A 132418-nucleotide genomic window follows, 5' to 3' on the forward strand; every position below is an offset into this window, starting at 1 on the left:
GACAAACTTGTCGCTTAACATATTTCCATACAAATTCACATATAATTCCACTTTAACGGTCAGATGAAAAGTGAAGAACATAATCTGCGCTGACCTGGCTGTGACATGAAAATGCTTGACACGGAGGGACAGAGGACAAATGAAACTTTACTGGCTGTAGGTTTCCACTAAGAATTATTCTGTTCAAGCCTTAGGTGTGACATGCAAGCCTACTAACCACATCCATCTGTTCAAGGTTTTTATATTTAATGTGAGACACTCGGTGCAGATAATTCTTCAATACAGCTTTAATGTAGTTTTGGATTTGCACAGAATCACAGCCAGCTAATAAAACACGCGACCGGAGGCATTTTTATTTTCTTTTTTGCTCGTGAGCCTCAGAGGGGCCACACTGATAATCACACAGCTAGAGTGTGTAGAGTGTGTGGTGTTGTAACAAAATATCATTAAATCCCACCTTAACCAGTTATTATTTCATACGTTCCTGTTGCTGTACAGGAAAAATGCTGTCAGCAGTTTGAAGTTGGGATGCTTTTAAAGAGTATCCCAGGCTTTAATTTTGCACAAATTCCTCTGCCGGGTTTTAAAACCTCACCATCAATTTTACATTAGTGTCGCAGATGCACCGTGGCGCGCCATCTTTGAATGCTCAAGTGCTTCAGCTAATGTTAGCATTTTATTGTTGGTTTACTTTACCAACCCGAGTGACGTGAGGCATTTGCCGCAAACACATATGCCTAACTGCATTCCTGAGCTGCTGGGTAATGGAAGCAGCTGGCATCCTGCTATAAAACCTTAATTTATTTGGAGAGACACAAGCGTACGTGGTGGTGACACACTAACATGTGTTCAAACAGCAAGCTTGCAAAATGTCTTCACGAATGTATTTAAAAACGCCAAAGAATATGCTGGAACACTGGCTTTCGGCACTAAATCTGGGATTTAGTGCCTTCCTCAATGGTTTCATGAGGAAAAACTGTGAAACTTCAAGTATCCATCTGCACAAGGGAGGAGAGCGAGATGATGATAGCATTAGAAATCCCTCTCAAGCCAAGCCTTAAACAAAACACAATTGTTAAGTCAACATGTAAGAGGAGCAGAGGAGAGAATTGCTGTACAGAGAGTGATTTGTATCAAATAAAATCAGCTTATTTAAGTGATGTGGATACTCATGTTACTCAAGGTCCAGCATACATTTACTTATGATTCAGTGCACTTGATAAATGTGTTTATAAATGACCAAATCCAAGGTCTACTGTGCATTTACTTATCATTTAGCAAAACTTCATTAAGGACACTAACACCGCTAACTTCTATTGTTATATCAAAACTTAACACTCTAAAACAGGAGTCTCAAACTGTCCTGGTTCACATCCTCCATACTTGTTTTATGTTACGATAAAGTATGTTTCATTTTTAACAAATACTTTTTTTTTAACCAAAGTTAGAATAACCCTTTAGTGCAATTAAAAAAAAGGAGAAAAACTGTGACGATAAGAAGAAAAAGTAGTTTGAGTCATAGAATGAAAAGCAAATAATCGTTTAAAACAAAAAGAGCTGAGAGTGACCCCCAGCACATTTCAGTTTAAGAGGCCTGAACTAAAGGTGCATTAAGGAGTTTTTCAACTTTAAAAATACTTATTTTCCACCATAAATATGTTACAAATGTTCAATGATGTGTACAATGTGCCCTGACATATTCATTGCAAGTACCGCTAACAGCGTTAAATTGTCACTTGAAAGTTGCAGTGCCGGTCCGGCACCAGAATTTTTTTGCTGAGAATTTGAGATGATGTGACGTAATGAACGCTCCCGCTGACCTGATATCCTTAAGTTTCGTTTTGTCCGCCATTACTCCACCAGATGCTTAACGAGCAGAAACCGAGCAGTATTGAGGATGGAGCTTCCAGAAAGTAAGAAAAGACCGGCTTCTGGAACTGCCACAACTCCAGCACAGACTCCACCAGGCAAAAGAAACATACATTTTACTCGAGCGCTACTAAAAGAGCGAGGAAGGAGTTCCCGTCTTCCGTGGACACAAGCCACAGACACGAGCGTGTCATTAAGCTGTAGTTACGCCCAAGGCCTGCAGGGGCCGCTGTTTCGCATAAAACTGTGCAAACTCCTTAATGCACCTTTAAAATGTTCCAAATAAAGCAGGTCTGGTGAATGTGACTGCTAAATGTTGGAGCTGAACAATAAGCATGGACGTCACACAGACTTCCAGAAGTCCCTCTCTGTAAGTAGTGATTATCTTTATTTTCCCCAAACCTCTGAAGCTTAGTGGTAGAGTCATGCAGCAGCAGAGACAATGGTGTTCATAAAGACATGAAGGCCAGCTTGAAGAAAGCCAGAGGTGCCTTCAGTCGTGTCTATGACATCTGGAAGTCCAAACAATATAATCTCAAAACTAAGATATGATAAAGGTTGATAAATTTCATAACAGCTGCTTCCGTAAGGTCTGCAATGTTTGTTGACCGTAGAGGATCACTAATAAGGAACTGTATACGAAGATGAACAGTATGAATGTATCTCTTGAAAGACAAGAATTGCAGGCTTGGTCATGTCCTAAAGATATCCAGAGAGAGGATACCCAACGTCGCCATGAGAGTTACAACCAACATAGACAGAGGCAAGCCAAAAACCACCTGGTGACAGACTGTGATGAAAGAGTTGACGGAGATGGAGCAAGCATGGAGCAAAGCCCTAACCGAAGCTGAGGACAGGGTTGGGTTTCAAATTAAATATCATATCAGAATGAAACTTACAGATTGATAATCTTGGACACAGTTGAAAATGTGAAACTGTTTCCACTTCACTCACAAAAACAAGAGCCTTCTTCTGTAAATTGAAAGACTTTGGTAAATATGCACATGTTTTGTTTGTCAAGGTTGCAAAAGGTTTAAAACACTTAAATCATGACAGTAGCGAGCAGAGTGAAGCCTGGAGTGAAGCCTGTAGGGACACAAGTGTTTGCCCTGAATTGACCTAAGTATGAAGTATCTCTGGATACGAATCAATCCGCATTAAAATTTCATATTGAATTATCTCCCAGAAATGGAACCCTTTCAAACTGTTAAAAACAAGAATTGTGTCTGACTTCAGTGACACTAAGCTGAAATCCTTCTCATTATTTCACTTTTGTGACTTGTTCTCTTCCTGAAAGTGTGAAGCTCTGTATAAAGTCAGACAGAACATTATGAAATATGAATCTCATATTCAGTCATTTACATTTTTTGTTAGAAGCCACTGCAACCTCAATTTAGATAAAGCAGATATAGACATTGGACGAATGGGCAGACGCCGATTTCAATCTTATCTTCTTTGCAAGCAATCCACCAACTGATTATTTGACAAGGACAGATAGGATTTAATAGAGTAATAATGCCTTGTGGGCTGCTTTTGACAAAAGTATCCCACTCAGAGTTATCACTGTTATATAATGTCTGTAATGACGTCTAAAAAAAAATCAACGACCAACAAGTTAAACACACAAAATAGACTATATTAAAAATATCAGGCGTGAAGGCGGTGAGAAAAATGTCACTGACTTGTTTTGTTTCCAACCAAAGAAGTGTGGAGTACATTTACATCTCTGCAGTCTGGCGATCACAGCAGGCCATCTCTTCAAAATCACTCCTCTTAAACTTAATAAGATTTCTACTTTTTCTATTGTAATTCATTTTTATTCTCCTTATCTGTGCCGGTAAAACGTTCACATTTACTTCCTGTTCGAGTTGTTTATTCCCCTCACGTTTCTGTTGTGCCTTCGCAAGGTACTCAGCTGGTATTCAGAGACCTCCTTCCTCATACCACATTTGGGCTGCATTTTGTTACTTGGGATTTCTCTAGTTAACTATGTTTTGGTGCATTTGTCCATCGAGGCAGTTTTTTAAGTGGTTTGAATCTGTGGGAAGTCAAAACTTTAGGCAATATTGCCACATTCGTCCGTCTTCTATAACACTCTGTCCACTTCAGGGTTGTCTGAGTTGAAGCTGTCTCCAAATGACTGTGGTGAAGGGTGACTACACTCTCGACAAGTTACCAGTCGATCACACGTTACCACAGAGACATACGGTCACACACACACACACACACACACACACACACACACACACACACCTACCAGCAGTTTAGAGTCACTAATTACTGACAAGGAGACAGAAACGGGAGTCACAATTACATGACTGAATACCATTTATGGATTAAAAAGTACCATTATGGGATTTGAATATTTAATGCTAGCTAATTCTATGTAGTTTCAACTCAACTCTCAGTATCTTATTCCCTGCTGGGCATTTATACGGCTTACATAAATCTGTACAAGGGTGCTTCATCCAAATGTAGTGAATGATCCAAAGGTGACAGAGAAACTATTTACCTATATCAAAAGGATTATAACCCCTAAGATGTGAGGGTCAGAAAAAAAATAAAAATAAAATAACATTATCAACAAAATACATGATGACTGGACATCTAAAGGGAAGTGCTATCACAAACAAACCCAACATATTTAACATACAAGAGTAGATAAACACACACAGAGATATGCAGATCAGTTGTGTCTGCATAGCAGTGATAACATAAATTCCCTTTTAATTTTCTTTGTATGCTTTCAATAGACCAGCTGTTGGGTGAAAAAAGGCACACTGACAGCTGAATTCAACACACCCCACTGCTTTTACCCGCTGTTTATCGGTTTCTCACACTGATGAAGAGTCCAAGCGAGCACTCCCTTCACTGCATGTATAAATAGTCTGAAGAAAACACGGCCAAAACAAAGGAGAAAGCATATATCTCTTCCTCCACGTGAAGAGTTTAGAGGTGACTTTACATCCACAGTAATGATTTGAAGGATTTTACACTGATTCATCTCAGCCGACAAGTCAAAAAGCAGAAAAATGGCATCCTGCTGCTCAATACAAACAAAAATTCAACTTGACAGCAGCACACTGCAGAGAGATGCTGGATTAAATCTCACTGGCGTACATTCAACTATATTAGCCTGTGAAAGTGTGCTCAATCCCAAAATCTATCAAAATCTTTTTGCAGTTTTCAAGATATATGAATGAAACTTTAATTACAAGAGAAACAGTTTGCTAATTGCTCAACACAACAAGGCTTTTTGTAAATGACTTCAGGTCTCGTGGGGATCTACCCATGCAAGTATGCAAAAAAAAGAAAAAAAAAAGAAAAGCCTGTATTACTTGTATTCCTATTACAGAGAATGAATCACGTTTCCATTATAACCTCATCAGATAAGGTGTTCATCTTCACAAAATTTACCATATTGACTTTCAAATCAGATTCAGAATTCAAATCGGATCAAGTCAACTTGTGGGAAAGCAAGAAACTGCAGAAGTTAAATAGTTTAATGTTTCATATTGTGATGTATTCACTGTACAATTACACCAAATTATAGCCATCTCCAAACACTACTGTTTTACACATTATCTCTCAGTGCCTATATATCTGCAATGTTTAATACTGAGTAATGATCACAATACTTGATAATGCAATTGCAAACCGTATAATGGGCTCTATGCACAACTCAACCACTTCCTGAACTTCAGGAGGCTCCTTTTCTTCCTGTCTTTCATGATAGGACGAGCTGATTAATGCAGGTGTGTGCATTACTGTTGTAGTCACAGAGGTCAGGGACACCTGGATTAATCAGCTCGTCCTGTCATGAAAGACAGGAAACAAGGAACCTCCTGAAGTTCAGGAAGTGGTGAAGTTGTGCATAGAGTCCATAACTTTGCAAAACTATTTACATGCAGATTGAATGTTAAAAAAAAAAATAAATAAATAAATTACTGACACACTCACTGTGTTTTCCTGAAACAATCACCCCATGCTTAAAACTCCAATGCCAAGCTATTGTACTTCTGACTTATGGTCTCTTGCCAACAGGTAGAATTAAATAATGTTTAATGAATGAAATTAAATATGATTTGTCAACATGAGATTGTTTTTCCTCTGAAATTAAAAGATTTACTGGACATTTTGTATGGGTTTATCTTGTGAGGCTCAATTTCCTCTGAAAAGCTCTCCATCGGAAACAGACGTGCCGCGCATGGTGAGCGAGAGCACTGTGCAGAACTGAAGCTGATCACACTGAGTGCATCTGTGCAGCCACACTCGGGGTAAACTATCGGTAAATTACCAATTGCCATCACTTTAACACTTACCCTCAATTTAACATTCTTTTCACTTGGGAATGGAGAAAAAAAAAACTTTTATTCACTTGTTCTATCATTAATATGCAAACAGATCCCCAATAAAGGTTGTCAAAACACCTTTGAGCAAGATGCTGAACACCAAATTGCTCACAATGGATAGACTGAGCACCTTTTATGGCAACACGTGTGTGTGTGTGTGTGTGTGTGTGTGTGTGTGTGTGTGTGTGTGTGTGTGTGTTTTTGTGTGTGTGATTGTGCATGTGTGTAATTTTGTGAATATGACAAACTGTGTAGTGATGTACTAAATCAATTGAAAAAGCGCTATATGAGTGAAATCCATTCACCATGTATATTTCAGTGCATACACTGTAAAATGTAAAGTTTATTGTGGGCAAATAAAATGTGTGTATTTATTGTTGTACATCCTCATGGAAATGAAGAAAAAGCACTTCTAGTCCATAAATTCTGTATTTGAAGAAACTTGTGCTGTGTTGCTATAATCTCAAAAGTTAATCTGGACTGTAACTCCAACGTAAGTAAGAAGGTTAGGAAATTAAACTTCTTGAGCTACCACTGACCACCTCTCCATCCACTGATCCATCCATCCTCTTGCCCACTTAGTTGGGTCATGTTGGCAGTACAGAGAGCAAAGAAGTGAAGCATCTCTGTCCCTTACAGCTTCCTCCAGCTCCTCTCACCCAGCCAGTCCCAGACTAAACCATTCTCTTGGGGCACCTCTCATTGCAACCACTTACATCTACAAGCTCAATTTTTCTGGTCAAGGCAACAAAAATTAATGTCCACAGGTGAGGGCGGGGAGACGGATCGACAGGGAGCTTTGTTTTACAGCTCAGCTTCCAGTTCACCTCAGCAGTCTGGTACAACGGTCCAAATCTGTGGCCGAGCTCACAATCCCTCCACCTCCCATCACTCCTTAATAAGATCCAAAGATCCTTCACGTAGGGAATTTCAATCACCACACAGACGCACACACACAGAACCCACCCCCACCCACCTTAATGCTCCTGTAAAGCCCGAGTGAGGAATGCTGTTGAGGTGAAATCTTTTTAAAGTCTTATTGCCTGCTTATTCTATGAGCAACAGGGTTTTTTCACCTCGTTAGTCTGGCACGAATCTCACAGAGGTAAATTCTTTAGTATTGATTATGTGGAGATGTTCGATGTTATATTTATGGGGATAACTTCATTTAAAGGTGGGCACCAGGCCAGGCAGAGATCACATTTTCCCACAGCCACCCTGAAACCGAGTTCTGCATTCAAAAACTGCACAGCCCCGTTTTGCTACAGGGCATTTTGCACTTAATCATTAGTAAGTCCATTTAATTCAAAACTCGTTTTTGGGTTTTGCCTGCAGACGAATAACAGCCTATGCCAGTTGCAATGGAGACCACATCAAGACAACAGTGCTCAGCCATTCATTTCCTTTTCCCATCAACAGCATCTGGCTCTCACTTTCTTCTGTGTCACACCCTCCTGCTTAGTCTTCGTATTTTTAATTTTTTTTTTCCAGCATTCCTTGTGGCGGCACTAACATACCTGAGCCTGTCTCGACAAGTGAGCCAGACCTCCACATGTGTGCCAAGCAGGCAAACAGATAACCTCGGCAGACTGACTGGGGGCTGAATCAGGGTCAATCGGTTACATAAAATCCCACTGACATTTTCTCTTCACTGGTGATATCCTCCAAAGCAGCAGCTCCTGTCCTCAGCTCTGTCACCACAAACTATCTTGAAACTTATTTCCCATACAGACAATCCTTACTGTAACCAATATTGTAGCTTTGGTAACGCCCATAATAATAATCATCAACTTCCAATACAGCAATTATTTTTAACATTTGACAGCAGCTGTCTGTTTACCTCAGTCTGAGGCTTTAAATTAATTATGCCCCACTGAATGCTGTACTTTTTCTGGTGGCAAGCTATTGGCTTGTAAGTCACAAACAAGAGCAATTATTATGTTATTGCTCTCTTTTATGGCTGCACTCACAAAATTGGAGCTTGCCTTCTAGCTGAATGCAGTAGGAGGATAAAGCACATCACAATGTATTTTTCATGCAGCAACCAAATTTCACTGGTTTATTATGGACTGGTTGCAGAACAACACATGATATGAAAATCCATTCAATGTCAGATGAACTAAATGAACCAGAGGGGGAGCTTCTGCAGCTGAGCCTAGTTAACCTGATCAAATGACCTTAACTTAGCATGGGTCAACTAATCTGGACAGATGGATGGATGTATGGATGGATGGACGGATGGACGGATGGACGGATAAGTGTCCAACCATTAGGCTCCAAAAGGGGAACAGACAACATGATGAAAAACAAACTCAAGACATTCAACAGAGGTGCTGTCATTGTAATTATCATTAGTGTCAGTGCAGGGGAAGATTAATACTGCTCAATGCAAATGAGCCCGTTTCCACCACTGTGTCAGAGCTTAAGAGAATTGAGAAACACACACATGCAAACTGCTCCCATTGTGGACATAATTAGGTGGATCAGGGTCACCAGACATACAATTAAGAAGATCAGATCAGTGCATTTCATAACACACCCACACCCACACACACACACACACACACACACACACACACACGGAGAGAGACTTATTCAAATTAGAATTATGTGCACCATCAAGCTTTTTTTTTCAGCCAAACACACACTAATGTAAAGACATGTTTAATGTGACCTACACAGATATAATACCCTGAATCTGTAGGTTATGCTAAATAGAAGCGATCCACATGATAATCTCTTTAACACACACGTGCATTCACACGTGCATGCACGTGCACGCAAGCATGCACACACACACAGCTCAATGTGTCACTAACTGTCACAAATGCTTGCAAAAAGAGCATTACAGGTCAAACTCCTACACCAAGAAGCAAAACAAAAATTTGATTTACTATCAAATCTCTGAATGGCTGAATTTTGCTTAAAAGGGTAAAAGTTTTAATAATTCTAACAAATCGCAGACAATTTCTGTACCATAAAGGATGCAAGACCAGTTTCGTTTTACTTGAGAAACTCAAGAGATACATCCGATACTGCGGACTGTTGAGGTATCCAGCAGGTTAAATGAGACGTGAAAATCTAATTACACCCTAAGCCACAACAGCAGAGCTTGTTCACACTCATAACCTGCAGACCCAACACAGCACACTAATCTTTCTCAGAGGTCAGTCAGAGTATGCTGAAGCTGAATCAGCACACTGTTAAGCATAACTTGAGTATATCAAATAACTAGTATCCAGCTGTTTCAGCAGCTGACAATGGAGAAAAAAAGGAAGTTGACAAAAAGCCATCCAGGTCAGAGTATCACAGACTGAAAGGATCAACTCTAAAAGTCTGACAATGTGCTTTTTATTTCAGGGTAGATCTGCCGTGTTTATTCTACATTTAATATCTAAATGAACTGGTTGAACTGGTTGTGACACTACAGAAGGTTCACAAGGAACTGATGTTTTCTCACAAGGTGAAGAAAGTATTATTCAAGAAGAACGCTTAATTCTTCTTGTCAGGCACATTATTATCTTTGCAATACCTTGACAACATAAACTGTTGGTGAAATGATTTTGAAATGTTGCATTATTGCTCTCCTTGTAGCATTTGAAAGGTTTTTTTCTCTCTTTTTTTTGTATACAAAGAGCAACACTTCAGATTTTTCCTGCAGGGGGGTTAGTTATACCTATGAGGCCAAACAATGGCACAAATATTGACTGGGCCTGTCTACGTGGAGTTTGCATGTTGTCACTGTGTGTGCATGTTTTTTCTTCATAAGTGTAAATGTAAAAATATTATTTGTTGACCTAAACCAATTAGCCTATTTGTTGAACTGCATGCCAACCCCACTGTTTCTCTGAGATCCCCTGTGCTCCTAAGTTGCTAGCTATGACAGCGTCTATAACACAGATGGTAACTCTTCTGTACATTAGTTCTTATAGTTGTGAATGTTAATTTTTACATTTTTTAAAATAAGTGTATTTTATAGAAGATATGCATTGCAAATTCAAAAAGAAACATTGGTACAGAAGGTGATGTTTTGATGAAATCATGGCCTGATCATTGACTGAAGCCAGTGGTCAATGTCTCAACAATTTCTGGCATTCTTATTGCTAAACTGAAGGAACAGATACCGATGATCACACATGCAGAGATAGTGTGCTAGAAAACTGGTTCGTGAGTCATAAAATCATGCACTCTGACAAGTAGTAATGCCCCGAGTACAAATGGGAACTTATAAAGACCCCAAAAATTCTACTTATGCTTTTCTTTTATATGCTTCTTTATTTTTTATGATGTCCTAAAGATGTGCACATAGCTGTCTTTGCAAAGTTGCTGCTGCATTTTAACTGCCATTAGTCAACATCAGCGAGCAAAATAGCTGAGCAAACATGATATTTTGTTTTTTTCGAGTCAGTCTGAATACATGTTCATCCAGTGAACATGCTAACATTATAGAGATACAATTTTCAGTGATCAATGTAGATGTTAACATAACACCTGCTCTCAGACAGCAGCACACAGCTCTTATCAGGAAAGTTTCTATTTATATATGGAGCATTGAAGGAAGAGTTTATCTACATAAAGTGCGATTTTAGCAGTCTTAAATTACAAGCTGCACTGTGCAACGTGAAATTAATAAACATGGGTAGAACTGCATTGACTGCACAACTTCCCTGTACACTGAATTGGCATTGGCATCTTAAAATGCAAAAACAATAACAATCAAGATTAATATGCAAGAAAAAAAAGAAGTTATCTTGTATTTCGTCAATGTATGCCACCAGTGACTCTGTGAAAGATAAAACCGAGCCTGACCATGAAGCCAGTTGTTGTCAGAGTTGCATTTATGTAAAATAAGCTCAGTATAATAGTAGCTAGTGGAAGGAGAATGTGGATATGTTAAAAGCATTTTACTTCCCTAGCAATCTGCAAATTTCTTCTTTAGTTTTTTTGTTTTTGTTTTTCGTGCAGCACTGATATCGTTCTCAACTGTCACATACTGGCGTTCTATTGATTGTTAGCCGCTATAGCTCATAGTCACAATGTACGGTGCAGAGAACTGTGGAATTTCTGACAAGATTATTTCAGGCTGTCTGTGGTTAAATGACCGTGTAATCAGCCATTCACGAAACACTTTCTAACCATCCAACAAGATATCATAGATTTTAATACACAATCAAACTCTATGGATTAAATCTACCGGTGCAATACCAGGACTGAATTTATGCAGGGTTGAAAGGCGTGTAACAGTAACTCCGAAAAGCTTTGCAGACTTCTGTGCATCAGCAGCGCCCTGAACAGCAGAAAGTAAAGGAACCGCTTTCTGCTGTGATTCACAGATTAACCACCTGATTAAGCACCTGAGGCTTCACCTTCTCACCCCGATTTCCTCTCTGCACCAGTTGCCTCAACCTCAGAAATCTCTTCATCCTTACATCTGATCCTGCCTTACTTTTAACTCTTCTCCTAAACTCAGGTTCACTTTGACCTCCATCCTGTCGTTTTCTGCTAAAGCCACTGCATCGTTCCTTCGGCTCGCCCATTTTCCCCTTCCTCGCTCCACACCACTCCCCGCCGCTTCCCCTGCTGAGATGAAAGTTTGTCGTAGGAAGTGACCTTGCTCTGTGTTGCCGCGGTAACAGTCTCTCTCTTTGTAACTGATACGACCTCTGACCCTCGAAGCGCACGTGGCATGTGTGTACGGTGCATGTAGCAGGAAAAAAAAAGAGGAAACCTAAAAACAAAACAAGCATTTTGTTACCAGCACAATATAAATAAAATGTGAAATCAGTGCTACGGAAGCTTGAATTTTAACACGAATGCTCACACGCCCCGAGTCTGGCCCAGCTCTGCCATCACACACCACATCAAAGCGGCTTATTGCTGAGCAGTAAAAGTGGTGCTGTGGTTTGAATTTATTCCCTTCAGTCAGACGTTTATTCGCTGCTTCCCTTTCTTAATGAGAGTCTTACAATAACCCTGTCACTTACTGAGGCAAATTACTGCTGCCCAAATGAGGGGCTGATGGTATGTTTGTGCGCATGAATGTGTGTGTGCGTATGTGTGTGTGAAAGTGTGTTTCCATCTCACACTCTCCTCACCGTTTAAGGGGCACCTGTATCTGATTTAATGTCCCACATGGCCTTCCTCCCAAAGTACACTTTTACCTTTTTACTATCCACTGAAAAGAGAGGGAGGGGCAGTGGGGCAGAGGGCTGCAGAGCTGTAACGATAGGAGAAGGGAGAGAGATGGAGGGATGAGAAGGTAATAAAGCGGGAAGGAAAGAACGACAAGGACTGAGAAACCAGTGTGGAGTGGACAGGGCAGTCGGAAGATATGTGAAATTTTAATTTTAAATGCTTCATAAATCTGAACCTGATTATCTTTGTGAGTTTATGTTCTGAAATTATAATTGACTCACATCAATTTTAAAACTTATGTGGCAGTTCAACATAGTTTTAACAAAGCAATCAGGGGTCTTGATGAGTCCAGTTAACACTAAACTCAATGAGGCAGCTTGTCTCAAGCTCCTAAAAGCAAAGGGTTACTCACTATAACAAGCAATCTGGAACCATCTAAATCATCCTTACAGCTGGATTTAAACTACTGATTAATCATTGAGTGAATGAACTAGATGTTAGTGCTTGATTAATTATGTTAAAAATTGTTTATCTAAGCAGTGGCTAAAAAAAAAAAAAAAACTGCTATGGACTGTCAATCTTCCAGAGGCCATTGTTTAAAATACTGAACCAAACAATCGATGTATCCAATATAATCCATACTTTTTACAGCATGGTGTGATGTCTGAAAAGAGCAATGAGTACGGATCTAGGAAATACATTTTTTGGCGGTGAGTGAGTCAATAACCAACCAGTGCAATTCAGTTGATAAAACACAAATCACAAATAACCATTTCTTCCTCTTTAACTCTAAGCGTCGGCTTTGCATACTTTTTGAAGAGAGATAAAAAAAAAAAGATAAAATTTTATTAACCGACCCGATCAATCACTATATCAGTTCCCACATGTTTGACCGACAACATGAATAACAAACAGGTAATCACACAGCACAGAAGCCGTGTACTTCAACAGTGGGGTGACGACCCATCCCAGGACTCACAGCACTCCATCCACCGTCCCGGAACTCAAGACCGATCCACGTCCAGCCACGCACGAGCAGCGAGGCCAACAGCCCCCAGTGACACACCCGAACCCAAACATCACCAGGCGGGAGCCGGGAGGTGATCATTTTCAGAATGTTTGACATTTCTAGTTCATGTGTGACAGCTATAGAATGTGTGGCGGCCTAAGAATGCATGACAGTTTTAAAATGTTTGACATTTTAAGAATGTTTGATAGTATTATAATGTGTGAGAATTTTAGAATGTTCAACACAGGGTGGGGCGATATATCAAACTTTATGATATATCAGCATTTTCTTAAAATGTGATGTAATTTCCTGATAAAAATCTGTTTTATGTTATTATTATTATTTTCATGATTTGATGTGTATGTTCTTTCAAAGTAAAATACATGGTTGGTTATATTTTTTGTCAAGAGTCAAATTAAAGCTAAATTTATTATTTTGTAAGCAATTTAAGGTTGTCAACACGACTGAAAATATAACTAATTCATTATGGTTTTCTTATATATATATTTATTTGGTTTGTTTAAAATCATAATGAATCAGTTTTCATACAAACAAAACTCAGCAGATTCTAGTATTCTAGCAGAAAGCTACGTATTTTTTAACTCCTAAGATGCAATATTTAAACATCACACCTTTTAAAGCTAGGGTTGGAGATCTTGGAAAACTAGCGTTAGCATGTAGCATCTCCCCAAGGCTCCGCCTAGCTAGCTCCGCCCAGCTCCCACCCCATTGGAGGAGCTCCCGTTGGCAGCGGAGACGCGGAGACGTTCGCGGCGCGTGCGGTGCGCGCGGCACTTCCGTGTCCAGTGCGTTCCTGGCGTAACCTGTCCTCAGCGCTTCGTTTCTTCGTTTTTCTTTATTTGCACAACGCCAAGGTATGGCGCACTGAACAGTGAGTGAACCCCCAAACATTCGTCTCCGTCGTTCTGCAACGACGGTCCGTCCTTCTACGCGCGCACTAAACCAGGGTCAGTGCACGCGTACATGTACGCGCAGGGGGCAGGTCGAACGGTGAAGGGATTTGATTGGTTTAAAAAAAAGGTGTCCCCTCAAGACGATTGGTTGCTGTTTTTCCCGTTTTACTCCTGCTGTAGATAGCGGATATTTTCCAAACTACTTTAAAAACACGCTATGAATTGCTTCCCATCGGGTCATAAAGATCATTTTAACCAGTATTTAAAAATATGTATCTCATTCAAATCGCCAACCCTAGCTTTAATCAGAATGACCATTCAGCAAAGTTACTAATATAATTGTGTTCATTTGATGACTGAAGAATATCCAGTACAAAAACACAGACAATAAAGCTTGGGGCTTGAAACATGTGTGCAGGCATGCCTCCAGTAAAACAAACACTTTTAAGAACACATATTGGTTTTCTCTTCTATGCGAGCAGCAGCATCTTTTATTAATTGCTTCCATGGGTGAAGAGAGCGAGTGCATCTGTGGAGGTTCAGCATCCAGCACATTCCATCTAAGCATGCCAGCTAGTTTTTATTTGGCTACTGCTCAAAAGATCATATGAACAGTGCAGGACAAACAAAAGACAAAGAAGCTCTGTCTGTGGGTGTGTTGGGCAGACAGTGAAACTTGTTGATGATAAGTGTTGTGGCCCTTTTTTAATGAAACCCCTTTATCAGGCAAGTGACACTACTTAGCAATTTCCTGTTTCTCACAATGATAAGTTTATGAAAGTCACAGAAGACATGCAAAAAAAGGTGCAACTTGTGTACGCTCTTTAAAGTGTGGAAATCATTACAGAGCATGATACTCCTATTTTACATTTCTCATTTATGTTGACAAAGTTTAATCTCCTTTAACTTTCAAAATCACCTTTCAGTGACACCATTTTTGATTACAGCACCTGTAAAACGGGTAAAAATAGACAAAGTGGGAGTATATTCAGCAGCTCTTGTTGCAAATAACGGCAAATTACCACAGCACTTTTTTACTTGGAAATTTGATCTGACACAGATATTTTCCAACATATATGATGTTTCAAGTGAAAAAACATTGTCTTCAGGTTTCGTTTCAGAAAAGATTCTCATTTACATGACAACGTTTTGAAAATGATGTTGGTTTAGACAGAAATGGCAGAAACTGAAAATGAAGTATTATTCATGTGCGTCCACTAGTGGGGGCTGTTTGCTTATGTTACAAAACAACACGCAGATGTACAGAGAACACTAGCTACAGACATTACAATGTTTTGTGCTTTCACTTGAAAGATGCAAACAACGTTTTTTTTTTCCAATCATCATTATTCATTACTTTGAAATAAATGGTACATAATGGTGTTGAATTCGTACTATTGAAACTTTAAAAACATCTGGGTAAAAACTGACCCTTTAAAAACCTTGCAAAAAGGCCCTAGTGTTGATATTTTTAACTTTTTTAGCCCGATTGAGTAACAGAAGCTCCATGTGGGAGAAGGCTTTAATATAATGAAACAAAGCACACTTCTTTACAACATTATGGGAGTTTACGCAACATGATTATCATAAATATGCACATCACAAAGCGTGTGTATTTATAAGTGAAGAACTTTTAATGTTTTCAGCATTTCCTTGAGTGATGTATTAAGTAATATATTATAAAGCTCCGTAAAATTTAGGTTAAAGTAAAAGAGGTAAAACAGCTTGAGAGACAGGCACATGAAAAAACAGAAAGAGGTGTGAGGAAACACAGTTTAGGTGAACTGTTCCCTATTTTATACCATTACTGAACTAAAAATATCCCACCACTCCGCAACCCAGCCCTGCCTGTAGCCCAGCGTGTGAGTGTTTGTGTGTTCACATGGCAGCGACTCCACCATATAATACCATAATTCTATGTCATTTCTGGGAGTAGTTAAAGGCTCTTAAACTAACTACTACTTTTACCCCCCCCAGCCCCAGCCCCCCCTCCTCACTCAGTTCGTAAAAAGAAAATCCTAACTCATGCCAACTGGTGCCACGCCGCGAGGAGTCAGCGTCTGTCTGTGCAAGCATGCACATTTGTGTGAGTGTGTGGATAATTCTGGAGAAGACAAAGGTCACGTCAGCTATCTTTGACAGCACGGATTAGATCTTATTTACACAAGACTGTAAACAAGAGATTGCACTGTTACTCTGCGACACATCAACAAGAGGCTTAAGCATTCTCACATTTCATGTTGTTTTTTGGATGTAAGCAAGCAGAAAGGCAGCAAAAGGGTTGACAAGACTTCAACATGGAATATTTAAAGGAGTGTGTGTTATTCTCTTCGTGGTGAAGTTAAGGCATTAGGAGTCATGCTGCGAGCTAAGAACAGTTAACACATAGATTAACAGGCAGGGATTAGTAGGAGATTAGACATCAGCCCCTAATCCAACGGCGCAGTGCTGGTGGTGATGGAAGGTGGCAAATGAGAGATGGGAATATAAGAATGTATGACTGTATGTGTGTGTGGAGGCAGGGTTAATAGGGGTGTGTGGGAGCCGGATCCTCTGCCCTTGCTCATCTCAGCAGGGGGCATCAAATCTCTCACTGTCGAGCAAACATTAGGTCATGGCCCGGGGTCAGTCCATCTGAGGTCGAGAGTCCAATCAGCTTGTGAGGAACAGTGGGATCTGCGTATCATGGAGGACAGTCACGTTTTTAGACTATAGCATGAAAAGAGCTGGATGCTTCATTAAATCAACCCTTCAGTATTCATGCTTGACTGAGAATCAGCAATATCTTCCACAAAAAAACATGACACATCATGCACAGTGTGAAAATCAATACCACGCATTGTTCTTGGAATTGCCGTCAGCATAATGCAGCATTGATGAAGAGGAAATATGTTGTCATGAAATATTACTGTAAAAGTTCAATTAATTGCAAGGTTTTGTTTCTTTAATTTCTATAAGTCTCAAAAAGTAATGGTTAATACTGACAAGATTATCACCTGTACAATCATGAGCATTCTTCTGCAAAACATGTCAAATAAAAACCTTTCATCCAATAAACTGTGATCAAAATGCAAGGAGTCTTGAATCGAGCACCAACGCACTCCCTGAGTGAAAGCCACCCACTTTTCCTTTTTGAACTCAGTCACGTGCTTAAAGCTGTTTGATCTGAGCCAGTCTCCATTAAAACAAACGAATACTGTGGAAAAATAATCAGCTACAAAACACTCAACTTAACAGTGTTATGCATCGCTGTTTACCCATGAACATAAAGCTGATGAGTGCCAAGTGTGACAATAGGGGGTTAGGCTGAAGTCTTTCTGCAACAGACATCTTTTAAATCGATAATTCTCTGCACTTTCACAGAAAGCTGGTAGATCATGCAGCTGTGTGTATGCTTGAATGCCAGAGGCCTTGATGTTATCAATAGTTGCATCAGTAATTGAGAAAATTCAGCATCTGAGTGTTTCAGTTTTAAAAGTAGCAATCCCATTAAAAAAAAAAAAAAAATACAAAATGCATTTTAGTCAAAGTCCAGGTAAGTTAAAACCTCCATTTAGTATTTTGCATAAAACCAATCTGATCATTGAAATATTCATTCAAAGCTCTGAGTTTTGCAATCCATTATACCCCAAACTATCGAAGTGCAAAATATCCTGGGACTGGTAGAACAGTCAATGCCATGGCTGATAATGCCGGATCTGTTAGTCAGAACTGACTCTCAAGATTCTCACTCAGACAAGGCTGAGTCTAATTCATGTGACAGCTGGGCCGACACCATCACTTAGTTCTTTTTACCACTTTAAGCATCCCTGTTGCCTGTGTGGCCTGTTTTCCAGCACCTAAGCAGCCCAAAAAAGCTTGAATTATTCTTATCATTTGCAAAATAAGTAAGATTTATTTCCATAATATGATGAAGATTTGTACTAATATTTATTTACGATGTCAGTCTTAAGAAAATCTCACAGCGATCAGGCAGCAGTAGCTTTATTATTTTTTTTTTTTTCAAACTTGGGGAAGGTACTGACATGTGTTCATTGCTGAATATGTTGTGTTTATAATGAGGGTATCCTTTGCGAAGTGGAGCGCGCTGGTCGATAGTGTTCACAACTACGTATCAAGCCATCCATCTTCTAGACCAGCTTTATCCACACGAGGGTCGCAGGGTGCTGGCACCTGTCCAATCTAAGACAAGGCAGTCCATCAAAGGACTAATACAAAGAGACACTAAATCACACGCGTGCGCACACACACACACACACACACACACACACACACACACACACACACACACATTAGAGCATTATGGAACATGCTCTTCGTAAGTAAAAACGTGAAAACATGCTAGCTGCACACACCTCTTGGACAGTAGATTCAAGTCTTGCTGTGAAACATTTTCATCCGGACTCTACATGTTCTTCCTGTGCCTGCAAGAGCTTTCTGACTGAGCAGCCATGCTTGCCTGTTCTCAACAAATGAGAAACTAACGGAGCAAACTTTCAACATAACAACGAAAACTTGAGTGAAATTTGAAAGACTCAAATCACTGTGTGAAAATATGAAGAGATATATTTGATTTGTCTGAGTTTAAGACTGTAATGAAAAGTGAGGAAAACCAATCCAAAGCAGCAATGTAAACTTCACAGGAAGGTAGGAACTGTTTTTACTGAAATGTGTCACTGTTTCCCATGGTGCCCATGAGCAAGACCTCACTGGACCTGCTGCACAGAGTGTGGTATCTTTCAGACAAAAAGCATCGTGGACATCTTGGTGTATCATAAGATTATGATGCACATTGTGTGAAATATTATGAGCTGAGGAGTCGGTTTTATGCAGTTCACTACCCTTAACAAATAAACTTTCCTGCCAGTCCCAACAGTAATGTATGTAATAAAGAAGAAATGCCATGAAATAACAATATCACAAAAAAAAAAAAAAAAAAAAAAAAAAAAGAAATCACATAAAATTACCTCTGCGCTAACACTCAGCAGGTTAAAGTGATCAAAAAGTGTGAGGGAGGCTGGCTGTACGGAGCACAGTGGGGCTCAAGACTGCACACACACAGCAGGCTGGCACAGTTGGGATTTTCACAGCAACAAGTCTAATTATAGGTCCGTGGCTGAGCCTCACATGCAGAAACACATGGAAAAAAAAATAGATATATAATTCAGAGTTGCGGATCCTTGATGTTGGTTTCAGGTTCACCATTAACATACCACAACTTCGCATGACATCCGGGGGGGGTAAAAAGCATTTGTGAGTGAGTATAAAATGTGTGATTTAACTGCCAACAAATCCCCAACTTGCTATTTCTCTGAAATCTTGCAGGTTTATGTAGGCGTATGTACATTCAACCCTCAGCCTTGAAAGTCAATCATCGATTCACTCTGCTCACATGCAATGCATCATGGAGACAGTCGTTGCTGCTGGAAACTGCTGCCAAATCTGCTTGTTTCACCTCGTAGAGCTGTGACGGATTCACCTGCCACAGACACCCAGTCACACTCAATGAGATCTGCCGCTGATAATACTCTCCACCGGTGATCCAATCGCTGCTGTTAGTGTGCATGCATGTGTGGCTGTGACCTCTCAGTCAGGACACTGTGTGATCAACAAAGACACTTGTGACTGCACAGAAGCATGAAATGATTCTATTTTCCTCCAAAGAGACTATTTAGGCTGTAAAAGTGATGAAAATCCTGCTGAAGATGGAAAAAATATGCTGTCAGTCTTATACAAAAGTACAGAGAACATTGCAAAAGACCGTGTTTGTGATCTTAAAAGGTTTTGGAGTTTGTACTAAATAACAGTGACGAGAGGTAATTTGAAGATACGTTGCAGAGGCTTCTCTGGGGTGGTACCAATCCCAGCTTACCATCACAAACCACATACCATTACTAATTTCCAATTTTTTGAGAGGAAACCCACACATGTACCTCCAGACAGGCCTCAATCAAGTTCTGATAACGGACGGTCATCTCAGACTCATTAACCAGTAACAGACGATCCATAACTCTGTTGATTAATATCAGTAAAGTTGTCATGGTGCTAATTCTCAGTTCTCCATTAACTCAATTCTCTAGCTCCTCATTTTCAGGTAGTTCAAATAAGGAGGTCAGTTTGCTTTCATCCCCGGCAGCTTAGACCACAGCACACACCACAGCACACAGTTCAATGTTTTAAATCCGCATTAAAAAAAAAAAAAAAAAAAATATATATATATATATATATATATTTTGCAGCAATGACTCTGCTGGAAACCATTGCACTAATAGGCTAAAGATATAAGAAAAAATTGACTCGGCAGCATTTGTGAAAACACCAATTTTCATGCCTCCAATTTTTGCAGAAACAATTAATCCTTGTAACAATCCATTAATTGGATGCTCGATGGTCGCGGGTCTGCGTTGGCTCGTTGGGCTGCAAAGGTTAGCGAAATGGAAAGTCGAGCTCTATAATGATTCGCTGTACATTCTCTGTCTCCACTGAGGACACGGTGCCTGTGTCCTCCCTAACATTACCAGCCACAATGCATGCTGGTTAATATGTGGAACTGCGCGCTGTGAGCTGAAACGTTAGGCTGAATGACTTAAGCCGGCACATCTCATCCCCTCCTGCCATCCCTTCTCACTGTCATGCAGAGTCGTTAAAATATTCAGACAGCTCAAGTGAACGATAAGTTGCTATTCTTATCTGTTTTGTCTCTCGGTTCTGTAAGAGGTGAGTGGACTCAGTTCATTATTCTTCATTAAAGACAGAGACCGAACACCTCTTAGGCTGCATAAAGAAAATGATAGTAATAAATCTTTGCGGAGAGAAATCACGCTAATAAATTAATGCTGAAATGCTAGCAATTAATAACTTCTATTGCAATAATTTCATAATCTTTGTGTTTAAATTACCTGTGTAGCCAGCCAAGTATTCAAACCAGAGCATGTTCAGTTTTATATTTACTCTATTTTCTAAGGTGAGATGGAAAAACAAAATAGATCTATATACAGTGTATAGATATCCTTACATCTTTAGCATATAGCATGGCTCGTTGTAAAATCCTCCTATATTCACTGAGCAGTTCAACTAGTGAGCGACATCCAAATGTCACTGGTGACTAAGTCGCTGGTGTTACACAAACTATGTTTTGCTTGATATTTTGGCGGAACATAATTTACAATCTGCTTTACCTCTGTAATTGTTATTGGCATTAATATTAAAGGATCGCTTGTCATCTCTTGTCCACCTGCTGACAGCGTTGTCGAAAGATGACGTTGTATAATACTCTCCAGGTTGTATCACAGGTCTTTTATGAGCGCGTGTATGAATATACTGTGCAGTGTTGGACCCAGACAGTTAAAAAAAAAAAAATAGACAAGTTACGTATGTTATGTATGTTAATAGTTGTTATTTTAATAGATTAAAACAGTATAGAAGGCTGCAGTATGATTGTGAACTACAGTGTACCAGTTTGTTTTACTTGATGTAAATATTTGCTGTCCGAGCAGCACAAATATCAATAAATCTGAATCTTGCCCACACACACACACACACACACACACACACACACACACACACACACACACACACACACACAAACACACACACACACACACACACACAGAATGCAGGGGGCTTTGTGGAGCATATGTATGACAAGCATTGACTCATAAAGCTGCTGAGTAACCACCATGTCCAACCATCAGACACACAACTCATCTTTTCATTTGGAAAACAGATGGATGCTCAACTCAAGGAGAAGGGGGAGGAGGAAGGCTGGCTGGAGGAGGAGAAAGCAAAAATAGCATGAGATGAGGAGGAGGAAGTAAACATTAAAGTGAGCGAAGAGAACAAGGGGAAGAAGTGTGGACTGGAGCATGGGGGGAGAAGGCAGGAAGATGCACTGAAGGCGAGAGGCAGAGGTTACGGCGAAGTGATACTGATTTGTTTCGCATTGATTTTTAGGAGCAAAGATTGATGTTAGGGCCATCGAACGGGTTGTGCTTTTGCTCCTCAGCTCTTTTTTTTTTGTGCCCCTCAACCACCGATTCTATAATACGTGATGGTCATAAAGATGCAGGAGGCCTGCATGTCTCTGACCTGAACATTAATCAGTTTGACTTGATTACATGTGTTCAATAGAGAATTTAATCTTCTTGTGCCGTTGCTCGTAGTCATTCACAATAAAACAGGTACATACCTAGAATGTAAATTTTCATACATGCGACAGTATTACCAACCGCCAGTGTGAACAGCAAGACAGACTATTTGTTCCTAACCTGTGAATGAACAATAGACCTGATTTATTAGGATCCTGCACACAGCGTGCTAAATCACACGTGTGCACGCACACACACACACACACACACACACACACACACACACACACACACACACAGATTGCACTTTCATTGTGTGTGCATTTTGCTGGCGATCATTTGTGAAGTACAACCTGAGTGACATCAAGCACAAACATGAATATTCAAAAGAGAATTGTGCATGCTTTAAAACCTCTTTAAACAGGAACAATCTGCTGGCTTCCTTCTTTGTTTGTGTGCATTCACCATGGACTGATTAATCAAAATGCTGAGTGCAAACAATCAATGAAAAATAACATAATATCAAGAAGTTGAACATGTTAAACGTTATTGTCAAACATATGTTTTTTTTTTCCAACTGTGCAATTGCCTTAGAACAATCAAAATAGATGCATTAGTGCATTTCTGTTGTTCTTTTGTTGCAAACTTACTACAATCACATTGTAACCACAAACAGAACACATTCGCTGGTCTTCCAGGGCACATATACATTAGTGGTAAACTGACATATTTTATACTGACCTTTGATTTCATACAAAGGTCAACAACTTTTCCAAACAGTAAATGTCAGATCTGTCAGTCCTCACTTGCTAGATAAATAATGCGTTCTGTATCACTTAGCTGCAAATGTGTTTCACAATCCAGTTTATCCTGACTTGAAAGAATAGAAATAAAGTAACGGCATATACGCACGTTACAGTGCTTAACCACACAGATGCAGAACAATAATGGAGCTAAAACAATGAGGATGAAGCTAAATTCTCCAGGTAGAAGTTAAGCACTTTCTCCGATGGCAGTAAGGGTTCAAGGGAATTAAGCTAAATGATTCAAATCAATACATCTTAATCTGCTTTCTGAAGAATTAAATGATATTTCAGTCGTTTGAATCCATACAGCTTACTTGTTAGCCAGAACCAGAGTTGTGAGAATCTGCAGCCACCGAGACACTAAACATTGAAGCTTGGACAAAGCACATGAACAAAATACAGCACGTATCGTGACTGTTGTACATTTACAACATGAACTATAGTGTGGTCTGTTCAGGTCTGTTTCAGACAAGGAAAATTGGTCAAGAAATTGCACAACACACACAGTAGACAATACAATACAATACAACACAAAAGGCACCAATTCCCTCACTCATATTTTCATTTTTAGTCCTGATATTTGTATCTCAGGATAGCAGGTTTTCGCTCAACTGCAAAACAGTATATTGTCAATCTTTTAGTGAAAAGCGTCTGCAGAGAAATGAAATATGGAACTTGGGATCCAGGATCTGTATCAAACTGACTGTACCAACCCAAACGCATGTGCTTCATCATCGGTTGGGTGAAGATGAAGGACAAACAACCAGGAAATAGCTTTCTCCTTTCTTCCAATGTAGCTTATGGTCTACACTCCACCCTGTCCCCCCCGCCTCCCCCTTCCTCCTCCTCACCTCCATCTCTTTCTCTCTCTCTCATGTTGCTACATCAGACATCATGAAAGATTCACAGCTCTGCTTTTAACAACCAACCAAAGTCTTCTCTCTCTGTCTGTCTTTCACACACACACACACACACACACACACACACACACACACACACACACACACACACACACACACACACACACACACATACACACACAGAAAAACCTTGCAGTCAGAGATCTGCGCCTGTCTACAGAAACAATGTAGTGATGGCATCCAGAGTAAGCCAGACAACGGGGACTGAGGAAGGCAGCGTGCCAAAGTTATAGAACAGCTTCTCTCTCTCTTTGCATGTGTGTGTGTATGTGTGTGTGTGTGTGTGTGTATACGGTATTTGGCGTTCCACTCAGTGGCGTGTGCTGTGGGCGCCTCAGTGAGCATGTGATGTGTGACAGATGACGGACAGTATCAATTTCCTCCCTTACACACATGTGGCGTAAACACACACACACACACACACGCAAAGCGACTTCACAGACAATGTGGGCAGATACGAGCCTCATCAGTCAAAACAGCCGTGATTCACATCTGTCTAAATTCATGATGCAGCACTGTGTCGCACAGAATAACAGAACAACAGAAATACTTCATTAATCCCATTGAAAAATTCTTGAACCAGCAGATGTGGCTGCCACATTTAAGGAACTCTATCCATCCACTGGGAGCAGTTTGAAGTTCAGTGTTTTGTTCAAGGACATTTAAAAAAAAACAGTGGAGATTGGGAATCAAACCTACAACCTTGAATTAGAAGTATGACCACTTTGCCATCCAAGACTGGTGCTCAGCACAGGGAAAGTAGGAGCATCAGTTTTGTGTATATAATATCAAAAAAGAGGACAAATGGCTCATAACGGTATTCTGAACTTACGACACAATCATTTAGGGCCTTTTGTGAACAATGCTTCCAGTATAGAAGAAATTATTTGAAGCTGCATTACAACTATTAAACAATCCCAGGCAGATTTTTCATAACTCCAAGGAATAAAAAAGGCTTTTTTTTCAAAATGTCATTAAAATAATATTTAGTCAGGTATTCACTGAATTCTTAGGTGTGAATGTTTGGTGATTCAGGCAAGCTTAAATCACAAAATAGTCATCTTACCTTATAAGTAAAATTATCTTTCTTAAATGTCTATGTTTGCTTTACCATCATCTAAATCCTGACCAATATTCACACTCATGGAAAACTCACAGCCAGGTAAATAATATGTGGGTACAAATGAACTTGGCCTTTTTCAAGCTGATTGTCTCGTTAAAGAGTTAGTCGCTGATACCACCTGCTGATAATCAAACCTGTAATCGATCCTAATCCAACAGTAATCTGGCCAGCAGCACATTGTGTCGTGTTAAACTTAAATCGTTCAAACAGATAAGTTTCTGCTCCTCTTCTTACAAATATAAAACAACTTAACAAGAACTCACTTTTTGGGGCTGCATAAGAGAAACACGCACAGATTAAAAACTCAATACCCGCCTGCAAAGTGCGAAGTGTGTGCATGATACACTCTGCCTCTGTGCGTCTTTGTCACTCGATCACATGGGTGTGTGCTGCTCTGCACAGACAAAGCATGTGTGAATGAATCTAAGTGTCTTCTCCAGAGATGGTGTTGGCTTTCAGTGACTTTTAAACACACATGCATGCACACTCACACTCACACACACACACGGTATAAGATGAGATAGTCTTCAACTATTGACCAAGTGAAGGACACAATGTGAGAGGTAAAAGCGCTCGCAGGCACACAGACAGACAGGCAGGTAGAGGGAAAGACAACTTCCATTCAAACGCTGCTAGACCTATAGGGCAAAGAGGAATGAATGAAGACCGAGAAGAATAGACTCCTTTTTTTCTCCAGCAAGGAATCTAGAGCATTCGGTTGTCAAATTACACACACTTTACTGAGGAATTATGATAGCTATCATATCCACTCCGAAAAACAGGTACAGTGATACAGTGTTATGCCAGTATAATCCTGTTCATGCAGACATTTTACAGACAAACTGCCCTTTATGTTTTGTTTTGTTGTTTAACAGTAATTCAGTGAAAGCTAAACTTTGCCTCTGTCTGCAAACGTGTCAACTAAAGTAGTAAAGCTTGATATCAGCAACATTGTCTTTCTTTTCTTTTCTGTAATGCATTAAACTATGAAAAACTTGTGGAGTAATTTGAAAGTAGTCAAGCTGATTGTCAGTGATGATTTGTGAAAACATGTGCTACTCTGTCAGCATGTTTTATTCTTGACTTCTTAACATCAGTTTAAAGTTTTGAAGGCACTGGTATGGTGACACGCTGGAAGAGATCCATGAGGCACTAATAATTAGGTAGCAAAACTGATCATTTTGTGTAGTTAAACACATTAAGAGTTGTTGTTTAAAGGCAGTTATTTTGAATTTATTTTATGAAAAGTATGATGAACTTTCAAACATCACCTAATAAATTACTTCTTCACTTTGTATTATTGCATAAATCTTTAATATTTAAACAAATCTGTTATAAAGAATCAATTTTAATGGCATACTGATACTTTGTAGTTTGTATGTAATTAACCTCTCTCTGAATCATTTAAACAGGTTATAAAATGTTAGTGTGTCAAATTTTCAAACTGAAGACGTTAATTGTGGGAACAGGAGATGATTTGCCAAAGCAGAGAAGAAATAAAACAGTTTTTTTTTTTTTTTTTTTTTTTTTAATATATTAAAAATTGTCATTATTTTTTGCTCAGTCTACAAATCCCAAATAAGAACGGATGGGGGTACATCAGGCACAGCTACCCCACCACACAGAGCCCGGAACGGCGGGTACCAGATCACCCACCCGGCATGCCCGGACCGAGCCCCCACAGGAGCCAACACCCTGTGAACAACCGCACCAAACCCAAAGCCGAGGCAACACCCAGGCCATTGACAACAGCTCCCAAAGCACAATCCATCAGAAGGAGAAAAGGGAGCTCAGACAGCGGACTGCGAGACCCCCCCCCCCCCCCCCCCCCGCCGCAGACACCACCAAAGTCATCCACCGCAAGCCCCAGTGGCACACACCACACCATGAGCCAACCAAAACTGCTGGAGAAGGTGGAGGGTGGAGCCCTCCTGCAGTCGCTCTCACATCTCAGAACGCAAAGCACCCTGATCCGAGTGGCCAGGATCGGAGGGATCCACACCAGGCTGCCACTGAGCTGCAGACCCCAGTACGCCGCAGTTTATAGGTCCTTATTGGATATCTGGTAGAGGTGAGTTTGGGATAAGGCGCTGTCCTGGTTTGTAGCAGTTGTGTTTTTAGATATGCGGTATTATGTTATTCATAAGCATAAAAGAACTATCCTGTCGTCGTCCTCCATATCAAAAGAATATAAACTTTAACCTTTAAATATAATGCAATGTAGCTATTATGTCATGATCCAGATTCATACACAAAGTGCTTTAGCAAATTCTTTTCAACGAAGGACAACCATGTTCAAGAAAGAAATGTCAACTCTTACAGAAAGCAATTGTACTCTTCATTACATAACAAGCCTCATGCCATTCCAGTGAGACATTTTGAGCAAATCTACAACAACATAGAAAGGGCATTTGGAGATGGAGCCCACTGAGCCCATTGCTGGTGATGGTGAAGCAGAGGCCAGACGATTACCAGACTCCGGCAGATTTCTCCAGTGGGAAACAAGAATGCTTTATAATTATGTAGCATGGTGAGTCACTGCACCACTGGTGATACTGGGTATATTTTTGGTCTTGACTGTCTGGCCAAAGAGCTGACACTGCCATCCGTCTTGTAGGTTAAAAAAAAAGAAAAGAAAAAAAAAACACAAATACTCCTTAACACAGGTGTTGCCAAGGTTCAGTGTACTGCCCAACTTCAGAAGGAAGCGTTGTGCATCTGACTTGTATCACAGAGCTTAACTTTTAAGCACTACCCTGCGATCTTTATCACTTTATTTACTGAGGGATTTGCTATCCCGTGAAGTTTGTCAAGTCGGGTCACCTTCTCTAACACTGCGGCGCTCTGTATATAATGCTAATTGTAAACTGCCCATGACTGGCAACAGCTGGGTCTTGTCCCAAATCATTAGCGAAAGCGTTCGTCCCTTCCAGTGTGAGCCTGCTCACACTGGAAGGCCACAGGGCTGAAACATCTGTGCCTCTGTTTACTGCGCTAAGCATAACAGAAACATTCAGATGTTGAGCGAAGCTAAATGTTGTGCTTTAATTTGTGTCGAAGTGATTAGGTTAGTGATGATGATGGTGATGATGATGGTTTGATGTCAGCTTCCCTGCAGTGAAACTGATTGAACATTTGTCCCAGTTTGATTTTATTTAGATTTTTATTATACACATATATGCATGTATTTGTGTGTTGTGACAAAAAGTCAGACTATGCAAACAGAGAGATCATGCAAACTGCAAAAACAATAATTACTTGGTATCCTTATCCAACTTAAACACTCCTCACACCCCATACACACACACCACTAACCTCCCGAGAAAAAGAAATAAAAGACAATCCCAGTGATTGCAGCGAGGTGTATTCATGCTCTTCAGCTCTACTTGTGGTGTTGGAAATTGATTGTGAAAGAGAAATCAGGTTGCTTCAGCTCTCAATGCTACACAATATCATCAATTATAGCATCAGTGTTGAACAATACGACCTCCTGTTTCATGGTGATGTTGCTAAACATTTTGTAATCTTGTTTTGAAAACATCAACTTTAGCGATCCCCAGGAGATAACGGCCAGGCTGCTGTATCAGCAAAGACAACAACTTTATAATTTTGCAGGTCTGCACAAGGATAACTTACGCTTGTGAACTCTACATTTTCATGTTTTTGCAAATGCAATCTGTGTAATTGTGTCAATTATTGTTTGGAGTGTACTGCGGTGAAGTTCATTTCAGATCAGTGGAATTATGAGAACCAATGTGTAGCTTCATGTTACACAGGAGAGCACTTAACATTTATTGAAAGAAGATTGGTACTAAAACTGAATGAGTTACTAACATTTTCTACTTCTGCTAAACAAATAAAAATCTCATAAAATCATCCAATACTGTGCACATTAGTTTTAAGTAAGCACTACATGCTCAAAAAAAAAATTAAAGAGATTATAAAAGTTGCAATATAATCATAATCTATGATCAATTAACCTTTCCTCTAAAGGGAGCGAACACGAAGAGATGATTTAAAGAATTTTAAATAGATCAGTTTGTGCTTTTGTTTACTGGAAACTTCACCCCTCCTACAGAGTGGTATTTGCAGAGGAACTTGAACGAGTCTGACTTTACCAGGCCAGAAAATCTAAATTGACCAACATGAGGTCGATGAGATGAGAAAGACCGAAGAGCTCGCTCTTTCTGAGGATTCCTGCTGTCCGTCACCATCCCTCTGTTTCTATCTGGATGTCAGTTTTAATGAGTTCTGGGAAAGCACAACTTCTGCTCACATAACTATAACAGATCAAACACCAAGAGACGACAGCATTGTGATTTTCATCTGTCAATAAAAGATTAGTTTTAGATGGAAAAGGAAATAGGGAGAGAGAGAGAGAGAGAGAGAGAGAGTAAGAGAGAGAGAGAGAGAGTAAGAGAGAGAGAGAGAGAGAGAGAGAGAGAGAGAGAGAGAGAGAGAGAGAGAGAGAGAGAGAGACCTCTTAGGTCTCCTTCACAGTCATTCGTGAAACACCAACAGAGACCCTGAGTGACTCACCTGCTCTGTCTCTGTCAGCCTGCCTCACTGTCTGAGCCTGTTTTTTCCTGTCTCTTTCTTTTTCCTCTCTCTCTCTCTGTACACACATCTCTTCGCCTTGCTCTTATCAGCTTGCTGCTTTCTATCTCAGACAAACACCCACATGCACACACAAAGACAAACACACACACGCACACGCACACACACACACACATCCAATATTAATAACTCTTCAGCCCTTATCCACCCCACATTTTCATTGACACTTCATGAAATGACCTTCAGATCTCTCTCTCTCTCTCTCTCTCTCTCTCTCTCTCTCTCTCTCTCTCTCTCTCTCTCTCTCTCTCACACACACACACACACACTCTCTCTCTCTCTTTCTCACACACACTGATCACATAAACACGCCTCATTCTCATCTCCCAATGCATCCTGAGGCTTCTGCTGTCTGTACATCTTCAGGTAAAACACAGGGAAAGGAAGACAGCGACACATGATCGCCTTAAAGGTGAAAACAACTCAATTACATTTTCCTCCAGACCAGGGCAGGTTGATCAGCGTCTCTGGGCAGTGCAGTCCAAAGAGAGCAGCTCCAGAGACTTTGATGTGTGATCTCAGACAGATTACTTGACTGGTTGGGTAATTGACTGATTGATTAAATGCGTGATTGCTTGACTTATTTGACAGCTGGCTGACAAGAAAAGGTCAAGTAAAGACACAAAAGAGAAGAATGAGTGCAAACCATGTTCTTCACCTCAACTGCAGCTTAATGCCGAGAGCCTGTTGAGTTATTGTTGTTTGTCGATAGTGCCCCAGGCAGGCCTTAATTGTAAGTTTATGCAAATGAAAAAAGCAATTTCAGCCTTTATGGGTTTCACACACACACACACACACACACACACACACACACACACACAAACTGCACACCTGAATCCTACAACAAAACACATGATTAAAGAAATTCCCCAGCACACAATTGTCCACGACTGTTATTCAACAGTGGTGGGCAGTAAGGAAGTTTATACTGCACTGTAATTTAATATGAAAAGCTGTTAACACTTGCTGCGAAAGCATCAGTAAACAACAGTAAATACAATGAAGACACTATAATACCGCCACAAGACTCATGGCTTACACACACACCTGCAACCCTGCCCTGAGCAGACAATGGAAAGCCCTGAAAGGATTAGAATAAAGATGTGCAGGAGTGCCTATAGACAGGGGAAACACTTCGCACTTGAGGAGTGTGTGTGTGTGTGGGGGGGGGGGGGGGGGGGGGGGGGGGGGGGGGGGGGAATAAGAGGTACAGGCACATGGAGCGAGATGCCGCAAAATCTGTCCCATGTAACAATGAAACAAGTGTATGCAGCCGAAAACTTATCTTCAAGAGGTTTGGCAGGAGTTTTAAATCTATGCATAGTAACTGTTAAACACACCAAACCACAGTGCATGCACCCCGCGATATGCAATTATGGAGAAACAAACTTCACTAGGCATGATGAGGGGGATTTTGCAAAGTAACACTGGAAATTGTAGGAATTCCCAGGCATCCGCAATGCATCCCAATATGGTAGGCTATGTTATGTGCAGCAATCATTTTGAGAACACTTGTTATCGTTAAAAACAGTATATGATTCAGCAAATCCAGTGAAGTGCATCAAAATGTGTGTTTTCTTCTCTGACACCCCTCCAGCAAAACTCACCGGAGATCTCTGTCTGTGGTACCCCGGTCAGAGTGAAGCCTTTCCCGGTGTAGAACTGCCGCAGGTCGGCGCAGCTTTTATCCGCCCCGTTCACCGGGCCCGGTGCCGCGCACAGACACGCCAGGACGCAGAGGACCACCGGGAGACGCATCTTCTTCTGAGGTGTAGTCCCTTTCCTTTCTTTCTTTCTCTTTCCTCCACAGGCAGACGGGAAACCGGGAGTTTTCTGGAGAGCCTTTCCTTAGGCGTGTTCCTGCTATTTCTCTCTCTTTCTTTGTATATATATATTTACTTACAAGACTTTTCGGCGCGTCAGCAGAAGCGCCGCGTCCCGTTCAAACTACACAAAGCTCCGGCTTGACTGATACACCTAACGAAGGGGGAGGCGACCGCGCGGGGTGTTTCTGCGTGAAAAGCAGAGCTGCGACGCGCGTCTGGAGGTGTCAGGTACATCCCGCTGCTCCTCCCTCCTCCTCCTCCACCTCCTCCTCCTCCCTCCTCCTCCTCCTCCTCCCCTGCTCGGTGCTGCTGGCTGCAGAGATGCGAGAGACAAAAGGAGAAGAGAGCGCGTGTGAGAGCAGGTGTCGCTCCGTGAAAAGCCGGCTCGCGCGCAGGACTACCGCCTCATGGCTGAGTCAGACAGCCGCTGGGCAGGAAAGCTCCAGATGTGTGGCTTCAGGTGAGGCTTGCAGCGGAGCGGGAGGGAGACCTGTGCGCTGACTCGCTCCTCTTCAGGTTCCGGGACAATGAAAGAAGCCTGGGCTGGTGGGAGTGTGCGGCACCCGGCGCTGATGCTCTCTCTTCCACCTCTCTCTCTTTGTGTGTGGATGCCAGCGTGCGCCCTTGTGCCGCAAGAGTGAAACAACGCCATCTGCAGGTTATACAAGCTGGGATGAGAAAAAAAATATATAATTATTTTCCCTAAACGAAATATTTATGTATATTTATTTTTCTTTTTTTCTTAAAGTGGTGTGGAATCAATGAATCACAAATCAACTACCGCATTTCTTTCATCAAGTATTATTCCAGGAGACCTTTTTTTTTTTTTTAAATTTGCAATATAACTCAGTATGTTACGCTACATAATCTGTCACTTCAAACATGCATAGATATTTTACAGACAAACAATCTGAATAAACAAATTTTGCAATTGTTGTCTAAGTAGAAGTGTGGTTGTTGTTTTTATGTTTTAATGTTGGAAGGTTCTATCTATCTATCTATCTATCTATCTATCTATCCATCTATCTATCTATCTATCTATCTATCTATCTATCTATCTATCTATCTATCTATCTATCTATCTATCTATTTAGCTGTCTATCTATCTACCTGTGGTCAGAACAAGCTTTGTTTCTTTGTTTCTGGGGGTGACAACATTTTCTGGCAGAGTATTTTGATTATGGGAGAATGTAATGAAACCTATGTGTAACACCGCTGCTCCATGACTGTGTTTAAGGACACTGTGAGTTTAAAGAAATCAGCCATGTGTTGGCCTCCATGTTGAAACTGTCATTATGTTGTTTCTGCTCTGCCGTCCATCATTTGTTTCCATCTGAAGATATTGTCCCCTGAAAACTAAGCCTGTTCTTTTGAGCGCTGCACACTTTTAATTTCAAAAGGTTAACCCTTATTAAATTCAGAACCATTTTATGTCCTTTGTTTCAAGGAGATTTCATGAAATATCTAACATTTTGTCTTCTTTTTAATTACAACAGGTAAAAAGATGAAATTAAGTGGTTTTGATGGCAAACGCAACTTTTTAATGTTGTTTCATCTGCAAACTGGTTTTCAAGTACAGACTGTAATCTGAAAACAAATTGAGATTGTTCAGAAAAAGCTAATTAAAAAAAAGTCTGAGGATGTGTTTACTGTGAGATTATTTAGTTGCTCTTCTAGTCGACAAGGATTTTTCTTTTGAGTCATGTGTCTAAACTGTGTTATGAGAACAAAGGTTACTGAGTGCTTTTCTCTCTGGAAACAAAGCAGAGGCAAAACAGAATGAAAAAAAGGAAAATAATTAAATGCTAAGCAGCACATCTTTGGTGTGACATTATTAAAATGCTTTAGAAAGATGGTTTCGATTTGAGAGATTCTTTCTGCAGACTTCAGATCCTCTGGCACGGAGTTTCAAAGCTAAAGGGATTTAGCTGAATAATTCTTCAGTGACGCAGTGTTCAGTTGGCCTGCAGCCTTTGAACATCAGTCAAATCACAGCCACTTAAATACTGATATGAAGACAGGGTTTAAGATTCAAGAACAGATATGCAAGAGTATAAATGCATTAATCATAATGTTTAATGCAAACAGAAGAAACCAGTAATCCTCTGAGAAACCTTTGCTCAACAAAATAGTGCTGGACTCTCCGTGTGTCTTTGCAGGCTGGATCAGGAGCTGCCACGGATTCACTGCCCTCCTGTAGCTTAATGTGGTGAATCTGGCGGACGTGACCGATGAGCTGTCAGACACTCTCCAGTCTTCACATCCAACATCCTCCCCAGCAGCAGCAGCAGTGCCGGGTCTAGAGGCTGCCCTGGAAAGGTCACCGGCAGCCCCGAAGCCTGATGGACACCTCAGAAGTGCTGCTCATATTGGACTTTGAAGCTACAAAGCATTTAAATGAATTCTCATTACTTTGAAATTGGATGTGGCAGAGGAGTCTAAATTTTAAAACGTGTCTGGGTGACATTATTTTTTAAGATTAAGGTGTGATCATTTCAACCACAGTGTCCTGCAATAGATTAACAGCTACTTTAAGCTTTTGTATACTTTTTTTTTTGTTTTCTGTTTTTTTTTTTTTTTACAATATCTCAGTACAATGAATTGTGAGATGTTTTTACTGACAATATATTGATGAACAAAATGTGATGCAGTTGACAATTTGTGTCACAGTCTATGAAACTTGAAAAAGTTTGTGGGCATCCTTTTATATGATGTTACTGCTATTCTTGGAAAGCATTAAGCATCAGATGTTATGACATTTTTGTAAAAGGCATTTTCCTGTATTAAAAATCACAGAGCCACAACATATGAATCGATGTCTGTGAGGGTTTTTTTTTTTTGACTGACTGACTGAGACAAGAAGCAGTAATGTTTGAAAAAAAAAAGTTAAATAAGAGGCTCAACAGTCACTTACAGGAGGCTGAAGGATGCAGACAGGTGAGTTGTTATGGAAATATTGAGAGTTACATCTCTGATGGAAGGATGGTCTGTGTCTTTTGTGTTCCTCGTCAACAACAGCAACAGCTATGATATGGCCCCAAACAAAGAGATATACTGTAACTCCCAAAACTCAAGCAAGTTCTGTCAGCATGAGCGTTGTATCTGTATATTTTGAGTATTCTGGACTATACGAGTGGAAATAATGGCAACTGTAACAACAATGATTAGTTAGTTAGTTACTTATGATGGTTGAAATCCCCTGCACACTGGCCATCAGGTTTTATTTATTAGAGAAAGAAAGAAAGGCCATTGTGTTATTGCAAACAAAAAAAAAAAAAAAATCAGTTTATTACTCAGTGAATCTGTAGTACTGTAGAGACCATATAGTTACATGGATTTATAGGTAAAGTTCTGGCTCATGGTTCATATTAGGTACAGAAAAATTTATCACACAACCAAAATACTCAGTGTTACTAATGTTGCCTGGATATTTCCCCCTTTCTTCTACAGCCTCCCCTCCTCCTCTTACCTGTGTGGGATCCCTAAACAACTCAGGGAGAACAAGCAAACTCCTGACGGAAAGACCTGGCCCTGCTTGGACTCAAACACATGATATTCTTACAATGGAGAGAGAGAGAGACAGCTAACCATTAAAGTCCAGTCATTATGGTGGCCATCATTATTACAGATTATATTTAATTATTACATTTTTTTTCCACTGAAATATTATATGTAGAGGACAAGATGAATGAATTATTGTCAATTGCAAACAGCTGCTGTTGGCCGGGAGCAGAAGCAGCAGGAGTAGAAGAAAAAACAGTTTTTCATCATTTAAGAATTTCATAGCTTCCAGAATATTAGATAAATGACAAAACATTGAAATGTATGAAACTGCCACATATCTCCATGAGAAAGACGTTAATTTTGAATTAATTACCTAAATGAAGAATTTCCACAGACTGCCATTACACACAAACTCACACACACACACACACACACACACACACACACACACACACACATGCTCGCATGCGCAGGTCTGCACATACCTAATGTAATGTCAGGGCAAGTGTTAATCCAGTCAATGATTTATGGCCTTGACAGGCGAAATGCCACTGGGATTAATGTGTTAATGTGTGAGAGGAGACTGGCACATACCAGCCACCAGAGTCCTCATGAGAACCTCGTATTACACCAGTCAACTCAGAGAGTAGTGAGTTGACATGCCTCCTTTAAAAAAAATGTGTTCATGCAGCTTTTAGAGGTTTTCAACAATAAAAACATCACAACATTATAGATGCATTCTGCAGAAGGTTACACTGAAACACCAGCAGTGAAAACTGTCTGCAGAGATTTCAGGTTTTTACATCAGTGATTCATCCTTGACAATGTGGACACTGTCTGCAGATGAGCACAGGTGTCATCTCCTCTTTCTTTCTGGCAACACACAGGGGAAAATATTCATTGCCACCAGTGTCAATCTGTTGTCAGATACTGTAATTAGCCAGTCTGTGTGCACAATTGAGCCTCTGTTCAGATTTGGATCGTTCATTTTATATTTCTACTGCCTGAGGCGTGATATGCAGTGAGTAAAGCCAGGTCAGAGAGACACATGTGAATCATCAGCAGGATTTAAAACTATTTATCCACTTAGTTTATTTTTTGAACTCTTTTAAACTCGGCTTCACTCTTGTTTTCTCTTCATCTGAACTTCATGCCCTCAACTAAGCTCACGAACTCCAGAGAGACACGTTTTAATACTTTAATGCCATTTTTGAATCTATTCCCTCTTCAATATCCTTCCACACTCTCGAACACGCAGTCTTATAGCATCATGTGGATACATCATCAGGCTCAGCATTTGTAAGTGCGTGCCAGTGATGCATCGGAGCATGAAGATGTCAGGGAGAAAAATAATGAAAGACAAAGCAGCTTAGCCTGCTGCGACCTGCATAGGCAATCGCGACCTGTGAGTGGGTGCTAGAGTGAAATATTTCTCTGCTCTGCTCTGTCTCCTTTCAAGTTTGTAAGTCAGAGCGACAGATACTTCTTTCTCAGCACATTTTAATCCAATGGCACTCTTGACTCACACGTCACTTTGACTTGGTCTCATACGCAGTAGCACAGGGCTCTGAGCATTCTGTCTCTTACTCAGCATGACTACACAACAGCAGCAGCTCTAAATACGGTGTATACAAACATGTACAAACAATAGATCTCAGCGATGATGAAACGTTAAGAGTTCATCTGCCACTCTCAATCCGAGCTGCCAGTCATCCAAGATAAGGTCTCTCATTCATGGCCAATAAACACTGGCATAAAGTCAGACGTTCGAAAAACCGGCTGACATCCTATTAAATATGAACTTGCTTCAACCTGAAAACTCTGAAGGCCAGAGTCACCTATGATAAATACAGAAGAGCAAACGGGGGAGAACATGACGATTTTATGAGCGTGACTCAATCTCGTCCGGGGTGATGCCGCTATGTTGGCAGACGATCACTTCAGTACAGGTAGGAAGGTGTCAACAACATGTACAAACAAATCTCTCAGTCATAAATAAAGCTGCTATAGATTTCACACATGACAGGATATTAAGCCTTGCTCAGTCCCATTAACACCTCACCTACTGCTCGGTGGACTCAACCAAGCTTTTGGATCATTAAAATGAATTTGTTTCACTTGGTGTTTGGGGGACTAAAACAGCCATAAATTCTTCAGTCTTGACAACCATCCCTCCTCTACTCTGCTTAATTTTGTGCAGGGTGGTGGGCTGCTGGATCTAGTCCCAGCTTACTACTTGCAAAGGGAGGATACACCCTGGACAGGCCATGAGTCCATCACCACACACACTCACATGCATACCTAGGGGCAATTTGGGTTCACCAATTGTCCTCACATGCATATTTTTTTGAAGTGTGCTTATTTGGTGGTGTCCTTTTCACACAAACTGAAGCTAAAAAAACCCTTCAGCAAGGTGTGTATTGTCACATTACTTAAGCCATGCAGCTCTAATGTTAGAATCATTGTGAAAGAGAAAGGTGCCGACCACTGCAAAGATGATCAGCTTTCAGGGTTAAATGAGTCCTGCACACTGGATCCTGAGACTGTGGCAACACACCGCTGCCTTTTAGATCCTATCAGCAGTTATTGATATTCAGGGATGTTTCACACTGCCAAAAGCATCAAGAAACAATAGACTGTTCACATCCACATGGATTAGAAAAGAAAGCTCCCATTGGCAGGCTTCTCAGACTGAATTTGTTGGTATATGAACCCTACACTGGGTTTGATTTAAAAAGAGGAACCAAGGCTAATTTTCATGTTGGATCGTTGCGGCTGTGTGCTTTTGCAATCCAATCACAGATCTTATCAGATTGTTTTGAAGGCATTAAGTCCATTAAGACTAATAACTAGAGAGCTCTCAGTGCCCGTTTTAATGCTGATGCAGCTCCAAAACAGTGTGTTGACATAATGTGTACATAAGAGGCTGCAAAGATACGAATAAACATGGTTTAAATAGAACAAACTCAATCACAGCCCTTGAATAGGGTCAAAATCATCAGCGCTCTGATGTGATTAGTGCTGGCACAGAGAAAGGATGTTATTCAGTCAGGAAGCCTCAGCAGAGTGTTGAAAGAACATCTTGTAAATGCCCCATCCTTCTCCCTCTGGCTGTCCTGAACTCTGAGTCATCATTTGCTTCACTCTTACCTGCTTAACCTTTTACCCCGTCTGCCTCCTGAGCTCCTCTCCATTTGTTCTTATCTTCAAGGATGTGCAGACTACAGGAGCCTTTCTCCATTTTATGCATTCACTGAAAGTACCGGTAAGTAATCAAAGCCACACAGTACATTACAGTCAAATAAGAGATAATAAATAAAAGTTCATAAAATAATGGAGCTAAAGGGATGTAGGAACAACACTGAGACAAGCAGAGGGAAATGGACAGGCTGACATCAGGATGAGGGATGGGATACCTCCTTCTTCTTGCTCTCTCTCTCTCTGGTAATTTGCATTCAGTGATGTCTTTATTTCCCATCATCCTCTGGCAGTTTTCTGTGCCAGCTAAGGACCCAGTGCCAAGTTCCTCACCATGCCAATCCAATCACAGTAATCTCTCTCAGGGCCAGAGGCCAACGACCCGCGGCCACGTTCCCATATAACATAAAGCTGTGAAGGCTTCAATTGCTTGTGTGTTAAAACCTTATTTAGCGACTCAGATGTGGTGGCTTCACCAAAATTAAAATGCTCTGAATGGGAAAAAAAGTCTCTTTGTCTATTTTTAAGGTTTTTTTATTCAGTTTGAAAATGCACAGCTTGAAGTGTGTTTTTCTCTAAAAACCTGAAGCAGCAACCTTTCCAGTGATCATCATAGTGATATATTTTAAAGCCCTGAAAATGTTGTGGAACCTACAGGTTCATTTCATCATATAGAATTGACAGCCTAAGAACTGTCTGTGTGAAAGGTACGTATTATGTGATGCGAAAAGCATTTCTTTTATCTTTTTTTGTGTGTTTGTTTACAGAATGATGCAACATATATAAAAATAAACCAAGTTTTGGCTTTTGCATTTGAGAATGATAACAGTTTATTCAAACAAAAACAGCTGCAAGGTCAGGGTTTGATGTTGGTAAAATAAAAGCATGAATCTATCTGCCTTTTGTCACCAGTTCAGGGAATGAATGGTGGTCCTGATGGCCACTTTAAGCAGGATAACTAGATCATGGGTTTATCATATTCATTGACCTCCACAGTGACCAAATCTCAAAATCATTCCCTTAGAGTGTGGAGATTTACATTAAAGATTAGATGTATACCTGTAGACATTTAAGTAAATGTGATACAGTATATGTAAATGAAACATTAGGTGAGAGGATAACAATAAAGTTGCAAGCATAAAAAGAAAAAAAAATGCTAACAACATAACAGAAAAGTCAGCATGTTGGATCCAGCCTGCTTTGTATCCTCAGCTCAGGCTACTATATTTTTCTGTGATGGTGTGTGGGGTGCTTGAATGGTACTTTTTTAGCCACAGGTTGGGTTTCTTACTAGCGCAGCCTACCAGGGTTACCTTACTGACAATGTCCATCCCCGAATGACCACATGATACCGTCTTCTTGTTGATACTTCCTGCAGGTTAATGCACTACGTTACAAACTTAGAAGCAACTCCAACTGGTTTCTTCAACAACAATAAGGTAATTCGATTGTGCTCAAACAACCTCCACTGTCACCTAATTATACCGGAGTACCTTCAGGAGGTCGTCCAACAGGAGGTTTGTTTTAACACAGATGTATTGCAGAGTCAACATTTTTTGGTGGTGTTATTTAAAAATGCTTCCACCTGGATTCAAAATTATATCTGATGCAGGGAACTTAACACCATAGATTTATCTTGCCTTGTGTCATCAGCTGAAGCTGGTGAAGATGGTGAAATAATGTTACAGAAATATCCTTTGATGACTACTTTAAGGAGCGTTAAACACCACACCTCAAAGCTGCTATCTCAAACTGGTTTATTTAATGTAAGCGTGCATTCAAAGCCCTCCAAAGTCACCAGATTTCCTTCTACGATGGAGTGAAACACATTTAAATCGCAAGTATGTCACCAGTAACTGTGCAGTAAGTGTACAATACAAAAGCCTCAATGTGGCACAAACACATTGTTTAAGCTGTCACAGAAGAGTGCAGCTTTTCTGTCGACACAAGTTCTAATACGGTATACTTAATGTGAATGATGAGTGCAAATTACACAGTAAGTACAGTTGGGTATGTCATAATGCTGCTCCTTCCATTGTGTCTGTGGCTCTTAAATCTTCCACTGGAACAGGCACAAAATAAAAAAAACTACAAAACAAAGGTACAACACATATTTGAAAATAGTTTATTGCTATGTAATTTAATTTGATCGTTATTAACTCGACAGCGTTACACAGTGTGTATTACAGTTTCACATCAGACTCAGTGGGTTAGTTTACATTAATAAAGTGTTTTTCAGAGTGAGGACAGAAAAAAAATCACAACTGGAGCAGGCAGGCTGTATCCTGGAACTCTGTATGCTGCTACACAGCAGTACAAATTTGGATTACGAACCTAACAGAGTTGCAATGTGTGAATTAAGTGGGTTTAATAGTTTTATTTGCCAATGCTAGACAGCCGGCTCCCTGCACAACAGCGAGCACATCAAGAGCCTTTTCAACAGAAGGTCATTTCCGTGCTACTTAACACTTTGTGCTGCTGAGGTTTATCTACAGATGCTCAAAAGATGTACACATTTCTTATTACAAATATTTAAACAACCTTTGTGAGCAACCACAGAAAACATCTTGTACCACCCACTCATTCATTTGATCGCCACTCTCCACAACATTTTTTGCACATAGATTACTGTAGCTGTAAATTCTCAGCAATTTATGGCAACAAATAAAGTACATAGAAAATCATACAAAACATATGAAAATATACTTTAAACCATTTCAAAAATAGAACAGTGACCCAGCTTGGTTTTACCATTTGATGAGCAATGTAATAATGTACACTGAACGGTGCTTTTTCACATCTCTTTCGGGTCTCTGTGCATTTTTTTTTAACGGTTGTCTATCAAGAGCAGAAAAAAAATTGATGGGTTGGCTCAAATCCAATGTTTCATCTCATTTGGGTATAACATTTAAATAGTAATCAAATAATAGCACATTGGTGTGAGGATTATGTTGTAAAAGCTCCCTGCTGGCTGACATGGTGTTTGGGCTGGCTGCCCAGATAACTCACACACTTAAGCTCTTAATGGCATTTCTCAAGTTGTCTCATCTGCCAGTCACATTCCCTCATAAATAAAATGTGTCAGGTGATGAAAGTGGGTACATTTGTAAAAGTTTTACAGCACCTAATGAAAGGAGGAAGGGGGAAAAAAAAGTGCAACCTAATCTACAGTACGGGGAAGTGTTAAAAAACACAGCTGGCTCTGAAATATAGCCGAGCTGGTTAATGCATGCAGCACAGTGTGATACATGTGAGAAGAAAGGCAATCGCCCACTGACACACACACACACACACAGCACACTTTGACGGGTTCATTTTCAGTGGTTTTAAATGTACTTCGTTGGTATTCCAGTTGTCTGCTCTGCTGTTGTGATGAGCAGGTTTTCAGATTTAACAGTGAGCCGGAGGAACCAAACACCCATTTATATGAATTACATTCAATTCACAAGTTTGACTCAGAGCTCAGTGGTGTAACCACTCTCTTCAATACTCCTGACTCCTGTGACTACTGAAGGCAAGTTGGTTTGGAAAAACCCAACATATTTAAACAGTGTTAATTCTTTTATTTTACACCCATTTGAGAAGCAGTAGGCAGTAGTCAAAGCACATGGCATATCTGGAAAATCATGTATTGTTTAATCTCTTATTTTTATATTTGTTCTTGATATTCTTATTTTAAAATAAAGACTGTAGATTAAATGTACTTTAAGTATATGGGTAAGCTATAAAAGCTCTGCTGTTTCCCTGCAGAGCTTTTAGTTTGTTTTAAAATCCATAACATTGGAGGTAGTTAAAGCCTTGAAATGACAAATTACCAAAAGGCACAGTTTTCTGGGAGAGATTTCAGCTATGGAGGAGCAGTTCTTTCAAGAATTAAATAAAAGAGAATTTAAAAAAAAGTGTGAATCTGCTTGGAAAAATGGCTGGTTTGCTTGGTAAATATAAAACAATTTAAAAAAATGATTTGTTTTTGTTTTGCAAAGTGCCTTAGTTTTCCCTTATCAGCATGTCGAGGTCGTCACAGGCCAGTAAATCCTCACAAATATGCCCTCACTCTAAATGTACTGGAGTGTTAACACTGAAATGGTTCAGCTATCATGGGCCTTAATCTCAGCGGGGAATACATCTCGTAAAGGTCAAACCAAACAAACAAGATATTCCCTCACTTCCCAGTCTCTGCTGTTCTATATTAATCTCTATTTACACATCAAGCCCTTGTTATCTATAGAAATTCTTTATATAAATATATAAAATATATAATTTTTGTATTTACATCTCTTCAAAAAAGTCAGTAGTGATGTGCAATCCAACCTATCAGAGTTAAATACAAAATGGACATATATATATAGAGGTCAGTACAGGTAATATAAAGATGAATACTGCCCACCCGCAGCTATGTAAAACCAACAGCTTGACCCACCGGCTCGGCCGCATGCAAAAAAATAACAAAAAAATAACCAGAGCAGCCAAGCTGAACCTTCAAGTACTTCACAACACCACAAAATGCACAGTGTGTAGCTTTCTTTAACCGTCTGTCATGTTTGTCTGTATCCAGATGTGAGTCTTCATGGTCAGCGTGGTTTCCAGGGTAAAATTATGAGGAGCAGCAAGGTCACCACGGTCAGAGGTTCCACGGTTATCATGTGCGCTGAGCCTTGAACAGACACCTAAAAGACAATAAGAAATAATAAAGTCTTATTGCACAGACAGGTATGAAAAAGCAAAGTGGTGTTTATTGGACTGAATCCCTAAAAGTTCCCCAAAATCAAGAAAAAATTAATAAATTCAAATTATACAGAAATCCTGTGCTGAACAGTAAGATTAATGAATAATAATAATTATAATAATAATAATTTTTGGTAGAACGTCTGGGACCATACTGTACTGTTAAAAGCATCTATGAACCAATGATGTTTTGTTTTCTTATCTCCTCTAGCAAGTTTGCAGATTAGTTTTAAAATCTATTTGTTGTCTATGTGGTCTTTGTATGTGCTGTTGTATTTCTTTCTTTTATTTATTTTTTGGTAAATTGAAGCCAAATTTATCTTTATTGGTGCATGTTTTTAATGGTTGAAATAAAAACAGGCCATCATGTCATAAATTTCCAATTCTTTTTTTTATTTCTTCTTTTATCTTTTCTATTTATCCAACAGACAATAAAAAATAGGTGTAATTTGTTGGAAGAGTAAACGAAGGTATTGAAATTTTATCCTTAGCACTGCATCCATGCAACCAAAGAGAATTAATGAGAACAAAATCGATTGTTGATTGTGGTTCTATTGTCCTAAATCCATGCACAATTTGACAAAATATAACCGAACACGAACCTAAACACTAATTTCTCCATTTTAGTTGTCAAAATGTGGCACACCACATATGTTGTAGCAATACATTATAATCAGCCCCCAACTCTGACAGTCACACCCCTCTTCTGTTTTTTTTTTCTTCTTCTTTTTATTTTTAATTTTATCTTATTTTTACACTCTGGATTGTCTGTTCTTCTGCAGATTTGATGGCATATACTGCACAAAACCTCAGAGAAAACAAGTGGGTGGTGCTGCGCCCCACGGTAAATGTCACAAAGGGCAGACTATTTAATGAGCGATGTGTTATCATGTTGCATCATCTGTCTGAAAGAGGTCAGTAGGCGATGAACTGATCGATTACACTCAGCTCCTCAGTAACTAATGAAAGCAGCTCATTGCAGCATGGAGCGAAAGAAATCAGGGTGTAAAATAAATCTAAAAATATTGAAAAACAGGTGGAGATTTAGGCTGCAAAATCAGCTACACTGATGCAGAGCCACAGATCCGTCCCTAAAGCGGCAGGGGCGGCAGCAGAGATCAATAAGGTTTTCAAAAACAGATCCTTCTAAATAACTCTCGCTCAATCTCACACATGTTGACATTTGGGATTTGCTGGCTCATCCGCCTCCAATCACACACACGGTTGGAGCCATTCCCATGTAGACAGGCATTTTTTATTGCAACTGAGGATGCTTTTGCCATGTCTGTCAACAAATTATCTGCAGGAATCTTGTAAAATTTTGTTAGTCAGTTTATTTTATTAGAAGTTGTTTATTTGTTAACCTACTGGAGGTGAGTTGTGGCGAGGAGGGGCGGGGCGTCTCGGTGGAGGAGGGGGAGGAGCCACATGTTTTCTGCCTGGTTGGCGGCCACTGGATGCATCATCAGTCTCGTCACCTGAAAAAAAAAATATAACAAAAGACAAAAAACTAATAAATTGAGAGATGAGCTATTAAGTATTATGCAAATATTGACAAATCCTTTCACACTTCCATGCAAAAAAATACCCTGAAATACAGAATATGCAACATATAATGTATAAAAACACATATGATTTCAGTTTTACAGAATTTCTATATCTCAGGAGACAAATCATTACAGGAAAGTCTGGTGGAAAAATCTTTACAAATAAGGGGAAAACTGTTCAAGTAATTTTTACTTTCTGTTTTTAATCTTGGGATTGCAAAAAAAAAAAAAAAAAAATAAATAAATAAAATTACAGAGTTTCTGGCTGTTTTGTTTTCGTCTAGACCTGAAAGATTTATGGATTTTATCCTGCCTACACACATCATCACACAGTGTGAGCGCGTTACCTTGCACACACAAACACACTGAAACACTCGCAGATGTGTGTGCAAAATGTTGCTTCACTTAATGAGTACGAGGTTGGACTCAACCAGCTGCTTCTAACGCTTTCTTATGGTGCGCGTGTGTGTGTTGGCAAGACTCCAGGCTCCTCCTGGGAGAAACTCAGGTAAATGAGTGGATTAGGATGGGAGGGAGACAGATTGTGCCGCCAGCAAAATGCACATGCACACAGACACACGCAACACCCAAGTGCACCCACACGCACACACAAACACACTTGCATGCAGCCCTGCTCGCTCACTCACTCGCTCGCTCGTTCACTCACTCACTCACTCACTCACTCACTCACTCACTCACTCACTCACTCACGTTCATATTCTGGCACAAACACAAACTCATACACACCTGTCTGGGACGAAATCTGATTCTGTCTTTTACAATAGAAATTGTCCTGCAGTACAATAGACAAAGAGTCTCTTTCAGTTGCTTAGGAATGTGGCAGGTCTAATAATGCTGACACACTCATGCACGCACACACACACACACACACACATTTATTACATTTCACAGTTACATCGACAGAAAGGAAGCAGGGAAAACATTTTCACTACAACAAAAGCATGGCAAAATATGCAGACCGCACAAAAGTTGAAAAAAACTACTTTGACAACCCTTTGTATTGCAAAGTACAAGATGTTTTCTTATTGTTGTCTGTCTGTGCTGATGAGGGTGAGTGTTTACCATCCAGGTTTGTGTCTTTTATTGCAACACGAGAGCATGGAATGATGTGGGACACTATATGTTGGGCTATATTTCCGTCATCTGTTTGCATCGAAAGTGAAAATTTTAAAAGCGCGTGGTGCACAGAAATTAATCAAATGATTGTCAATTAATCTCTTCTATGAAAAATGCTAATAAAATATTCTATGTTTATGTTTTACTTTATGTTGTCAACCAAGTTTTGCATTCCTCTTATGATGAGCTCGTTTAGATTAAAAAAAAAAAAAAAAAACACTTGCATCACTTTAACATGTGAAATCAGTTTCCTGTAGTTTCCCTCATTTTGTACACAACAAAAGCAATACATACATGAGTTTTGACACAACACAGGCAATAAAAGCAAGAAAAAAGAACAAAACAATATAAATGTTGTGAAGCAATCTGTAGCCAGATTTTAAAATGAGAAACCAGATTACGAAAACACAGAAAACCAAAAAAAAAAAAAAAAAAACTGAAACAAGCTGACATTCCGCACTGATTGACGTATTTAAGTTATAAATAATTTCATTGACTTTACAGTTCATTACATTTAGGACAGGCCGAAGCCTCCACTTTGCATCTGAGATTTGAGAAAATATGCAGAGAAGCCAAACCATAATGGATACACCGATATTCACCACCATAAAAAGTTGAAACTTCCACAATAAAGGCAACAGTTAGGTTCTGGCGAAGTCTGATCTAGATTCTAATAAGTGTTTCATTATAATTATGCACATAAATCTTTTGTCCTCTCCAGAGCAGACAAACCGAGCCTCCTTATTGAAGGTATATTTTCATTCAGTACATTCTGTACACATTTACTTTGTGATGCAACGTCTTTAAGAGTTGTTCAGTTCAATGTCAATAGAAATATTACCAACCAAATAGTTTGAAATTGGAGTTATTGAGAAGATGTGGACAACATTGCTGCTGCTATTAATATTTTTTAAAAGTTATTAACACCCCCTCCCCGTACCTTCCTGATGAATCTAGAAGGTTGTGGTCTCATGTTATGGGAATCAATAATTTTTACTCCAACCATTTACCCCAACAGGAACAGCAGAAAGTCTCCTCTGAGTCTGGTTCTGTAGGTTTATTCCTGCTAAAAGGAGTTTTTTTTCATCTGTTTTTTGCTCAAGCGGAATTTTGGGTTTTCCTCCTTAAAAGTTTCTTAACTGTGTTGATTTTGGCGCTATAGGAATGAAACTGAATTGAACTGAGCACCAGCAGAGAGTACTGTTAAAGTGACAACCAGTGCACTGAGTCTTTGCTACACTGAGGAAATACTGCCACACAACACACAACTGTGGCAACAACAGCAACCGACAGCAACCTCAGCTGTGCCTGAGGTAGGATGCCCATTCAAACAAACTGCTTAACCATTAAAATGCGTTTTGGGACTGGCTGTTTGACTCAGTGTCACTCCACTGGTGATGTATGTGCATGTGCTTGCCATGTGCACGTGCACGTGCACGCGCATCTCCTGAAGCGGGTCGCAACATGCTGTCTCCTCCTACATGCCCTTCAGGATGTTTGTCTCTTAGCAACAATCCAAAACATGTCACATATGGCAGATTGGCTCAAAATGCATTTGCAATCACGTGCAAGCACATGCGCGTGCGCGCGCACACACACACACACACACACACACACACACACACACACACACACACACTCATTACTCATTTCAGTAAAGGTTAACCCAGCCCATGAGTAGGTCTGATGGCATTGTTCATCACTCATCTCCAGGCCTCTGTGTGTGTGCGAGCGTGTGTGCGCACATGCATATACACACTCGCGCGTGTGAGCGTGCACGTGAGCGTACACACGTGTGTGCGCGTGTGCGATAATAGCAATTCAGGAATGACATTTAAAGGATTCTCTCAGTGAACTGCAGTATTGCATTGCAGTATCCAGGTCAGTGCTGTTGCAGACGTTCAGACATTTGGGCCTTTCCGGAGCCTTCCAGCACACCAGCAGCAAACGGCTCCATTCACGCACAGTTTGCCTCGCTGCAGGAGCTGAGCTGACAGTTTACAAGGCGCGAGACAAACGGTGAGCATGTACAGTAATTGCAGAAGGGGTGGTGAAAACATTAGAGGCAGTGATTCATCATGCCCTTCTTTCCCAGCGAATAAATACGTCGGCTCTCCAGCTGACTTGTAATTTAGATACTTTTTGAAAATGATAAGATAAAATGGACCCGGACCGGAGCGAAGCATTCACCCAGGGGTGACAGTCAGGGTCCCAGGCAGGTGGAGTAGGGCCATAAATCAGAAGAGCGGTGACTCGAGGGAAACAGACTGGCTGTCAAGTGCATGTTGCACACACACACACACACACACACACACACACACACACACACACACACACACACACACACACACACACACACACACACACGTGCACACTCAATGAAAGAGAAGGGTTTTTTTTTCTTAACTTCTGAGAATACTTAATTATTATTAGCACTTAAAGTTGTTATTCTACAATTAAATTACTATTTTGGTAACTTTTATGAGCACCTAAAAGTCCAATTAGATTTAATTTAGTTTGACAATATAAAATGGCACAAAGTCTTTATATTATACTGTTTTATACTCTTTTTTTTTTTGTAGTTTTATCTTATATAATATACAAAGGTTACTGATGACGAACACCATTGGAATTATCTGTCATTTGTGATCCTTTTCCTCACATTGCCAAGCAGACAGGAGTGGAAGGCATTCTCCAATTACATGACCCATTTTTTATTCAAAACTACCAAAGAGCTTCACAGAATCAGCTCCGCACAACTGAAAATGATAAAAAGGCAGAACGCCACCCATGGCTTTTTAATAGTCCGATTTATTTATCCACCTTGGTTTCGTTGGCTGAGTTAATTCTTTCTCTGTGTAGAGTGGGGACATGCGAATTCTTCATTTTCTTCTGTCAACACGAATATTATGTTGAATTATGTGCTCTTGGTTACACTCTCCTGTTTGAACGGCCATTTCTTCAGTTTGCGAGCCAGTGAAACGTATCCTCATCATCAGTTTGCACATATCACAAGAATTGTTTCAGTTTCTTTTGCAGAAGAAAATATGTGAAAATATTTTCCAGCTCAAAAAATATCCTGCTAAGTCCAGTACGACGCTCATTCCTACTACCTAACTAATAAGTTATTCCACAGTGATCACTAACATAATTATTCAATTGTGTTTCTACTTTTAATATTCAAGCATGTTAGCTTTTACAGTTTCAGTTCTTTTTCTCACAGTCTGTTTTTTTCAACACAATGAGTTAAAGTAGCAAAAGAACACAAAGAATGTTATCCCTCACTATTGTTAGATGCTTGTTTAGGTTTGTGTTGTCTTGAGGCTGAAAATAACAGCTTTTTATGGACTTGGATGTTTCACCTATGTTACAAAGTGCTTTACATGATCAATCACATTCTCCCATTTGCACATGCAATCATTCATACATTACACACACACTAATGGAAACGGCTGCCATGCAAGGTGGATGCACACCATTGGGAGCACAATTTAGGACTGGCTGTCCTGCTCAAGGACACTTTGACAACCTACTTTAATAAATGAACACCAAACAGCTTTGTTTATAGGATAGCACACAGCTGTAGGAGCTTCAGTAAGATTTTACTTATTTATGGCATTTTACAGTAACAAGTTAATTTTGACAATCAAATAAGGAATATAACATGGAATATTTCTCAGTGCACCTGTGGAAGTTCCTTGCATGGCTAACTAATCATTGCTTTCATTTCAAAGTTAAATCTGTAGCTGTAAACCTGGAAAGCAGAACTAACAATAGGTTTGTTCAGTGTGTTATATTTAAATAACACATCATCATTGATATTAGAAATAATACTTTGTTGTGTAAGCATGTGTAGGTCTTTTTATTATGAATCCACATACGGCAAAATCTGAAAATCTGATCAAAAAAGATTTTCATCAAATACTAAGATCTGAAAGAAATTTGATTAATTGTGATTAATTAATCACAAATGGATTTTATGTATGAAATGTTCTTTGTTTATCAAGTCCCACCATTGCATGTTATATTTCTTTTGTTAAATAAAACATGCATTAGCCCAGATAAAAGGTACAGAAGTCAAATGAACATTTCATAAGGTGGTCATTGAAACTCAAATACCATAATTTGCACCTGTGGTACTTTAGTCCTTGTTTTTCAAACTTTTCTGGCTGATTTTTAACAAGCGAAGCATTCATTCTAGACAAAAGCCCAAAATACCCAAACAACAGAATGAGTGTGTGTTTCATGCCTTCCTCCAGCTGGCTATCTGAAACAACAGCCCAGTGATAGCAGAGCTTCTCAAGAATGGTACACTGGACTGTATGTGTGTGTGTGTGTGTCGTGTGTGTCCATAAACACAGCATCTGTCAAAGAAACATGTTAGTTATCCTTTGATCAGCCTGACCCGAGTTGAAAGCATAACTGAGCAAATGCATATGAATGCATTAGACAAAGAGGGGTGTCATTTGTACCAGCATGCTTTGCTGCAGAGGGTAACCTCATGAAGATCAAATAATTGTATGTTTGCAGATGAACCAGTTGTCAGAGAGGCGTGCGCTGATGAAAGCTGAAAACTGAAGTGAACGCAAAGGTGAGGATGCATCCCTCTGTGTGTGTGTGTGTGTGTGTGTGTGTGTGTGTGTGTGTGTGTGTGTGTGTGTGTGTGTGTGTGAAAAGACAGGCAGCATTAATGATTGTGTCTGGTCAGATGCCTGTAGTGTACTGCACAAAACTGTCAATTTAGGGCCCAATTATGCCCAATCTTGTTGTTTCTCAGTTTGTGTATACAACAGACATTTGTTCACACAAAGACACACAAGCGAACACACGGGCAAATGATGCGAGGTGACCTTGAAGAGCGTCTGGATAGCTGGTGTGTGTGTAGGCGTGTAAATGTATCCCAAGCATTTCCAGCTGAATCAGTAATGAGCATTTCATTACTTCAGCCTCAGTTCCCCAGGGAGGAAACTCTCGCTCTCACACATACACACACACGTACACACACACACACACACACACACACACACACACACACACACACAAAGCAGAAAGAGCATGATGGGAGTAGCTGCAGATTAGGCCATTAGAAAACTTCAATCAAAATCTAAAGACATGAAGTAGAAAAAGAAAAGAAAAAAAAAACTGAGAAATTAAGCGAGTAAAAAAAAAAAAAAAAAGATTAAAAATTAATAAGAAACAGACAAACAAAAACATGTACAAGCACTTAATAATCAATTCTTTGACTTTCACACAGAAAATGCTTTTGTTTACAGTCAAGGTCTTTAAAGTATGGGAGAAAATATTTCCAGTAAGTCCTGGGCTAAGTCCAGGACCTGGTGGGCCTCCAGTGGGAGGGGAGCAACCAGGGGTGTACTATTTACCTAGCCTCGTAAACCAGCCCTGCCCACTCCTCATCCACGTTTGGATTTTGGCTTACATAGAGGTCACACACAAGTAGTACAGAGACGGGAGAGCCTGCAGCAGCCCTGGTACCACAAACCCCTAGAACACCCCTGACAATATACTCTGCTGTTCACCTTCTCCAGGTCCACAAAATGCATGAAGACTGGAGTGAAAAGTTAGTCTGCTGCTCTGCTGCTCCATGCTCAGGATGGCGTCTGCATCGCTCCTCCTCAGCTGGAGTTTTAACAATCCATCCCGTCACAGACGCTCCCGGGGAAGCAGGACAGTTTGATACCAGGAGTAAATCGACATCCACAAAAACTGGCCAGAGTATTCCTAGTATCAGTAATTTCCAATACTGATAGGAAAAACAATGCTAGGACAAAGGACCACCCTGTATTTATTAACACTCTAAGAAGAATGGTAGAAGCTCAGATCACTGGAGTGCAGCTATCCAGAATAAAGACAATGATAAAACACATTCTCAAGTCAGAATATGGTGAAACTTTTATCCGTCTGTGGTATTTCAAGATCATTAATGCGGATCAAAAACAATATAAATATTATTAAAAATTGTAAAAAAAAAAAAAACAAAAAAAAAAAAAACAACAACATTGGCACAACATAGCAAATCTCAGGGAAAACTGCTTATCAAGATCCTAAAATTTGCATAAATTATATTAGATTAGTTGTTTTTGAAAATCTGTCTTTGGATTTACACTTCACATTAAGACACTTTATTTTCTACCAAAATGTTCAAATTAAATAGTAACAAAGTTTGTTAAAGTTGGAAATGAAAACACATTGTTCTCACAGCCTCCTGCAGACTTTGTGTAAATTATCTCACAGTCGGCATCTTATTTCTGGACGTAAAAGACGAAAGAAGAAAAAAAAAATTGGCATGTCCTGTCAAATTGTTCATTATCATAAGAATCTATAGATGCTAAAATCACCCATGTGTCCCCTATGGGTAATTTGTGGTAACGTTTTCATGAGTCTTTAATGTGCTATGCAGGGCGGCAGTGACAGTGATAAAATAGAAGACTTCAGGCTGCTGAAAAAGGGAGAGCAGACAATGACTATTTTGGAGAGGATCACTGAAGTTAAATTCATGTAAAAGGAAAAATTTTGAAGGAAATTTCACACGGGAATCATGTTAAAGAGCTTTTTTATCAAGCTAAAACTTTGTACTGATTTACTATGAAGTGCAAAACTTTATTGTTTCCAGGAACTCTGATTATTGTAATTGAATGTGCTTCTAAACTTGCTTTAATAACCATAAAAAAAAAAAAAAAAAAACTATGACTGACAGGTGTCACAATAGATAAATTATTGATGCCTTCTTCTAGGACAACAGTTACAGTTCATCATAAAAATGAGACACCTTCAATTTAGACAAGTAAATATGGGACTATCTGCAAAGCATTGGCTCAATCATTTGTAAAATAGTTGCTAAAACAAACATATTTATTTTCATACAGACATTTCACTTTTTCACTTTGTCATTCAAGAATCAGCTAAGTAGAAAATACTTACACATCCAGCACATGGTGGTTAAAAAAAAAAACAACCAAAAAAAAAACAAAAACAAAAACCCAACAACCCAGTCTCAACTCAAGCTGAGAGCAGATTTCTTTTCAGTAAATTGCTGTGGACTCCAATTACCCTCACAGAATGAAATTACTTATTGTTCAATCTCCAGCCATTGACTTCAATTTAGCAGATGTGCTGGCAGAGCAGGCACACAATCAACTGTCATGGACAATAACGTGTACGTTAGGGCATCCTGGCTCTCATGAATTCTATAAGCACAGATATCTTCCTTCAAACCCTTTACAGAATAATAATAATAAAAAAAAAAAGTACAACGGTGATGATGTGATGATTAAAATAATGTTAGATGATTATTAATATGCATGCTAATAAGCTTTCACAGCTAACAAAAAAAATCAATTATGGATATCGGCAATAAATATACTCATTTCTGCAATGAAATGTTAAAAAGGCCAGAGTTGCGCAGCACAATCTTCAAAAAAAGTGTTAATATCAGCATAACATTGAGTAGATGATAGAACAAAAAAAATAATTAAATATTAAGCAGTCACCCAGTGGGTTAGAAATACTGGTAATTTGATTGCATAGCTGTGAATATTGAGCATAATGCTACACTGTTCAGTCAATGGTTACCAATCTCTGGAAAGCAGAGCTAAACAGTAGGGCAATGTCTACTATCCCAAAAAGCAAAACCTAAAGTGATTGCCATGATTACGCCTGTCTGTGGCTCAGCACAGTGGTGTTGTGGTGTCTATGGCTGCCAGGCGGGATAAAACCTCCAAGCTTACAGGTTTCTCTGGATGATGAAATTAAAACAATAGTGAAATCATGACATCATTTCAAATCCCCATTGATGCAGCACACTTGAAATTAACTGTTTCAACTAATTTGGTTACAGCCAATCAAGTAGCTGTTCAGGTAAATCTGATCTTTGGTGCCTCTGAAGTCACGTTATGCCACAAAACACTGTGGAGATTCTTTTTGATCAGAGAAGATGTGAAAGGCAGCACTCAATACTATAACTGTAGTTCCTTACTTAAAATAATCAATATTTTCTTAATGTATTCAATGTCAAAATGCAGTTTCACAAGCACAAGCTGCTCTGATTGAGATATTTTACGACTGCTTACATACTTAAGCCTACATGCTGTGATGGAGCAAATTATCTGTATTGAAGTTATGGATGGCTAATTGTGATGTCTGCAGTTTAATAACCACGAATCTAGTGTGTGTGTGTGTGTGTGCATGTGTGTGTGTGTGCGTGCGTGCGTGCGCAATTATTGTCATCGACGGTAAGGTCATTCCCTCTAACAGGCATCTCCATCATCTACTCAAGTGATCTTGAATTAACCGAGCGGTAACATCAAGTACTAAAGAGCAATAACCACGTTAATGCCGGCTGCTTGTTTTCAAATAAATTATAATCGCAGGTAACGCCATGACTTGCTGTGGAGTGCTTTCTGAAGGTCAGCGCCTGCAAGGTTAATCAGCTTCCAGAGGAATCATGAAGCCTTTGGAGGAAACAATGGAGGGAAGAAAAAGAGCTGAAGACTGACTGATTGGAGGTTGGAGAAAGGATGAGCAGGGCGGCTCTTTGAAGGCAGCAGCACATCAGGGCGTTGCTCTATGGCAACCAGAAAAAGCAAGGGCAGCAAGCCTTCTTCAAAAGGTCAGGTATGGGAAGAACAACATCCCTGCAGATAGGATAACTAATTACCAAGTGCTGTCTAATGAGATTTGCAACCCGTCTGAGTAAGTGTAGAGACATGAAGCCAGTTCGATAAACACAGCAAACGAGGACCGCGGTAGAAGCATGCTTGAAGGTTACAGGTAGGCTGACGGGTGGAACACAGGGTGTGAACTGTGCTCACGACGAGCTGTGCAGCATCTCATGTGAAGTTCACTGCTTTCATCTCTGTGGGAATGCTGAACAAAACAGAGATCCATTATTATCATTTGGTTGAATTCAACAGAGAGAGAGAGAGAGAGAGAGAGAGAGAGAGAGAGAGAGAGAGAGAGAACAGAGGGAGTGGGGCAAAGTGAATGTAGAATTATTTAATGAGCCACATCTCTTACCCTGAGGATTCATCATTTAACATCGCTGCTTATTAACTATGCACGCACACACACACACACACACACACACACACACACACACACACACACACACACACACACACACACACACACACACACACACACACACAGCATGTGAGCAGATCGCTTGAATTTCTCTCCATGTGGGTTTAGGTGTGAGTCAGTGAAAGTCTATATACCTCAAGCTGTGATTTCAAAGTGATATAAACAACAAGAACGAAAAAAAAAGATGAAAAGATACAGATGGAAAACTACTTGTTGCATTAAAAACAATAGATATTGCATTAAATATAAAATATTTCTGACTGTGAAATTATTAGATTTGATCATTACAAATTGTAGGAAGTCTGATTTGTCCTAATTATCTTCATTAGGAATATTAACTGAGAATCAGTAGATATAAAGTCTACACAAAACTACAAATGGCTGTGAGCAGCACCTCAATCTTTTAACCCTTACCATTCATTAGATGAGTGAAAAGTATGCCTTTCATCATCCACTTCTCATTTAAAAGTAGAACTGCACTGAAAACACAACCAGAATCCCACAACTATAGTTCCTAGCTTCAAGACAGCAATAAGTCATAAATGTGTTTGACCACTCAACTGTGTTTTGCCTTGAAGTCCAGAAGAGGTTAATTTAAAACTAACTTTGCTAAAAACTGAAAGCACAGGTTTTATTTGTTTACCTGAATAAAAGCACTTTTTAAATACCTATTAATATCATTAACTAAAATTCAAAGTGCTATTATTAGTGTCAATACAGCACCTTAATTATAGTAACCACAAAAATCATATTTAACTTTATCATAGTTTTAGCCACAGACTTTATTATTTTCAACATTAAAAACTAGTAATAATCTAATTCGAATTCATAAATAGACGAGCACAATGAATTCCATTTAAAGCCAATATTTAGAATTGATTTTTCTAGATGGAATAATTAAGTGTTGAATCTTGTAATACTCTAGCAGATTTTCTGAGTAACAAATGAAAACATGAACAATAACTAAAATAGAAAAATGCATCAACAAATCTACTTCCATCTACGCTTTGTTTAAACATCAATGTGTCTTTCTTCATATGTTTTTACAGGGACTTAACCCTAATAGTTTGAACATTAGACTTAACATCATATCAGCGATCTATTGACTGTAGGTGAAAATGAAGAGTGAGACGAGGAAAATGCTTTGCTTTGGATTCCCAGGGTAAAGCTGCTGAATCAGGTAATCTCTGCATTCATTTCATGTTTTTACACCCTAATGTTCTCCAGTGCATGCATGTACAAAGAAAGCAGTTCCATTTTATTGCATTGATCAATTCCATCCAAAGGCCCGCTGTGGGAACTTTTATGGTCACCAGTGCAGATTAGAAGCCTCGCCAGACTTTTTATTGTTCTTTCTGGCTCCCTTTAGACAGCGGTGGGTGCTTACGAATGCAGATCAAACTGTCCTCAGGCGGAGGGGGCAACATTTTTAAGCAGGGGAAAACACTGGCCTTCCCTTTAAGATGAAATAGCTTCTAAAGGCCTTGTGAATCTGGCCCCAGGGAAGAGGGGGGAGGCCGGCAGAGCCAGGCAGGGATGATGGAGGGAAGATACATGAGAGCAGGACAATAAAGAGAAAATGGTTCTATGGTGCACAATATCCTGTTGTGTGTCTATTATTTATTGTGGGTTTATGGTAAGAGCCTGAAAGAATGACAACACTTTAACTGGAAATTAAACTGTAGATGAGTTTAACTATGAAAAGGAAAAGCAATGAGGTGACACAGGAAGCACAAAGCAGAAAATACACGTTACTCAGCTTATAATCTCCCCTCTCCACCCCTCTCTCCCATTCTCCATTCCTCCATTTCTCTCTTCCTCTTTCCTCACTGTCATCCAATTGGGACCCATGGGAGGGCAGACCACCTGGTAACCATAGTTACAGGAACTGATTGCCTCTTGCGAGTAGTAGATTCACACATTCTGTTAGATGCACTCGCACACAAATACCCCCTCAGACTTGGAAAAGATACAAAGAGTTCCTGAATACATTTCAAATTATGTGAAGAGGAGGAGAAAACCAGCCTGCGGTGTCTGATGGGAAAAAAGAGGTGTTGGTGGAGGTTCGGTGTTTTGCAGACTCACATTAGTGGTTGTGATATGACTCATAAATACCTGGAGGATACAGCATCCCCACCCCCAAATCCACCACAGAGAAGAGAAGAGAAGAGAAGAGAAGAGAAGAGAAGAGAAGAGAAGAGAAGAGAAGAGAAGCTGTGATTACATTTACATTATTGACGTTACAGAACTTGGGTACGTCTGGGGAGGCAGAGAGATCGGAGAATGGGCAGTGAAAGAAGGGATTGTGCTTGTTTGAGGAGAGAAAATCAATTTGTTTAATCTTTGTGAAATCCAGAAAGAGGTAAAATGAGATAAACGAAGAAAGAACACTTACGGAGGAGCCTAAATACTCCCCTACAACACAATGAAATGCATCAGAGCAGATAGAAAGGCAGGTGTGCTGTAGTGGAAAGTACTCCTCACCTAACAAGGGGAGAAGCATGGTTTGATTCCAGGTACAGGCCCTTGGTCTAAAGAGTTAGTTTGCGTTTTGGGCTCCTACATACGTACCTTCAATTATTAGGGCAATAGATGTGTGTGAGATGGTGTCTCTCTCTGTGTTTGCCCGATAATCAACAGGAGGTACCCTGCTTTTCACCCACTATAGGCTGGGATTGGCTCTCGCTCCATGTATCCATATATTGAACACAGCAGGAAGGATGGATGAGTAGAAAGCTATAAGTATAAAATATTTATGAACTTCTATCAAAGGCCTTCAAAGACGCTTCAGCATAGAATGGAAAGCACCTTTCTCTGACAATGTCTAAAGTTTTGCGTACGTCCATGGTTCCCTTCTATTCATTATAGCTTTTATTTTCATTTCTACATCCTGAAGTCTTCATTGTAACCTCATTTTTGAAATGCATCAATTATTTAAAAAAAAAAAAAAAAAAAAAGCTTTTGATTCACTAAGAAGTATTTCAGTTCATATAATTCTGATTCAAACAGCAAAATTACTCACATGACTTTGATTAATAGTGTTCTTAGCTGTGAGAATTTACAGATCACTTTACCACAGCTTGTGAGCACAAAACCAGATTGTCGGTGTGTCTGGTCCTCATTGTCTCCTTCATAAGAATAAATAAATAAATGAAATCGCACAAACGGTGTTAACTGAAGCCAGGTGTATTAAAGTTGGGATGGCTGGTCGTTTTCTTTGTTTTTGATCTGTGAACAATGTTTGCCAAATGATTCTTCCTCTCTGGGCTGAGCTTAGTGCACCTTGATGTGGAAAATGGACTTAAATCAAATAATAACAGACTGTATACTGTCTCAGCATGACTAAAATAACTTCTCACTGTTAAATGGCCCACATAATAAAACCACGAGGATTATATTTCAGAGTCGGATTTCTTCCCCTGGCTGATACCGCTTGGTACCACACCTCTCCCTCTCATCCTACACTTCTCCTGTGCCACCTCCGCAGTCTTCATTAATCCCACATGTCAATACGATTAATTACAATACAAGAAAACTTTTTTCATTTTTTTCCTTGCACATAGCTGTTCATGTCAGGCAGAGAGAGAGTGGGGTGGAGGATTTCAGATCAACTGTGAGCAACGTTGAAAATAAAGACATTAGAATGGAATGGAACATGCTTAGCATAAGCATTAGCTGAAGCTTTGTTACCATTTTCATTAAAATGCCCGGCTGTTCCTGAACTAAGACTGAGGAGCAATAATATCGATTCACATTCACAGAACCTGCAGTGCATTAGCATAAAAAATAGCTTTCTGTTAAAATATTGCTGCTGTCTGCATGTTTGAGGTTCTTCTGGTGGATATCATACTGTACATAAATCAACAATTTCAAAAACCGCCAACATTTAGATTGCAGAACATCGCCCAGCAGCTCACTGATGAAACGTGATCTGAACTTAAGAGTGAATCAGTCACTAGTCTGACCCACACCACACTTCATCAATGCAACATGTGCACAGACTAATTGTCTGACTAATTGTCGGGGAGGGCGGAAAATAATTATGCAACATGCTTCTGATTTACATTTTAGTCATAAAATATATCTACAGCTGATAAATTGCTAATATTTCCAATCTTAAATCATCTTCCTGATAGTTTTCTGGAACCCTGTGGCAGGATATTGAGAAAGACATTATAACATGGAAGAAACACATTACTGGACCGTTTGCCACCGAGCTGGTATAAGAACACCAGATTGCACACGGAGATGCTGTAGACTTACTTGTATCATTTACATAACTACAGACACTATTAAGTATGTCATGCAAAGCTCATGGAGAGCATATATGCAGTCATGAAGATGAATGTGTACATGCACCTCTACATCGTCCAGTCATCATGCGAGGGATTTGTTTTGGCTTTCTTTTTCTTCCAGGACTGAAATTTAGAGGAGTCGTTCGTGGGTTTGAAGTTTAAAAAGAGGAGTGAAAGAGCACTTACAGTACAAGGCAGTTGCTAAAAGGCAATGGAGTGACTTGTATACATGCATTTAATGTTATTTTCTTTGTACTAAAACTGTTGGTTTACAGCACAATTAAATACAGGCAAACATCTTTATATGGGCAAATCTGACAAGTTAAAGCCTCAATGTTTGACTTTGGTGGTGTTTTTGATTTGCTTCGGTGTTAGAGTTGTTCAGATGCATGTGGTGAAAATGACATAGTAGAAATAGAGAAAATCCCCTTTTGCTCATCCTGACTCCAATATGCAGCTCCCAGCTTACTAAATCACAACTAGCAATTTTCCATGAAGATAGCCAATGTACCAGTTTCAGGCCCAGTGGGAGGTGTTATTTGTCTCACAACTGACATTTCAAGGTTAGTGGACAAGGTACCAACAAATACCTTACGTTCAGAGAAGTTAAATTTGGTATATGAAAGCAAAGATGAAGATAGAAATGTGTTGTCGAGAGGTCTCACAAAGTCCTTCCTCTGTAATATGAACACAGCTGCCGTCTGAACACTTTAGAATGCTATTGAGGGGTTTTTTTTTTCAAGAAAACATTAGGATTTTGTAAAGCACACAGTATAAAATCTTATTTCATATTTATTATTGCTTTTTAAGGTTAAGCCTAAGACCTTGTTTATTGCACCTTTGATTTTCTCATCACTACATCAGGCAACCTAAATTACATAACCAATCTTTGACCCACGAGGGGTTAACAACTGTTTCCCTCAGAGATCGTTTTTATATCGACTGTGTTATTGCACACTGTGTGAAGAGGATTCACTGTTTAAGGGTCAAAGCCCTGTATTGGTGTTGGAATAACCACATGTTCTGGCAGCGGTGTACCCAGTAACACTTATTCTGTCATATCATTTTGATGACCTTCTGTTTTTCACCAATATTTGACACAAACACCAGTTTTTCTTTGGATCAAAGTACCTCCATGTTTCATCTCTTTACACGCTCATTCTTTGCAAAACATTGGATACATCCTTGACAAGTTGTCTGTCCATCACAGGGCTGAAACAAAGACTCATACTTTTTAGTGAGACTTTACAATCCATAATTGATCTGACGAGCCTGTCTCTGGGTTGTGGTATGAAATTAGAGTACAGAGAGACAGACAATAACAATTAACACACACTGAAAATATAAGAAATAAGAAGTACAGACAGGCCGGGTCAGAGTAACGACTGTACAAAGCTCAAAAAAGGCAACACACAAAACAGCTGGCCAGGTGAAAATTATGAGCATGCGTTAGTCTGTAGGCATCTTATTATGACTAGCAGTATGCATGCTACATGCATTGTACATCATGTACAATACCAGAAAGGAAAGCCATTTCCTTAAACCTGCGAAAGCAAACACTCATGGTTTCAGTAATGACAAGGACAGTGCAGAGATAATGAGAGATGACATCTGACCCTGTTCCATCCTGCCTTTGGCAAGAGCAACAACATTGCACCATGGGAGTACCACAAATCTGTTCACTGGTAGCGAGCTGGTAAAGAGAACAAATGAGGTCTGCTTTATTTAGTGAAGTCGATCGATACCACGAAGCAGGAGCAGGCTGACCTCCAACGGTTAAAACAGTCAACAGTAAAACGTTCAATTCCAATCTTCAACCTGGTAAATCTTCAGGAAACACCAACAAACACTGCCGTTATGAGTTTATTGATCTGAAATGAAAACTCAGTGTGACACCAATATGATCCCACAGACTCCCCGCGCAATCTATTGTATGACATGGAAATTTTTGCCATCACAAGGTGGCTAAGGTCATTTCACATCTTTCCACTAAAGACAGGCACGGCACTGGAGCTGCCCGAAAACCTGTAAGGCTGTTTGCTTGTCAAGACAAAATGTATAAATATTCTCAGAATCACGGTTTCACAAAAGTAATTAAGTGAAGGCTAAGAAATTAGCCAAGAAAAATAAAGTAAATGTGGTGTTGTCACACAACAACCATATCAGCAGTACATCACAAATCCTTGAAACCAGAAGCACTGGTGTCTTCTAGCTATGAAGTGAGTTTGTAGCAGGTCACCGGCTGAAATCCCAAAACCAGCAAAGGGTCGGAACGGGGAAAATGAAATCTCAACCTAATCGCCAACGCACTGGGCTGCAAGGCTCTTATTCAGTGAATGCTCCGAGGATGCTGCAGCGTTGAACTTGCTCTAATGTGCTGACGATCAAGGCCCTGTCACCAAAACGTCAATTTCTGGGGCTAACAGAAGATCCAAAAAAGGGTTGATGCAGTGAAGAATGTTCTTTGGCCTTGGCAGAAAATATATGGAAACTTTTCACTTGTGTGCCCAATAAATAAGTGTCTTTCATTAAATGAAAGGGAAAGATCCAGGCTTTATTGGTATGAGATTACATGTGAAGAAGTACTGCTACAACAAGCCAAAAAAAAAAAAAAAAATCCTGATAGTCATATAAAAAAATCTGGTTCATCAAATTATCAAATGACATTTAGCTGCCGCAAACTGATGTAGGACTAAAGACCAATAACATAAATATCTCCCTATCTTTTCTCGATCAGACTCATCTTCATCAGTTTTCCATCTCAGCTTTATGACAGACATCAGCTTTATGTATGATCTGACTGTTTTAAAAATATGCTCACTCTATGCACACGTATCGCACTAGTACATGTACAACAACTTCAATAAATAAAAATTAATTAAAATAATCTAATAATTACATTTTGGTCTATTTTGGTTATACTGGGTTGAAAAGAATTTCATTCATAACATTTTTCTCTCAGTGGCACCATTTGACCTAAACAGTACATTAGGGTTAATCAAAAAAAAAAAAACAAAAACAAAAAAAAAACCATATATATATATGTATATGTATATATATATATATATATAATTATAATATATATATATATATATATATATATATATATATATATATATATATATACATACATACATATTTTACTTGAACTAAATAATTTGAACAATCATTAATGTGATGCAGATTGAAAATGTTGTATCACTTGAAGAAACCGTACCAGTTAGGTGTTAAGACAATGTATGGTGACAGACAGAAAGTCAGCTTCAAGCTAATCGTTTGTGTTTCACTGTTAAGTTTGAAGTTCACAGCCCTTTTTAATTATTTCATGTTTTTTCTGGTGTGACTGTAAAATAGCTCTCAATACTTTTGGGGAGGGTGAATTCATCCCTCCAAACAAACGACTCAGCAAAAGTAATTTAAATATGCTAGGCAGGCAAGTTTTGGTCCTGCCCTCGATTCTGAGGGCAAGTTACAACTTGCAAATATTGTCAATTACTCAGACCCTCTGGAAGAGGTTTCCCCCTAATTCAGGAAAAAAAAAATTGCAAACTTAATAAATAACGAGCGTAAAAAAAACAAGACAAAACAAAAACTGAGTAACTTCTTTTCTTGTGTGGATGAAATTTGAAAAAAAATGCAGGCAGGTAGAAATAATGTCAGTGACACAAATGAAAATTAGGAAGTGAAAGCAAGGGAGTAAGCAGCTATCAAGTGGAAAAAAACAATGTAAATAAGCTATAAGATAAATACAAACTATCACCTACAGAATATGTCACAATTACCAGACTTAAGTCCCAACACGATTTAAAAAAACATAGTTTCATCCATCTCTTTATAATCTTGTGGTTGGACATTCGTCTCCAGGTAGTTTATTGAATGAACTACCATCTAAATGTTCTTCCTGGAAAACACCAAATAAAGATCAACCACTTCCTGCTCCAGTCCTCAAACCAGTCCAGTTCCCAGGTCCTTATATCAACCTCCTGTAACTCGGAGCAGGGATTTGAAACTCCTGCAGTGGGTTGTTCCTCCCCCAAAACAAGAACTTGTCAGAGAAACAGCATTATCTTTCATAGATGCTTTAACTGTCTCATAATTGCGTCTATCTAATAGAGCTACTGGGGATAGGTCAAGTGATAAGGCTGGAAATTGGAGCCAGAGAAAATAATATCAATGTGGACTCACACTTTTCTGAATTAAAAAAAAGAAAATCATAATATAAAGGGATAGATTGATACCACTTGAGGGTGAGTATAAGAAAATTTCTCCCTCTAATGACTTATAACACATGCAACATGTGAAAATACAAAAGCTGCACAACAGTAGCGCGGCTTAAAAATAGTTAACAGCTGAACTAAGTTTCTACTCCAACAAGGAACTGAACCCCAAAATGTTTTTCAGATCAAGGACAGAACCCTTACATTTTAAGTCCAAACCTCAACACAGAGCAACGTCCTCTCATCAGCAATTAAAATCACAGCCGAGCTTAACGACATTCACTCGGTGGATTGCCCCCGGGCTCCAAGGGACACCGGTGGACAACCATGTATAATGTATAAGTGTGAGCACTATGAATAAGTCAAAAGATAATGAATAATTAGAGTTATTTTTCTGTTTTTGGAAGTGACCCGGTTGTTGGTGCATCCTTTGTCCCCAGCTGAGGAGGAAATAAAGTGCCAAGGCCAGCAGAAAGTGAGATGGAAAAAGTGAGAGAGCAAGGGAGAGAACAGCTGAATCCATCTCTCAGTATTATCCCTCCCTCTGGGCATTTCTCTGCTGGCACAAGATTTGTGAAGGCTGCAGCATTTTTAAATCACCGCCAGGCCCAAGGATATCTTTGCGTTGTCTATAATTATTAAGTGAGCATGTGTGTGGGTCAGTGTACAGTGTGTGTATGCTTGATGACAGAATAGGGGCAAAAAGTTATTTGGTGAGGAAAAAAAAAAGAAAGCTCGCAAGTAGCATCAATTCATATGAATGAATGTGTGGGTGTGTGCGTTTGTACGCGTTTGCTGCTCTGTATTTTTGTGCGCGCGTCACGTGCGTTTGCGTGCACGTTGTGACTCACTGCTCTCCTCACCAGATGCTTCGCAGCATCTTCATCATCGCCGTCATCTCCACCACTTCCATCTGTCTGCGTGCTCCTCCCTCCTCTTCCTCCCTCTTCTGTTTTTGCTTTGTTCGCCCAGCCGAGCTCGACAAGCAGCTCCTGAAACACACACGCAGGCTAATGTCGGTAAACAGTGCGGGAGAACATATGCAAGAGACACAAAGTGTTTGTGTGTGTGTGTGTGTGTTGTTGTTGTTGGTATTTAGGGACATTAATCTATCTTATCTATCTTATATATTTATCCAAGCTGGAGTCGATCTGAGTTGACGCTGATAAATCAACGTCAAGTTCAATTGATCATTACTTGTGATACAGAGTTACTTCTTTTCCTTTGCTGAAAAACAAGTATTACCTAAAGAGTTCGCATTTTAAACCTGCTTTCGTGGAATGTATAGTAGCTAGATATCAGCTGTGATGGATCAGTTAACTGGAGGACGATCTTTCATTTGAACGCACTAAAAAGAAACATTCATAAACTTATGACAACAAAACGGCGTAGTAACAAAAGAGCCGAGACAAATCTACGTGCCATTATGAAGCCCTTTGAAGGGAGATTAACGGGAATAGTTCATGAGCTTCAGCTTTGGTAAACAGGAGTTTTTCTGAAGTGGTAACTTTTAGAGCTTAAACTCGCCCACTTCATGAACAAACTTAAGTGAGAATCCAGAGGGTCACAGAAAAGTAACTGTCTTTGCATTGCATTAAATTAGAAATCAGGTCAGAACCCAAAACTCTTCTACACATAAATACAAGGAAAATTGAACCTGCACAACCACCAGCATCTCCTTCATGTGAAGACCATCAAAGACTTCATTAAACTCTCTACTACCATTATTAACACATGAGCTTGACTGATAGAGCTCCTTTGATGCTGGTGTTGGTGTTAGTTTCCAAAAATATGGTCAAAGCAGGAGCAGGAGCAGATGATATTGGGATATTATTTAAATGTTGATGAAAGTTGACAGAATAATTTTAAATTTACCACTCATTTTCAAAAAAAAAAAAGGCCTGAAATTCTGAAATACCCTCCCAAGGCACAAAAATGGCAGACAAGCTTTCATACACAAACAATGAAAGAAGACAAGCACAAACAGGTCAGAGAGCAGACAAAGGGGTAATGGGTCACGGGGTCTCAGCATGGAATCCATATTGTCCACCGCTCGTTAAGTCTCACGCTGTAGATGCTGTGGCATGTTACATAACTGTGATCCTAGATAACAACACGTCTCCAGAAAATGAAGGAGGAAAACAAATTACTCCCACAGCAGAAATATTTCTAAAGCATATCAGTGTCACTGAAAAAAAAAGCTCTTGGTGTTCAGTTATGGTGACTCAAGCTTTTGCTCCAGGTAAGAAAAGAATTCTGTGGTACACAGCTTCAGTGTGATGACTAAGGATGGCAGTGAGACAAGGTGGGAAAAATATAAATTCTCACTAAGGACAAGATACCAACCAGCAGCTTCATCAACCAAAGAAAAAAAATAAATAAATAAAAGAAAGATGTATTGTACTTACAGTATATTCCTCTTTGTCTAGCATTTGTGTGTATGCACAGTAAGTGTGTTGCCAGAAATATCGCAACATCCCTAGTAATCATTCATATTTCCTCACACAGCCAAATGTAAACGAAATCTCTTTGGGTTTTAATATAGCCTAATATTTCGTGATAGTCATGCTGGGCGGGTTTTTGTTTTTGTTGTGCTTTTAAATTCTATCAAATTAATTTGGCAGTTCAGCATTCACACATGGCTTACCTCTGCCTTGAAAATTTAGAGACAGTATAACTTCATTTGTGACTCATTTGCTCTGTGGTCACTGACGACGTGATACGCTGCACATTTGTGAGATGACGTAAACTCAATTAAAGTGTCACAGAAGTAAACAGTGCTACTCAACATGCATTCACAAAGATATTCCATTTACTGTGTTAGATTTATGCTCTCAGTTTGTGAAACAAACAGGTGGACTTAAATGACTTCGGCCATTTTTATATGAGCACAATCTACCGAAAACAGTAGTGCACCCATGTTCATTTATGACTGAATAAAGCACTGAAAACCCCTCCAACACAAAATGTGGACTTTGATGAAGAAAGGAGGAAACATATACCAGTGCTAGAGTAAATAAATATAAAAATTAAATTAAAAAATACGGAATGCCACGTGGGAGATAAGCATTCAAAAGTCAAAGTTTGAGATATAACACACAAATGTATTTTAAATAAGTTCGCAAAATTTGTCTGAGCCCATTTTTGTGAACTTTTAAAATGCATTAAAAATAATTGCAATGTAACATTTTTCAGTTGAAAGTCTCACTGTTTTGAACGTTATGTACATGTACTCCCAGTATGTGTGACCTGGAAAACATAAATATTGATATATATTCATGTAGGAAAATATCTGGTTGGCATGTTTTATTTTGCAACGTTGTCTCGATCCTCAGTGTGCTGCATTAGATCAGGTTCCTCAAGTTTGAGCACGCAATGTCATGCTTGTGCTATTTTCCTACTTTAGTGGATCAGGCCTTCTATTATCTATTGCCGAAATAATACCAGACAAGAGCGTCTTCTCAACTAGCAAGCTTACAGCATGCGTATTTCAGCTAAACAACCCAAAAAAACTAATAGATGTGGTTTTAAAATGATCGCTGTTGTCTATTTTTGGCGAGTTTCCTTCTAAACAGACGAGTATTTGGCCTCCACTATACAGTAGCAGTGTGGCAGCCATGTGAAACAAGGGGAGTCAAGGTTATTATATGACAGCAACTCCGAGGGGATTTGGAGACAGACTAGACTGTGTGCAATGATTCAGTATCATGTCATCAGACTGCAAATGAGAGCTGAGGGAGGACACAAATACATTACAGCACTGTTTCCACCAAGACTGTTTTCTTAGTCATGTGGAAAGTCTCAAATGTAAACAGAATTTGGGTCAGGCAGCATAGAAACGCTTCACTGAAACCAGAAAACAAAAAAAATGATGAAAGGAAGAAGCTCCGGGACAGTCAGTTTAATTGATGGCAGCATAAAATCTTGAACATAAAGGTTGAGCAATTAATGTTTGAGCCATCATTTTAAATCTGTGTGTGTGAGCGTGTGTGTTTTTCTGAATGATGAAGGTTTCACGTATTTCCATCCCACTATTCCAACCTTCATCACAATGACCGATTACAACATGAATGCTGCTAATTTTATTCCTCAGAGTGAAAACTGAACTCAGGCATTTCTTAAAAGAGCTTAACCATATCGTTTTTTTAACACAATAAGTGCAAAAAGTAGCAAGACTTTTGTTCTGTCAGTGCATTTCTTCCACATCACACAACAAAAATTTGGAGAAACATATTTATCTGAAGTCTTTTTCACACTTCTAAACGGAAACAAAGACTCTCTGGGAATCTATTCAGGATGCCCTATGGGTGTTAAACCATCTTGTAATAATTCAGAATGAAAATGTAGACCAGAGAGCAAGAATTCTGTTTATATCTTCATTTTGTTATTTGACAGTCCTTGGGGATGACTTAAACTTTTTTCTAATCTTCATTGCACAAGTGCTCAATCACTCTCTGCATCAAACAAATGTCAGTTCCCTGAAAGTTTTTTTTTTTTTTTTTTCATCTAAGTGCTTATTGGAATGTTAAACAGAATTACTATGCATTGTGCACCTCGTTTTGCTTCTTTGATGTGTAGTGGCTCAAACTGATACAATTACAGACCTGAAACAAATGTCTTTAACATCACAATATCTTAAACCTGAGTTTACTACCGTTTACTAACGACATTTTTGCACAGCATACACAGGCGCATCTCAAATGCAAAGATTATATTATTGAAAAGTTAAATATGTTGTAGTTACTATAGCAAGGTTTCAATCATTTAAAAATGTTTGCCTGAAAATTACTGTATTTAGTTTAAAAAGTGTCCAATGAAATGTAATATTTTCAGATTGTTGAATCATGATGATGAAGCTGAAATTTAAGGAATTGCCACTGTTTGAAATAAAATATGTGAAAAATTCAATTTTTAAAAAGCACCACTGTGTGAGACAAAATATGGTAAAAAAGAAAAAAAAAAAGCTCAGATATTTTAATCTGTCTGTGAAAACATGACTCTTGAGTAACAACCTGAAAATCAGTCATCTAAATGAAGAAACGTTTGCTCCCAAGAAGCTGAATGAATAAGCACTATGCAAAGTTATTTCATGAAGATAAGTTACAATTTAATATTTCAACAACTTCATTTTAAGCTGTCCTGAATGAGATTAGTGTTTAAGCCTTTAAGTGTGTTTAAGAGTACATTTTACTTTTTTTTTTCCACAGTTGCCGGTAATACAAAAAAAATTCTGAAAACAACACTTTTGATGTTTTTTCTTGTCTACATGTACTTTTGATGAAATCCTGGACAATAACAATTTGCTCCATCAAGCAAGTCAACAGCGCTTTTGCAGGTATTGAAGTGTTTTTATTAAACAAAGCTAACATTAACTGCACATGATGAGACAATAACTATGATCACCACAGCTGTATTAGAACGATTAGAAACTGTCATTAGATGTAAATTACATCTTCACTGGTTTAATCCATTGGGGAACTGGTTTTCATCAGACTACAAAAGGAACAACAAAGTAGAAACGTTCATTTAATGAAGCCGTCCTTGGCCATGCTGTCGTATTGCTGTCACTTAACAATAAAAAAAAGTACATGAGCAGAAGGAAGATCACTGCTCTTTCGAGACAGGGCATTTCCCAAGGGTTGATTAGACTCATCGTGATTAGCTGAGCATGTACGTGCACATTTTAATTGTGAGGATAAACGACTGGCTACACAGACTGAATCCCATTAGACTGCATAGCCGCTGTGAAATGCAAACCACGGCCGCAAAGGTGTAATGAGCACGTAATGCAAACTGGGACAGTGAAAAGTAAGAACGGACCACAAAAAAGACATCAGTAAAAACGGACTTTCAAAACATGCCTGACGAATTAATTAAAATTCCAGGGATGCTTCTTTGTCTTGTTTCATATTTTCTTGCTGCTCTCATCTTTCGGGTGGGAGGGTGTAAATGGCACACTTGACAGGCATGAATAATAATTAATGCACGGTGTGCATTAATGTGTGTGTGTGTGTGTGTGGTGTGTGTGTGTGTGGTGTGTGTGTGTGTGTGTGTGCCCTATCCACCCCCAGCCCATTGGAAGCACTGTGGAAGCTTGCGGCCCAGGACCAGCATTTCCAAAGGTGATTTGTTCAAAGCTCATGCTGCATACCTTCACACAGAATGTGCTTTGTTTTTCATTCATGCTTGAAATTTTACAGCCTTTCAGGAAAGCAGCACTGCACCTCTTCGAAGAGAAGATCGTTTGCAATGCAGATGAGCTTGGTGTGATATCCGACTTTTCCCTTCGGTTCATGTTAGAACATGGGAGCATTAACATGATCAATCCTGCGGGTGAATTTTACAAATCCAAAACACAGATTTATCTTTCCCCGTACTCCGTGTGGATTGGTGTGCGAACCCCCTCACAAATCCACATGAACTCTTTAAATCACAGACCAGCAGGACATGTACGAGTTACATTGAATTAATGGGCCTGAGAAAGCAAATCTCATCCATAAATGATTACATGGTGCACATGTGGTGTGTGTTGTGTGCATGCCATGGAGGGGATGCTGACTAGGCATTTTCTTCATGCAAATGCAATGTGATTAATGGACTCACCACCAAAACTGGATGAGGCACAGAAATAGCTTTAACAGCAAAAGGAACGAAATAAACCTTAGCATGTTCCCAATCATGACTTTAAGACATCGTGGCTATTAAAATACATTTAGTTTAATCTATAATCATCTTTCTTCCTCTCAGTATCACTCATTAAAATATAATAACTGCAGCAACAGGGTTTCTTCCGTACCCTTAATTTGTGTAAATTATTTTCTTATGCATGTCTAGATTCACATGTTGCTCACAGCAAACGAGTTTACATCACTTTCATCATTTCTTATTTCTTAATTTAATGATAGGAAAGTTGCTTCAGCTCCAAGAAACTACTTTTGAGAGACTTGTGAGTAGGTGAACTATATTTTCTGTTGGGAAATGTTATTACCTAAACGTACATCGGTGACATTCAAATTACTTGAAAAAGACTGCAGTTTGTAGCTGCTTCTTTAAAAATCGTCTGAGTTCCTATACTCATTACTATACTCATTACTATAATAATACAAATGTATCAAATGTTCATTTAAGAAGTAATCTTTGTTACTTTAAAATGCAACGGCATTGCAACCTGAATGCTTGATGGTCAGAAGTACGATATGTAAGAAAAAAGCTGAAATAAACTACAAAGAAACAGAAATAGCTCTTTGAATGGTGAGCTAAATATAATCTGGGGCTGCAAATACCTTACAGGCCCTGTGGATGCCAGGAAGGGATAGTGTTATTTTCAGGAGGAAATCAGCCATGTTGCTGTTAGGACTAAGTTTGTTCAGTATTTGTGACGAGGTTCTTTCCGGGAAATGTCTCAGCAAATAATATGGTGTAGTCGAGGTTAACCGTTTCATAAAATTGTGTTTAGTTCACCACTCCAAAATCCCAGTGACGAAGCAAAACTACTTGCAACGTTGAGTATTTACAGAGTCAGTTGAGGTTGTGATCTTTGTTGAGCTTTTCCTTAGCTCCTTTATCCAGATAACACAAACAAAGAACAACATGTCGACCCAGATCCCGCTCCTTGGTCTGGATGGAACTCGACTTCAGCTCCTTCCTCCAGACAAAAGAAGGCCAACAAGACAGTCAGCCTCCAGTCAGACAAGCCCTCTCACTACCATCATCTGTACTATCAACTTTCTGTGTCAAAAACTCTCTCGAATGCTCTCAAAACTCTGCCTCACTCCCTTCAACTCACCAACAAAACCGCCACACAGACCAACCAAACTGGCCTCCTTACATTTGATAAGCCCCTCCCACTGGGCTTAGGAAATCATAATAATGCATTCAAAAAAGGGCATATTGGTGGTCATTAAACAAACAGAAAATTACATTAAACACCAGTGGAAAGAAAATAAAACCCCATTCTTTCATGTAAAACACTGACTAGTTCAGAATGCACTTTAAATGACAAATGTACTCATCATTGATTGATTAATTGAGCGCAGCTGGTCGGGCGGCCATTTTCCCTCCCAATGCCCCGATAAGGCTGAGTCTGTAGGAGCAGTTCTGTCGAGTGTGCACGCTCAACTGAACTACAAACGGTTCCAGGGAGAATCATGGTGATGATTTGAGAGGGGTATAGCAGACCAGGAAGTAGGGGAGTGTTTGGCATGTGGTATGGAGCATGTGTGTGTTTGTGTATTATAGCAATAAATATATCTGAACATACACCACCACTGACAGACAATATAATTAAAGGAATTAAATTAAACAAGATTTCAACAAACAAACATGAAAACAAACAAAACACAAACAAAACAAAACAAAAAAGCCAAATATTTTATTCCTCTGTATCTCTTGTCCAGAAACAAAAAAAATCATGAGAGTTGTATCAGACCTCAGGGCCTTTTACTATCAAATGAGTAAGTGCTCCAAATTCCCTTTATAGGCACAGTGATCCCATTTTCGAAAACTTCCAGCAGGATGGCACATCTCGTTAAAAGCTTAAGTGGTTCCTCAAACATGGCAGCAGACTTAAATTGACCCCAGTGTCTCCACATTTATATCAGATATAAAACAGAGATGAGCAGCCACCACATCTGCACCAATGCTGTGAGGCCGTCATGAGACTACGAACCAAAACCGTATTGAATCTGTGTCAAGAAAAACCAAGTTTTCACAGCAAAAAGAGGTCTGGGCTGGCAAACTGGTTCTAGCAAACTTAGATAATCTGATGTACGGTCAGTATGTGTCAAAGTTTTCGAATCCTTTTCAGGGTAAACTAATGTTTCAGGTGTGTTAGCACATCTGTTCCAAATTAATGGCCATTATTTGACTTGTCAGATCTTTGGAACAGATCATTTATTTAAGTGTGCTGGAGAAGGGAAGACGTCTGAAACAGTGGCTTTTTGCTTTTAATTCAGCACTTACATATTGAGATAGACTGCAGACCCCCTGGTCTATACTCTCTGATTTGTTGATGGACAAACCCACTCTCACAAACACAGACAAGGCCTCAGACTGCCATATGAGCTTTATTATCCGTTCAACATGATTTCTGGACCCAAAGTGTTGAAAAGCCCAAGTTTTATCTTGGGTAAATGTTATGCTAGGTTTGGTTTACTTGTGGCCTTTGGTGATTATATAAAAAAAAAGTCTGCATTAAATGCCTGGAAAATAATGTATTTATTTACAGAATATATTTGGTCTATTAGCATGCATGTCGGTTTGCAAACGGTTGAGAGCCACATGGCCAACAGCGTAAGTAATGAATCATCATGAATAACTTTAATTCATCAGCATACAGGATGGCATGCGTGTGATTTTGTGAATCATCCATGTGAAGCTAATCGCTATATTACCGAACCTCACACCAGTCTGAAAGTTGCTGAAATAAATCTTAAATAATTATTGTTGTAATGAATTTATTGTTGCATCCCACTATCTGTTTTTCAGTGTGATGCATTTAGCTTTATTTGATTAAGCAGCGCTTCACCATGAGAGGTGATAATGTTTAATTGAGATTTGAGAGGCAGGTGAACATTAGTGCACATCACTCCCACACAGACGCACATAAATATGAATCCAGAGCGGTGCAGCTGGCTTTAGCAGATGTGCATCATAGAACACCAACGGTTTTTAATATCATCCAGGAAAACATGAAAAAAAAATGAACATATTGTTGTCAAAGCACAAAAATGGACAATTATGGCTTTAAGGGCAGGCTGGACCAGTCCTGCAGGATGTGTCACAGAAAAGGTTATCGGTTTCATGTGACTACAGAATTAAAAATAAACAGATGTTTCATAGACCATACATGCAAGAAAAGTAGTATTCCTGGGACTGATAAAGTTGATATCATCAGACTTTTTTGATACAAATATGTTTTAAAAAAATTATAAATATTTGTTGTAGCTCTGAACCTCTGCCAGTGTTGCCAGCCTCCATGGCATCATGCCCACGGACAAATGAGTGAAACACTGACTTATCATGGCACTTGTTCATTGACTTGAGAATTAGGAATTAATGTTAAACACCAAATTTAAAGCCACACAAATCAGCAAGTGTAATGATGTGAACAAGTTTCACAAGACTGGGATAGCTGGGAGCATCTGTTTGAAGTTGTAATAATCAGAATCTATCAAAACGGATCCAAGGAGGCAATCCAGTGAATCAGAGAGCTTGGTCAGCCATGACCCTGTCCATGAACAACCAAAGCTCACTGATGCATGTAGTCTTATGAAGGCCCAAGGGGGAACTTACAGGACTTCTGCTGCAAACACTCTGATGCCAAATGCTACATAATTCCTTCAGCAGTCTTGTTGTGCCTATGCCTTGGTAGTTCAGGTCTGTTTTCCATCAAAAAAAAAAACAAACAAACAAAAAAAACAAAAGAGATTTGCATAATCAAGTCATATGTGATTTTTGCTGAAACTATAGACATGCTCAGGTCGTTTTCAAGTGTTTGCACAAATTAAAAAAAAAATTAACAGCTAAAACATGCAATCATTTTGAAGTTGGATATTTGCTGATATTAGTTGAAGCTATACCTGTGTTAGCTGCTCCAGTTTCTGTTTGAACCCCTTCAGGACAGGATCGGTATTGCGGACGGTCATCTCTGGATTCTCCCTCTGGGCTTTTAAAGTACTGCCAACCACGCGACCTGCATAACTAAACAAAGACCGAACATGAGAATGACACACAGTACTTCCTGTCCCAGTTTATTTAGGTGTGTGTGTGTGTGTGTTGTGGTGTGTGTGTGTGTGTGTGTGTGTGTGTGCATGCAAGCGTGCGTGGTGCGTGCGTGCATGCGTGCGTGTGTGCGACGCGCCCTGCTCCAATTCTCCACTGTTGCCGTACCAGAGTGTTAAGTCAGACTGAAGTGATTCACTTCATGTGGACAAACAGACAGACTCATGTTTCCACCACTTGATAGGTCTGTTTACGAACACGGTCACAGTTCCCACTCCTTGTTTAACAAGTTAGTACCAGCCTTCAACCTTTTAAGAGTTCATCCTAAAATTTAATGATCACGGAATGGAATTACATTTCTTCTCCAGAAGGAGGTTTCCACACATGACTGTCTGAACTGATTTATGTCCACTGAACACACACACACTGTAAAATGAGTTCTGTCCTTGTGAAATCAAAGAAAGGAAACACAAGTGTTTACCATGGCATCGGAGTCATATGATCTAACTAGTGAAACATAGAGATTTTGTTCCATGGTAACAATTTTCAGCTGATTAATTATCTGAAGAATCCTGGAGAGAATTTAAATGCTCCTGTAAAAAATTTACATCCATGTATCCCTGCATGCTTAAAGAAACCAAGACCTATCAAGGAATACTTGTGCAAACAGGTTTGAAACCTAAATCACACCAGATTCTACAGTGACACAACTGGTATATTTATTTTAATGATGTGTGGTAAACAGACTTTATCCAAATAACTGACTTTTATGTGATCAATTACCTTTAACCATTCAGGCCATACATTCATACAGATGCCGATAACAAAGGCATGGTAACGCCAGGTAAAGAAGTACCTCACGATTCAGTGTATCCAACAACATTTTGTCACATCGACATGGTGAGATTGACTACTTGATCAATGGACTGAGGCTCAGCTGCCCAAGCTAGTTTTTAATGTGTACTTTTAATGTTCAATAGCCCAAAAGTGGACATTTCTTCAGTGAGTGTGAACTTAATTTTCTTAATATTGGACTGCTTTCTTCTCCTGTAAGCAAGTATCACATCATTTTATACATGTGTGGTGTGCAGTTGGGTGGATCAAAAAAAAAAAAAAAAAAAAAAAAAAAAAGATTAAGTGGAGAAAAAAAGCTTATGAGTCACATTTTCTATGTTCCAAACCAGACTTTGCTAGCTAATACAATCAGCCACCGCGGAGTCCACACCCTAGAAAGCACAAATACACTCTGAAACTGACAAAGAGGAAAATGGACTGTGGGAACCAAAGAGTGGAGAAATGGTGGAAGAATCTAACCCACCTAGTCTTCACATAGCCATACAGTCTTAAAGAAGTCTCTCTGCTTCCTGTTTTATTCACAAAACTATTGTGTTTTTCTGTGAACATTCTCCCTGAAGAAAGGTCACTCATAATAAAGGTCTTTGTCAAAACAACACGTGCATGTCCCCAGGTTGCCCTCAGTCTAATTACGTGAACGGCTTCATTATGCCTGACATTAGTGATAAATAGAAAAAAATGCCTCTTTGTGAGGTGTGATTTCCAACAACCAGTTCTGAGCGAGTTCGCATTAAACATGCAGCCAGTGTCACAGCATAACATCAAGAGATCATCTGCCACATGTTTATTTTAAGAAGTCAAGACACTACAGATCCTCTTGGGAACATTTTTGACCATAGAGAAGCTCAATAATATGATACAGTAGGAAAAAGAAAACAACAAACAAATAGCACTGAAAGAAAGTGAATTGAACAGCATGTAATAAACAACATACTGCTGATACTAAACATATTGAGTGGCCAATCGGAAGAATATAATTACATCTACATTTTGATTCCATAATGAGATGTGATATCTGAGGACAGGACCTCATAATACGTATATACCATTCACAAGACCAAAAGAAAAGGAATGGTTGATGAAGTGTGCAACTAAATTAATCAGTTGATCCCTTAATCAATATGTTACAGGTACAGAATATAAAAGGCAGCAGAAAAACAATTAAAGCTGCAAGCAGCGTTGGGCGGGACTGAGGCCATCCTCGTACCTTGCCGACTGAAGTCCAGGTCATCTGGACTCATGCTACTCCGTAAACATCCATTTTCGCCACGATTTTACCTCAATTTCTGTAAAAGGGCTTTTATTTTGAAGGATTTTTTTGCTTTTATTTTGGAAAGGTAGTACATGCCGTCTTTATCACCGGTTAAGCCGTAATTTTCCGACAAACGGTCTCAGACAAGACAATGTTTTTGTAAAATGGTCCATGTGGAAAGTGGCTCAGCACAGTAGATCATGAAGCAGGTGGGATGCATAAAAAGCGACTGTCATGCATATCACCAAAGTCGCAAACCGTGTTGAGCACAGATGAAGCAGCTAATGCTAAAATCATTCAAGTGAAAATAACAGATATCTATAACTTAATTCAACCATTTCAGTCAAATCTGTTTGAATTAAAAAAAAAAGTTGCTTCCTTATCAAAATCGATATGCAATTAATTGCAAGTAAATGACAAAAAGTCTAATAATCAGTCTGATTTTTTTGAAAAAATTGTTTGTTAGTGAGAATGAGACAAAGTGAGATCATGAAATTTAAATCTGTGTGAGAGATGGCAGTCCTGCTTGGTGTCTATATTCCTGTCTACAGGCTACAATATCATCGTTGGCACTTGCACCTCATCGATGCATGACGTTTGCATGTTCTTCCTTTGCAATGCACAGGCTTCATAAACTATTAATCGCCCATTGAAAATTTTTCCTGTACATGTGAGTGACTGTTTCTTTGAGTTTGCCCTGTAATGTACTGCAGCTTCGTCTCAAATAGAGCCGCTCCGACACTGTGTGATCCTGAAATGGTGTGAAAGATGGATGGATGGGTAGATAGACGTACACCAGGTCTGCTGGTGAAGGAGCTTTAATATCAAACTCATTTTATGTTAATTTGTGTTTCAGGGTGAAACTGTATCTGACCCCATTCATAAATAGAAGGCGGGGGAGGGGATGTGTTGACCAGAGGGAAGGCAGGTATTCACTAATAAAGGAACTTCAAGGGTAACTGTGTCTGTTGTTACAGGCAGATCAACAGGCTTAATCATGAAAAATGCCGAGGTGAGAAACGTAATTATCTTCTCTAATGAATCTTAGAGTTCAATGGTAAATGGAATCTGTGGGCCTGAAGGTGGAGGTTGGAGCTTGCCTTTAAATTACAATCCTCAAAATCAAGAACTGAGAGGGGAAAGAAAACTAAAAAAAAAAAAAAAAAAATCTTCGACAACACTTAGTTTTGACAACTCCAACAAGCAGAAGGTGTTTCCGTTTCAGCTTTGTGGCAACCTTTTCTATTCCTTTATAAAATGTAAATTTGCAATAATAAAAAAAGACGTATATGCCAGTTTCAGTATTGTGTGACCTTCTCAATATTAGTAGAAGTATGCAAATAACAAAAATGCAGATTACTGTAATGTATCTATATGGATATTGGGTATAGCATGGATTTTGTTGTATTTGCATGGGATGCCTTTGGGAAGCCTGTACTCTGCATAAAGATGTACTGGACAATTAAACATAGAGGAGACAAAAGCTATGACTTGAATAATGAATAGGTTAGAAAGGCAAAGAAAAATAGTGGACGTTAAATTGGACTGTATATGCATTACATCACAGGCTTTTGTCTTTATATGTCTATAAAACCATTAGCATTTCCTCTTAAGCCATCAGCATAGACTGTACAGCACAAGAGAACATAAGTAGATAATTAGGTAACATAAAAAACAGGCTATGTTAGGCTGCGCAGAAAAGGATGATGGGCTTTTTCATTGATTAGCATTTTCACTGTAGGTGTCGACTGGAGCAGCTTGAAAATTGGACAACAGGGTCATCTCCAGGGCTACAGGAGCCAATTTATATGACTATGCAAGATGTAATGGAAACATCAATAATTAACGTAGCGAGGAAACCTTAAGCACAATAACAGAACTGAAAGGCTGAAACACAGAGACCTACGTTCGGTTTGCATGCTTCTATTTGTTGTCTGTCACTGAGCAGTGGTGAGTTTTTTCTCAGTCTAATGGATGCTTGTCATCTTAAAAGAGTGAAAACAAGAAATCCATCCTTCCAGCTTCTATATATCCTTCATTGTGCATTAGTTGAGCTGCTCAAAAGAGGGGATTACACTTTCCAGCAGTCAAAAAGAACTTCACATATAACAGCAGCTCTCACTGACGAACTAATGGTAACATGGTGAAGAAGCAATAAAATAGCTAAAAAAAAAAAAGAGAAACATATGTTGGTCTTATAAAGGCAACTTCATGTTTACTCATGGAAGCTGATACATTACTGCCATGAGTGAAAGCAAAAGATACTTCGAACACATTTTCCTCCACGGGTGTAAAGTTTGCTAAAATTGCATAGAGTTGAATGTAGCACCACTATTTATACATATATATATATATATATATATAGATATATATATATAAAAAAAGTATGTTTGCATATCTGACACTTTTCCGTGTGTTCTGCATCTTGACCTACTGATTGATCAGTGCTTCAAATGAGTTATGGGCCACATTGCAGACTGTCGGCTTCTCCATGTTTGTGTCAGACACCAGATAAACATATTGCAGGAACTGAGCCTCGGATGACAGGGAGAGATGTGACTGAGAGTGACACCTAATCAGAGCTGGAGCATGGCAAACATGAATCACCAGTATCACAATGGAAAAACGACCTCGGGTATGGGGTTTAATAATGGTAACACACATACACTTTAGCCACACCTGAGGCAAATTGCTGTGTTTGTACCAGATGGAAGTGATGAGTATTGAGAAATTGCACTGGTCTCATAGTATCTTGCTATATTGTCTTCTTAGGACCATTATTCCTCTGCCTTGATGCAGTATTTCCCTGAGTCTACTAAACATTAATGGCTGTTGTAAATTTAAGGAACAAATTTAAAGGTCGATAAAATTACTCAGCACAGAGAAACATCGGGTGTGGCAGCTCCTCAGCTGAAAGAACCGAGATTATAGCTCTTTACTTCTGATGATATGTTACTTCCCTCTTCTGGAGACAACCAGCTACTACAGGTTTTAGTGAGTGCACTATAAGAGCACACACACTATCAATTATTAAGTATAATTTCCATGTCTTCTATGCATAGCATCCTTACTGTGATACCACAGAAGGAGACTTATTTATGTGTGTGAGATGTCCAAAGTGTCTACTTATCAGTATGATTCTAACCTCTACTAAGCTACATTTCAGCACAACTGTAATTCCAGAATTAAAGCACAGAAGCATATTTGTAGTGTCACTCAAACAATATCTCATCTCTGATCACTAAGATTACTGTTAAATGGTTGAATCCCTACCTTCAGTAAAATTGTTTCAACATCACTTTGTTCAATATATAAGCAGCAGAAATTCTGATCTTGTTATAAAGACCAATAAGTTTGTGCGGGTTAATCTTATCTAGTGTTTTCCAGCTTTTCCATAACATTTTGCATTCAGAGATCCTGATTTTGCAGCTTACATCTTCTAGTTTTTCTATTCTTTTCAATGTAGAACATGATCTCAAATGAAATGTAAGCATCATAGTGCAACAGGAAACTGCATTTCTGGGGGCAAATTGTGACGTAAACATCAGAATTGACTCATATACTCAAACTTAAAAGGGCTTATTGGAACAGTGAAGGCTGACTTTCATTACTACAATGTATGGATGCCCACGGCCACGAACATTGCTCGAAAGTCATCAGGTCCCTTATGCAAGAAACATACACACACACATGCGCAATGCTAGTTAAAATACAGATATCCATAAAACAACTCTAGTCTTGACACTGGAGACAAAAGACAAGACATTTACAGATGTCTTTGTGTCAATGCACAGCCCAAACTATGTAGGTTCCTACAGTAAGTTTAGTTTAGTTTTTTTTTTTTTACCATTCATGCACTAGACTGTGGGAGTTCATATACCAGAGAAAAAAAGACTGATTTCAAACAGAAAGGTCTCATTTTAGCTGTGAGGTGAGGGCGTCAACCACAAAAATGTTCATTGCAATTGGCCAGCATGAGTTTTGTTAATACATGACTCAAGATGAGTTTCTATGCAAATTCTGGGGTTTCTATCACACACAGCTTGCCTATTTGGCTTTCAGGTGAAATTTGTGGAAGTGCTGCATTGATATTATTTCATGTAAGTAGGCTATTTAAGAATGAGCATGCATTATATCCTCATTTAAAAATAATTAGGCTCCCCACTCTTCTTGAAGGGGGGCCCTCAGGTCATTTAGGATCTGGCTACAGACTGAGTTACCAAACAGCCACTGCAGAGGATTTTCTATGGGCTTCAGGTCTGGAAAAAGATCAAGTCACTCCATTTGAGGTACCGCAGTCTCAAGCAGACAGTTCTTAATGATGCTACCTCCATGAGCTGGAGCAGTGTCATCCAGGAAGATGAAATTAAGCCTGTATGTTCATTCAGCGGCAACAATGCCTGGATTAACAATGTTATTCAGGTAGTATGGGCTTGTCACTGTACCATTCACACAGTGTAGGGCAGTTCTGTATGTACTAAAACACGTGTCCATGCCGTGACCAGAGTGACTGAGGCAGAGCGCTCTCCAGTCTTCATTTCTTCATCAGCGGCCCGCTGGTCTCTTGTCCAGAGTAGATGCTCCATGGTTCATTAAGAAGATGACACCTGGACCTGGTATTGAGGTCAGGTCTCATTGCAGGTCGTCCAGCATGCAAACCACATTGATGTAAGCCATTTCCAATGGTCCGATGTGACATTTGGTGCCTCTCACCTCTCTTAACTGTGCCTGGAGTTGAGTGGCATTCATCATCTGGTTTCACAGAGCTCTGCTCACAATGAAGCAGTCGTCAGTGTGGGATGTGGACAAAGGCCGTCCACTTCTCTGCCTTTCTGTGGCTCTTCTCATCTCTCTGTATCTCGTTCAGCCTGATGATACTCTGTGACACTCGAAGCTCAGTGGACTCTTGGGTCTGAGAACAACCTGTTTGAAGCTTTCGATGTTGAAGTCATCAATTGTTGGGAGTCCTTTTGTTCTCGTGATGTCAAACCGTGAAAATCATGACAACTGTTTGAATACTAACTGAAGCATGGACTGAACAGCTGTTGTGAGTCAGGCCGCTAAGCTCCTCCATCAGAGAGCAGTGAGTTGTGCAGAAAGTAGTGAAACACTGTACAGTTGGACATGTGTATTCAATGGCTCACCTTACTTCACCTGTAAACGTCATAGTGATTTTTTTAGGTTCACCCTGAAAGTTCACCCAAAAGCTAAATATGTCAAACTTTTTTTTAAGGTAACTGCCCATGTCTGACTTTCTGTATTCACAGTCATCAGTGGACAGAAGATTGTCGGTTCTAATGATAGTACAGATTTTGATCTAATAATCCCTTACTTCTGAGCGTTAACTGACATAAATGCTACCATAGAGATTCATGTTTAACACGCTGAGCCAATCACAGGGGTAAATATCAAATGACCATTGTTTTTGTAAAGTTGGCACACAATAATGCAAGATTATATACTTGCACAAAAATCCATCCAGCATTCTAAAACCCAAACATTTTCAAACTGTCAGATATTCTAAAGCTGTCACACATACTAAAACCAAGCATTGATCCAACCATCTCCCAAGCCTTCATTTTCCAGAAACCAATGAATAATCAGGCATAAATCATGTTTCCCAAAACATGCCCTGTAAACCCTGCCTTAAAAGGTCCTTAAAAGTCCTTAAAGATGCTAAAAAAAACTGCAAAAATTCAGTGGTGAAGCTTGAATTCTTTGTACTTTAACTTCTCCTTATTTCCCCAGACAGACCAATAACGATCTTCACTCTTATGCAAGCTTGCAACTCAGAAGAAAAACAGATTGTTCTGCTCTGTTCTCCTCTACCGTCTGCTCTCACTTTCTCATCACTGACCACCTTTCTCCCTCCATCTCTTCCCCTCTCACTTACATACACACTCTCACCGACACAGACATTTGTAAGTGAAGTGGGTCAGAGGGTGGAGGAGATGAATGGAGGTCTGAATGGGAGGAAGGAGAGATAAACAGATGGCTGAAAAATGAATGAATGGGTGGATGAAAGAGAGAAGAAGATGTAAAGAGGTCAGAGAGGCACAGATTGGCTGCATTCCAGGACAGACTAAAGTAGCATCTCTTCCAGGCTTTCACATAGAACTTTACCCGAAAACAAATCTACAGACAAAAGAGAATATTTTGAGTTTTTGATTTTCAAACAGAAATCTTACCCAAATTACAAATAAAGTGAAGACCTTTCATTTTTAGTCAAAAAATGTGACAACTATTAAGTCAGCTTCAGAGACTCATATCTGATAACTGCCAGCACCAGGCAGTAATGATGGGGGAATATTATCAAGTCGACAGGCTTTCATATTGCCACACAAATTCATAAAATTCTAATTTGTTTTTGGCATCTTGAGGGGTTTAAATCATGTTCCAGTTGCTCCAGTCTCATCAAAAGGAAGCAATAAAACAGCACAGTGATCAGTGAAGTTCAGTGGTCTTCGCTGCAGCACTGACGGAGACAAACAGAAGTTTATGTCTGCTGATAGAAAATATTTCAGCTAGACGATACACAGCCAGTTTCATGTGGGTGATACTATTACTAAAAAACAATAAACCTTCATAGATGGCTCTCTACAGAGATCGATAAAGCAAAAACTGGGCTCTCCCTCTCTCTCTCTCTCTCTCTGTGTGTGTGTGTGTGTGTGTGTGTGTGTGTGTGTGTGTGTGTGTGTGTGTGTGTGTGTGTGTGTGTTCTCGTATTTCTATCCTTGTCGGGCCAAATGTCCCCACAAGGATAGCAAAACGTGGAATGACGTGCCTTGTGGGGACCTTTTTCCGGTCCTAAGTAGGAGAAACAGTGTTTTCTTGACCATGTTGTTGTTACTGAAAAAGTAAAAGTGCAAAAACATTTCTTTAGGGTTAGGCTTTTGTGGTGTGGGTTAGGGTTAGGGTAAGGGTCAGGGTTAGGGGCTAGACATGAATGGGAGTCAATGGACGGTCCCCACAAGGATAGAAATACAAGACTGTGTGTGTGTGTGTGTGTGTGTCTGTGTGTGTCTGTGTGTGTCTGTGTGTGTGTGTGTGTGTGTGTGTGTGTGTGGTGTGTGTGGTGTGTGTGAAACCATTTGTGTAGTTGCTAGTTGAAGCTGCCAATGTAATCACCATGAAAAAGACTGTGGAAACGAACTCTCTAACCTTAAGAACCCCGTCATCCTCCTGCCCTGGCAGCTAATATCAGAGGTGAAATTGTAATGTACAAACATTACACTTGTAGAGAAACAAACAAAAATACTAAAAAAGAAATAATAACTTAAGTCAAACAGAACCCTCAGTCTAGAAGTGAAATTACTGTAACACCAACCTCAGTCTGATTATCCACACTATAACATCAGCCGACTAAACATTCCAACTACTCCTAGTCAGCTGAACTGCAGTCTACCAGTAACAGAAATCTCAGTCTGACTGCAAACTCCCATAATACCAACTTCAATCTGACAACAGTTCATCATTGGTCTAACTCACCTCCAAGTATGTCCTTTGCAATATCAGCATTTGTGTTAACACCTGTAGCACTCCTTTTTTTTTCTGACTTAGAGGCAAACAAGCAAAACGTGTGAGTCCACAACAGTAACAGACATGTAATTGCACACAAAATCATTTCTGCCTACACATGATATGATTATTGATGTGTTCCCACTGCAATTTGACACTTCCTTAATGCCTTTCTATTTATTGTTTGACCAGCTCTAATACAATATAACAGAAGAAAGATGTGCATTAATTTCTATCTTTTAAAGAGTCTCATGTCCTGTCAGTTCTGCATTAGAGTTACAGCCACACAGCGAAGCTGTTGTAACATTGCTTAATGAGTGAAAAAATGTTAATATATTCACAAAGTCAGTTCAAAAACAAGCTTCTGTATAAATTTGACCTAACATTTAAGTGTTTTAATTTTAGTTTTGTGTTTCCTTCCTTTGTGCATGAATACAGTATAATAGACACTTTTTCAGGGGACCTGTGACAGAGAGGAAGAAAAAAGCCTTTTGATGGTTAGTAATCCGGGGCTAAATAGTGTTACTGTATTCGCATACAAGAGAAATGGAGAAATCCACTGAGACAAAGTAATTCTAGAAAGAGAGTATTCACAGACCTTTCCACAACGTCTTCACCGCTCCAACATGTGTGCTGCTCAACCTCCATCTCGCTTTCGCAAAGCATCTCTGGCAGTTCTGAGAAAAACCACTGGTACCGCTGGATGGACCCCTCAAATTCTCTGAAGAGAGAGCAAGAGAGAGCTAAATGCTTGAGTTGTTAATAATGGGGAGGGCACTGTACCATGTGCTTTTTATTTGTTCCAGTTCTGACTTGTCATTTTTAATACACAGAAAAATTTGTTCTGACCTTAGTGAAGCATGGCAATTTACAAAGAGCCAAAAGGCAACATGAGGAAGGAACATAAGCATAAAACACCTTTGGACTATACAACAATGACACTGTGACATGCAGATTTTTACATATTGTTATACAAATGTTTTCTAAGATTAAATTATGAAAGGTTGACGAGAACTGATCTGGCCTCAAACACAGCATGAGAAAAACACCTGCTTTTGCCAATAATGATGTTAATGTGGTGTAATCAGAACAGCTACAAGGTTTAACAGATGGTAACTTTACATGTATCTCAGTATATCTCCAAATGTGTTTTCAGGACTTTAAGTCATATCTGCTAATAAGTCATATCCCCATCAGTCCAAAACCGTGTCACGAACAAAAACATCTAGAGGTCGCAGTGGTGTCAAGCTGAATTTATTTCTGAGGATTTATTCCTCCAGATATGGCAGTATTGTTTTTGTACACAATCCTCCTCAGACCCCCTGAACTCTCCATCTGCTGCTCATTTTACATTTTCTGCTATGTATTTTAAAAACTTTTGCTGAGGGACATATGCCCCTCTTGACCGAACTGAAACCCCACAGCTAGACGGTTTTCTTTAGCTCATTTTACTTCTTGATGTTGATATGATTCTTTACTTTCAAAAATACCTTGACAGTTTTTTCAGGCTTCGACTCTTGTCTCCTCTTGAACCTTTCAGAGGAAACGACCTACAGACAAACACAGAAAAACACTCAAATTTTATTCTGCATTAGTCACAGCTTAATATTTATATAATCCAGTGTTCAAAACGTACCTGTGGGACTGCGGTTGTAAGCGCTGATGAGCATGGGGTCCGACTGAGGGGCGGGAGTTCACCGTTACTGTTGCTGCAGGTGGTGTAGGGTGCATGGTGGTGGTCTGTGCTCTCAACACTGTGGGAGCAGCAGCTTGAGGACCACATACCTTCTCCACCTAAAAAGAGGCCCAGTAATTGTGGACAGACATTAGACATCACAAATAAAAATTAATAGTGTGGCATAATTAATATTGTGAAAGTCATATACGTGTGGTATGTTGAAGTGTGTGCTCACTTCACTCGAATGTAAATGTATAAGAGAAAACACAGTTAAAGGACCTTTTTCCTTTGGGATTTTTTGAGTGTTCAATACCACTTATTTGTTCATTCAGCTACCTCTCAATTGCAGAAAGTGGCATGGGTGTGGATGTATTATGCAAATTGTCAATATAAAATCTTTATACTGATATCAAATGTACGAAAAAGTAATACGTATCACATGTAAAACGATGCATTTACCTTGATGTAGTTTAAGTGCTTTCTTTCAGATACAACATGCTCGAGGGGTCTACATTAGGGTATTAGGGTTTATTTTTCATTAAAAAAAGACCAGAATAGCACAGTAGCTCTCCTTTGATATTGGCATACAGTTTACCGGTTTTTAAACGTCAATACAAAAATGCTCCTGTGTTTGAATTTATTTAACATGCTTATCTATTTAACATTGCTTCTTTAAAAAAACTGTTCTAGGTTTTCATGTCTAAGACTTCATGTTAATTTGTAAGCTCTAATACGGAGTTTGCGGTCCAAAAGTCAGGGGCCGACTTTAGGTGTCTCGTAAATAAATATTTATTGAATGTTCTGTTCTTATTAGCAACAATTAGCAGTGGAGTTATGCTTGTGTTTTGTTTACCTCTCAGGAATCTACTCTACTAAGTCCACAATGTTCTCTAAAATTTGGACTGCTTCTCTTTTTCTGCCTCCAACAGTGTGTGCATGCATGCATGTGTTTGTGTGTTGTCTGTTTGTCTACAGATTAGCCACAGAAACTTTCTCATCACTCTGAACCAAGCTGCATTCTGGGTATCGGTTGTCCCGCCAACCAGAGTCTTTGTCTGGCTGTGGATCTGTATTCACCCTAACATACACACTCGCGCTCACACAGACCGGGGGGAACCCCGGAGTCTCTGGAGGAAGAGGCTGTTTTTAGCCTATCTAGGTACAAGGCATTTTTAAGAACACCCAACTGCTTGGCTGAGAGAAACTCATGGCCTTCCTGAGTCTGTGTCCAAGCTTAAAATGGCTTTATCATTGAAGAATTCTGGTTAGGATGCTTCAATCTTCCGCTACTGACCCTGAATAATATTAGTTTTTTTGTTGTGTTTTACAGGGGAAAGATCTGAGCTTAACTTAATGGGCTGGCATCAAAGTGCAGAAATCAAAGTTTCTACTGTAAGTAATTTGAAGTTTGGGAAGTTTAAATTCAACTCTGTATTATACCATTAGTCCCATAATCCATATTGCTTACTGTGGCTGTGATGCGTGGCCCATGCAGTTGAGCATGCAGTATAGCATCATTCACATGGTTCTGAACTGCCAGCAGAGCCAGCTCAAGGCTGTTGTGGTTGCTAGAGGTTGCTAAAGTGGCTGCTAGCCGCTGAAGCAACACCACCAGCCCACCCCAGGGGGCACCCAGGTCAGATATGGCCACCTGGAACAGAAGGGCAGGAATGTGAAGGACATCAGAAAGCACATACAAAATACTCAGAAAGAAAGAAAGAAAAATAGACTTCAGCATTCATTCAAACAAAGAAAGTTGGGTGATGAACACACACACACACACCACACACACACACACACACACACACACACACACCATGTATATATATATATATATATATATATATATGTATGTATGATATATATATATATTTATTATATATTATAATATATATGTGTATATATATATGTATGTGTGTATATATATATATATATATATTATATATATATTAATATATATATATATATATTATATATATATATATATATATATGCTAAAACCCAGTCAGTTTCATTTGATATATTCAATATTCATTGGATATGTATATGTATGTACATAGATAGATAGATAGATATAGATAGATGGATACTTCTTGAAACCTACAAGTCTTAAGCAACGCACGCACGCACACACACAAACACACACACACACTCAGATCTCAGTAGATTATTGCTACCCTGCAAACTTTGATGGAAAAACTTCAATTCATTTTCACATGGGAAGTGATTTTTCCAGTCCAACAGAAATACTGAAAGGAAAACGGCTTGAGTGACACAAATCAAAATACTAATCTTGTCAGTCGTTTCTAAAGTACTTATTTATTTAGTTATTCAGTTATTTATTTAATTTGGAGTAAAATGGATTTATTTAATGAGAATACTCTGTGAAGGACTTTTTATTTTGTCAACCACCACAGATCTTCTAGACCAAACTAACTAATTGCTGGTTGTTTCAAGAAACACACAGCAAGAAGCAAGAAACATCTTAGGCCTCTGTTCATCACAGGTCAAACAGAGAAAGACAATCAAACCTAACTAACCAAAGCATTAGAATGCTCCAGTCCATTGAAAAAAAAAAAAAAAAAAGAAAGAAGAAAAAAAATCCACAAAGGCACAGGGAAAACATACTAGGTTTCAAATCCTAGGTTACTTATCTTAACTAGAGCACAACTTCTAAAAAGGAAAGTTGAAATTTATCACACACGCTTAATCATGTATCACTTGCTCATTGAAACATTGTGTTTGATGTTGCAAAGATGCTTTCTGATAACTTTGAAGATGATGTGTTCTCACGTGTTAATAGTCATTATTTTGAGCTCAGCGCTCAAAAAGCGATTGAAACCTTCCATCCAGAAATACTTCAAAACAAATCTGAAGCACTGATACGCTGCTATTGTCTGTCTGTCAGACGTTGCTAGAATTACTCATCGATGAAATGCAACAGCTTTACCAACCAATCAATCAATCCATCAATCAATCCAGTTTTGGATTGGGGCTTTGGGCTCTGTTCATGCAATTTAAAAAGGGCTATATAAGTGCATCCACCTCCACTGGTGTGTGAATGGGTGAATATGATATTGCAGTGTAAAGGGCTTTGGGCTCTGTTCATGTAGTGTAAAAAGTGCTATGTAAGTGTAGTCCAATTACATCTTAAACAGGCCCTCAATTAGTGCAAGTCCTGTCAAAGGGACATGGCTCACACATACTGTGTCACTATGAAGACATGAAATTGACTTGCTTAAGGTTGTTTATAATCTGTAGTCTGAGTTTCTTAGAAGCAGAACATGGAAATTCACAACTTTTAAAAAATTGTCAGCACAAAATTGTATTGTTGACTCGTAAGTTATCTATTTCATGATGTTCATGATGACAGTTTTCTTCAGGCTGCCATGCAAGATGCTGCAGTTCCATTGCGAGTAGTTTGGGGTTCAGTGCTTTGCTCAAGGACAAAAAAACATAAAAGAATATGGACAGGTGAGAAGGGGGATTGAAATTACAACCATGCAAGTGACAACAACCGCAGTCCTTATCCAGGCACAATCCACAGCTACTAACACAAGAGAAATGCAGCAGAAAATGCAATGTAACAAAACAATGGGTTGCAGATTCCTATAAAAGTTAAATGTTGAATCATGTATTTTAACTCTTCTTGACCCATTCTCTATTTGCATCAAATCCCAGCAATTTCCCTGCACATGAGTAAAATCAAACCTGATCTTCTATCTATATCTATTTCCTGAAGGCACCAGTTGCAGACATGGATAATATAATATAAATGACTGCTGAATACTGAAGTGTCATCACTGATTCAGTGGATAGTGACACTGTGCAATTCATCCTAATGTCATACCCCAGCATATGAGAAACTGACCCTAGTACTAGCTTGAAGGAAGTAGAGACACATGCACATATCTAATCATAAAAACACACAAATTCTTAAAGATACATGCAAATCATTGTAACTTCACAAAGAAATCTGTGTAGCAACAAATGTACAAAGTGACAGAGATCATGAATATCATGCAGATACCATGGCGTATAAATTAATCAATATACACTGAAAAAAATCTCTGCATGCATGCAGAATCAACAGTGCTACTGTTACAGTCCCATGGGGTTGAAATTTCTCTGCTAATATTTGCATCTTCTTTTTTTATTAAACCCAAATCATATCTACGGCTATAATTTACAAATAAATTCTTTCAAAAATAAAGAGAGAATTTCTTCATAAGACTCGTGCATTTCTAAAAATATAAAACACCTGATAAAGTGATGGATGACACACTGACGTACTCCTGTAAATGCGGAATTCTACACTAAAATGAATCAAGTTTCTGATTATGCATTGCAAAAACAACGCAGATAGATGCATTTAAAAAGATACACACACGAAACAGTGAGCAGTCAGACTTACCAGGCACCCTCTCATGATGTTGACACACAGCCCCGTACAAGGCCGTATCAGCGTCAGCCCTCTGCAATGGGAGCAGTACTGCATCCTCACTAAAGCCTGTCCACACTCTCTGGACAATGCCACTTTCTCGGTTGCATTCAGCACCTCCCCGGCAAGTCTCAACAACTGGCTCAATGCTCGACCGGTTCGAGCGCATGGGACAGGCTGCTGACCAGAAGGCGAGGATGGAGTCCGAATGGGCTGATGTCCTGCTGTGTCATCCGCAGGCAGTCGTCGTGATTGGTAGAATGAAAGGAGATCTGAGTTGACGTGTGGCCGATCCCAGGGTTCAACAGGCGGCGGTAAACCAGAGGGAAGAGGTCATTGTAGAACTGACGTACAGCGTTGTCCAGTGAGGCATTGGCTTGTCCAGAAAGGTGGGATTTGATGTTATTGAATAACTGAAGCACAAGGGGGTGACAGTCAGAGGCCAGAGTGGAGTAGGCACTGTCAAACAGACTGCTGGTCAGATTTGATGTAAAAGAAACAAGTGACTCGAAGGTCTCTGGGACGGGAGAGAAGAGAAGAAAAAAGACAAGAGGATTTGATCATCAGTTCAATCTGTGGCACACAACAGTGTGGGAAGTAATAAATAACTAGCTGAAACATTAACAATAGCACCAAAAACCATTTGCAGAATCTATTTTTTTTCTTTAAGAGCCCATTCTCATAGCTTAAGAATTGTACATGCAATTTTACAGGAAATGATTCCATGGAGCTTGAACGTTCAATCATTCAGAAGCAATACACAAATTTGCTTTTTTTTTTTTTTTCGCTACTTTTATTTTTTTTTAACTGGCTTTCCTATCCCCTTTTTTTAACGAGTTCAGGGTGAAGTTAAGACTGCTTCATTGGTACATGGAGAATGGTAAATGTATTTTTAAGTTTAAGAGCAGCAGGATATTCAGAACGTTCACACTGACATAAATTAAAAAACAACTATTCAATTGATTTCAGTTACGCTAAAAGATACCGTTCAACAAGGACAATAAAAACCTCTGACAGTAAAACCATCCATCCATCCATCCATCCATCCATCCATCCATCCATCGTCTTTCCCACCGGGTCCAAATAGACAGGATGGCAGTTTGGAGAGCCAAGAACTGCAGACATCCTAGTCCCATAAAAGTACCCCTATCTTCTGAAGGGATCCAACAAGTTCCTTTGACATGAACTCTCCAGCAGGGTGGAGGCCCAGTCTGATATCTTCCTGATGGACCCCTAACGGAAGAAGGGACCAGGAGGCTTCGTAGCAAATACCAAACTGCCTCAACCGGCTCCTCTCAATACAGACAAGTAGAAAATTGACTTCAAGTGTCTTCTGGATAATCAAACTCACTCCATATATGAGCCCCTCATCACGGATGGCAACCTTGGCGTGGCAAAAGGACTTGCAAAGCCTTGGTAACTCAAGAGCTTATAATATGAGAAGCAATGTGTTCATGATAGGATCAAATCAGGTGTGGCGCGAAGACCCAGAGATATGCAAAACAAACAAAATAAATTTTCACCGTAACAACAGTATTCATATACAGTATGGTGTACTTGAAGAAAACCTCCACATGCACAGGGGTAATGTCCCCACTCCCCCTGAGAAAGATCCTGAACAGGTATTTTTTTTTAGCTGTGAAGACATTGCTATCTAATTCTTTTGTGAGTATTTTTTTGGTGGCCATTCATCATTTTGTTGTCCATCTTACTTTTTAATGACCTCTTCTCAAAGATACCGTATCTTCAAGTGAAATACATTTAAATGGGGGGCATGCAACCAGCATTACATCTAAATGAGAGGTGGTGTTTCCATTCCTGTATATACATTTGTTTGTCCTGTTACACGAGCTGTGTGTAACCGACCTTGGTGTGACTTTTTCCTGCTCACTCACAAGCCAAAATAGTTCATACTTGATTCATCCCCCAAGTTTGTTTTCACTGCTCTGTTATCTATAGTCGGGTGATAATGAGAGCCCAATCTCATGATCCAACGTGCTTCCTATGTCAGACAGGGTCCAATAAAGAGGAGAGCACCCTGCCCTTTAGAGAGGCTGCAACAGTGTGTGTCTCTGTGTGTAAAACCTGTAAAAAAAGGATGATGTCAGACCAAAGGCATCTTCACGAACACACACATGCATTTGTAGGCGCATGCACACACAAGGACATGTAGGTAGGCCTATTTGCTTATTAATTCATTAAAGTCCCTCTATCATTAAGTTACACTTAAGGGAGAGAGAGAAGGAGGGTGTGTGTGTCATGAGGCTGAAGACACCTCAGTTGACATCAAGTTATGTGGGAAATCATTAAATGAGTCAAACCCCCCCACTTGAGGCAATGAATGCACAAGACAGCAGCAGTATTTCAGCTGAGCGGGTTTAACAACGCGCAGGAGGCTGGTGCAGCTGCAACTGCAAGCCTTTTCAGAGTGAAACACTTATAGAGAGCCACTCTCTTTTATTTTATGTGTTTGCATGCACATGATCTATTAGGAACAAGTCAAACACAGACTGCATCAAGTAACATGTCAAAGACTACTCAAGGGAGGGTCATGTGATTAGTTCTTTACTCCCTGTGATTGGACAACAGCTGCAATGTGGACATGAGGGCAGGAAGGTCAGGCAGTGCCAGGAGAAACACACGCAAGCATGCAGACACATATTTATGCACACACACACACACACACACACACACACACACACACACACACGAAATTCATGCACTTAAAGTTACCAATTGTTACTTGTCTAACCTCAACCAAATGCTCGGCTTTGAAGAAGAATAATTGCCATTTTTACGGTCCCCAGAAAGAAGACCAGTCTCAAATAATGATAATGTGGGTGTGTGAACAGATTTAGGTCCCCAGACAGTTCAGTTCTTGCCACACATACATCTGTACTCACACACATGCACACACACAGGACAAAGTAATCCATGGGGTGTAAAAAGAGCCCGGCTACAAGCTCTGTGGGCATGTCTCAGTTTCTCCTGTGGGTTATAATCACTGTGCTTAGGAAAGAAGATCCGTTGTGACCCGGCTCAGCTGTTGAGGAAGAGGCTGTGCAAAATTAATTCAATTTAATTGTTTAAATTTACTTCACCAACTGCCTTTCAGCAGGATTCAATTCTATTTTCTTCAACGTTTATAATCGATAGCTGCACAAAAGACATTTCCAGGTTGTCTGCACCTCCAAAAAAGGAACATCTTTAGACATTTACCAACAATGTTTAAGAGTGATCTCTCAACAAACTTTAAATTTGTCTCTATTCCGTTGCAGTTTCGTCTCACTTCAGCCTTTTCTACAGTATGAATGTTATGCATAAATTGTACCCGTGGAATGGTTTACCCATAAATATCTTCTAAGAATGAGCCTGAGTATTAGGGGGAGAGATAGAGGAAAAACAGGGTACATGTTTGCCATCCTTGTCTGGTGGCTTTCATCAACTCAACCATTCTCATAATCTCCCCCCTAGATGAGCACACACACCACACCACACACGCACGCAGACACACATGCTTACACTCAGACTGGTGAATAGCGTTGAGAGACAAGTGGACAAGCAGAGTATTCTTCCTTCTATTCAGAGCAGCCCGTTAGAGACCGGCTGTTGCCCAAGGCAACAACACTTCGCCGCGGATACGTGCTGAATGTAAACATTCTTCGTGCCTCGCTCTCTCATTGGTCAAGAACAAAACCTGATTATCGCAGTGACAGAGACAGACGGATGGAGAAAGAGCGCGGAGAGTTGTAACAAAGTTTTCCGCTGCTCCCTCTGAGAGTTTGCTCTCTGAAAGACTCAATCGAACATCAGTTGTTTGTTTGGCTAGCCACTGTGGCGCCTCACAAAATAAACTGGCCTCACACCACCACCCTGACACAAACTAGATATTCCGTGATGACCACAGTAAGTGAGAATGACAGAGGGCTGCAGCCTCCTGACAGAGCCGCACCAACACCGAAATCACCACTGGTGTCACTCTGCCTTCAGGCCTGATGAGAAAACATGCCACTGCACTGAAAACGAGAGGAGTTCATTGTTTGAAAAAAATATCTGTTTCTAATCAATGAATATAAAATATTTACTGATTTATTCTGTGAAAGGTTTTTTTTCCTGCAATGGTAATGAATGATATGAAGAAAAACTGTTCTCAGCTATTTGAATTTACAACAAATTTTAGAATATTACTTTAACAGTGGTCATAGCATCACACATTAAAATTTTATTTGGTCTTCAAAATGTGTCCACATGCTCTGTTATGAAATAAAGCTTATGTATATATAATATTAATGTTACACTCAATAAATACTTGAAAAATTAATTTATTCTGTCTTTTTGAGTACTGAAATGATTAATGGATATTTACAAATTATATCTTTCACTTTTTTAATTAATAAAAAATCCCTGGTAAAATCATTTTATCATGTTATTTCATTTGTGCATCTATATTGAGTGCAAAGACTCAAGAGACAGTGTTTATTCAAAAGATTCAGAATTATAACAGTTTTTCTGAATTGAGTGGAAATATATTTGCAATATCTTAAATAATTAAAAAGGTTGAGAAAATTATAAATGTATTTTAAAAAAAAAGGAGGGAAAAAAACTTGCACTGAACTTTAAATCACTTCACACAGTACATTTAATTTGCTTAATTCTGTATTTAAAATTTGCTCAGTATACCAAACTGTATTAAACTTCACAATGTTTTGTCCTTTCCTTAAGAAATAAATTGATTTCATATCTACTCTGCCACTAATTTCTTACCTTGGTAAGCCTTGGTGTGTCCAGCGATCAGGTATTTGAGTTCAAAACTGAAGGATCGCATCTTCTGCTGCGTCTCACTGCGAACAGCTGCCATGTAGCTACCCTCCATCTTACTGGTACAGCAGCTAGGCCCGGGGTGGACACACACAGAGACTTATCTGAAAGGCAGAAAGTCACATCAAATAATATATCTGCTAAAAATGTAGATATAGCCAAAGTGCACATAAATGTCAGTCCTGGTCATTTGGTGGTCACACACATTTTATGAAAAACATGGACACTTTCACAAACTATTGATGTTGAATAATACATTTTTCCTTTTCTGCACTGGTTTGAATTGAGTCATTTGGCTAGTGCTTCTTTGGATTAAAAAAAAAATTACATTAAAAAGAAGTGTTGCGGTAAGTAGTCTTATAACAACACAATGACGGTTATGTGGAGTTTGTGTGTTCTGTCTTTGTTCAAGGTTGTCATACATTTATTGCTAAATTCAAATAATAGTTATTCTGGTGGTCCTGCATTGCACATTGGGCAATGGAGGCCTGGATACGATCCCAGCTGACTCTCTCCAGAAGCAGAGTACATCCTGCAAGGTTGGCTGTCCACCACAGGCAGTCTCACACACTCACACTTTCATACATCCAATTCAGGCAACTTAAAGTCAGCAATTGACCTTAAAAGCCTGCTTGTGGATGGAGGGAGGAACCTGCAGTCAAACAGAAAACCCAAGTAGCACACTGAGAACATGTGAACTCCACACAGGAAGTCCAATTTTTTCTTGTGCCTTCTTACTTTAAAGAAAGAACTGTGATTGCTACACCTCTGTGTGGTCAGATAAAGAACAGACTTCTAAGTAAAGAACAAATCATTTCTATAAGTTTCTTTGCTCCAATGCATCAATGTATATATACATCTAGAAAAGTTTGTTGAATTTCTTTTTTTTTTGTCACCACAGAAATATTCAACAAGTGAAACTACTGCTGCTTCTAACTGAATCCTAATGGAAAGAAGTGTGAAAAATATTTTCTCCACATTTCATCACAACAAAGCGGGCTCGTTCTTGGTAATTGCTTGAATTAATTTAGGGGCCTGTAGCATGTCCAGCAGAAACCCTCATGACCTCACAAGATTAATTATACAAAGAGACTTTTGGGAGCCAACACAACACGATGGCATGTGCACTGAGCGAAAACTCAGTGTGTGCGTGCGTGTGTGTGTGTGTGTGTGTGTGTGTGTGTGTGTGTGTGTGTGTGTGTGCATGTGTTTTAAGTCTGACATTAGTAGTCTACTGTAAACCAAGCTGACAGCCAGCTGACAGAGATCAAGGGGAAGGAGAGAGATGAGAGAACTGTTCTTGGTACACATTCACACAGGACCTGACAACAGAGCACATTACTGTGGTTGTTATTCTTTACTGTTAATGGTGTTGTATGCCATACTTGCTTTTGAACCCCACACACAAGCAGACTTATTCTCATAAGTCTATTCTTGCAAAAGTTCAACAGCTTTCAAACAAAGCCCTCAAAACTTAAAGAGCAATCATGATTCAGTAAACTTCTAATCTGATGCTCTCTATTTTTTTTTACTCAAAAATATTAACCCCCATGCAAGTGCCAGATAAAATCGGCAAATACAACAGGCTAAATGTGACTTTATAGAAACTACTAAAGTCACTGCAACAGCAACCCGTGTACTCACATATAACACCTTTGTGCATTTTTCATATATTGGAGTTTGTATGGACACATTTTCATTCACAACCCCTTGCAATATGCAGAACATGTAGTTTGTGTCTCCAAATGAAAGCTTCAGCTTCATAATAAGGTTAGGTTATTTTATTTCTATGTCTTTGCAGAAGAAAAGAGCCAATCACATAAGAGAAAAACATGTTTAAAACTTAGTTTTCTCTGGCTAATCAATTGATGGCTATACTTAAGCTTGCAGAAAAGTAGCACATAGTTTATAAATTCTACAATGACTTCTCACTATTGAGTGTATTTTCCAAATAAAGAAGTCTTCATTGCAATGCATATACAGACGCTCTACACAAGATTCATTGCGGAATAATGAAATTATCAGCACCACTCAAATTACTTTCTTACAGTACATTGAATGTTTCTGCTTTCATTGTTGGGCTGAAGAACACTCTTATTGCTTCTGAAAAAATATTAATTATTCCATCCTACTGTCATTGTAAAATTGATAGGAAAAATAACAGTCAAAATGTAATTCCATCATAAATTTTAGCAATGCCCCATTAAGTATGAACTTGTATAGTAACTCCCTGGCAGCGACTTCAGACACAAGGACGAGCTCTCATTGTGGAATAAAAAATTATATATATATATATATATATATATTATAATATATATATATATATATATATATATATATTGCTCTTATAATAGACATCCATATTTTTGTTACAAGACTGACACCATCATTTATAGTCAGCTGTGGTTTACCGAGCTTATGCATGTCTTTCACACTATTTCTGTTAGTTTTCAACTAGCCTTTCACTCTTTAAAGGGTTTGTATACATGATTGTTGCAATATCTCCATTGTGAGTTTAATCTTCTATTTCAAAGCTGTTAGGTGTTCAAACACAGACCAACAATTATATAAAGGTTACAAATACAGGATCACAAATCCACCAAACAAAAGAACAGCCAAAAATAATAATGATACTAATCATAATAAGTAACAACAATTTTAAAGAGAAAAACAATGCATAAAAATCATCAGACACATTTAGATTAGGGCGGGGACCCCCCACACACTCACACATGACTGACCCTGTCCCGGACTGTCTGGCACCAGCTCCACCGGCCAATCTGGCGCATCATGTAGGCTGTCTCACCTATGGACAAACTGTCTGCACGGCTGATCTGCAGCCAGTCCTCGGCAAGACGACCCAACACAGCAGAATTACCCCAAACAGGTCCACGTTTCGAAAAGGCTGCGCGGAACATTGCAACATGTCAGTGGGGAGAGGAGAGTCGGGACAGTTGTGTGAATTCCTGGAAGTGCCACCGAGCCGCGTGAGTTGAAAAACTTAATCTGCGGCCAGTGAATGAGTCTGTCTGCAGCTCACTGCGACCCCCTCCCTCCCTCTCTCTCTCTTTCTGTCTCCCACAGTCCGCCTCACCTTGTGCAAACCCCCCCCCCCCCGCCCCACCACCCACACACACACACACACACACACACACACACACACACACACACACACACCCACACCCCACCCCCTCCTCATAAAAAGTGCACAAGTTCAATTAATTTTCTCAAAATACCACCATCCATATGAAAACACAACACTGACTGAAAATGTAGCTCATTTACCAGTCACGTCCTTATATGATCATTAGCCACAATTCTGTTACATGCTTGTGTGTGTGTGTGTGTGTGTGTGTGTGTGTGTGTGTGTGTGTGTGTGTGGTGTGTGTTTAAATGCTATCCACTAAAGCTGTTTCTGCAAAGGAGACTCAGAACTTGATTGTTAGTTGTGAGAAAAGTAGATTTTTTTTTAAATGGAAAAATTTGAACACTGTCTCCCCCTGTCGAAATGTTAGTGATGTGTAATGATGTTTGTTTTCCTGGTGTAACTTTTTTTTTTATTGCAAGTGTACAAATAAGCATATCAAATACAGCTACAAAAGTAATTTCCTTTCAGAGCTGGGAATGGGCCACATTCACACAATCCAAGGGTTAAGATAAAAAAGAAAACATAAAAAATTCAAAACAAGGAATCAATCAAAGAAAAAGCCAACAGCCAGGTAATCCCATACAGCAATAGGGCCTTACTTGAACTCCATAATTCCAACATGTGTAAAATGCAAATTTTATGAGTGAGAAGGAAAGAAGCTCAGTGTCGGTCCTCCACCACTCATTGCTTACAGCAGGTTTCACCAGAAATGGTTCCGAACCAGCTGAAAAAAAATTCTGCTAATTAATGAGAAAAAAATAATACCAATTTCCACACAAGCCAAAGAAGTGGCATTGAATATGTATTGATATACATGCATTAATCTTTTACATGAAGGATTTAATTGTGAAAAAAGTCTTATGGATACTGTAAAAGTAAACAAACAAACCCACCTAAAGATGATTTCTTTGAACGTTGATAATGCTCTACATTTTGTTTTTGCGATTTTTAAAAAAATCTATACAAGTGACAATACATTCGTGACATGATAAATCACTTGAGAAATGGTTGGATCTCAAGCTTCAACCTCAATAAATGAATGAATGAATGAATGAATGAATGAATGAATGAATGAATTAATGAATAATTAAATAATTAAATTAATTAATTAATTAATTTTTCGAACCTGTATAAACGTATGTAGCTAATTTGTACATACAAAGAAAAAAAAATGATAAAAAGTTAATGCAAATCAAAGACAACAAAGAGAAAACCAACAACACAGTTCGAAAAAAGGAGTAGGAAGAAGTAAAGACTTTTTAAAGAGTCCTACCCCTTTTTAAGTTTTAAAATCATACTTCAAAGAACATCCTATAATATAATGACATAATATGACCTAATATAATATGCATATACTGTGCAGATATCCTTATAAATACACAATATATGCCCCCACATACCACATAGTCATCCCCATAATAATTACTATACAATAACATAATTACAACATACTACAGTATAACAACCATATATCAATTTACACCACATGCATAACACCAAACACCATTTTTTTTTAAATAAACAAATAAATAAATAAAAGGGTGGAGACATCAACACACCAACAGGCTCAACTAACTAATAAGAAAGGCCAGTGACAAGGGTCTAAGGCGGTGGGTTGGTTCGTTTTTGTCTCGTTACTGTGAATATGACATATTAACATTATGCTTATTCACTGGTTTTATTTTTACCAGCCAATGTAACATCTTGAAGCCCTCTGAGGCAACTGTTGTGATACTGGGCTATACAAAAATAAATTGATTGACTGATTGATTGATTGATTGATTGGTTGATTGATTGATTGATTGATTGACAAGTCTTGCAATGCATTGTTTTCACCACCCTGGTGCTGCGGCCCCTTTAAGAATCTCTCTCCCGCGTCCGAATTCAAGCGGAAACAGAAACCCTCGCGTTAAAGGAAGCGCGCCCTCAGTACGTCCAGGTGCGTCTTATTAAGCTGTGGGAGACCCCCCGCGTGTCTTCTCACCTTGTCTTCGTGCCTCGTGAGGATGCCCAATGCGATGCCCGCTCCGTCGAGCTCGGAGAGGTGAGAAATCAGTTCTTCACTGGAGTTTGTGCGCGACTAGCACTTAGCTTGACAGCGGGGCTAATCTCGTCCTGCCTGCATTGGGTATGTTCAGTTATGTAATGGTGTGAGGTGCGCAGACGTGGTTAAAGATGTAGACTTTAAATGAACTTGGTATTTGAGTGGTCGCGGTGTCTGATCGCAACTGGCATCGCGATAAGCGACTGTCAAGCTAGTAGAGTAGCAGGATGCTAACAACACAACATGACACTGGTGGTGGTTTACAACGTCAAGTGACAGTTTTTCCCTCGCGTCCCTCTTGAAAAGATATAAGCCGATGCACACTGTTGTGGATTATTTCCCACTGCCGGTGTAATAATAGTGGATGTTCAGTGCACGCTAATTTGTGATGTTCACGGTCACGTGACTGCTGGTAAACGACAACATCTCTGCAACCTCAACAGTCAGACTTGGTCCTGTTCTCCCCATGGATCCACTCTGTGGAATAACAGAGTAATAATTGGTAGAAAATCAATATTTAAGAAGGAATGGTACGAAAAGGGTGTTATTTTTGTGAAAGATATATTAGATTGTCATGGAAATCTCCTAAACTTATCAACCTTTATAGAGAAATACAATATAAAGTGTTCCTTTAAGGATTTTCAAAAGGTATGCAAAGTGATCCCTTTACGATTAATTCAGTTAATTAGAAATACCCTCTTATATTCCGATGTGACTGCATCACTCCCAGCTTTAAAAGTGAATGATTATAACTTAATTGATGTTAAGTGTAATAATAACTTTATTATTAAAGCCATAAAACAAATGATCTACTATGATTATAACAGAGCCTTACCCAGGAAGCTGCCTAATATAATCAGTCTATTATGACCAACGCTTACTCAAAATTCATAAAATGGCCTATTCCTCCTAAAGTGAAAGAGACTCACTTTAAAATAATCAATAACATATATCCGGTAGCCCAATTTCTTAAAAGAAGATTTAAGTTTAATGTTGATCCTTGCACCTTTTGTAATTCTGACGATGAAACTTTGGAGCATTTGTTTTTTTCATGTCACTATTCACAACAATTTTGGTTTAGTATTAAAAATTGGTTATCTTTAAACTAAAGATTTCAACCTTAAACATTTCCCACACCTTATACTATATGGACAATTTAAGCTCGTCTAACTCCAATATAATAAATATTGTCATCCTTCTAGCCAAATACCACATCCACTGTAGTAAATGGAGAGGGAACAAACCCTCTTTTTCATGTTTCATGAATGAATTTAAACTGTATTATTCAGCATTACTTAGATTAAAAGACTGGAAGGCAGCTAGTATGATCTCTCATATGATGTCTAAGGCACTCCTGTTCTAAGCTACTTTTCATTGTATGGTTAACTCCTCTGGTTTTTCATTTTTTCTTTATAATTACATTTACCAACTTATAGTTCATTTTTAGATATCTATGTGCCCCCCTAGTCTCTGTTTCTTTTCTTGTTCAACTGTGTTTTTGTTTATTGGTGTTCAGTATGTAGTATGACATAAGAAAAACTGGAAGTATCACTGGTTTTTTTTTCCTCCACGAGAGTTTGTATTGTATTGTGTCTTTTGTTAATAATAATTAAAAAAAGACTTGGTCCTGTTATCCGTGTCAGTGTTACGTCGGTTGTGTTCTTCTTTTTCTGAACAAATATAAACATTTTGAGGCCATCTTTGGAATAGTGTATGCAAGATTTAATTGTATTTGATGTCAACATGTCCTGAATAAATCCATTGAGATATCCTGACTAATTGTATGGGATAGAGTAACTTAAGTTGTTTGTTACCTAAACTCAAGTTTAAACTCTTGCAGTGAGGAGGAAACACCAGGCTCCTCATCAGCAAACAGGTGAGTATTGTTATTAGATTTGGTAATGTCAACATACCCTGAATAAATCCATTGAAATATCCTGACTAATTGTATGTGTTGGAGAAACTTCAGTTGGTTGTTACCTAAACTCAAGTTTAAACTCTTGCAGTGAGGAGGGAACACCAGGCGCGTCATCAACAGACAGGTGAGTATCGTTACCAGATTTGGGAGAAGCACATCTGTTGGCTAACATTATTAACGTATCCTTTTCTCCTCAGTCGTAGCTCTGGTGACGTGATGGAGGAGGCAAAGAGACTGATCGGCACAGGGAACCGCCATCTTGTGATGCGAGACGTTGTTTCTGCTGTTGACATGTTCCAGAGTGCCTGTGGCATGCTGTGAGTCCTCGTGGGGAGACAGAGCACGACTGCAAGTCATTAATTGCCTTCTCATGACATCTTCAACAAAGAAAGCATCTCTCTTAGGCGGTTTGATTGGTTATATATTTTCTACAATTTGGTTAATCGCAAATGAAAGGTGACATAATGTGTAGGTTTTGACATGCTTTTTGTGAAGGAAACATTAAAATGATGGGATGACGATCATGAACTGTACTGAGAAGAATACAGCTTGAACAAAAAATCAAACCTCTACCGTTGGTCATTTCTCCTGTCTACCTCTTAGGGCTTCTAGATATGGCGACATTGCTCATGAATGTGGGGAGGCTTACTTCCTGTGTGGGAAGTCACTCCTGGAGCTTGCCAGGTGTGTTAACTTACTTAAATATTGGAACATATTACCCCTAAGATGAGGAAGTGTGAAAATGCCTTTCCTTTTTTTAGCTAGAGTCACCATTGTTGAAGAAAGTTTTATCCTTTTTCATGTTTGGATAGGATGGAGAGTGGTGTCCTCGGTACTGCACTGGAAAGTATTCCAGAGGAATCGGAGCCTGAAGGGGATCCCACCAACTCAAGTATTGAAAGGGAAAATGATATTGATGGTTGGTGCACATTGTTTGTTGTAGAATACTCCGATCCTGTGTTTTGTTTTTTTTTTTTTGGAAATTTATTCCTGAAGAGATCGCTGAGTTTATTTGGATTCCTTGCAGACACGATCAGGGCTATGGAGGTTATTAAGTTAATAGTTAATAAATTAAAACATCATGCTGGTGTCTACCAGGAGATTTGATGTTTGCGTTTTAAAAATGTTTTTCTTAGATCAGTTGCCATGTGCTACGTCGGACAGACAAGTTTGTAGTTGAGCTAAAAAAAACATGTAGCAGTCAGAGGGGAAACTCTAAGACTCTGCAAATCTGAAGTTGAAGTGAAGATGAAAATCATAAGTGTTGTGTCCAGTCTGAATTCCTTTTTAAGGAATGAACGCCTAACTTCAGTTTGTTTTTAAAGTATTTTGGGTGGCAACTTCCCCGGTAAGTTTTTACTTGTTTTGCTCGACAGACGAGGAGGTGGAGGAGGATGACGACGACGATGACGATGACGATGACGATGACGAGGATGCAGATGAAGAAAAGGGACAAAATAAAGTCTGACCCCCTGAATGAAAGCACTGGATGTAACAATAAAAAGGTGCTTTTGACTAAATGGATTTACTTTTTCAGGAAGATGATGTTGGAAATTTGCAGTTGGCATGGGAGATGCTGGAAGTGGCCAAAGTCATCTACAAAAGGTATAAACATTGTTATAATTTGAATACTGAAAAATGAAGTTTGTGTTATTGAGATTGGCTTGGCACTTCAGTGTCTGCTCATAATCTTTCTTTTATCTCTGCAGAAGAGAAAGTAAAGATGACCAGCTGATGGCAGCTCAGACATATCTGAAACTAGGAGAAGTCAGCACAGAGTCGGGTGTGTTCTATTTATTCAAGGTAGCTGTGTGTGTGTATATTGATCTCAGTGTGGTAAAAATAATTTGCTCAATATATTTTGCCATTTTGATATACATTTTTATTCCCATTCTCATGCCGTCAGTTTAAAGAGCCATCTGACTTTCATTTGAAAGGACACATTTGTTTTTTTTAATTTTTGTGTAATCATTTTTGAATAAAGCCTGCTGCATTTATCAGTTTTGGCTTTAGACATTTTTGGCAAATCTAGTAGTTCCTGGGAAGTAAACTGAAGATTGTAGTGTGAAAATACTCTTAAGCTTCGTTTTTCACATCAGGTTCTGTGGATTTTCCTCTTCAGTCACACAGGGCCCCCTTTGAATGTTTTTTTTTTTTTTTTTTTTTTTAAAGTTTAATTTAGTCTCATGAAGATAGTTATCCCTCATATTTACACCAGGCTCAAGACTTACACAAGGCTTTTTTGTTTATGTTTTTGCACAACAAATACATTGGCTGCTTATTTGTAGACATAATGACATTTGCTGACAGGTGTTTAAGGATTTTTCTGTAAAAGTGAAAGTTTGGGAATGGACGCGCACAAAACATTTCAGGCCGAAGTTTAATCAACCAAGAATATTTTCTTAAATTGCCGTATTTTTCAACAAACTCTACATTAAACTAACGTGTGTTTCCATTCGCAGGCAACTATCCCCAGGCTCTGGAAGACTTTCAAGAGTGTCTTGCCTTGCAGCTGAAGCTCTTGCCTCCCCACAGTCGTCTGCTGGCTGAAACCCACTACCATGTTGCTACTACATATTGCTATATGGATCAATACAGCCAGGCTGTCGAGCACTACAACAACTCCATTGAAGTCCTTGAGACTCGAATGGGTAATGCTCTTTTTTACTTGTTACAAGGATTTTCTGAACTTTTATAAGTGGCTACCAGTTATGTGAAAGCCGTGGTTTCTATTCGGGCACCGAGCTTAATGGAGACCATTTGGAAGTGTCTTATATTATGGGCTTTTCTCCTTGTAGCCATGTTACAGGAGTTGATCGATGCAGCAGAAGGAACAGATGGTGCCACAAAGGAGAAAAATGAAGTGGAAGAACTTAAGCTGCTTCTGCCTGACATCAGAGAGAAAGTGGAGGATGCAAAGGAAAGCCAGCGAACAGCGAGTGTTGCCTCACAGGCCATCCAGGAGACGCTCGTGAGTACACAGTAGTATTATATAGTCTGACGTTGTTGGCGTAAGCTTCTGAAACAAATTATTGCTACCTTTTCCCTGGCTGCTTACAGCGTGGCGCTTCAACGTCGTTGGCATTCCCATGTGTAAACAGCAGCCCATCTTCATCAGCCGCATTTCCAACCACCAGCAAGGTGAGGGCTTCACATGATGATGATGATGATGCAGCTTGTTCGCTTTCCAAATCTGACCACCATGTTTAAATCCTGAAAACAAATAACTCATTCTTTTTTTTTTTTTTTCCTTCAATGTTAGAGCCTGGCAGAAGCACAACCTTCATCTGACAGTGCCTCTTCCTCCAAACCAGTCTCAAACATCTCCCACCTTGTCAGACGAAAGGTGAGGCCCACCAAAGTATTTTTATATTATTGTGCATTCATACAACTCGTGTCTCACTCATACAAAACCTTTTTCTAAATAATTTTACATGTGCCTTGTGATTTCATTACTCTTAGAAATTGATGTTTCTGTAGTAAGGTGCTTTGTAATCATCATGTATAACCAACATTAATTGTTCTCCTGTTTCTGAACAGACTGCCTCTATTGACAGTTTTGAAGATGGCAGTCCTGCAAAAAGGGCTAAATGTGGACCCACAGATAATGGCAGCACAGACTCAAGCCCGAGGAAAGTCCAGGACGGAAAATCACACAAGGTAAATGGCAACACTGATCACATGGAATCTATGCGCTAACCCTAACCCCCAGACAACACTTGTTTGATTCCTTTGGTTTTTGTAGACTATACTGAGAAATAGCTGGCCCTTGTTTAAAAGTAAGAAGTAGCCACAAAGTGAATGAGGGGTGAATGATATAATTGAAGATTACACAGTTGTGAAAGTGGTACATTTGGAAAATGATCGTCAAAGATTTTTCATTCACAAGTTAATATTTGAAAATGCATATGATTAGTTTTCAGATTTCTTAAAGCAGCAATTGGCATTGCTAAATGATCTCCACAAATTCACTTATCCTCAGGACAAACACTCTCTTGAATGCTTATCAGCCGCAATGTGTTAACTTTTCCTTTTGTCATTGCCTCTCCCAGCCTGCCAGCCAGTCAACGTCAGTTGAGCCCTCGGTGTGATGGTCTTCGGCTCTTTCAGAAACCAGCACGACATGTGTCCAGCCCCTCGCCACCTTTCACAACTTTATGTAAATAAGATTAATTTTCACATTGGTGCAGTTTTGTATACTTAAAAAAAAGGGTGTTCTAAATAAAGAATTTTCAAGTGCAACTTGGTGTTTACTTTTTTTTTTTTTGTCTTACAAAAATTTCCTAATTGTGGCAACAGCAGGATTAAAAGAAATCTTACTAATCTAGAAATAGGTTTCGTACTATGAGACTGGATTAATGAGGTTTTCTGAAAGCATTCTGTCACTTGAGTTTTTGGTGCAACAAATACAGTTTGAGTTCATTGTCCAGTTTGTTTACAGCTAGGGGAAACAACATTTTACCAGTTCTGGCAAGCTTTATTCAACTATGGTTTGTAGATGGTAAAAACAATTTCCGGGCTAAGGTGTTTATCCATACGATTGCATGCTTTGTGTGACTGTTTATGAAGACATTTCTTGCTGCAAATTTACAATTAGGATTTCACTACGATTAGGCATTGAACTGTCAAAATTATTTCAAATGGAAGTGAGGGCAAAACATTTCACTCCCCATCAGGGCGTTGTGGAGACAGTTCTAGCATGGCGTTGGCCTTGTCTCTGGATGAGGGATCTTCACCATCAGTGAGGTGCAGAGATGTTAAGAGTTGGTCCACGCCTGCTGAAACTGGCAGAGCATCCATTTCTTGAACTCTTGAAGGAGCAGAAGGCTGCTCCTGTGTTTGTTGAAGAAAAAAAAAAAGGGGGGGTGGGGGTTACATTCACTTCTTAAATAGTATTGACTTGCTGTACTGTTTTAGTATACAGAATAAAGTCAGGATCATATTTGGATGTCATTTACAGTCTCAAAATGCAAATCATAAGGCATAATTGATCTGTAGAGGGCTATTAGTTTATAGGCACACTCCAGTGTAATTTATTGTATCATTTAGGCAACTGAACTTGTTCAGTTTTGAAACTTCTTCATTAGCAGTTGAGGCCTTTTAGATGTGAGTCTGTAGTCCAATTTCTTTCTTCCCCAAACAGTCACTGATACAGTCACTATCTTGTGTGCTTATCATGCATCATGTCATTCCTGTCTTTGAACAAGGAAAAGTTGATTTGCTACTGGTCATAAATCGGCGTTGCATCGTGCAGTGTATCCATCACACATCCATCACATGTTTTGTTGAGATGATATGAAGAACTGAAGCTTGTATATCGGAGCAACTAATGTTTTACTTGTTCAGCAACAGAAATGCAGAATGTGTGAGCAAATACAAAATAGTACTTAAGGTCACTGAAGGTCTGTTGCTCACTACGCTCAGCATATCCTTGTGAGAAATGACTGTGTGGGTGCACATGAGTCTTTAAAGTGATATGATTGGGCTGTTTTGTTTTAACATGACCCTGATAAAGAAGATAAATACAGTCCCTTTCAACCATATGCCGCTTTTAATTACCGTAAGCAGATAGTGCATTATGTATTCTCCCAACTTTTATAATTTTTTAAAATGGAGTGGATACATTTGAATTGACTAGAACTTTAGACTGTGAGCATTGTCTTGAGATGTGTCGAAGCTTTCCTAACGTACCACAGGTGGATATTTGTACTGCCCGGTGAGACATGGGTCAGACTGTCTTAAACTCTGTGTGTCAGAATCTCGGCCGTTAACCAAGCGAATACACAGCTCCATATTCCCCACCTCAGGTTTTAAAGAGAAAAAAAATGTATAATCAGGCAGGTTTCTGTATTATTAAAATTTACAGCATATACAGTGATGCTTGTAATCTGTGTTACAGGCATTTCCGAAAAATATCTTACCTGTGGCAGTGAGTTCAGCTGAATACTGCTTAGGGTAGGGCTGATGGGCAGCCTGCGCACCGGCACCCTCCAGTGGCCACTTCGAAGCTTTTCGATGGGGACAGAAGAAGGCATACAAGCAATGTTTCAATGTCAATAGATGGATATTTTCATATTAATATAGTAATGGAATTTAAACCCAAATTGAGCAAAATATTTTTAAATGAAATTAGATGACTGAGCACATTCCAATATATTATTTTCAGATTAATGCTATGAATGCGGAAATCTCGTTTTAAGTATAGTAAACTATTAAGTTATCATCCCCTGTAGTTTAGGTGCTTCTGAATAACTGTACAAACAGCCCCTATCCTGAGAGTTATATGACTGAAGCATTCTATTATTACTGGTTTAGAAAAAAAAAAAAAATCTACGTTTGTGTAACGGACACAGGATCGGATGTTAAGGCATAGCAGCCTCCGAGACCTGGTTGTAGTCATCAAAGAGTTGTAGTTTTATCCAGCCGCAGGACGTTAGTTTGAAGACTTCCTGGTTATAAACATCCAAGTCTGCTGCTGACTGCACCTCTGTCACCAGAGAAAGGGAGGGTGACGGCTTGAGCCTACAAGAGAATATGAAAGAACATTCACATTTTCTCTCTCAGTAATAGATGGGACCTGTGCCTTTTTTAGGGATCATCCAGTTGCGGTTAGAAGTTCACATACACTTGTAAAGAACATAATATCATGTCTCTCTTGAGTCCCCAGTTATTTCTACAACTCAGATTTTCTCAGATAGAGTGACTGTAACATATACTTTTTTTGTCACAAAAAGCACTCATGAAGTTTGGATCTTTTATGACTTTATTATGGGTTAACTGAAAAAGTGACCAAATCTGCTGGGTCAAAAATATACAAAAGAGCCCTTTTTCTTTAAGACGTATCCTTACCCGGGTACATGCTGCTTGAATGACAGGCGGACATTGTTTCGAGGGCTGAGATTGTGGGCAAAAGCCATGCATTGTACAGGCTGCAGTGGAATTGGTGGTCCCACCACTTGATCTTTGGAGTAAACAGCTGGGACTAGGTGCAGCACCTTCTGAAAGGTTTCCACTCCCAACACCAGGTCATAGAAAACCACAAACCCAGCACTGCAAAACCAGACAACAATAGTTTGTAAATTCAGGGACAAAGATATGACTTTTTTTCTTCCACAAACCAAAGGCTTGTGAAGTTAACTTGTGGCTCTGAAGAGCTTGTTGGTTTAGATGCCTGTTGGAATCACCATTAACCATCAGCTCAACAAAGCAGGAATCGAAGATTGATGGAAATTCAGTATATTTATCCCATAAAAGTATGTCAAATAGAGTGCCACTCTGTTTTTTTCTGCATAGATTTAAAGGACGTGGGCCCTAAACTTACACAGGGTTGTAGGGGGCAGGTCCAAGAGAGTCCAGCGTATCTGCAAAGTGTCCTACCACAGGTGAGAAGGATTTGTTTTGAAGCTGTAAGACAGAAAACATTTTTAAATCTGAACCAGGAGCACAGACACTAACATTTAAAAATTAATATTCAAACAGGCTTCTGCTGCTGTAAATTAAATATATTTGTCTTTCATTTTGCTATTTTGAAGTCTTATTTTGTTAGTTATGCAGATGTACCAGAGAAAGAGGTGCACTGAGGAGGGACTTTGGCTTGGAGTGGAGGTAGAGAAGGCTCTTTCTTTGGCTTCAGAGTTTCTTTTCTTCTTTCCATCTCGGCCAGATCGAGGTTTTCCCACTGAATGAGCTCATCCTCTGTCTTCACACCTGTTGGACAACATAAAGCCAAGATGTGAAAAAGTACCTCCTGTAATGCTTTATAGTGATCTCCATTTTAGTCATTGAGCTTTAAGCAATCTTGGAAATTAATATTATTTTTTGAATTAATGCTATTGGTAACATAAGGCCAGAAGAGCTATCAATATAAATATATTATAAATATGATATAAATAATACAATTATTTTGAAAGTTATTCACTTACTAATTTATTTAACATGCTATACAGTAATAAATTTAATATTAAAGCAAATTATAATGATATTTGCAGGGTTTGAATGTAAATAATTACTGCAGAGAATCCCATTCCTACTTAAACATTTGCTTCATGCAATTCCATTTGCAGTTTTATATTTGTTTCAAATATTTGTCATTGTGAAACAAACATTTCAATGACCTTGTATTCTTTTCTACACACATTGTATAAAGCCATATTTGGTGAAAAACATCACGAACATATAATGTGTTGCATCTTCTCATTAAGTACTACCAACAGTTGTCCTACATCTTGTTTCAAATGCAAAATGATAAGTTTCCAAATCCTTTCGAAGTTCTCCAGTCAGTTATTAGAGGTATATTGAATCCTCTTCAAATGTAAAATATCAGTTACTGCAGTTTCAGGAGATTAAATTTGGTGGTTCATTCTTTTTCCAGTGTAAGAGGAAGTCTTTATTTATTTATTTATTATTATTTATTTCCCCCTACAATGGAAGCCGTAGGCCAGTAGATGACATTGTGTGCTCTTTAGGCTATGATCCTCATATGGCCCAAAGTGGATATGGGCTCATTTTGGAATTAAATACATGTAAAAAAGAATGAAATTATTGCTATCCAGAAACCTTTTAGTTTGTAAATTTTAACTGTACAAATAATTGATGTTTTGACAGTTACTATCTTTCTTACAATTGTGAAAATTCTGCATTTATATACAGATTTTCTGCACGACTCAAGTCCACATTCCCTCCATCTATCAAAACATCCATCCATGTCAGATGGAGATTTGATATGGTTTTGTTTTCTGTCTACAGATTGGAACAGTTTCAGGAACAGGTGGATTACAATATGATTTTTTGAGGCAGATGAGAAACATTGCAATCGCACCAATTGAATGAGGGGTGCAGTCCTCTCACAACATGTCCAGCCAGCTGGTCAGCACTATAGTCTCATCCAGCTTCCATGTGCTGCCCTATCTCAGAGGGCTTGTTGTTGTTATTATTGTTATTGTTTGTTTTCTTTAGCCCATGTTTCATTTTGAAAATTCAACTCACGAATACATTTGAAAGAAACATGAAGAAGGACCTGCATTATGACAGTGTCTCTCTTTGGCTAATTGGATCTTGATGATCTCCATCTCCAGTCTTTGGTTTTCTTGCTCCAAAATCAACAGCTCCAAGCTTCTACTCCGTTGAGGAGGCCTCACCTCTATGCACAAGAACAAAAAAAAAAAAAAAAAATGTCAGTCGAGGTCAAGGGAAAAATATCACTTGTGATCTGTATTTATTTATTTATTTATTTATCTGTATTTAGTATATGTTTGCACCATGGACTAAAGCTGTCAGAGTCAACATGTTTGTTGCCTGGTCTGTGCTCGGGTGTCATTAAGAAATATTCAACCTGAATTTACTGTCCATGAACATAGAAAAGTGAAAATCAAGCTGACTGACGTTAAAGACCTGCATGAACACAGCTGAGTTGGCAATGTGTGAAAGTGTAATGAGTTATTTCTCACTCTTTTTTCTGGACTTGTTGGGTACTTCAAGTGGAGACTTCTCCAGACTCCACCCCAGCACCCCATCTTCTGTCGGCATGTCCGTCTCAGCCTGTCGCAGGCCTCTACAATGCAAAGTACGCAGACCAGGAAACCAAAGATTTTGAGGAAAACACATGTGTAGGCAGGAAGAAAATATAAATCTTTTATTTGAATGTGTTTAAAAAAAGCAAACTTTTGTTTGAACCCAACTGAGGTATTTCTCTTTCAAGTGAGTGTTTTCAGCCTGAATCAGTTCCTGATTGTTGTGATCTATCTTTGTATGTTTTTGTAGCTATGGTTAATCAACAGATAAAACACATTTTTGCACTTGACAAATTAACAGCAACAACAAAAGTGGATTATTGAATTTAGACTAAATTGGCTTAAAAAAAAGTCTAGCAGAACCCAGCCTACAAGAACAAAGCCAACATATTTTATGACAAAATAGGTTAAATTAAATGTTCAGCTGATGCTGTCTGAGAGGAAAACTGTCAAAGTTCCCTGAAAACTCTAGTGAATTTGTTAGCTGAGCAAGCACACAACTGACAGTAGTTTGTTCGTACTGTAATGTACTGAGATGTTCAGTAAGCTTTTGCAGTGTATCCTCTGTCCTCTGCTCCTGCTGTCTGAGCTCCTCCAGAAGACTCCCCAAGTGAACTGAGCTGCTCTTCTCAGCCAAGTTGTTTATGTGATGGGCCAGCTCTGAATCACAAAAATTTATGAATGAATGGATGAATACATTTATTTCGAGGCACAGGAAAAACAACATAAAATAAATATACTGAACAATACTGAACACAAAATTCCTCACACTGGGCAGGGGAAAAAAAAGATTATACAGAAGTAGTGTACAAGAAAAACAACAGAAGAAAAGAAAAAAAAAAAAAGAAAAAAAGAAAAACAACTAACAAAACCCCAACAACAATATTTACAATTAAGAACTAGACATGGTTGTATTCAATTTGATGAGTGTACCTCGAAAAGGAGTGGGATGAAGATAACTTGTTAACTCCCACCCCTTGTCATCCTTAACATCTTTAGGTTGCCATAATTAATGAATTAAGTGCATTTAGTATATATATACATATACGTAAATATATATATATATGTGTGTGTGTGTGGTGTGTGTGTGTACACATATATATATATACACATATACATATACATACATACATACATACATACACACATACACAATTTATGTTTAAATGACTATTTAAATGACTTCCAAATACTGTATGTGTATTAGTATCCAAGGACTTGCTACGCTCTTAATTTATCTTTAACAAAGCGGTAAGTGACCATTACATAAGTAGCTTCAGTCATCATTTCAAATACCATGCGTCTGGGTTTACCTTCCACAAGAGATAACTCTGCTTAAAAACTTCAATTCATAACTTATTGGAATCCTACTAAAATTAATTTTTACTGTAATTTATGTCACAATTCATAAATTAATTAGACACTATAATTAAGGATTACTGACTTTTTTTTTTAAGAGTTTCATTACATTTTGACTTTTTTGTTGTCAGCTCACCATCTCTCTGCTGCTCCAGCTGATGGTTTTCCGTATGTATCAGGGCCAGATGGCGCTCATGAAGCATTGTCATCTCCTCTATCTCCTTCAGTAGATCTGCAGACTGACACCCACTCACTTATGTGCCCAAACACAAACTGAGGTATGCAGAGTCTTTATCCTTGGACATCAATGAAGGTGAAAATGTTTATTGTTATAAATTCACCCATGGTTATTCATCTGTTACTACTGTTACACCACAAAGTCATTCATAAAAAATAAAAAAAAATGTTCTTAAAAATTATCTTTGAAAAAAATAAGTAAAATAACAATTCATTTTCACTGATCATCACTCATAACTGAGTATTCAAGAAACTTACCATTGATTTAAATGATGCACACAGATTTTCAAGGTTGTATTTCTATATGCATTATATTACTTACCTTACTATCACTTGTCCTTATTGACCATTTTGATGCATTTTCTTTTATGCACCTCACTGGGTGAAACTGAAAGTTAAATAATATAAATTATGATGTGATTTGGTTTAAAATAATTCATGTAACACAAGAATGAGTTAATTGTTTAGTGGATGAATTTTTTGTTGTAATAAACTATATTGCACTGACAAATATTAAATATAGCTTCACTTTCACATTCAATAATAAAATTCGCAAAGATACCAAGATTAAAAAGCACCTGAAAATGTGGTTTATCTGTTTTAAAACAACATGAATAATATTCTATCTGTTTGCACAATATGTCCAATATTACAAGAGTTTTTTTATGCGAACTTGATAGGATGAGGTGTAAAAACCTCATGAAATAATAGCCTGATGGATTTAATCCTGAGGCATGATTCAAATGAACCTTTTGGTTGCACATGTTGACAGCAGTTCCGGTTTGACAATATTAGGTTTCATGTCATTACTTCATCTGTGAGGTATTGCAGGGCAGCACTGTCTGTCTGGCACATTGCCAGTTTGTCTTCTGCTCCCGGAGACACTGGTCTGGCATCAACGGTACTCCATCCACTGATGTCCTTTTGTTGACCTCTCAGCTATTCAAACAGAAATATTTGCATTTGTAGTTGCCCCTGCAGCTTATGGGAATAAAATTAAATCAACTTCATGTAACCTTTTCAAGTCAAATTAATTCCAACTGCAGACTGATTCTATTACAGTCATCCTTCTCTTGGCCAGTAATATGCCACATAAGATCAGAAAAGTTCATTCATTCATTCATTCATTCATTTATTGTTTATTTTATTTTATTTTTTTAATTAAATGAAAAGGAGCAGAAAGAAGTAAAACGTATGTCTGCCCCTACCAACATAAAATAATTGACAAAACAACAGTTTACATCAAGGTTTGCTTATAAACACAACCATTTCACAAGATACTTATAAAATCAAAGTATTATAATTTCTCATTATACAGCAGTATCATATCTCTTTAATAATTGTTCTTTTAAACATTTCTTGAAACTATAAATGGACTGAGACATTTTAATTTTACAGTCAGATTGTTCCATAAACTGATTCCTTGGATTGTGATGCATCTTTTTTTGGTTTGGTTCTTGACTCTGGTAATGAAAAGACTTCAGTTGCTCGTAATTCACATTGACTTTATCTCTTTTAAAATCTGTTTTGCAACTTATCTGGTCATATTTTTGTTGAACTTATACATAGTTTTAAGGAGGTTGAGTTTTACCAATTCAATGAATTTTAAAGATTTCAATAGTTTAAATATTGGATTTGTGTGATCCCTGTATCCACTTCCATTACCACACGAATGGCTCATTTTTGTTAGGGAAAAGTGGTTCAATATAAGTTTTACAGGCACTTCCCCCACATTTCAATACAATAGGTCAGATATGGAACAATCAATGAGTTGTACAATAGAAACAAGGCATTCTATTAAGTGATTCTTTGACCTTATGCTACACAGTAATGGTTTGTGAAATATTTGTTTTAAAGTATTCTATACGAGATTTAAATGTTAGATGTTCATCAATCAAAACACCTCTAAACTTGATTTCATTTGTCCTTTCGATTGCAGTACCCTGTACAGTCAATGTTGTGTTGGCATCTTTGCTCCTACAACTAAAAATCATATATTTTGTCTTACTAATATTTAAAGACAGTTTGTTAGCGTTGAACCATCTCATAATATTCTCAACTCATTCTCTACAATACGTAATACTTCATTTACACTTTCACCAGTATAAATAGAGTGGTGTCATCCGCAAACAAGATATTATATTATTAGAATATTCAAATATTCTATATTTAATAATTAAAAATTATCATGAAAAACAATTGCTTTTAACCACTGATGACTCACACAGTGCTGTACAAATTTATACAAGCAAATGGATATATTAAGACCTCAGTATTTGATTGAATGCATTTATTTAGGCAGAGGTGAGAATAGCATTTTAGAAAAAAAATCAATGATTTATTTTTTGAGCATACTAATTCAACTTAATATTTATTTAACTTGCCTGTTTTTTAAAGGTGCCTTAAGGATTTTGCATGTTTTACGCGAAAAGCGCCCCCTGCAGGCCTTGGGCATAATGCAGCTTAGTGAAAAACTCGTCCCTGTGGCTCGCGTGCACGGAAGAGGGGAACTCCTTCCTCGCTCGTTTAGTAGCACTCAAGTAAAATTTAAGTTTCTTTTACCTGGTGGAGTCTGTGCTGGAGCTGTGGCAGTGCTAGAAGCCAGTCTTTTCTTACTTTCTGGAAGATCCTGCTCAGTTGTTGCTCACTAAGCATCAGGCGGAGTAATGGCGGACAAAATGAAACTTAACAAGCCAGAGCGCGCTTTACGTCATTCCTTTCAAATTCTCCCCCAAAAAATTCTGGTGCCGGACCGGCACTGCAACTTTCAAGTGACAATTTAGCGCTGTTAGAGGTACTTGTAATGAATATGTCAGGGCACATTGTACACATCATTAAAAATGTGTAACATATTTATGGTGGAAAATAAGTATTTTTAAGGTTGTAAAACTCCTTAATGCACCTTTAAACTTTTAAGTCTAACATCTGTAAAACAAGAGCAACTGAAGGTGGGTGTATCTACTTCTGTGCAGAAAGCAGAATTTCCATTTGAATAATTATTTTTACATTTGCTAACGAACACAAAACAACACATTGATTTTCTTTTGACCAAACTGACAAACTTACCTGCAAGTGATCGGCGCTCCTTGCTTGTTTGAGTCCCATGCTGCTACATGCTTTACTGTTGGTTGACTGAAGATTATGTTTTTGCTTCAGTCTATGTCTAACAGTGCTCCCAGTGCAAAACAGTGCTCCATGTTTCTCCAGCAGTCTGCTGGAATGAAATATCATGTCACATTTTCTGCAAATCAGCTCCTGCTCCATCTCTTATCAACCTGGTAAATCAAGATCAACAGCCAGACTTAATATTTACAACAAAGTCTGCTTTGAAAGCACAACAAGCAATTATTAAAAATGTGGGAACTGTCAACCAAGCTAGCTAATCTATAAAAGCTTAACCACTGAGAGCCTGGCTTGTATGTTTGTTAGCAACTGCTGCCAAGACAGTGACTTTGTTGCCTGGAGGTGATAAATACCTGACAACACATCACACATTTCCGTGTTATGAAAGAGGGAAATCTCATTCCAGCCACTGGGATTTCATTCTTTTTGTGACCCAATTTTCCCAACTGCAGGTGAAAGAGATGCAGGACACCAACAAAAAGCCTGGCCTACTCATCACAACAGTTTATTTTTTATTTTTTTTAACAGTTTTAAAAAAAGACTTAGAGTGTTTGAGCTACTTAAACTTCCATTCAGATTTAAGACTAATTATACTTATCCAAGCAATGGCTCAAAGGCTGGGTCAACACAAATAAACCCAGACACCAAGTAAAAGTCCAAGGTCTCATGATTTGTCTCATTCTTATAACATATATAAATTACTTTAAATGTAAGATGTTCAATCAAAAAACTAAACATAGCGGTAAGAATGTTTCTCTTAGTCATTAACGAATCACGTGTTGAGCAATTGTGCTTACAGCAATGATAATAAATGATTTTGAAAGGAATAGTATTTTTGTTTTGAACTCTATGAAGCAGCTTGATATTGTATTGGCTGTATATTGGTGTTACTAGTCATTTTGAATTTGTTGAAATTTGATACCAAAAAGGTGGGTCAGTGTTGATGTTGAGATCTTTGTTCTAGTTGGAGGTTGAAAGGGATACTGTGACTGTTTAGTGGGATAAGTTTGATATAGTTTTGGAAAATGATTTTAATGGGGAGGTCTTTGTTACCATTAGTTCAGTTTAAGAAATTCAAACCAAACTCTCAGAGCTTTTGAAGCAGTTGTGTTTCTTGATGGTAGGGTGGAAGAAGGGGAGATTTCTGATGTTTTGTCTGTGTCGAGCCAGTTTTCATCTATAGAGTCCTGTTTGATGCATTTCAGAATTATAATATTTCACTGACCAGGTATTGATTATAAAAAAAAAAGGTAGTTCTAAACCACCTTGGTCGTTTGTGTTCTGTAGAGTTCATAGATTTATGAGATAGTTCGTTCTTAGATAAAATTTTGAGACAGCAGGTTGAACCAGGTGTTGAGGTGGTTTGATTTGGAGCATGGAGAAATGTAATAAATGTCTGTTCAGGCAGGACCATCATTTTGATTGTCATCACTCTCTCCATGAGAGATATAGGAAGTGTCCTCCATAGATTGAAATCCTCTTCTATTGTTTTAATGGGGGGGGCGGGGATTTAGATGTACTAAGTGAGATAGTTTGGTAGAAATATTAATGCTGGCGGTAATTAATGTTTCCCAGTTTTAGCAGGACTTTAGCAAAGTTATGAGGCAAAACAACTGATTTTTTTTCCAGTTTATAGTGCATTTCAAATTTAAGGAGAACCTGTCTATTAATTCCGGGAGAGAAGTTTGTGCGTTTTGCAGGAAGAATAACATATCATCTGCCGAGAGGCATATTATGTGGGTTGCATTTGCTGTTTATATTCATTCTATATTAGTGTTTTGTTTTCCTGATTTCTGCTTCTATGGTATTTGTAGGTACCATAACATAGTGAGTGAATGTGTCACATGGTGTTTGGGGGCAACGCATGGGAGCTTGGGTCACGTGAAGCATGCAGTGATTGACAGGTAGCTTTTAAAAGGGCGTGTTTACCTGCAGTCAGCTGGGGAGAGGAGAGTGGGTTGCCGTAATTTTTGTTGACAAAGTGTGGCGACTCCAAACCGACCTTGTTGCCTGAGAGGAAAGTTTTGCTTCCTAGATAACTCGGCAGCGCATCGGACAAATACAGAACCCACAACTTTCCTCTCAGGTGACAAGATTGGTTTGGAGTTGCCACAGTATTGTGAAATACTGAGGTGGGAAGTCCTGCAACCATGCTGAAACAACCAGGACACAGAACCCCCAGCAGCAGACATGATACAGCCCCTGGTCTGGAGGACCCCTCTAAGGAAACACTGCGGTTAAAAAAATTAAAAGTATAACATATAATAATCAGCTGGCTTTCCTGCATCTCCTCTCAGCACTCCCACAGTTTCTTTTTAATTTAATGATTGTGTGATTTTGTTTCTCCATGGGGGTTTTGATTTCCATCCATCCATCTATCTTGTACTGCTTATCTGGGACGCGGTCACAGGGCAGCAAAGCAGACTTCCCTGTCCCCTGAAAGAGAGTTCCTCCAGTGCTTCCGGGAGGATCCCAAGGCATTCCCAGTTTCTCCAGCGTGTCCTTGGTGGACTAATCAGAAGTTTTAAAAAAAGGAATTAAGAGATCAAATTTCAATGTACAATACTTGTACACGTGACCAGCAAAACATTATTTTCCATCTTCTTAAAGAACGTAAGGTCAACTTTCAAAGCCTTAAGGTCATTAACCCCACATCTTGCTTCTGTGTAAATGCTTTTATCCATGTCACTGTTGGAGCAATATGCAAAAGATCTTCTAACCACACCCAGAAGGAATGTTGACTGAGCATGCTAGGATGGCAATCTTCAAAACTTAAGTGAGTCTTCCAAGTGAAACAAAAGATAAAAATATTAGACGACGTAACAACATAATGACACAGTGTACTGTTCAGTTTTTCAAATGTGTTTGTAGGATGATCCAACTGGTTGAGGCAGATGCTATAGCTATCACATTCAAGTTCTGCCAAATATTTCTTATTGTGGAATGTCTTGTTTCCGTTCCACTTTTAACCATGCTTATTTATGTAGGATTGTTGTTTTGTTTTAGTTTTTCTCATTGTGTTTTTTTTTTCTCTGAAATATACCTTATTCAAAGTACACAGCTGTTTTAGAGGTGGAAATGATACTGAAAATCTGTATTCAAGCACAAGTATTGTTCAAATGACTAATAAAGAAAAAAAGTTTTGATAACAGAAATTACAGTTTTGTTGGATAATACTTAAAAACTGTAAAACTGCAAAGTACTATTTAACAAAAACAAAGTAAAACCCATTGCATCGGATCAGTAAAGTGCTGAAAAAGACAATCCTGTGAATTCCTTATCACTGTGCTTTCATTATAGTAAACTTAGATTAGAATAGACTGGGCTGCATGTTGGAGCAGCGATTAGCGCTCTTGCCTCACAGTCAGAAGGTCCCGGGCTCAAGTACCTGCCAGGGCCCGGGGCCTTTCTGTGTGGAGTTTACATGTTCTCCTGTTGTATGCATGGGTTCTCTCTGGGTACTCCGGCTTCCTACGACAGTCAAAAAATGATGCATGTTAGGTTAATTGGCGACCTTAAATTGCCCCTAGGTGATAATGTGAGTGTGCATGGTTGTCTGCCTCTGATGGCCCTGTGATGGACTGGCAAACTGACCAGGGTGGATTAGAAAAATGAGATGGCTCATCTCAAGGGGTTTATCAAGAAATAAATAGATGAATAAAGAGATAGACCCTGCCCTCACCCAAAGCTGGGATTAATTTGAACCTCCCATGACCTGAAAAGGACAAAGCGGCTTAGAATGAAAAAATTGGTTTAAAAAGTTATAAAACTGGATTTTTGTGGCCATGCTTGTGGCCACAATTTCTGAAAATAAAATGCTAATAGGAGTACATGTGCCTAAAAATACTAAAAAGTTACAGTAATGTCTTGTAAGGTGTTGCTTTTATTCCTGTTAAATATTTGCAACAAACATAAAGTGACCAAATATTGTAAATACCCACTGATGTGGAATAATGCTTTGTTTTCAAAGTTCTCAGGAACACAGTGTGAAGGCTGCTCTGTTTTGTCTGAAGTCATTTGGAAACAGTGTCTGCTAGTCTCGTGATGGCATGGCCGGAAGTCATGCCAGAGTCGGGCTGGATTCTCCCTGGAGCAACAGCCTTGCTCTCAGTCAGCTGATTTGTGTGTGTGCTTCCGCTGCAATCCTCAATAAATCCTCCTTGTGCAGTGTCAACACCTTGACTCGTCATCTTTGGCTCTGATTCACCAAAAATTCCACAACACCCACTATGGAGCCACTCCTCACTGAGGAGCAAGTTGACGCAGTTTGGACATCTGATTAGGATTCCCCCTGGCTGCCTACCTTTAGTGGCTTACCAGGCACTTCTGACTGGGAGGAGATCCTGCGATCGGCCCAGGACTTGTTGGAGAGATTATATCTCTGGTCTGGCCTGGGAGTGGCATGGGGTCACCCCAGGAGAGCTGGAGGTAGTTGCCTTGGCTTCTTTGCTCATTATTCCTTTCCCCTACTATGTCCTTTATTGTTGTAAGGTCCCCCACTCTTCCAATGACAAATTTTACTTCCCCTCTGATGTTGGAATGAAGGAGTAAGAGTGAACTAGCGGCAACTTAGCTGGTAAAATGTGAAGATAAAGTGGAAGTGCAGAAAAAGCTGTCATACTGGGGAAATTCCAGCAGGGGGTAATGATATTGGTTTCAAAAAGGAGGCCGGTTCTGATAAGAACCCATTCAAAAATGCCTATTTTCAGAGTGCAAATAAACATATAGAGCAACTGGTTTCAGAAAATATTTTGGTCTCTCTCTCTAGTTTCTACAACTGTGTCGACTTCACCAGACTCATGATTGTCACATAAATCATCTGTTGATTTTATTTTATGAGTTTAAAGTTTAGCATAAATCGCCCTATCACAGCACCTCCTTTGTCCATGTGATGCGATCACAGGACAGGTTTGACCAATCACATTTACATCTGGTTTCAAATGTTCAATATGGCGACACCCTGCTCAAATCAACAAAACAGGATTTCAGAATGCTACGGTCAATAAGTCACAAGTTTTGTCATATTATAAACAGTCAACGGAGTGAATACAGCCACTTCCTGAACACCTTGCACTCATAGCGTTGCTGGTCCTTTATAATAATTGATGCCAATAAGTTGTTGCCATTAAAGATTGAACTGCTAAAAATATAATGTACATCTTATCTTCACTGTGCTCTAACATTTAGCTCTCCTTAAATATTTCAGGATACATGTGTGCTCCTGTTTTGGACTGAATGGTGCCCTGTTGTACCTGGAGAAGATGAATTGTGAAAAAATAAAATAAAAATGTGTCAGCTGATCTGGAATTTGTCAGACAGATCAATAAAATAGTCAAGAAAGCAGTGCACTTTCTTGAGCAATGCTAAATAACAGTTGTCTATACACATTAATAACAAATGTATGTACTGCATCTGAAGACTGTCGTGGATTTTTATTTAAAAAGTATCCTAGGCCAGTCACGGTGCAAATAAACCCCACAAACATATATTCCAGAAAAAACGTAAAATCTTCACGTATATCCACTCTTGGTTCTTGAAGTCTTCAATCGCAGTTCTCCTCGGAACAATCAGACAGAGTCGGAGTCAGAATGCAAAAAGAGGACTTTGTTTCCAAAAAACCCCCTGGCAGTCAGGCAGACCAAAAAGAACTGACACGCCGATCGCTCTCCGCTCCATCTATTTATACTATTTTTTGGGAGTTCGTTGCTTCTCAATTGATTCTTCGTCAAGACACAATTGCTCAAAACCATCCGTTGCTTCTCAGTTGACTCTTCGTCAAAACACAATTGCTCTAAACCATTTGTTGCTTCTCAGTTGACTCTCTTCCCCCCTCCCTACAAAGGTCAATGTCCGTGACACCTTGGGAGGCTCTATCAGCCTCCATCAGGTCTCCAAATGCCAGGTGTTGTGCAACAAATCATAGTGTCACATTTCTTGTCCAATGAGCCTAATTTGCGCCAGAGGGAGACAGAGAGACAATTGACCTGTAGTCTTAGCTTTAGAAAAAAGCAAACTGTCCAGCTGCCAAGAGGCTGCCGTAAAAATAAAAAAATGGCAGGCTGGCGAACAGAAAAAGGATACATGTCTTTTCCACGCCTGTGTCCACTAGCACACTATAACTAACAGAGACATGCATGATATGAACAATAGTAAATAACATAATAATAAGCATGATGTAAAGAATATTATAAAATTATTCAAACAAGACACAAAATGACTGTCTTTATTTTGTCCATGATGTTAGATTGACATTTCATGTCTATGTGACTAATTATGGTGATAATCTGTTTCATTCCACGCCATATTCTTTTCATCACTTGCCCTATTCATTACTTCCAATTGACTATTCAAATAATAATGTAGGTTTGAAAAGTTGAGAAGGCACCTCGAACATTCTTCCACCAGTTTATCAACATTTTTTCTGAGATAATGATATGACCCACTTCTGTAAGTGGATCATGAAAGCCTTCAGGAAGTCTTCTCATATTTGTCACATCTGGTAGTGGATGAATATTCAAATTATGGAATCAATCCTATTCCATTGTTTGATTTAATAATCAATTTTTTTCTTTCAGAACAGGATTCTATGTGAAATTGAACTTCCTTGTTTTGAATTTGTGGGTTTCTACCAGAGCATTCAAATGGTGGCAATATATTGCAAGACAGAACACAACCGTGGCCAAACTTTGAGCCAAAACAAGATTTGCTACATTTCAGGTATTTGGTTAGACTTCACAAATGCATAAGACACTGTAGTGATATATACACTCTGCAGAGTAGACAACTCATCTTTTCAGGTCTGGAACAAAGTGAAAGTTTAACCAAGATGCAGACAACTGAACCCACATTCATTGGACTCCTGTGATAACCTCACGGGACAGATAGGTGGGAGGCATGGGAAGAGACAGACCTGTGCACAGACCCAGGAGGACCCAGGATCGACCCTGTCTTGACATCCAGCAGGGGGCTTTGCACCAGATGAAATTAGTACTGTGCAGGTTGCGCCATGGTCCATCACCCTGCGTTGTGCCACAAAATTAGAACCCTCAGTATTAGCCTATTCTCTCCTGTAGCAGGTCATACAGATCTGTTAGAATATTACATTTTATGTGCTACAGTCTCTTATTGAACAGAAAAAGACTCAGGATTTTTGGATTGGAGTACCAAATCCAACAACCTCACTGATAACCAGTGGGCTCTTTGAAAAAAAAACAAAAAACAAAAAAAAACTGTAACTGAAAAATATGTGACAATGGTTCAATAAACCATTGGTAAATTAAGTCATATAGTCATACTTAAAATTTCTGTTATTCAGACTTTTATCCAATTATGTTGGAATACTAAGGCCAAGAAAACAATATAGAATGCATGTAGTGAAAGTGTGAGCTTTGTGATTTGTTATGTGACAAATTAAAGCATTAGATGAAAACATTTCTGAAAACAATTTTAATCATAATGGCATTTAACAAGTACACATATTGGTACTCAGTAATGGCAGGCAGCTAAAGTGGTGTCAATATATTCCCACAGCAAAGCATTGCAACAGCCAGCCACTAAAGGCTATAAATGTTTGAAGATCGGTACATATTTTATATACTTTGCAATATTTTCATACTTTGCAATAGAAAGTCATTTTTCTTTATGACAAGGCTCTGCTCACACACACCTTACTTGAGGAACTATGTCAAGGTCGAGCAGGTCTGAGAGCCCTGATCTAATGTGAGCTTGCAAATGCAAAATATTGAAAAGTTCAGGGTGTATGCTCACAACGATCAATATTTAATATTTCATGACAATGAAAATATTTCACTTGATGTTGTCAGGAAAGAGTATACATATGGTTTGAGAAATTGAAAATGCCAGAAGCATTTTCTTCTAATCTCTAAGCCTTATTATATTAATAACCTCAAGGTGTGCCAAATAAGGTTACAGTTATTGCCTTTGTTATATGAAATGTGTTGACTGGTTTGTCTGAACTCATTGCTTCAAGTGTGTCATGGTTTAAATTGCTGACACGTTAGGTAAACCATGAGAGAAATTGCCTCGCTCAGAGACACAAAGAAACATGGACAAGTCTCATGGGAAATTGGACCGCCAACATTGAGCAACATCTCATGTTTTTTTTGTTTTTTTTAAATGTTATTTTAAATGACACAAAGTGCATTTAACTATATCCTGTAAACACAAAGCTTTCCTGAGCAGGTCAATGATAAATATTCTCTGGTAACTGAAATAATCTAACAGATAAACACAGTGTGGAATAAACTGTTATAGGGATCTCTCTGAGAATTAAGGGCAACTTTTTGACTCAAACATTTATTAAAAATTGCTAAATAAATTCTACTTGAAATGGGATAGCACTGTGTAACATCTAACAATGCATATTGCTTACACTTTTAAACTTTTATTAATTTTTTTCTTCTAATTTTCAGTCTTATTCATATAAATTCCATCCAACGCCATTAAATTATAACTTCATCATTAAAAAAACAAACAAAAAAAAAAAAACAGGTGGTATTGTTTGAACATGAGCATGTGTGACAAAAGCAACAAGAGCAAAGAACTGTTCATCAGACCTTCGGGATTGTCATTGTTGTAGTGTTTACAATAGCAACAAATTTAAAGGTTTTAACAGTATGTCAAAAAAGTATTATGTGCCAGTTATTGTTACTGAATACTGTTATTCAGGGTTTGTTTGCATTTTTTTCCAGCTTTTAGTGACAATTTTCTCTCCTATGTAAAGAACACCTGGCAGATGTGGACAATTTGCATATTTTGAGACAGCCATGTTCGATGTGTCTTTCCACTTTGAAAGAACAATCTGAACCCTCTCAACTACTAGGTCAAATAATATGCTGTCAGTCATTTGAAATGACAAAAAGGGTGCGGTGACTAAAAAGCAGATGGGGAGTGTCTTCAGAGAACATCCAGTAAAACGCCCAGTAATTTAGGTTAATACTCACTAATTATTCATCAAGTATTCCAGAACTTGTAAAGTATAAGAAGCCAAGAGAAGCTCAGCAGAGACAGCTCCAGCCTTCAAGACTCTGCTGTAAACTCCTGACCATCATGATGAAGCTGTTTCTCTCTCTAACTCTCATCTGGGCATTCTCCAGCACAGGTAACCAAACTTAATTTTACAATAAACCTAATGCAGGAAAAAGACAAGCGCATTTAATATTAACAGAGGAATACAATTTCAAAATGATAAAGAGAGTTAAGTGAGATGCGAAATATTACTACATGTAATGAACAGTTTTAACCTGCACATAAATCATATTTTTACTCTTAATGACAGAAAAACAGAAATTAAAAAAGGTGAATTATAATTAATTTCTAATTCCCATGAGAACTAACGAAATGTGACAGCATGAGGTGTAAAGGCAAAAAACGAAACTAAAACCTGAAAACTTTTCATGACAGGACTATGATGTGTGGAAAAAAGCACATCTAAAAAGCTTTAGACATAGAGGATCATCAGTGCATTTTTCATATAGTAATATATATTTGTAATGTTTGTTCTATTTACAGCTGGAGCAATCCGTTGTCATGTATGTACCGATGTCAATGATCTGGACTGTGCACATGGATGGGATACTCAATGTGGACAAGGCGAAAAATGTTTCAAGTGCATTCATCAGAGGTATTTTTTCTTCATGTCATCTTTTCATTTTCACTGAACTACATGTATTAAAAAATAATTGTGTGCTTCATGAAATTCTCTCTACTGTGTTTTGACAACAGAAACAGATGGAGCACAGAGAATCTACAGAGACTGTGCAAGTCCCACTGTTTGTCCAACCACAGGCCCACAGACGATTGCTGCCAACACGGATGGGTTACACACAGTTGCAAATACTACGTGCTGTGACGTGGATGATTGCAACTTGAATAACCTTACTTGTAAGTATATTTTGATCAGAATGATTGTGAAGAAAACAATTACAAACAACTATTCTGAAATAATTCAAAGGGAAATGTTTAAAATATTCAGTCAGTGTTTTCACGTGGTTTGTTTCAGTCCCTGATGCTCCAGAAAATAATGGAATACAGTGTGGCTCAGTGAACTGTAAAGGAGAGGAGGACACCTGCTTTCAGTCGGAAAGTAAGTATATATATATATATATATATATATATATATATATATATATATATATATATATATATATATATATATATATATATATATATATATATCAAAACTAATCAAGAAATCATTTGAACACATAATGTGACCTTTTTATCCACAGTACTGAAGGATCGTGAAGGCTCACTGTTACTGGCTGTGGAACCTCAAATGTGTGTGACATTGCCAATGACATCAGAGTTCTGCCATTCCTGGAAGAAGTGGGCACAGTTTCACCATCCTGTTACCTTTTTACCACAACAACTACACCTGCCCCAACCACAACCACAACAACAACCACAACCACTCCTGAGCCGACAATTGCTCATGCGCCTGTTGTTGAATCAACAACCGTTCATCCCTTGTCACGTGAAGTGTTAGTTCAAATTAAAGTTGCACTGCAGGAGCTACAGCAACTGTCATTCAAGATAAAAATTTATCTCCTCCAGCAACAACTGGTGATTTTCCAACTGCATCTCCAGTTGCTTTCCTACCACCAACAACTGTTGCGCCAACAGTTGGAACTACCAATTGACCACCACCCACAGCTGCCACTGTACTACCAGCAATGCCTGGTTTGTACACCACCACCAGCTACTGCTCCATCAGCTCCATCTTTCTCTCTGTGGGCAACAGCACCTTCTGCAGCTCTTCAGCCAACAACATCTGGTTCTCCACAAACTACAAGAGCTGCTACATGGCCACCACAAAGGCCTTCTGCCCCACTACTACAGTTATCTTTCATATGCCTTTGCTCATGGCCTTGGTAAAGTGTTGAATATAGCCATACACACCATCTGTGATGACGTGGCCATCACCACGCTGACACATCTGCATACTTGTCATCTTTTCCACTCTTTTATGCGTTTAGACAAATTCAACTTGTGTACTCTGTATCACTTTTACCTTTATTATTTTATTTTACCATGTGTTTTTTTTTTTCTCTCAGCAAACTATTAATGAATGATCAAAGTAATATAATTACTTCAGTGGGATACAAATCACGTTAAAGGAATCTTGTCAGGTTTTTCATATTGTTCTGATCTAAGAATCTACTTGCTGCTGTCATTTCCTCATTCAAGCAATAAATCTACATCTGCACTCTTATGATTTTCAATTTTTCTGTTGTCACTTTTAGAGAGGGTATATGTTACATTCCTTTTAGGAAAATGGAACCAAATGGCAAAAAGTCTTTAGAAGCAATACTACATTTTCAAGTGAAGTTACTTGATCTGAAGCATGGGTTGCTGTCAGAGCATTTCAAACATAAGGAAACATTGCAAAGATTTGCTGCCTTGAGATTATTTGTCAAAATTGCCCTAAAGGCATTAACACTGATGTGCAAAATGGCACTTATTTCCACAGAAAATTAGGCATATGCCCATTTCCACACTAGGATTGGCTTTTATCAATATGGACTTGAGTGTATGGTACAATCAAATCTCACAACAGATCTGACATCACATGCACAATTTTGAGTCAAATTGGTTTTTGCTGCGCAGTACAGAAAAACCTGGCGGAGCATGAAAATAATTATTAAGTAAACCTCAAATATGTCATAAAGTCCAAGCATCCACATATTCAGTACAGATTGAAAATGAAAGAATAAAAAATTTAATAATGCTGCAATCCCTGCCACAGAGCAGGAGTACTGTTTAAGTATGCCGCATATACGTCATTGCAGAGTGCTGCTTCATTACTGCTTGAAGGCAGGATTTGGTCCCAGATCTGGCTTGGTCCTGGGTCCCACTCAGGTCCTCGGGTCTGAATCAGGTCCTTGAGTCCAGCTTTGACCCAGGTCTGGCACGGCAGGACCACCACTGCTCTGGGGAGGAGACCTGGCTGCCGTTCCACTGCTGTCTGGCTCTAAGACACCATTAAAGGAAACAATGAAAATGTGCACGTGTATCGTGAATTTCCATTATTTGTAATAGATGATACTGTCACGGTTTAATTGAATGACCTACTAACACCTCAGCCAGTGTATTCGTCCACACTGATGTGATTCAGTGCAGCAAGTGATCTTCTTCCAGACAACATTTTTTTGGCTTCCAGTTTTTAGACTTAGAGCTTGTCCTTATTTATTTATCAATTTCCAGCTTTGAAAACTTTCTCATTAATTACGACAATTTCAGCCCCCCTTTTTTATGAAGCATTCTGGTTCAGCTCCTATCTCAAAGATCGATGTTTTCATAAAAGTATGGATACATGTTCGATGATCGACTTTTGTCGCGCCATCTGACCTCCGGCCATGTATTTTGGACACTCGAGTGAAGACAGGAGCAGAGCTGTCAATCTATCACCACCTGGTGGTGAGTTGGATTCGTTGGCCAAGGAGGAAACCGGACAGACTTGGCAGACCCAACGTGTTGTGAGGGTCGGCTTCCAGTTTTTAGACTTAGAGCTTGTCCTTATTTTTATACTTCCAGCTTTGAAAACTTTCTCATTAATTACGAACAATTTCAGCCCCCCTTTTTATGAATAGCAGTCTGGTTCAGCTCCTATCTCAAAGATCGATGTTTTCATAAAAGTATGGATACATGTTCGATGATCGACTTTATTGTCGCGCCATCTGACCTCCGGCCAGTATTTTGGACACTCGGGTGAAGACAGGAGCAGAGCTGTCAATCTATCACCACCTGTGGTGAGTTGGATTCATTGGCCAGGAGGAAACCGGACAGACTTGGCAGACCCAAACGTGTTGTGAGGGTCTGCTGGGAACTCTGGTGAACCCTCTGTCAGCAGGGTTTTCAACTCCTACCTCCGGTAGAGCTTCTCCCGATCCCGAGGGAGGTTGGGGACACAGACTTTGAGTGGACCATGCTCTCCCACCTCCATTGTCAAAGCAGCCGATCGGAGCTGTGGCCGTAAGGTCTCCGGTGCCTGTCCTGGCAGCAACCCCTGAACCCGTTGGTGGACACCGGAAGTATGGGATGCTGTCAAGCTGAAGAAGTCCTATCGAGTCTTGTTGGCTCGTGGATTCCAGAAGCAGCTGACAGGTACTGGCAGACCAAGCAAATGCAGTCCGAGTGGTTGTGGTGGCAAAAACTTGGGCCTGGGAGGAGTTCGGGCAGGCCATGGAGGAGACTACTGTGCGGCCTCGAAAAATTCTGGCAAACCGTCCAGCGCCTCAGGAGGGGAAAGCAGGTCTCTCCTAACACTGTTACAGTGGAGTTGGGGAGCTGCTGGCCTCATCTGGGGATATTATATGACGGTGGAAGGAATACTTCAAGGACCTCCTCAATCTCGTCGCCAGTCCTCCGCAAGGAAGCAGAGGCTGAGGTCTCAGAGGTGGACTTACCCATTACCCAAGCTGAGTCACCGAGGTGGTTGGTAAGCTCCTCGATGGCAAGGAACTGGTGGAGGATGAGATTCGCCCTGAGTATCTTAAATCTGTGGATGCGCAGGGACTGTCTTGGTCGACACGTCTATGCAACATCACGTGGTGGTTGGGACAGTGCCTCTGGATTGGCAGACTGGGGTGGACTGGAGGCTACACCATAGGGGGATCACACTCCTCAGCCTCCCTGGGAAAGTCTACTCCTGGGTACTGGAGGTGGATTCGGCCGATTGTTGAATCTCGGATCCAGGAGGAACAATGTGGTTTTCATCCTGGTCACCAGAACTCTAGCACCCTCCATAGGTGCTAGAGGGTTCGTGGGAGTTCGCCCACCAGTTCACATATGTTTTTGTGGACTTGGAGAAGGCGTTCGACCAGTCCCGTGGTTCCTTGTCGGGGGGGGGGGGGGGGGGGCCGAAAGGGATAAAGTGGCAGAAAATGAATGAATGATTGATTGATATAAGTCATCTGTTGACTTTTTTTGTGAGTTAAAGTTTTACATAAATCCCTCAATCACAGTGCCTCCTCTGCCCACATGTGCTAGGCTTGATCAGTCAACTTACATCCAGTTTAAAGTGTTCAGTAGGGCAATGCCCTGCTCAGAGCTTCAGAACAGGATTTTCAGAATCCTGTGGGTGACGTCGCGTCAACTCCATCTTTTATGTACAGTCTATAGCACTGTTAGGCAAACCTATATTTCTTGTTGTATTGTATTAAAAAAATTGAAACAATAATGAATAATTTCTCAGTTATAAGTTACAGTTATAAGTTCTCAGGTATAATTTAAACACACTGCTTATTCTAGTTCATTTCTTAAGCAATGTGAAGGTGTCATCATGTCTTATCCCGAGTTTCTCTATTCTTTTTAATTCTGGTTTGGGCATCGTGTATCAATATTGATATTACTTTGTCTTTTCTTCTAGCCATGACAGCTGTATGAAATTTGAGTTTTTCCTGGTTCAAGACACTGATTGTTCTACGTTTTTACTCTTTTATGATTACAGATATTATGGCCTCGCTTTGGAATGGTGGTTACTACCACCACTGATATCACTCTATCACTGATTTATACCACTCAGCTGGATACCTGCAGCTTTTCTTTTTTGACAATAGAAATTATTCAGGTTTTCTTATTTTTTTATTAATTCGTGTGGTTATACGAAGATATGGTTCTCCCTCTAAGGATGGCTTTGCAGCATCCCATAATGTCATTGTGCAACATAATCATTGCCATTATTTTCCAGTTATTTTCTTCCTTCCTTCATTATGTTGCAAAATTTTGATTCATTTAATATTCCTTGCATTAAGCCTTCATAATGTATTCTTCCATGTATTGAAATGTAGTTTGAAGTATAGCTGTTACATCTTTTATCAATATCTTTCAGAATTATACATGAAAAGTAGTCAATTCTTGAGTGTAGCTTATGATGACCAAAAAAGAATATGTATATATTATTATATATATATATATATATATTATTATATATGTATGTATATATATGTATTGTAGTGGCACTCTGTGTCTTCAAAGTTCGTTGTACCACCTTTGCAGCTTGTCTAACAACCAGTATTTGATCACTCGACTGAAACCAAGTCTTCTTTTAAGATGTTTTACTTAAAACTTAAAGCACAAAAAAAATAAGGCTCGTTACAGACGGTCAAAAAACTGTGTTGCTTCCATCAGTTACAGCTGCAATCTGAAGTACATGCAGGCAGTATCAAATGACGTAATACGTAATGAAGCCAAAATCATATTTCACAATAAATTTCTCTTTCTATATTAATAAATTATGCATTCTTTGACATATCACAATCATCATGAATTTCTTAAAATGAAATGAAGCATTTTTTAAACATTTTAAATCTAAATTATTTTTATATGAATTCCCCATGAACTGGCTCTTACATTACCCGGCCCCTAATTGGTTAGGCTGGAAAACTAAGCAATTATAAACTAAAACATTAAAGCCAAAATCACTTAAATTAAAGAATGTCCATCAGTATCAATTGTCCTTCTTCTTCAGTCTTCTGACGTAGCTTCTTGAAGCAGGCATAGCTTGTTTACAGGTCGTTCCAGCGTGCTGGTTTTGGTCTTCAGTTTCACTCTTCTCACCGATCCACTAGAGTCTGGTAGTGTTTCAACTATCTTCCCCATGACCCAGGAGTTGCGAGGGGAGGAACTGTCCACCAAGAGCACACATCGCCTGCCATGAAGTTTCTTCTAGGCTTCAGCCATTTCTGTCGCTCCTGAAGAAGTGGAAGATACTTGCGTGTCCAGCGAGTCCAGAATAAGTCTGCGAGATATTGGACTTGTTTCCATCTTCTTCTTGTGTAGGTGTCCTCTTTGCGAAGATGCTGGAGGCAGGTTTGGTTGAGCCTTCAGAAGCAGTAAATGATTCGGTGTTAAAGGCTCGATGTCATTGGCATCATCTGAAACGCTTGTGTGGCCTGCCATTGATTATACTTTCACTTCACACATTGTCTGGAGACAGTCGTCGTTCACTGATGTTCTTTCAGTGGGAATTGAGGATTCTTCGCACAGTGCGAATTTGCCTTTCCCAAACCCCCCTGATGGAGGCAGCCGGGCTGTTGAATATCCATCTTATTCCCTTTGGTTGCAGGGTTCTCTCAATTCTGCCATTATCCAACTCTTGGATGTTCTCTTAGTTCTCGTTCAGGCCACAAAATTTGTGCCATTGTCTGACCTGATGGTGGTAACTTGACCTCTCCTACAATAAAACGACGAATAGCGTTTGCAGAGTCTGTGTCGAGGCTGTCAGCAACTTCAATGTGTACGGCGCGGAGAGTGAGACAAGTGAACATTACCCTATATCTCTTGACAGTACCCCGGCCCCGTTTGACCTCAAATGGGCCGAAGTAATCACCGCCGTGTTCGTGAAAGGAGGTTGTCAGGTATGAGTGATCTTTTGGTAAGCTCGCCATCTTTTGT

General features: G+C 39.1%; 2 protein-coding genes and 1 pseudogene across 4 annotated transcripts in view; 1 reads left to right on the plus strand and 2 right to left on the minus strand.

Moving 5' to 3' along the window:
• LOC115381447 (glypican-1-like) overlaps positions 1-31810 on the minus strand; it is a 49458-nt gene extending 17648 nt beyond the window's left edge. The window contains exons 1-2 of the mRNA XM_030082822.1: positions 31736-31810; positions 31440-31634 (exon numbers count right to left, since the gene is read on the minus strand). Of these exons, the coding sequence (XP_029938682.1) occupies positions 31440-31590 (151 nt within the window). The 5' untranslated portion in view covers positions 31591-31634; positions 31736-31810. The remainder of the gene's footprint in view (positions 1-31439; positions 31635-31735) is intronic.
• An 11121-nt stretch (positions 31811-42931) lies between these two features.
• LOC115381991 (glypican-5-like) lies at positions 42932-97590 on the minus strand (annotated as a pseudogene).
• Positions 97591-99742: 2152 nt separating this feature from the next.
• On the plus strand, positions 99743-106009 carry LOC115381731 (histone-binding protein N1/N2-like). Of its 3 annotated transcripts, none has more exons than XR_003930442.1 (15): positions 99743-99856; positions 101697-101732; positions 101863-101898; positions 101972-102091; positions 102378-102458; positions 102587-102693; positions 103151-103236; positions 103312-103379; positions 103484-103557; positions 104237-104425; positions 104573-104745; positions 104835-104915; positions 105037-105120; positions 105332-105434; positions 105827-105857. XR_003930442.1 is itself a non-coding variant. In XM_030083313.1 (15 exons), the coding sequence occupies exons 1-15, from the start codon at positions 99819-99821 to the stop codon at positions 105863-105865; spliced, it is 1332 nt and encodes a 443-aa protein (XP_029939173.1). In that variant the 5' UTR covers positions 99743-99818; the 3' UTR covers positions 105866-106009. The 3 variants fall into 3 exon arrangements, 2 of the variants coding, with proteins under 2 accessions (XP_029939173.1, XP_029939174.1); XM_030083313.1 differs by having other exon boundaries at positions 105315-105434; positions 105827-106009; XM_030083314.1 differs by having other exon boundaries at positions 103151-103224; positions 105315-105434; positions 105827-106009.
• Positions 106010-132418: the final 26409 nt, after the last annotated feature.

Source organism: Salarias fasciatus, chromosome 23 (assembly GCF_902148845.1).
Source record: "Salarias fasciatus chromosome 23, fSalaFa1.1, whole genome shotgun sequence".
In the NCBI taxonomy this organism is placed as follows: domain Eukaryota; kingdom Metazoa; phylum Chordata; class Actinopteri; order Blenniiformes; family Blenniidae; genus Salarias; species Salarias fasciatus.

What these genes read in the sequence shown, in the direction of transcription:
- LOC115381731 (XM_030083313.1), top strand. Translation starts at nt 99,819, where the DNA reads ATGCCCAATGCGATGCCCGCTCCGTCGAGCTCGGAGAG. An exon ending in GCTCCGTCGAGCTCGGAGAG is followed by an intron (nt 99,857 to 101,696) that starts GTGAGAAATCAG and finishes AAACTCTTGCAG; the next exon opens with TGAGGAGGAAACACCAGGCT. An exon ending in AGTCCTTGAGACTCGAATGG is followed by an intron (nt 104,426 to 104,572) that starts GTAATGCTCTTT and finishes TTCTCCTTGTAG; the next exon opens with CCATGTTACAGGAGTTGATC.